The 121,896-nt window shown below is 39.4% G+C and overlaps 1 protein-coding gene and 1 long non-coding RNA gene across 8 annotated transcripts; one reads left to right on the forward strand and one right to left on the reverse strand.

The window, feature by feature from the left end:
• Positions 1-51,048: 51,048 nt before the first annotated feature.
• Positions 51,049-115,576, reverse strand: TRMT11 (tRNA methyltransferase 11 homolog). Of its 7 annotated transcripts, none has more exons than XR_003512547.1 (14): positions 115,442-115,571; positions 107,012-107,077; positions 105,139-105,212; positions 100,295-100,376; positions 100,099-100,191; positions 99,672-99,806; positions 98,778-98,934; positions 88,562-88,642; positions 85,763-85,927; positions 83,544-83,616; positions 83,275-83,406; positions 81,111-81,202; positions 76,083-76,203; positions 54,005-54,106 (listed from the first exon to the last, which is right to left on the reverse strand). XR_003512547.1 is itself a non-coding variant. In XM_027551053.1 (13 exons), exons 1-13 carry the CDS (start codon positions 115,511-115,513, stop codon positions 53,975-53,977), a joined length of 1,383 nt encoding a protein of 460 aa, XP_027406854.1. In that variant the 5' UTR covers positions 115,514-115,567; the 3' UTR covers positions 51,049-53,974. The 7 variants fall into 7 exon arrangements, 5 of the variants coding, with proteins under 5 accessions (XP_027406854.1, XP_027406855.1, XP_027406857.1 ...); XR_003512546.1 differs by lacking the exon at positions 81,111-81,202 and adding an exon at positions 60,159-60,270 and having other exon boundaries at positions 54,018-54,106; positions 115,442-115,570; XM_027551053.1 differs by lacking the exon at positions 81,111-81,202 and having other exon boundaries at positions 51,049-54,106; positions 115,442-115,567.
• A 2,122-nt stretch (positions 115,577-117,698) lies between these two features.
• LOC113898784 lies at positions 117,699-120,017 on the forward strand. The gene is made up of 2 exons (XR_003512738.1): positions 117,699-118,217; positions 119,117-120,017. It is a non-coding gene; the product is annotated as an uncharacterized LOC113898784 (long non-coding RNA).
• Positions 120,018-121,896: the final 1,879 nt, after the last annotated feature.

Genomic DNA, 121,896 nt, shown 5'->3' on the forward strand with positions numbered 1-121,896 from the left:
TGCCCCCAATCCCTCCCAGCATCAGAGTCTTTTACAAAGGGAGTGGAAATAATGAAAGCATTAGAAGTATCTTATCTTAAATATGGGGAAATTGCGGTGATAAAATTGATTACTAGAATCTAAATTTGATTCTCAATCCAAGCGTCTTTCACTATCTCAAAAAGCAGATCTCCACCTGCCTTGTAAAATCACTGCAAGGGTAAAATAAGGCAGAATGTGTTGGTAGAAAAAAATGTGAGAGTTCTTTGAAAAGACTCTACATAATGCATTTGTTATTAATTAAGTAGAAAACAGACCACTGTTACTGTGACCTGTGGTGTCCACCCCAAGCATGTTCTTGAACATTCAGTTCACACATAGTAATTAAAAGGTACAAAAAAAGAGCCATTGTCTTGCTTCTTCCTACATTCAAACCAAGGTCAGGTCTATGAGGTCCCCGGCATTCTCCATGCCCATTGACTAGGCAATAACTTTTCTGTGACATGCCTACAGCATCCAAGGTCTGGGTGGAAAGCCTCGGGAAGACACAACAGAGGGAAAGTTTTCTATTTCTCTTTGGTAAAATCATAAGTATTGAATCCAGGCAACCAGGGCAGTAATTTTAAAGCTCCTCTGAGACTATATCAACATTGAAACACAAATATATAAAATAGTCCTATATAACACTGCAACAGTTTTAAATGAGAAAATTTCCCTTCTGAAGGAACATGCTTCTCCATCCTACTAGATATACGCTCTTCTTTGACTGATTTTCTATCTCAGGATTAGAGGGTACAATCATGCTCAAAGCAACACATGAGATTTTATTACACTGAGAAACACAAACAAAATTAAATGATTGTGATTATGAGAACACCATCCCCCCTCCTGCCCCAAGGTGTATTTCACCAAAAACACAGTAATCAGAGAAAATGCAACAGACAACTCTACTTGTTTGGTTAGTGATGTCTCATGCGCATAATCACTTTTTTTCTATTCCACTACTTAATCATGAATCAAGGAACAACTGTTCAAGTACATACCACCCTGAAAGTCAGTTCAAAACATAGTTCCAGAAACCATTCAGTCCTCTTGCTGCTTACATCCTACTTTGGGGAAAATTCTAGAGCTAGGTGAAGCATCCTGGATAAGTCTATTAACTCAGAAAATTTTCAATTATTCATTGCTAAGATTTAGAAATCTAATTTATTTTTACATATTGACTTTATGTCCTATGAACTTGCTAAATTAACTTATTAGTTATAGGAGATATTTATGTCTGGTAGGTCTCAAGCTATTCAAGTACCTGATTAACTGTACTCTTCCACTAATATGCATTAATTCTATAATTTAACTTGCTCACAGAGTTCATCTTATTTTCTGTTTCTAACTTCTTGAGCAAGTTCCAGAACCCAACTCATTAGCCAGTACTAGGAAAAAATATATATGTTATTTTCTGCACTAGGGTACCAAATGAAACTACCTTGGCCAGTGTGCATGCCTGTTAAGTCACTTCAGTCGTGTCTGACTCTTTGTGACCCTATGGAAGACAGTCCTCCAGGTTTCTCTGTCCATGGGATTCTCCAGGCAAGAATACTGGAGTGGGTTGCCATATCCTCCTCCAGGGGATCTTCCCAACCTAGGGATCGAACCTGTATCTCCTATGTCTCCTACATTGGCAAGCAGGTTGTTTATCACTAGCGCCAGCTGGGAAGCCCCTTGACCAGTGTACTGAAGCCTAAAGCAAAGTAGCTTTAGCTTACCCTTCTTGAGTCTGGAACCCAATTACACTCAGAAGAAAGTAGTTATAAGTCCCTTCTACTGTTCTCCAAACTTCACATCCCTGCATACTTAATTGAAAATACCTTTAGAGTCAACATATCTTGACATTCCAAATACAGAGCATAGAGAGAGTGTACAATGAGGAAAGAAATCCCATAGAAAACCATAGCTAATAGTGTTTATACTTCCTCTCCAGGATCTGAAGTTCAAATTAAGCAATGTGAAGGAGTTAACATATTAGGAGAAATCACTAATTTTTCATGTGTTTTTTATCTTACCCGCATAGCTCAGATTTATGATCAAATGTGAGAATAACACATAAAACTCACAGAATTACATTTGGACTTTTAAGGAAATAATTTGATACCTTTCTAGGAAAAAATCTCCCTCTTTCCACCTCAATTAAATAAGCAATGTGGAAAGTATTTCCTAAGTAAGAAACAGTTCATGGAGCAGATTAAAATGTAAGATTCCTTTTCACACAGACAAATTCCAGCACATAAGAGATGTGAGTGAAGGGTTCAGAGTACACGGGGGTAAACCGAGAACTCTTACACAGTTTCTAGAACTCTATCATATGGCTCCACCAAGATTGGCAGAGCTCACATACTTTCTGAGTCACAAATTAAGAGTGTGTCATATTAACTTATTTGTGAGAATTCCAGTATCCAATTGATCAGCTAGCAAATAAGTCCTTCAAAGCAGAATCACTGAAATAATCAAAGTTCCTGAAATTTCTAGAAATCACCAAGACAAATGCCCAGTCACCACGGATTTCAAATATCGTAACAAAAATAAAGAAATAAACAAACATAATCACCAAACACTGAGAAAAGCAAAAGGCCTCAGACTATATTCACTGTGTGCTCCAGTTTCTTCTTCTAACAGTTAGGAAACCAGGTGTGATACTTAAATTAAAATAAAAACTAAATCTACACAGAGAATGTAACCACTATGAGCAAGTAATTATGACTAATCATACCAAATAAAGTTTTTTATAAGACTAAATGTGAATCATATAAATAATTGCCTTAATTGGTCACCTCATGTTTCTTGCACAGCACCTTAAATTTTGAAATCATATGATTGTATATAACTTAAATGTTTCTTAGGACTCGTAAATGTAAGTGATGAGTTATTTTTAACTCCTCACTCTGGGTAATTTAAAAACATGGAATATGAATTAACAAGTTAAGAAGCCAGAACTTGAGCAAACTGAAAAGATCTCAAGATACTGAATGAATTTCCATACAGTCATTTTAAGGTCAGGAAAGTAATCAATGTGTCATCAAGATGCATGATATTCTGTAGAGTGAGAGAGAACTATTTGGGTTTTACCATTTCAACCCCAAAAAGGTAATTAGTGCTCTTTTGGCTTTTGTGTAAACAATCAAGTTGCCATAATTACCATGCCCTTCAGGGTTGAGGACCCTCACAGTGCCGGGCAGATAGGACGTGACCCAGGGTACCACCCAGGGTACCCAAGACACTGCCCCAAACACCTCTTCTCAGGGTGAGAAACACAACAATTCAAAGAAATGCTTTGAAGAGCTGAATTCAGAGGCTGTTTCCCATATTAATAACTATAATACTCACACTTCACGTGTATGGACTCTCAAAGTCATTATTGTAGTCACAGAAATTGCACAGATGAATGTTGGGATGAATCAGTCTTAAGTACTAAACAGTGGTGTAAGGATGTCTTGGCTTATTAAATTAAATGTACAGAAGTTAAACTGAGATGACAGGGACTTCCTTGATGGTCCAGTGGTTAAGAATCCACCCACCAATTCAGGAGACACAGGTTCAATCTCTGGTCAGGGAACTAAGATTCCACATGCCATGGAGCAACTAAGCCCATGACACATCTACTGAAGCTCGCTCACCTAGAGCCCATATTCTACACAAGAGAGTAGCCCCTGCTCACCGCAGCTAGAGAAAGCCAGCACACAGAAAGACCCAGAGCAGCCATAAGTAATTAAATAAATATCTTTAAAAATAAAACTGAGAGGACAGGAGACAAAGACTTACATTCATACACACCCATACACATAAACGTTGCTAAGAATGGCACTGCTGCTGCTGCTGCTAAGTTGCTTCAGTCGTGTCCGACTCTGTGCAGTCCCATAGATGGCAGCCCACAAGGCTCCCCCGTCCCTGGGATTCTCCAGGCAAGAACAATGGAGTGGGTTGCCATTTCCTTCTCCATTGCATGAAAGTGAAAAGTGAAAGTGAAGTTGCTCAGTCGTGTCTGACCCTCAGCGACTCCATGGACTGCAGCCTTCCAGGCTCTTCCATCCATGGGATTTTCCAGGCAGGAGTACTGGAGTGGGGTGCCATTGCCTTCTCCAAGAATGGCACTGGAAATCAACTAATTGCTTTCAGAGAAGGCTGTATCTTTGTTCAATAGTAAATGTGTTTATTTGCACATGCATATCTGTATTTCCCTTAAAAACTTTTGGGGAGGCAATAGGTTTTCAAGTAGAACAGAAATCTAATCAGAAATGGATGGAAGCTTTCACAGCATGGCCTTTTTGGTCAACTGCAATTTGTCTAAAGCATAGTTTATTCAAAACTTCAACCAACCAACTATCTCCTGAGCACACACCATGTGTTAGGCACTGTGGACAGAGATTTAAGAAACAGTCTTGCCCCCAAGGAAGCCTCCTGTTTCATAGGAGAGGCAAATAAGGAATTGTCAGGAGAACTGTAGAAACCATAACAAAGTCATAACATCTAGCCTGAATTAGGGAAACAAAGAAAAAGTGTTACTTAGGCCCCTGGTGGGTAGTAGTGAAAAGAGTTCAACAAGAGGAAAGATGCTTGAGTATCTTGGAGGATTGGCTGGAATTTGACATGTAAACATGATCAAGGAGAGCAGGGCACAGGGCCTGGTGGAGCAAACAGCATGTGTGCACTCACAGAGGCAAGAAAACAGCACAGCATGTTCAAGAATGAGTAGTTGAACTGTCACTGGATTTAGATACAGAACAGTTGTATTAATACATTCTATAATTTCCTTATAAATAAACCATACATTAAAGCCCCATTGCTGCTTTTCCCCATCTTTTAATACTGAGAAAAATAAATCCCATGAATTTTCCTTGAAATCTTACTAGATCATCCAAAATACATTCTAGGGGAAAGTTACAAACACAATTACAGTAGACATAAATTCACAAGTGACTTACAGTTGAACTTAAATCAGGAAGAAACTCCTACAATTTATTTCTTTTCCATCACCCTTGTGTTTCAGTGTAAGCACCTAATTCAATGCTTTTCTCAGAAGCCCCATGTAGTAAAAGTCATTCCTGGAGCACAGTGCAAAGGTTAAGAACTTTGGACCTCTACTCATCTGAGTTTGAATCTTGCCTTTGTTTCTCAGTAACTATGTGACCTTAATAAGTATCTGCCTTCTTTTTTTTAATTAAAAAAAATTTTTTTTAATTTTCTGGGTTTTTTTTGCCATACCACAGGGCATGTAGGATCTTCATTCCCCAACCAGGGATTGAAGCCTTGCCCCCTGCCGTGGAAGTGCAGAGTATTAACCACTAGACTCCTAGAGAAGTCCAGTTTCTTACCTTCTTGAGCCCCAGTGTCCTTGTGTATAAAACAGGAGTTATACATGCCTCAAATGGATAGTCTGATAAGTGAGATTATATGTAAAGAGCTTTGCAGAGAGTCTGGAATGTAGTAAGATCTCAATAAATTATTTAAAAATAAGAATGAAACAAAACAATGTAACACTTGCCTGTAACTGCAAACAAAACTAGGAGTTTCTGTAATTATCCAAATAGTTATGAACTAATTCTTATTTTTTGAGAAATAAATAACTATTTTAGATATTTAAAAGGATGTGGGTTTCAGATGAAAGTGGTTTGGGGTTGATTTTTCTAGAAAAATAAGTCAATTCTCTTTTATTCCTGTAAGTGTATAGAATCAACCTAAACTTCTATTCTCATTAAACTCCTTAAACTTCTTGAACTTTGGTTATCCCAAGTTACTCTGTAGTTATATGTCACTTATATTGTTCATTATAAATAGATGAATGAATGGAGAACAGTGTGGAGATTCCTTTAAAAACCGGAAATAGAACTAGCATACGACCTAGTAATCCCACTGCTGGGCATACATACTGAGGAAACCAGAACTGAAAGAGACACATGTATCCCAGTGTTCACTGCAGCATTGTTTACAATAGCTACGACATGGAAGCAGCCTAGATGTCCATCGGCAGACGAATGGATAAGGACACTGTGGTACACATACACAATGGAATATTACTCAGCTATAAAAAAAGAACACATTTGAGTCAGTTCTAATGAGGTGGATGAAACTGGAGCCTATTTTACAGAGTGAAGTAAGTCAGAAAGAAAAACACTAACACAGTATATTAACGCATATATATGGAATTTAGAAAGATGGTAATGAAAACCCTATATGCGAGACAGCAAAAGAGACACAGATGTATAGAACAGTCTTTCGGACTCTGTGGGAAAAGGCAAAGCTGGGATGATTTGAGAGATAGCACTGAAACATGTAAATATATATATATTATACAAGTATAATATAAACATTTATATATTACCGTATGTGAAATAGACAACCAGTCCAAGTTTGATGCATGAAACAGGGCACTGAAAGCCAGTACACTGGGACAACCCAGAGGGATGGGATGGGGTAGGAGGTGGGAGTGGGGTTCAGGACAGGGGAACACATGTACACCCGTGGCTGATTCATGTCAATTATGGCAAAAACCACAACAATATTGTAAAGTAATTAGCCTCCAATTAAAATAAACATAATTTTTTTTTAATTTTAAAAATAAATAGATGAGTGAAAGAGAAGTACCTATACACCAAAGAAGAGGATATTGAGATAGCTGAGAAACCTAACAACTCACAAATAGCATGGCACACTCTAAAAAGGCAACCAGTAGAAGTCCACAGAAGCTGTTTCCAAAAACACCTTAATAATTACCACTGTCAACAGACTCATTAATTGATGCAATTGCACAGTACTTTTCGACCTTCAGTTCAGTTCAGTTCAGTCGCTCAGTCGTGTCCGACTCTTTGCAACCCCATGAATCGCAGCACGCCAGACCTCCCTGTCCATCACCAACTCCCGGAGTTCACTCAGACTCACATTCATTGAGTCAGTGATGCCATCCAGCCATCTCATCCAATGTCGTCCCCTTCTCCTCCTGCCCCCAATCCTTCCCAGCATCAGAGTCTTTTCCAATGAGTCAACTCTTCGCATGAGGTGGCCACTGCATTTTAAAATCACCTGGGGAGGTGGTCCTAAGATGGCAGAGGAATAGGACAGGGAAACCACTTTCTCCACCACAAATTCATCAAAAGAACATTTAAACGTGGAGTAAATTCCACAAAACAACTTCTGAAGGCAGGCAGAGGACATCAGGCACCCAGAAAAGCAGCCCATTGTCTTTGAAAGAACGTAGGAAAAAATATAAAAGACAAAAAAAGAGACAAAAGAGGTAGGGACAGACCTCCATCCGGGAAGGGAATCTTAAAAAGAGAGAAGTTTCCAAACACCAGGAAACACTCTCACTGCCGAGTCTGTGGCAAGCATTGGAAGCACAGAGGGCAACATAATTTTAGGGAGGAAAAATAAATAAATAATTAAAACCCACAGATTACGAGCCCAACAGTAACTCCCCCAGCGGAGAAGCAACGCAGACGCCTGCATCCGCCACTAGCAAGCGGGGGCTGGGCAGGGAGGCGCGGGCTGCATTGCTTACAGTAAGGATCTGGCCTGAATGCCCCGAGGGCAATTTGAGTGAACTAACTTGGGCTAGCAAACCAGACTGTGGGATAGCTACCATGCAAAAAGCCCAAAGACACCGCCAGGCCCACGCACAGAACAAAGGACTGAACATAACTAGCCGGCTGCAGACCATCCCCCTCCGGTGACAGGCAGCCAGAGCCAAAAGGGGCCAATCGCAGCCCCAGAGAGACATTATCTACCAAATTGCAAGCAGGCTTCTTTGCTAACTAAGACTTCTTGGGGTTCTGGACAGTCAACATCCACCGGTGAAGGTGCACCGGTTGTATACCCAGAAAACCGAGCGGCAGGGATGGGGGAGGCAATAAGTCGCAGCGACCTCGCTCGCCGAACACCTCATCACCTGAGCTGCTCGGACCTGGGAAGGGCACAAAATGCAGGCCCAACCTAGTCTGCATCTCTGAGGACTACCTGAGTGCCTGAACCTGAGCAGCTTAGACCTGGGAGGTGCATGCAGCCCAGGGCTGGCCTCGGACGGTTCCCGGTGGAGCAACCTAGAGCCTGAGCAGTGTGGGCAGGGAGGTCACATGCGCCATGAGCAGGGGCAGGCCCAGTTTGGCTAAGACACTGCGGGCACACACCAGGGTTATTTGTGTGCAGCGTCCCTCCCTCCCCATAGCGCGACTGAACAAATGAGCCTAAAAAAAGTGTCCACCAGCGCCCCCTTTGTGTCAGGGTGGAAATCAGACGCTGAAGAGACCAGCAAACAGAAGAAGCTAAAACAGAGGGACCCTCCTTGGAAGTGACAGGTGCAATAGATTAAAACCCTGTCGTTAGTACCAACTACATAGGAAGGGGCCTATAGATCTTGAGAAATATAAGCCGGACCAAGGAACTATCCGAAAATGAACTGACCCCACAATACCCACACCACCACCAGAGAATGTCCTAGATATATTTTTACAATCATTCTTTTTTTTTTTTAATTTTTAAGTCCTCTATTACTCTTTTAGTTTTCACTTTTATAACCTACTATTACTGTGCAAAAAAAAAAAAAAAGACCCTATTTTTTAAAATCAAACTTCATATATATATTTTTTTTAATTTTGTGACTTTGTTTTTTTTATCTCTCTTTTTTTTCTTCTTTTCTTTAATATTGTGTTTTTGAAATTCCAAACTCTACTCTAGATTTTTAATCTTTGCTTTTGGGTATTTGTTATCAATTTTGTACCTTTAAGAACCCAATCTTCAGTACCCATTTTCACTTGGGAGCAAGATTACTGGCTTGACTGCTCTCTCCCCCTTTGGATTCTCCTTTTTCTCCACCAGGTCGCCTGTGCCTCCTCCCTACCCCCTCTCTTCTCTACCCAACTCTGTGAATTTCTGTGTGTTCCAGATGATGGAGAACACTTAGGGAACTGATTACTGGCTGGATCTGTCTCTCTCCTTTTGATTCCCCCCTTTTATCTCCCTGGCCACCTCTATCTCCTTCCTCCTTCTTCTCTTCTCTGTATAACTCCGTGAACATCTCTGAGCAGTCCAGTTGTGGAGTGCACATAAGGAAGTGATTACTGGCTAGCTTGCTCTCTCCTCTATTGATGCCACCTCATCTCATTCAGGTCACCTCTAACTCCCTCCTCCCTCTTCTCTTCTCCATGTAACTCTGTGAACCTCTCTGGGTGTCCCTCACTGTGGAGAAACTTTTCATCTTTAACCTAGATGTTTTATCAATGGTGCTGTATAGAAGGAGAAGTCTTGGGAAAAATAAGACTGAAAACCAGAAGCAGGAGGCTTAAGTCCAAACCCTGAGAACATCAGAGAACTCCTGACTCCAGGGAATATTAATTGACAGGAGCTCATCAAATGCCTCCATATCTACACTTAAACCAAGCACCACCTGAGGGCCAACAAGTTCCAGAGCAAGACATACCACGCAAATTCTCCAGCAACACAGGAACATAGCCCTGAGCTCCAATATACAGGCTGCCCAAAGTTACTGCAAAACCATTGACATCTCATAACTCATTACTGGACACTTCATTGCACTCCAGAGAGAAGAAATCCAGATCCACCCACCAGAACACCGACACAAGCTTCCCTAACCAAGAAACCTTGACAAGCCACCTGTACAATCCCATCCACAGCGAGGAAACTCCACAATAATGAGAACTTCACAAACTGCCAGAATACAGAAAGGACACCACAAACTCAGCAATATAAACAAGATGAAGAGGCAGAGGAATACCCAGCAGGTAAAGGAACAGGATAAATGCCCACCAAATTAAACAAATGAGGAAGAGATAGGAAATCTACCTGATAAAGAATTCCGAAAAACGATAGTGAAAATGATCCAAAATCTTGAAATCAACATGAAATCACAGATAAATACCCTGGAGACAAGGATTGAGATGATGCAAGAAAGGTTTAACAAGGACCTAGAAGAAATAAAAAAGAGTCAATATATAATGAATAATGCAATAAATGAGATCAAAAACACTCTAGAGGCAACAAATAGTAGAATAACAGAGGCAGAAGACAGGATTAGTGAAATAGAAGATAGAATAGTAGAAATAAATGAATCAGAGAGGAAAAAAGAAAAATTAATTAAAAGAAATGAGGACAATCTCAGAGACCTCCAGGACAGTGTTAAATGCCCCAACATTTGAATCACAGGAGTCCCAGAAGAAGACAAAAAGAAAGACCATGAGAAAATACTTGAGGAGATAATAGTTGAAAACTTCCCTAAAATGGGGAACAAAATAATCACCCAAGTCCAAGAAACCCAGAGTGTACCAAACCGGATAAACCCAAGGCGAAACACCCCAAGACACATATTAATCAAATTAACAAAGATTAAACACAAAGAACAAATAGTAAAAGCAGCAAGGGAAAAACAACAAATAACACACAAGGGGATTCCCATAAGGATAACACCTGATCTTTCAATAGAAACTCTTCAAGCCAAGAGGGAATGGCAGGACATACTTAAAGTAATGAAAGAAAATAACCTACAGCCAAGATTACTGTACCCAGCAAGGATCTTATTCAAATATGAAGGAGAAACCAAAAGCTTTACAGACAAGCAAAAGCTGAGAGAATTCAGCACCACCAAACTAGCTCTCCAACAAATGCTAAAGGATCTTCTCTAGACAGGAAACACAAAAAGGGTGTATAAACTTGAACCCAAAACAATAAAGTAAATGGCAATGGGATCATACTTATCAATAACTACCTTAAACATAAATGGGTTGAATGCCCCAACCAAAAGACAAAGACTGGCTGAATGAATACAAAAACAAGACCCCTATATATGTTGTCTACAAGAGACCCACCTCGAAACAGGGGACACATACAGACTGAAAGTGAAGGGCTGGAAAAAGATTTTCCATGCAAATAGAGACCAAAAGAAAGCAGGAGTAGCAATACTCATATCAGATAAAATAGACTTTAAAACAAAGGCTGTGTGTGGGACACTGTAAAAGCAGTGCTAAGGGGAAAGTTCATAGCAATACAGGCATACCTCAAGAAACAAGAAAAAAGTCAAATAAATAACCTAACTCTACACCTAAAGCAACTAGAAAAGGAAGAAATGAAGAACCCCAGGGTTAGTAGAAGGAAAGAAATCCTAAAAATTAGGGCAGAAATAAATGCAAAAGAAACAAAAGAGACCATAGAAAAAATCAACAAAGCCAAAAGCTGGTTCTTTGAAAGGATAAATAAAATTGACAAACCATTAGCCAGACTCATTAAGAAACAAAGGGAGAAAAATCAAATCAATAAAATTAGAAATGAAAATGGAGAGATCACAACAGACAACACAGAAATACAAAGGATCATAAGAGACTACTATCAACAATTATATGCCAATAAAATGGACAACTTGGAAGAAATGGACAAATTCTTAGAAAAGTACAACTTCCCAAAACTGGACCAGGAAGAAATAGAAAATCTTAACAGACCCATCACAAGCATGGAAATTGAAACTGTAATCAAAACTCTTCCAGCAAACAAAAGCCCAGGTCCAGACGGCTTCACAGCTGAATTCTACCAAAAATTTAGAGAAGAGCTAACACCTATCCTACTCAAACTCTTCCAGAAAATTGCAGAGGAAGGTAAACTTCCAAACTCATTCTATGAGGCCACCATCACCCTAATACCAAAACCTGACAAAGATCCCACAAAAAAAGAAAACTACAGGCCAATATCACTGATGAACATAGATGCAAAAATCCTTAACAAAATTCTAGCAATCAGAATCCAACAACACATTAAAAAGATCATACACCATGACCAAGTGGGCTTTATCCCAGGGATGCAAGGATTCTTCAATATCCACAAATCAATCAATGTAATACACCACATTAACAAATTGAAAAATAAAAACCATATGATTATCTTAATATATGCAGAGAAAGCCTTTGACAAAATTCAACATCCATTTATGATAAAAACTCTCCAGAAAGCAGGAATAGAAGGAACATACCTCAACATAATAAAAGCTATATATGACAAACCCACAGCAAACATTATCCTAAACGGTGAAAAATTGAAAGCATTTCCCCTAAAGTCAGGAACAAGACAAGGGTGCCCACTCTCACCACTACTATTCAACATAGTTTTGGAAGTTTTGGCCACAGCAATCAGAGCAGAAAAAGAAATAAAAGGAATCCAAATTGGAAAAGAAGAAGTAAAACTCTCACTGTTTGCAGATGACATGATCCTTTACATAGAAAACCCTACAGACTCCACCAGAAAATTACTAGAGCTAATCAATGAAAATAGTAAAGTTGCAGGATATAAAATCAACACACAGAAATCCCTTGCATTCCTATACACTAAAAATGAGAAAATAGAAAGAGAAATTAAGGAAACAATTCCATTCACCATTGCAATGAAAAGAATAAAATACTTAGGAATATATCTACCTAAAGAAACTAAAGACCTATATATAGAAAACTATAAAACACTGGTAAAAGAAATCAAAGAGGACACTAATAGATGGAGAAATATACCATGTTCATGGATCGGAAGAATTAATATAGTGAAAATGAGTATACTACCTGAAGCAATTTATAGATTCAATGCAATCCCTATCAAGCTACCAATGGTATTTTTCACAGAGCTAGAACAAATAATTTCACAATTTGTATGGAAATACAAAAAACCTCGAATAGCCAATGCAATCCTGAGAAAGAAGAATGGAACTGGAGGAATCAACCTGCCTGACTTCAGGCTCTACTACAAAGCCACAGTCATCAAGACAGTATGGTACTGGCACAAAGACAGAAATATAGATCAATGGAACAAAATAGAAAGCCCAGAGATAAATCCACACACCTATGAACAACTTATCTTTGACAAAGGAGCCAAGAATATACAAGGGAGAAAAGACAATCTCTTTAACAAGTGGTGCTGGGAAAACTGGTCAACCACTTGTAAAAGAATGAAACTAGAGCACTTTCTAACACCATACACAAAAATAAACTCAAAATGGATTAAAGATCTAAATGTAAGACCAGAAACTATAAACTCCTAGAGGAGAACATAGGCAAAACACTCTCCAACATACATCACAGCAGGATCCTCTATGATCCACCTCCCAGAATATTGGAAATAAAAGCAAAAATAAACAAATGGGACCTAATTAACCTTAAAAGCTTCTGCACAACAAAGGAAACTATAAGCAAGGTGAAAAGACAGCCTTCAGAATGGGAGAAAATAATAGCAAATGAAGAAACTGACAAACAACTAATCTCAAAAATATACAAACAACTCCTGCAACTCAATTCCAGAAAAATAAACACCCAATCAGAAAATGGGCCAAAGAACTAAATAGACATTTCTCCAAAGAATACATACAGATGGCTAACAAACACATGAAAAGATGCTCAACATCACTCATTATCAGAGAAATGCAAATCAAAACCACTATGAGGTACCATTTCACACCAGTCAGAATGGCTGCGATCCAAAAGTCTACAAGCAATAAATGCTGGAGGGGCTGTCGAGAAAAAGGAACCCTCTTACACTGTTGGTGGGAATGCAAACTAGTACAGCCACTATGGAGAACAGTGTGGAGATTCCTTAAAAAACTGGAAATAGAACTGCCTTATGATCCAGCAATCCCACTGCTGGGCATCCACACTGAGGAAACCAGAATTGAAAGAGACACGTGTACCCCAATGTTCATTGCAGCACTGTTTATAATAGCCAGGACATGGAAGCAACCTAGATGTCCATCAGCAGATGAATGGATAAAAAAGCTGTGGTACATATACACAATGGAGTATTACTCAGCCATTAAAAAGAAATCATTTGAATCAGTTCTAATGAGGTGGATGAAACTGGAGCCTATTATACAGAGTGAAGTAAGCCAGAAAGAAAAACACCAATACAGTATACTAACGCATATATATGGAATTTAGAAAGATGGTAGTGATAACCCTGTATGTGAGACAGCAAAAGAGACACAGATGTATAGAACAGTGTTTTGGACTCTATGGGAGAGGGAAAGGGTGGGACGATTTGGTAGAATGGCACTGAAACATGTATAATATCATATATGAAACGAATCGCCAGTCCAGGTTCGATGCATGATACTGGATGCTTGGGGCTGGTGCACTGGGACGACCCAGAGGGATGGTACAGGGAGGGAGGTGGGAGGGGGGTTCAGGATGGGGAACATGTGTATACCTGTGGCGGATTCATGTTGATATATGGCAAAACCAATACAATATTGTAAAGTAATTAACCTCCAATTAAAATAAATTTATATTTAAAAAAATAATAAAATAAAATAAAATTACCTGGAGATCCCTTTATGCTCCCTTGCATCTTCTGGTTGAATTGGTCTAGATAGCAAGCAGCCTTGGTATCTGCAATTTTTAAAATTCCCTACTCCATTTAAATGGGCATCCAAGGTTGAAAACTACCGGTGTGACATAATGCCCTCTTTTAACACTGAAAACAAAAAAGAAACTCTTGCTACATACAGGGACCCTTGAAAATGGTCATTTTGATTTTTGTTTCCATTAATAATTTTGCAAGGGAAAAATAATATCATGTCTCCTTTTCTTTTTGCTTAATTCAATTTAATGACAATGTTTACTAAGTGCTCACTATGTACACTGTCAGTCAGTCAGTCAGTTCAGTCACTCAGTCGTATCTGACTCTTTGCGACCCCATGAATCTCAGCATGCCAGGCCTCACTGTCCATCACCAACTCCCGGAGTTCACTCAGACTCACGTCCATAGAGTTGGTGATGCCATCCAGCCATCTCATCCTCTGTCGTCCCCTTCTCCTCCTGCCCCCAATCCCTCCCAGCATCAAGGTCTTTTCCAATGAGTCAACTCTTCACATGAGGTGGCCAAAGTATTGGAGTTTCAGCTTCAGCATCAGTCCTTCCAAAGAACACTCAGGACTGATCTCCTTTAGAATGGACTGGTTGGATCTCCTTGCAGTCCAAGGGACTCTCAGGAGTCTTCTCCAACACCACAGTTCAAAAGCATCAATTCTTTGGCACTCAGCTTTCTTCACAGTCCAACTTTCATATCCGTACATGACCACCGGAAAAACCATAGCCTTGACTAGACGGACCTTTGTTGGCAAAGTAATGTCTCTGCTTTTTAATATGCTATCTAGGTTGGTCACGACTTTCCTTCCAAGGAGTAAGGGTCTTTTAATTTCATGGCTGAAATCACCATCTGCAGTGATTTTGGAGCCCCCAAAAATAAAGTCTGTCAGTGTTTCCACTTTTTCCCCATCTATTTCCCATGAAGTGATGGGACCAGATGCCATGATCTTCGTTTTCTGAATGTTGAGCTTTAAGCCAACTCTTTCACTCTCCTCTTTCACTTTCATCAAGAGGCTTTTTAGTTCCTCTTCTCTGTCTGCCATAAGGGTGGTGTCATCTGCACATCTGAGGTTATTGATATTTCTCCCGGCAATCTTGATTCCAGCTTGTGCTTTTATGCTAATAACTGTCAGGAATATTTTTCTAAATCCATGATACTGTTCTTGGCAGAGGAAACAATCTGGTTAAGGAGACAATATTCACACACACAAGCATAATTACTGATAGCTACAAAACAATAATATGAATAATTGAATAGTCTGATTCTAGAGCTCTCATTAAGGTCAGGAGAAATGACCAAAGTGACTGAATTTCTAAGGAACATTTGAAAGACACTGGGGGAAACTGAGAAAGATCTTAAAAAGATAAGATTTGTAAAAGCAGAGAGAAAAGAAAGAAGTTCAGCACTTCTTTAGGGAGATGTATGTGGGGAAGAAACCAGTTTTCAAGGCATCTTTCTAGATGGGGTTATTTATCATCATCTAGTTTAGAGGCATACTTAGCATGCCCTAGGCCTCTTATGAGGCTCTCCTTTCTTCATAATTTGGTGACTGTTGTAAGACATGAACAAACACACATCATGATAAAATGACAGCCATGGCCTCTTTCTGCAAAGAAAAGGTCTCTGAGTTCAGTTTATAGGGAAAAACAAAACCAAAAACAACAGGACAACAGTGTAGATATCAAGACATTTTCAACACTTTTGAGTTTATTTCATTTTCACGCCAGAGTGGGTTTCCTAACATTTTAGTTTCTTGGCCAGTGTTCTTTAGTTTGCTATTTGTCTTCAGTCTACAGTCTTGGTCCCTAGATTTGCTTGTGTCTCTCTTTAAAAATGCTGCTGCTGCTAAGTCACTTCAGCTGTGTCCGACTCTGTGCGACCCCAGAGACGACAGCCCACCAGGCTCCCCCATCCCTGGGATTCTCCAGGCAAGAACACTGGAGTGGGTTGCCATTTCCTTCTCCAATGCATGAAAGTGAAAAGTGAAAGTGAAGTTGCTCAGTCGTGTCTGACTCCTAGCGACCCCATGGACTGCAGCCTGCCAGGCTCCTCCATCCATGGGATTTTCCAGGCAAGAGTACTGGAGTGGGATGCCATTGCCTTCTCCCTTTAAATGCCTGCAGTATTTAAAGTAGGTTTTAATACTGGTTGAAGATTTTTCTTCTTTAATTTGAAATTTGTGGTTTGGGAAATGATCTGTTTAATATTTTCCAATATAATATAATATTTCTTCTTGCACTTCAGTGGGTTCATTTACAAAACATTTAATGTCATTTGTGTCTTTGAAGAACAGTATATTCACTTAAAACAAAAGCAAGTTCTTACACTGAGCTTGTGATGGTTTATAATTGGAAAACTACTAACTTAACTAGGTTTGTGAACTAATAAAGAATGGGGAACTTTTGGATGTACACTCTATTCCTTTTACTCATTGATTTTTTTATTCAACAAATGTTTACTTAGACACCCTCTCTGCATCAGGCACCAGGCTCAGCCCAAATAAGGCTCAGCTCCTGCCTCCGGATAACTTATGATTCTTTCAGAGAGAGAGGCTCAAACATAGTGCAAACAATGTCATGGCAAAGACAAGCACAGGGAGCTATGGGAAGCCTGGAGGGAAGGCAATCCCACCCCTAAAAACAAAGTGTTTCAGCTACACAAATAAGAGAGAAAGGTTCCTTCAGGCAGAAGAAGCAGTTTGTACAAAGGCCTAAATGTCATAAGAGATCATGAAGCTCCAAGTATGGAAGAAATAACCGACAATAAAACTAAAGAGATGAGCAAGAACCAAGTACGGAACGTGGTGCCAAAAACCATGAACCTTAACTCTATAGACAATGACAAATCATGGAAGAACTTTTAAGCAGGAAGATGCACAGTTGGGCTTAATATGGCTCTGATTTGTGGGACAAGGAGAACAGATGGAGCAGATACAGTGATCTGAGTGAGACATAAAGAAACTATGAACCACAAGAGTAGAAATTCATATGTATAAAAAGGGATGAATTTGAGAGGCAGATAGAACTGACAGAGTACACAGAATGATTTGATGAGGATAGATATGGGAATGGGAGAAAAGTGGTTGGTGACGATGTCTAGGTTCTAGCTTGAGCAACTGCCTGCAGTGATACCAGTAACTAAACATTCCTCTCTCACATTCCCTGCGGCTTAAGTAAATTTTGCCCAGAACTAAAGTAAACACATGTGTTTGAGTAATAATGGAAATTTAAGTAATTCATTCACGAGTCAATGAATAAAATGGGAAAATTTTCATTTGTGGTTCTGTCTGGATGATACCTGTGTTGAGTATCTCTTATGGCTTCACGGGTCTGATGACATCCAGTTCATGATGGGAAGCTCAAGCCACCTATTCACTTGGTGTCCTGTGGCTGAACATTAGGTCTTTACACAGCACAGTGGCAAATCAGAAGCTGTTTCAAAAGGATGATTATTTGCAAAGGAAGGCACAGATCTGTTTCAAAAGCAGAGATTTCCTTGCCTGAAGCTCCATACTGCATCCCTGTTTGCTATGCACGCATTGCCGCTGGATCTGCTAGATCACTAGGCCCAGGTGGTGGAGCAGCAGGCTCTGAAGCTGGAATTGCTGCAGAGCCTTCTCTTGCTCTGGTTCATGTTCAGAACTGTCAGCATTATGGGATATACCCTGCACAGAGCTAGGAGCATATACAAATGTGGTATATGTGACCTCAAATTTTTTTAAAAACCACACACTGAACATTGTACCTCTTTTTTCATGGCGGATGGTGCAAGATGCAGCAACTTATCTTTCACCTTTCTCCAGACTGTGGAACCCCTAGAAATCTCACCGAGGTGGTGGGCCACTGAATTTTTGTGGGATTTATGTCCCACTCTCTTGTTTACCTATATGCAGGTCAGGAAGCAACAGAACTGGACATGGAACAACAGACTGGTTCCAAATAGGAAAAGGAGTACGTCAAGGCTGTATATTGTCATCCTGCTTACTTAACTTATACGCAGAGTACATCATGAGAAATGCTGGGCTGGAAGAAGCACAAGCTGGAATCAAGATTGCCGGGAGAAATATCAATAACCTCAGATACGCAGATGACACCACTCTTATGGCAGAAAGTGAAGAGGAACTAAAAAGCCTCTTGATGAAAGTGAAAGTGGAGAGTGAAAAAGTTGGCTTAAAGCTCAACATTCAGAAAACGAAGATTATGGCATCTGGTCCCATCACTTCATGGGAAATAGATGGGGAAACAGTGTCACTGCAGATGGTGACTGCAGCCATGAAATTAAAAGATGCTTACTCCTTGGAAGGAAAGTTATGACCAACCTAGATAACATATTGAAAAGCAGAGACATTACTTTGCCAACAAAGGTCCGTCTAGTCAAGCCTATGGTTTTTCCAGTGGTCATGTATGGATGTGAGAGTTGGACTGTGAAGAAAGCTGAGTGCTGAAGGACTGATGCTTTTGAACTGTGGTGTTGGAGAAGACTCCTGAGAGTCCCTTGGACTGCAAGGAGATCCAACCAGTCCATTCTGAAGGAGATCAGCCCTGGGATTTCTTTGGAAGGAATGATGCTAAAGCTGAAACTCCAGTACTTTGGCCACCTCATGGGAAGAGTTGACTCATTGGAAAAGACTCTGATGCTGGGAGGGATCGGGGGCAGGAGGAGAAGGGGACGACAGAGGATGAGATGACTGGATGGCATCAATGACTCGATGGACGTGAGTCTGAGTGAACTCCGGAAGTTGGTGATGGACAGGGAGGCCTGGTGTGCTGCGATTCATGGGGTCGCAAAGAGTCGGACACGACTGAGCGACTGAACTGACTGACTCTTGTTTACAGAATTTTTTTTGTACCACGGCATCTGATTTCTACTTTCTGCTCCTTAGACACAATCAACATCATATTACATAGATCACTAGTGTCACGTTTTGTTCAGTGTCTGACAATCAACTGCTCTGCGACTGAATACCTTATAGCAATGAGCAGAATTAATATAGCTCCTACTCAAGACTGTGAAGGTCCACTGTTGACTGTGCCAGATAAAAACAAACTGCCTCTGGTGGTTCTTGCAAAATAATTTATAGAGGGAAAGGCATGATTCAGGTCAGTAATTGTATTCCAAGCTCCGGGGCCAGTGTTTCTTTGTTTGAGTCATATTTAGAGACTAGCAAAGGCAATGGCACCCCACTCCAGTACTCTTGCCTGGAAAATCCCATGGATGGAGGAGCCTAGTAGGCTGCAGTCCATGGGGTCGCTAAGAGTCAGACACGACTGAGCAACTTCACTTTCACTTTTCACTTTCATGCATTGGAGAAGGAAATGGCAACCCACTCCAGTGTTCTTGCCTGGAGAATCCCAGGGACGGGGGAGCCTGGTGGGCTGTCGTCTCTGGGGTCGCACAGAGTCGGACACGACTGAAGTGACTTAGCAGCAGAGAGTAATTGGAGTTAGTACCTGTTTAAGTTTATGATTCACAGTCATTCTCCAAGATTCAGTCAATGTCTGCACAGGCTGAACAGGTGAGTTCAATGGGCACATGAACAGGCACCCTGCACCTTTCAAGTCTTGACAGTGGCACTAATCTCTGCAATTTCCATTTTCTTTTGGTTTACTATAGTTGTAGGAATGGGAAATCCCAGGGGCTTCAACTTTGCCTTCCCCCTATTATAATGACCCTTCTCCACAGGTCAGAGAGCCTAAGGAAGAATTCTGAATGCTTCCAATTACATATCCCGATTACTACAATTATATATTCAGCAGAAATAATCACAATTTGGTCAGTTGAAAAACAGAGCTCATGGTGAGTTAAACTTGGGCTCAGACTGCATCAGTCTCTTGACCACTGAAAATCCCCATTTTAACTGGTGGACTACAGTGGGTATTTAGGTCATAGAAATTAAAATAATTAAGAGCCAGTATCTAGTAATTACTGAAAGACCTGTGTATTTCCTTTTGCTTTTCCACAAGGCATGGTCATTCTATCAAATGGCTGCAGGTCCCTTTAGGAAAAGACTTGCAGGAAATCTATGGTATTCACTTGAAGCAATAATGAAGGGTCCTCCCTCCAGGGGGCCTGGCTTTCAGTCAAGAAGCTCTGAATCTGTGAATTGGATTCGGTCAGAAAACTTGGTGAGTGGACTTTATTTTCCATTGTGGCAACTCAAGTCAGGTTTTGGCTAGCCGAACTTGTGGTTTTCTTTTATACAGATCAAGCAATACTTGATACAAGTAAACTGCTCATCTATTTCATTCCTAGGGACACCATGATCAATTAGCCATCACCAAAGATCTCTGCAGCCCAACGCATTCTGATGATTGTGATGTCCCTGATGTCTACAACTGCAGTGGAAAGAAACTCCCTATCATGGGTAGGAAGAAAAAAAGGATCTTATTGATCTTGTCCTGGGATTTTCACAGTAAAAATAATTCTCTCTTTGGCTACCTCATGTGGGTCTGAGGTTCTGATTTATTCTACATTTATGGTCCAGGAACTCCCCAGCTGAAAAACTAACAAGCAATAAGCCCTTCTGGTCATAGTTCACTTGTCTGAAAGATGTAAATAATATTTACCTCCCACAAAGGGTAGTTCTAAAGGTTAAATGCAATAATGTATAAAAGTACATAGCATAATGCAGAGTACATATAAAATTTTTGAAAAATATTAGCTGTTATCATTATTTTATACGAGAAGACTATCACACATTGATTCTACGGAAAAAGTGCACCTCAGCTACTATACGCTGTCCAGAGTAGCAGGACAAGAGCACACAAACTTCCCAGTGTCCCCGGGTCAGCTTTTGCCACTTGTCTTGTCTGAAGCAGCTGTTCCCTCTTAAGCTGACTGGAGTTGTATACCTCTGGCTCCTCAAGTGGGGCTACGTGCATACCCCTCGGCGCTGGCTGAGTTTGTCCTCAAAGCAGCGTGACTCTCTAACCTTAAGTAAACCCAGAGATCCAGGGCCTATGACAAATGCACTGTAAGGACGACTTTACGACAGAAGAGTTGCTTGATTTATTGTGTCTTATGAAATAAAAACCTCCTCACATCATGGGAATTAGTGATGGAATTTTTAAAAGAATAACAAAATGAAATCATGAACGGAAGAAAAAAAATACCCTGATCCAACTCAAAAAAAAAAAACTTTCTAATAAAAAATGCAAACCAGATGCAGTTAGAGATGACTGATAATTAAGGATGATAAATGACTAATGTTTTCTATTGAATTATCCAGTGCACACTATTGTTTCTACATGAGGGAATGATTTACATATGGCTGCTGGGCTATCTTTTTACTTAAATTTGATTTCACAGGCAATTCACCCAATCCCAAAGTGCCCACTCCATCACTGAGTTCTATACTTCCCTCAGGAAAGTGACTATCTTACCTTTCAAATATTCCTTTTATAAGAATAAAAAAGAATAGGATATATTATAGATAAATATTTTCTCCAATTAATGTAAAATGTATTTCAGCAAAGCCACAATAAATAGGATACAAATGCTGTTTCCTCAGCAGTGGAAATGACGCATTAGCGTTGAGACTTCCCATATTCCCAAACCAGTCTATCTTGTGACAAAGAGTGTATATTTTTCAGGCACACATAATGGGTGAGGTGCATGGTCTGTAATTAAACCTTTCTTAAATCCCTGGAACAATCCTTCACTCTCACTGTCAATGTATCATTGACAGGCCACAGCCTGTTTTTTGAGCTCCTGAAGTTTCAGTCTGTATCACATCACATACTTTTAGCTATACGCTGCCTTTTGCTAGGAACCACTTCCCAGGTGGCACTAGTGGTAAAGAACCAGTCTGCCAATGCGGCAGATGCAAGAGGTGTGGGCTTGATCCCTGGTCAGGAAGATCCCCTGGAGGAGGAAATGGCTACAGTCCATGGAGTCACAAAGAGTCGGACACAACTGAGCAACTAGCACTATACACTACTGCTTAATCTATGCTAGTATTATCTCAGCAACTACATTATGAGCAGACTTGAGCCACTGACCCCATCTACTTAGTACCACGTGAGCATGATAAGTATCCTCAACACACACTTGGAGGATGTGTTCTCCATCTCATACATCCATATACATGCTAATACTCAACTGAGACAATTAGCTTCAACCCAGACTTGGTTTACGTAACTTCAGGATTTTTTAGACATGAGCTGATTATGTTAACCACATAATAAGCAGAATCCTGAAGAACGAGCTAATAGTCTAATGATCCATACTCTCTCTATCCCTAGAGAATCCTGTGCGGATGTGCCAAGTTGCTGTAGTCGTGTCTGACTCTTTGTGCCCCTATGGACCGTAACTCACCAGGCTCCTCTGTCCATGGGATTCTCAAGGCAAGAATACTGGAGTGGGTTGCTGTGCCCTACTCAGAGAATCCTACTTAAAGCTTAATATTAGCCTTTCCTAGTCAAAGATGCCAGACATCAATTATTCTCATTTGAAGTTGTCAATTGAATTGTTAAATCTCCACTCTCACATAGGGAAAAAAAATAATGTTTAGTTTATATATGTTGAGGGGCTTCCCAGGTGGCACAGTGGTAAAGAATCTGCTTGCCAGTGCAGGAGACACAGGAGATCCAGGTTCGATTCCTGGGTTGGGAAGATCCCTTGGAGTAGGCAATGGCAACCCACTCTAGTACTGTCTGGAAAATTCCATTGACATGGGAGCCTGGCATGCTACAGTCCATGAGGTCACAAAGAGTAGGACATAACTGAGTACATGCACATATATACATACATGTTAAAGGAAAAACAGTCCCAATTTGGGAAAAAAGGACAGGTCTTCTAACAGTGGTCCCCAACCTTTTTAGCACCAGGGACTGGTTTCATGAAAGACCATCTTTCCACAGACCAGGTTTGGAGGGATGGTTTCAGGGTGATTCAAGTGCATTACATTTATTGTGTACTTTCTTTCTATTATTATTACCTCAGCTCCACCTCAGATCATCAGACCCCAGAGGTTGAGGATCCCTGCTCTAAAAGGACACTTGACTCCTGCCCACCCCCCACCACCCTTCCAGAGTCAGTAACACTTTCTATCCAGTCAGTAGGAGGATTTGGGTTTAATTAACCTTAATACCTGAGGACAATCTATGGGGAGGGATTTAAGGGAATTTTCATGTGGAATGTTATTCAGTTCATTTAACTATCTTGGACAATAAAACTTTCTCTACTTTTGCTGCCTGGCTTGTGAAAGAGGAGGAATTCTGTTTTCCAGGTAGGGGTTTCCAGCAAACCTACACAGAATCAGATGAAAGAAACTACGTAAGAAAGGAAAGTGGTACGTCAGAGCCTCTGGTCTCATTTTATATGTCCACGTCTTGTCTGGTTTCCTAGCCACACTCTTCAAAGCCCACGTGTCGCACATCTGGGGCAGAGCAGGTTGGACCCTGTGGTGATGACAATGTTAAAGGAAAGTCACTCTTCGGTTCCACATCAGACAGCCAAATTGCTCTGTTCATTTTAAATTTAAAAATTGGCCCCAGCTGCTTCAACTTCTTTTGGCTCCTGACTGAGAACACTACATAAAGACAAATAATTAATCAGCCTATTAGAAAGAAAGTAAGCAAATGTCATGTGATTTAGAGACTGAGGTTACAATAGTTTGGGTCACCAGAAAGTTAGAGCGTATCTTCTTTCAGACTTTTCAGCAGAAGTGTTGGGTTGAACAGGACAACTGGGCCAGATTCCCTGACACATTCTGCAAAGCTTGGTTCCGGCTGTGAGATCTATAGCTCCGCGTTGCCATGGCCAGAGAACACATCACTCAGATTTATTTCAGATATCTGCCAAACAGTCTCATTTTGGTAGAGGTGATGGGATGGAGGGGATTGTCTCCCTTAATATTCTTGATGCTGATTTAAATATTTGACTTGTCACAAGTGGAAATTATTAACTGGCAGAAGTAAATCCATTTTGACTCACATAGTAATCAGCCAACTAGTAATTATAAAACTACTAGCAGTTAAACTAGGATTAGGAAAAAAAAAAAAAAACATATGTAGGACAATTTGTTACTCTCCATTTATATGATATCTAAATTACAAAAGCAACAATTCTGTGATGTAAATATATGGGTTATAACTATTAGTTACTCTCTTAGGCAACTGCTAGTTGTTTGGGTTTAAAGACAAAGAAGAACAAGGGTGCTATTTTGGAGTTTGTGGAGTGATAACTACTAGTTTTTTTAGTTATGACTTAGAGAAACCAAACACATCCTAGCTCAAACTAAAGGAATACATGGCTTACATAACAGGTAAAGTCAAGGCATGAACTGGCACTGCTTCTTCCAGGGGTTCTCTCAATGTCATAGAACACCTACTGGCATTATAACATAGGGAGACTTAAAGAAGGGCCCCTCCTGTCTCATACTATGTCTGCTTGCCCAGCTCGAGAGAGAAAGGTCAAGCCAGAACTACATGAACCAAAACTGGGAGAGAGCTGGTTCTCATAAGGCAACAGGAGTTCTGCTACCAGAGGAGACAATAAATATCTACAACCTATGTCCTCTTCTCCCCGCCTCCTACTCCTAACCCATCAATTCTCGTAGTACATTTACCAGGCAGAAAAGGGGATGAGTGAAATCCAGTTGCTAAGGATGTTGTGGTTAAAGCAGTTAATGTTTACCAAGCATCCACATCCTCGCATGCACGTCTCAGCCTCCCCTGCAGTTATCTGGAGTACTGCCACTAGATCTTGCCAAACAGACTCTGAACCACGATGACACGTGTCACTTCTAGGCCAGGACAACTAAGACTCACGTGCCTCCTCCATCTTCCTTCTTCACATGAGTGACCTTGGGAGACTCTGAGGTCCAGGTGGGATGGCTATCGGATGGAGAAGGATTCACCTACCCACATGGATTCCATGTGAGCAAAACGTAAACTTTATTATATTGTTACCGAGGTTTGGAAATTTGTATGTTGCAGCAGCACCCAGCATTAATTATCTAACTAATATTTTTCAGCAATAGAGAGATGAGAGGCACCATTTAAAAAAAGCCTTACTTATAGATTTTGCATAGTCAGGTACTCTATGTCTTCTTCTTTTTTTAATTATTATAAATTTATTTTAATTGGAGGTTGATTACTTTACAATATTGTATTGGTTTTGCCATACATCAGCATGAATCTGCCACGGGTATACACATGTTCCCCATGCTGAACCCCTCTCCCACCTCCCTCCCCATACCATCCCTCTGGGTCATCCCAGTGCACCAGCCCCAAGCATCCTGTATCATGCATTGAACCTAGACTGGTGATTCATTTCATATATGATATTATACATGTTTCAATGCCATTCTCCCAAATCATCCCACCCTCTCCCTCTCCCAGAGTCCAACAGAAAATGGAAATTTGAAAGTTTCCTTTATTTTTAAAAACTTTTAATTTTGTAGTGGGGTATAGCCAATTAACAATGTTGTGATAGTCTCAGATGAACAGTGAATAAACTCAGCCATACATATACACGCATCCATTCTCTCCCAGATCTCCTCCCATCCAGGCTGCCACATAACATTGAGCGAAGTTTCATGTGCTATACAATGGTCCTTGCTGGTTATCCATTTTGAATATAGCAGTGTGTGCATGTCCATCCTGAACTCCCTAACTATCCCTTCCCCTCAAAATCAAATGGACACTTTTAATTACTCACTTTAAAGGCATGACTGACAAGAGAAATATGAAAAAATGAAACAGAAAAATTCCACTTGAGACCATGTTTGTTCCCTAAGTCTGTGAATCTCTGAAAGTTTCCTTTAACAAGAGAGTGAAAAGCAGTTGTTCTAAGGTGTCCTGCATGTGTCTCCATGATTATTTTATTGACAGTATTTTCTTTATACAGAATACTTTATTGGAATTTAGGAATTAACTTAGGAAACTTGATTCCCTAAATATCATGTTAGTTTACATTTAAATAATCTTTTGAGTTTTTATTGAGAATCTTTCTTAAATGTATTATTCTCATTATCAGCCATTATTTTTCAAAAATTAAGAAAATTTTGATATAATATCACAATGAAGATTGATTATCTTTATATACTTCAATAAATGATGAAATAGATTAAATGAGTGCTGACCTTCAGACTTTTTTCTGGCAGCACATCTTGAAAATAAATTATTTAATTACTTGCTCTTTGTATTGTATTTTTCCCTAAAGTCTGGTACAGGTAGGATCCAGTTAATTAGGGATTCTGCCTAATTAACTTCCTATTTATCTAGGTTCATTGAAATAAGAAATTAAGAAGTTGTCATGTTGGATGCAGTGTAGAAAACAGTGTAGAAAAAAAGACAATGTTCCAGGGATCCAACAGCAAAAAAAAAAAGTGATTAATTCCTAGGCTCTAATGTCTTTTCTCTCCCTGAAGGTGGCAGATTGGTACCACACTGGTACCAGTTGGTAATGGCCCTTTAGATCATTAATTTTAGCTATAGGTACTATTCAATTAATTTAGCTTATATATACTTATCCCTAACCCAAGAAATCCATTTTGCTGAGAAAAACCTTCGTATCACTTATTCATTCAACAAGTAGTATGTGCCTATAATAAGTAAAGAAGCCTGTGCCCTGGACTTAAAGAGCTCACAGGGGGCACAGGATAAGGAGAAATTATGGTGTAAGAAATGCTAAATTCTGTGTAAGCCATATGCACAGGAATACATGCAGCAGGAGTGTAGACGAGACTTTCTGGCAGAGCAGATTCCTCAGCTTCTCCTTAGGGATAAGCCTGGTTAAAATGCAAATTTAGGATATTTCAGGCAAAGAGCACAGGTGTAGAGGCAAAGCAAGGAAGAAGGACTGGCTTGTTTTACTTATTAATGTAATCAGCCTGGGAATATTCAGGAGTCCATTTGCAACCATGGCATCTTTTCAAAAGACATGATTCTATGACCAAGTAAGTTATGCCTTATCTCTTGGAAGGACAATTCACAGCATGTTGCATGAATTCTCGGTTTGAAAATGCATTGCCCGCAAATTGATCCCAGGAAGCTGAGATATGGCAGTTACCTCTGCAAGGACTGTCAGGAACCCCAAGAGAGCCAGCCAGAGGGCAAGCGGTGACCTGTAGGCTAAGCTGATTGGCTCCACAGGGTAGCAGCACCTAAGATGAACAAAACTGGGGCTCCACATGGTGTGGATCAGTGAGCTTCCTACTGGTGCCCAAATGTGGGACCCCCAACTGTGGAGTGAACCTTTGTCCCAGCTGTGTTAAAACCTCAGTGTGGTACCAATCTGCCACCTTCATGAAAACACCACTTATAGACCATGTTTTCTTGAGGATAGGTTGGCAATTTATTTTGATAAGAAGGGTGGCCTATTCTTATATGAAGGGTATATACTCTATTCATTTCTCCATCACAAACACCACTGCTAAGGGAAACTACAGGGGATTTCAATGTATTTTTCACCTTTCATGTGATCAGGATTATTCCTTATCAATCTGTATCTAGTCACCAGATACTGGTTTGTTTTTTTAAGTGTGATTAATTCACATGTATCCTTCCTTGTTCTGAAAGGATTTTAGGTAGTTTAAAAGAAATATAAACACAGAAGGATAGCATACATTAAGAGTAAGTGATGAGAGACATGCTGTTTACAGAAAAAAAGTGGCTTATAACACAGTTACACACTAGTATGCCAATTTATTGAAACACAAAGATGTACCTGTGCATAGAAAAAGACTATAAAATATTCTGGGCTTGTTGTTTTTGCCTTTCTATGTTTTCCAGTTAGTCTAAAATAAACATGAACAATTTTATAATTATAGTCTTTTTTATAAAGTAGATAACAAAAGAATCGGACACACACACACACACACACACACACGAAGGCAAAAACCCATATCCTGTACATTAGCTGATTAGTCACAAATAGGGTCCAAGCTGTCTAACAGCTACTGTGAGCATGGAAATTCAGTTAGTAACAATTTCACATTGTTTAAAAGAAACCAGCAGTTCAGGAAAAACACTGACATTTATATCCAAGAAAAAAATCTCCCTAAGACACTAAAAAAGAATGTAGTAATATACTAATAAAGTATTCGTTTATTATCTAACCAGTCAACTTTTGATGCCCATTTTCCTGTGTACAGGAAAGTAAAAGAGGAACTATTTTATATTCATGTCACATGAATTTTTTGAGTACTAGGCAAGGAACTATTTCCAAAGTGGGTTTATGTTGTAACTTTGTCATTCACGTACCCATTTCAGTCATGTCTGACTCTTTGTGACCCATGGACTGTGGCCCACCATACTCCTCTGTCCATGGCATTTCCTCTGCAAGAACACTGGAATGGGTTGCCACTTCCTCCTCCAGGGGATCTTCCCAACCCAGGGATTGAACCTCCATCTCCTTGCATGAGCAAGCAAATTCTTTATCACTGAGCCACCTGGGAAGCCAACATCATTAGAGGACTTGACTTATTAACTAGAGAAATGAACTTGCCCTTACAATTAAAAATAGAAAATGGAATTATCCACATGTACTTAGTGTGTGAAGTCCAGTGATTAAGACTGTATTTTATAAGAGAGTGGTTTCAGTAACCGCTCGCTGAGTCTTCATGAGTAAAGACTCAGGAAGAGTGCTCATTCTCCCGAGTTCAGAGTGGGCAAATCTCCTTATGTGTGGTACTCAACTAGGGCTCACAGCATTTCTATTACAATACAAGTCTGTATTTTTAACAATGTTCAGAATCCAGCCGTCAGTGATGGCTACAAGGGAAAAGCCTCCCAAAGAGACATAGAGCTGGAAGGCTACTCCTAGAAATCCTGGTAAGGGCAACATGAATACTCCTCAAATAAGACCCTCTCTGATCCAAGCCCCAAATGCTCAGTCATTACCTTCAACTTTTAAAAAATTGAGGAAAACAGATAATTTCTCCCAATTATGTATAAATTCTAATTCACATATGAAGGGTGCAAAATTTGTATTATTTCTATCTACTCAAAGACTATAATTTTACAGAACTGGCAACCAAGTTTAAATTTAAAATTCAATGTTTCAGCTCAACAAGCATCTATTGAACACCTACTAAACTTAAGAGATTCTCTCAGGTGCTGTGGCATACACAAAGACAAGATCACAAGTATGTGCCTTTCAGAAATAACTGTTTTCTTTTCAGAATGTCAGTGCTGAAAGGTTAATTATCAGGCTTTATTCTCTATGTTCAACATTGCTACCTGACCTTATACTGAAGAACGTCATTAGTTCATTCTCAGAACTCCCCAAAAACAGTGAAATAAATATTTTTATCAGCTGGGATCCCAGCAGGTGCTATTAGATATATCATGTCATTCTTTTTTTTTTTCTTTAATATGATTTTATTTTTAAAGATTTTTTTTATGTGGACCATTTTTAAATTTTTTTAATTTTAAAATTAATTTTTTTTCTGAAGGATAATTGCTTCACAGAATTTTTCTGTTTTCTGTCAAACCTCAACATGAATCAGCCATAGATATACATATATCCCCTTCCTTTTGAACCTCCTGCCCATCTCCCTCCCCATCCCACCCCTCTAGATTGATACACAGAACCTGTTTGAGTTTCCTGAGCCACACAGCAAACTCCTGCTGGCTATCTATTTTACATACAGCACAGTCATTCTTAAAGTGACTGCTAAACCTGCAGTGGACTAGGAGCAAGTGATTCCAGAAAAAAGACACAGAACACTAAGAAGTGTTTAGATCACACAGCTGGAATAGCATGGAGCTGGGACTGTAAATCAGACCCTCGAAATTTGGTACCTGTGCCCAGCAGCATCAGGATCAACTGAGAACAAGACAGCCATGCAAATCTCAGGCCCCATCAAAGACCTACTGAGTCAGAAACTGTGGCCTGGAGCCTGGCAATCTGTGCTGTGACAAACCCTCCAGATGATTCTGATACATGCTGCAGTTTGAGAACCACCGATATGCCAGGACACAGAGAAAACCTGAGCTGAGACTTGATTTTTCCAGCTGTGGCCATGATGTTCTGAACTAGATCTGATGTTACATCTTAACACTAAAGGCCAACTGTAGTGTGACTTCTAATCCCATCTTCCTTGCCCCAACTCTTAGAACAGTTCATTTTAGCTTCTGAGAAAAAAGAAAAATCTCCCTCACTGATCACTATGCCAGGTTTTATTCTTAGAACCAGGCCTGCACTGAATTATCTGCAAAGATCTCAAAGATCTTTAATATCCCACCAACATATGGGAAAATAAACCACTGACAATGTGTCAATGCTTTCTTTTGCCTTTTTCTTTTTTTTTTTTTTTTTTTGCTTTGCTTTTCTGTGATTGAGTTACTGGAAACAATGCAATTACTTTTGCAATCCTGAGCTCTGTGGACTTACAGAGGATCTACTAAAAATGTCATAAATTCAAAGCAATTTGGTAAAATAAAAAAGAATTCAAGCTATCACACGAATGGCAATGGCTCAACTGGCTTATGATTAAAACATGACATCTACTTTTCATGACTTTTACAGCTAATTAGAAAGATTTATCAGTATCTAAAAGAAGCCCCCCAAAGAAACAGAGCTGCATGCAGTGATTAATGATAACCAGTCTTTCCTTCAAGGGCAACTACTGCTGCTGTGGCTGCTGTTAAGTCGCTTCAGTCAGGTCCAACTCTGTGCGACCGCATAGACGGCAGCCCACCAGATCCCCCCATCCCTGGGATTTTCCAGGCAAGAACATTGGAGTGGGTTGCCATTTCCTCCTCCAATGTATGAAAGTGAAAAGTGAAAGGGAAGTCGCTCAGTCGTGTCTGACCCTTAGCGACCCCACGGACTGCAGCCTACCAGACTCCTCTGTCCATGGGATTTTCCAGGCAAGAGTACTGGAGTGGGGTGCCATTGCCTTCTCCGTCAAGGGCAAACTACTACACTCCAAACACAACTGGCGATGAGAATGACAATTGGTTCTGAAGGGAAAGAACTGATCAGAACTGATGGCATAAGAAGGCCATAAATGACATTCACTTCCCCCACATATTCTTCACTAACTCAAGCTCCATCAACTCCACAAAGATTAACTCACTGACACTGTATTTCCTTCTGTTTCTCACCAAATTAGCCAGTAAAGCACAGTGTAGGCTTCCCTGGTGGCTCAGCAGTAAAGAATTCGCCTGCAGTGCAGGAGACACGGGTTCAATCTCTTAGTCAGGAAGATCCCCTGGAGAAGGAAATGGCAACCCACTCCAGTATTCTTGCCTGGGAAATCCCATGGACAGATGGGTCTGGCAGGCTGTAGTCCATGCGGTCGCAAAAAGCAGTGCATATGACTTAGCTTCTTAAGAAGCTGGCTTCTTTTAAGAAAAAGAAACTATGCAGAAATTAGAGAAACCCAAACAATTTTTGCTGTACGGATGTTTTCAGAATTCTCCCACAAACAGTAAAGGTATAGTCACTAACAATTTGGCATTTTAGTGGTTGCTCACAGCTTTGTCTCTTTGGCATCACAGACAACACATCTGCTCAAAGGAATCCCCTATCTCTGACACAAACTAGCAAACCACGGGTTTCCTGCTGCTTTCACTTGCTGCCTAACACTTGTAGCCTAGCTGCCTAGCTCTGCCATGTGTTCATTCAAGCACAACCTTACAGGTAGTTGGGTCAGATGAAGAGAATGGAGGAAAGGTAACCATTTACCAAACATCTTCTGTGACTTGGCATTGTTTTATGCTTATGGATCACTCTTTCAGTTATCAAGGAATCAGAATGATTGGATTTCACCAGCTTTCAAGCCCTACCTTCGTACCTTAACTTAAAGGGACTCCAAGTTCTCGCTCTCCAAACTGGCAGACTTTTCTTTCCCTGTGATCCCCTGCTCAGGTGCCCAAGACTCCCCAGATAGGCTGACTCATCTCCTAAGTGAGTCCAGTCCCCTGCCATTGGTCAGGAACTCCAATGGCTCTCGACTCTGGATAACTCCACAGCTTCTGGTCTGGAAGTTGGTTCCTATAGAAATCAGTGCTAGACCGCAGTCTTGACCATCATATTAATAGCTGTAGTGCCTAGAATATTGTCACTCACAAAGTGAGAGGAAACAATTTTTAGGGGATACACTTTGTAAAAATGGGGGTGTGGGAAAGGAGAATGAAGAAAGTCTTCCGGTCAAAATTCTAATACACACTTTTGTGGGATGTGACAAGATGATTTTTAAATTCATAAGAAAATACAAAGAGGCAAAACCACTACAATATTGTAAAGTAATTAACCTCCAATTAAAATAAATATATTAATTTACACACACAAAAAAAGAAATAGTCAAAATGCTCCTTTGAATAAAAGCAAAAAAGGAAAGAGATGATGACTTGGCTTTTCTAGATATCAAAACATCAAATCATATTCTAAAGTTACAGAGATTAAGACAAGGTGGTATTGGCCCAAACATGTACAACCCTATCAATGGAATATTTAATAGAAAAAGCCCTAAACAGACCTGTGCATAAATGAATACTTCATTTATGTCAAATGTTGCTCTGCAGAGCAGTGGGGAATGGATGATAATAATAATAATGAATATTCTAGCACTTTGAATAAACAGTGCTGCTGCTGCTGCTGCTGCTAAGTTGCTTCAGTCGTGTCCAACTCTGTGCGACCCCATAGACGGTAGCCCACCAGACTCCCCCGTCCCTGGGATTCTCCAGGCAAGAACACTCTGTTGCCATTTCCTTCTCCAATGCATGAAAGTGAGAAGTAAAAGTGAAGTCGCTCAGTCGTGTGGGACTCTTAGCGACCCCATGGACTGCAGCCCACCAGGCTCCTCCATCCATGGGATTTTCCAGGCAAGAGTACTGGAGTGGGGTGCCATTGCCTTCTCCGAAACAGTGCTAGAAAACTGGTATTTTAACAGAATAAAAATAAAATTTTCTCCTTAACTCACATCAATACACTAAAGTTACATCTGAGTGAATGAATCATAGATCTAAAGGTGAAAGGCAAAACAATAGGTTTTCTAGAAGATAATATAAAAGACTAACTGTGACTTGACTTAGGAAACTCAGTATTTCTTAAACAGGACACAGTAAGTTGTCACTATAAACAAAAAAGTTTTTGAATTTATATGCAACAAAATTGAAAACATCTGTTTATGAGATAGCAATATTAAACAAGTAAAAAGCACAAATTGAAGAAGAGTTTAGACATAGAATATTTTAAGAACTCCAGCGGAACAAGTGAATAAAGAAGATGGACAATCCCCTCAAAGGAGGCATAGATCTAGACCCATCACAGCTAAAATCCAAATGACCTGTAAACATGTGAAGAAGTGCTCATCTACAGTACTAGAAATCAGGAAAATAAAAATGACAAACAATAAGTGATGGTTACACAGTTCTGTGAATATTCTAAAAACCACTGAATTGTTCACTCAGGAAATGAGTAAATTGTGTGGCATGTGAATACTGTCTCACCAAAACTATTATGAAAAGTAATATATAGCACAATTAGTACATACTTATCAAAATGACTAAAATTAAAAGGATTGTCCTGGTGAGAATGCAGAACAATTAAGTTGTTAATCACTTCTAGTGAGAAAGTGAATTGATATAACCACTTGGGAAAATAATCTGACACAATCTGTTAAAGTTGAAAACGTGCATACAGTGTAACCAGCACCTTAACTCCAAGGTACATGTGCATTCTAAGTCACTCCAGTCATGTCTGAGTCTGTGTGACCATATGGACTATAGCCTGCCAAGCCTCTCTGTCCATGGAATTCTGCAGGCAAGAATACTGGCATGGGTTGCTACGCCCTCCTCCAGGGGATCCTCCCAACCCAGGGATCAAACTCATGTTTCTCATATCACCTGCATTTGCAGGAGGATTGGAAAGCCCCAGCTCCAAGGTATCAGTTCAGTTCAGTCGCTCAGTTGTGACCAACTCTTTGCAACCCCATGGACAGCAGCACAGCAGGCCTCTCTCTCCATCACCAACTCCCAGAGGCTACTCAAACTCATGTCCATTGAGTCAGTGCCATCCAACCATCTCACCCTCTGTCGTCCCCTTCTCCTCCCGCCTTCAATTTTTCCCAGCATCACAGTCAATTGAAGAGTCAGTTCTTCCCATCAGGTGGCCAAAGTATTGGAGTTTCAGCTTCAGCATCAGTCCTTCCAATGAATATTCAGGACTGATTTCCTTTAAGATGGACTGCTTTGATCTTCTTGTAGTCCAAGGGACTCTCAAGAGTCTTCTCCGACACCAAAGCTCAAAAGCATCAATTCTTTGGTGCTCAGCTTTCTTTACAGTCCAACTCTCACATCCATACTTGACTACTGGAAAAACCATAGCTTTGACTAGACAGAACTTTGCTGGCAAAGTAATGTCTCTGCTTTTTAATATGCTGTCTAGGTTGGTCATAACTTTTCTTCCAAGGAGTAAGTGTTTTAATTTCATGGCTGCAGTCACCATCTGCAGTGATTTTGGAGCCCCCCAAAATTAAGTCTCTCACTGTTTCCACTGTTTCCCCATCTATTTCCCATGAAGTGATGGGACCAGATGCCATGATCTTAGTTTACTGAATATTGAGCTTTAAGCCAACTTTTTCACTCTCCTCCTTCACTTTCATCAAGAGGCTCTTCAGTTCTTCTTTGCTATCTGCCATAAGGGTGGTGTCATCTGGATATCTGAGGTTATTGATATTTCTCCCAGCAATTTTGATTCCAGCTTGGGCTTCATCCAGCCCAGCATTTTTCATGATGTACTCTGCATATAAGTTAAATAAGCAGGGTGACAATATACAGCCTTGACGTACTCCTTTCCCAATTTGGAACCCGTCCTTTGTGCCATGTCCGGTGCTAACTGTTGCTTCCTGACCTGCATACAGATTTCTCAAGAGGCAGGTCAGGTGGTCTGATATTCCTATCTCTTTCAGAATTTTCCACAGTTTGTTGTGGTCCACACAGTCAAAGGCTTTGGCATAGTCAATAAAGCATAAATAGATGTTTTTCTGGAACTCTCTTGCTTTTTCCATGATCCAGTGGATATTGGCAATTTGATCTCTGATTCCTCTGCCTTTCCTAAATTCAGCTTGAACATCTGGAAGTTCACAGTTCACGTACTGTTGAAGCCTGGCTTGGAGAATTTTGAGCATTACTTTACTAACCTGTGAGATGAGCGCAATTGTAAGGTAGTTTGAGCATTCTTTGGCATTGCCTTTCTTTGGGACTGGAATGAAAACTGACCTTTTCCAGTCCTGTGACCCCTGCTGAGTTTTCCAGATTTGCTGGCATATTGAGTGCAGCACTTTCACAGCATCATCTTCTGGATTTGCAATAGCTAAACTGGAATTCCATCACCTCCACTAGCTTTGTTCACAGTGATGCTTCCTAAGGCCCACTTGACTTCGCATTCCAGGATGTCTGGCTCTCAATATCATGTAACAATTCAAATGGGAAAAGAATTTGAAGAACAGATGTATGTATATATATATAGCTGAATCCCTTTACTGTACACCTGGAACTATCACAACATTGTTAATCAATTTTATTTCCTTTTTAAAAAAGGAATACATTTGTGGGGAAAGTGTGTGAATTTTTATGCAGCTCTATGAATAGATAAAACTGAAATGTGTCCACTAATTGACATCCTTTGATGGTCGTTAAGTGGATGGGTCTGTACTAATATTATTTTCTATACAATAGATTACTAAGTTCAACATGTGTTCTTCCTTTCCCTGGGGTTATTTTTAACTCATTTAGGATGTAACTCACTTAGAGCACCTGAAGACCAAAAGATATAAGAGATGGGAGGGAGGTTCAAAAGGGAGGGAATATATGTATACCTATGGCTGATTCATGTTGAGGTTTGACAGAAAACAACAAAATTCTTTAAAGAAATTATCCTTCAATAAAAAATAAATAAAAATTTTTAAAAAGTCTGAAAACTAAAAACCACACTGTGCTTAAGGTTGAAGTCACCATGAATGTATCAAGTAGCTGTATCCTAGTGATTATCTATCAGTATTAGACTTTGCAAGGACATACTAATATATAATAAACTACAACAAGGTACAGGATAAACGTTATAAATAACATTGGAACAACCTTAAAATCTTTGACATCTGGCTAGAGAACACAATCCAGTCAATGAAACAAAGTAGAAAGTTGTGATTCGTAAGAGCCTTACCTCCTCATTAAAAATGAAATTAAGTTTTTCACAATGTGAACCATATTTAGACTCCTTTGCTCAGCCGATGTTATTTGACTTGAATCAACAGAAAGGAACTCTGGCTATTTTGGGCAAATAAAAATGGACTGTATTATAAGAGCATGAAATAGCAACAGAATAGAAAGTGAAACAGCCAGCCTCAGACAGAATGATAATTCTGAAGCCCCGGAATGTAGGCAGCAATGGTCCTTTCAGCTCTTAGAATAAATGAGCTTCAGCCTCACAATCAGAGGGTGTCTGATTGGTCCCTTTAGGTAACTGCCAACCCATCTGGCCACGGGGGGAGAGGGGAGGGGACCTTGTTTGACAGCCCCATCCACCTAGAGGCCTCTGATAAGGAAGATGCTATTATGAAATTAAGGGAAAATGGGCACCTGGGCAGGTAAGACCAATAGCTGTTCATACTGTTATTCATGGTAATCTTCTCACAGTGTGATGGCTATATACTGGCTATTGGTCGCAAAGAAGGACACCAACAAATTCAAATATCACACTGAACTGGTTACAGACATCAGTGGCTGAAAGAACTGACTGACCCTTGGTTTATTGTGAGGATTGTGAAGCATGTGGAGGGGAAAAAAAAAAAAAGGCTATGATTTACCGATGCACAATAAATGGTTTTGGAGAGAGTCAACCATTTTAGTTTAAAGAAACAAATAATTAACCTTGATAACACAAGTTTAAGGACTATGTGAATGACGTTAGTCATTTTTCTTCTCTGATCTTAGACGACAGTTGTTAACTTATGTGATATTACTGGAACTTGTTTTGAGTTCAGAGAGTACTTATCCAATTTTAATGTCCATATAAATCACTTGGGAGATCCTGTTAAGATGCAGATTCTGGTTCAGCAAGTCTGACTTGGGGCCTGACTTTCTAACAAGCTCTGGGGGCGGATAACTGCAAAGTACCAGATAGCTGAGCCTCTCCTGTGGCCATGATTCTCCTCTCACATCCCATCGTCCTTCATGCAGGGGCTGCATGATTCACCAGCACTTTTAGATCACAAGAGTCTACTTACCTTCTGGCAACTTTTAGAAAGCTATGGTGGAGAAGGAGATTGAAACTACCCATGAACATGAGTCTTATGGATTCCATTTACACAAGTGCAATGGACTGAATGTCTGTGTCCCTCCCAAATTCATTCATTGAAATCCTAGCCCCCAAAGAGATAGTATTAGGAGGTGGGGCCCTTGGGAGGTGCTTAGGTCATGAGGATGGAGCCTCACAAATGGAATTAGTGCCCTTACAAAAGAGAAACCCCAGAGAGTTCCCTTGCCCCTTCTGCCATGTAAGTTTACAGTGAGAATATCACTACTCAAGAACCAAGAAGCAGGCTCTCACCAGACACCAAATCTGCCAGCACTTTGATCTTGGACTCCCCACCCTCCTGAACTGTGAGAAATCAATTTCTGTTGTTTATAAGCTCCCCAGTCAATGGTATTCTGTTACAGGAGCCCAAACAGACTAAGACACCAAATAATCCCCTTTCTACAAGCACAAACTGCACAGTGCTTTTGTCTTCTGACCCAAAAGCAGACCACAAGTGGTTTATGTTGCATTTTCACAATGCTGCTCGACCCAGAAATCTAATATACTGACTTACCACCAGCCCTTAAAATGGGGGCATTGTCTGTCAACAGAGTTGGGGGATTCATTTCTCCATCAAAAGACAAAAAGGGCAACTTTGAAATGAATCTCTTGTGTGCTTGCTGGACAGAGTCCAGGCCCCGTCCTCACCTCTGGCAGTGACTGGCCACATCCTGTGAGCAGGGCCAGCCCAGACCCTCTGGATGCAGTGAGGGGCTTTTATCTGCACCTTGTCACAGACCCACTGAGTGACAGAACATGAACTGAATAGCCCATTCTCTCTGTCGAGACAGAGTCAACAGTGTTCTTGTAGCACACTCGGCCTTCCTTGCCTGAAGGAGAGTGAGGGCACCGCACACACCCGCTCTGGCAGCTCACTTCCTTTGGTGGACAGCTTGAGCTGGAGAGCCAGAGATAAGATAAAAGTAGAACAGAAAGGGCAGATGTCAGGTTCAGAGGCGAGGCATTATTTTTAGAGCTTGTAGGTAAAAGAGTGGCTAACCCTAAAGGGAAGAGAGTTCCTTAATTTTTAAATTTGAGTTCTTGACCTAAGGTTCTGAATTTAAGAAATATAATAATTAAAAAAAAAAATCATGCAACCAGGTCTAGGTTTGTCCTAAAGCATGAGGACAGGAAATTAAAAATAGAAGCTACTCACAAAGAGTAAAAGTGACAATACATTTGAAATAAATCAACAGAATTTATATAATCTTTCTCTGGGTCTTGATGGTCTTTGTCCGTTCATTTTCACTAGAATGCTGGTAAGCAAAGGGCTTGTGAAGACATCATGGCCAACAGTAGCAGTTCTCATCCACATCTCCATTGACCATGACTTTTTTCCTTTCTTTCCTCCAAATGAATTTTTTGAATACCTTTCCAGAGCTGTCTTTGGACATGGCAATGTGCAGTTTTGTCAATGGAGGCCTTACGCTTCCTTGAGAAAAAGATACAATTCTGTATAACCACACTATGATTAGGTATTAAGAAATCCAAGAGAAATGGGCCAGAGGCCTTATCCTGGAGAAACCTACCGTCTATAGGAGACAAGCTATTGGTAGACTGCAATGGTCAAAAGTACAGACCTCATCAGTTAGATGCAGGTTCAAATCCCACCTCTAACATCACTCACCATTAAACCACTCACTTCAGTTAGTCTCTGTGAATTTCAGTTTCCTCATGCATAAAATAGATATAATTCCAATGGCATAAAATGACCATGAAGATGAAATATTCCATAAAAAGCACTTATCACAATGTCCACCTATTAAATATTTGGTATATACTAGTAATTATCATCAGTACTGCAGCTCACTGAATTCCTCATGCCAATCCTCTGCCTTCTACGTATTGTTTTTCCTACTACTCGTGTTTTGGGTCTGTTTACAAGACCTCGTTTTAGCCACATGATCTTTGGTCCAAAATACATTGAGAGAATAGGGAGGAACATCCTGAATGGTGTGATATACAATTGGCTTGGATTAATACCACCTCTGGGATCATTCTGGGTCCAGAATCTTAGAAGTGAAGAGAAACTTAGAAATCTAGTAACTAATCCAACTTATAGAGGAGCTTTTACCTGCCACATCTTTGGCCACCAATAGTGAGATACAGTGGGGCTGATAGAGACCGGAGGTACAAGGATCCAGTACCTCCAGAGGTACATAAAGAAATAATCTCAAGACCCAACATAGGCTCCTATATCTGTCTGAGGTGCCAATGACAAAAATCTATCCAGCTCCATCATCTGCATTGACCTTATCCTTTTGAAATACTATTGGGGAGATGGAACTGTGCTGCTAAGCCTCTCAGTCCCCACCTGCCTTTTAGCAAAGGTGCTCTAGTAGAGACTTTGAAGACAACCAGAGCCACAAGGGGGTAATCTCTTAGGCCACTAGGGCTTGACCTATGTGTCTTGAGTTCCACTGCTGTCAAAAAGCTAAAACCCTCTCAGATACAGATGGTAGGTTTGACTGACTGAAGACAATAGAGTAAATGACACATTGTGTTTTTCCTGAAGACTAATTGCTGCCTGGATAGAAGCATTTTAACTATTCTAATTATTATTAAACCCATTACAAAGCTTCTTTAAGCAACTTGCTTAACGAAGCCTATTTGATTCTTTGGTGGCCATGACTTCTCCTAGAATTACAGTGCTCAGAGTTCTGATTCAATACTGACCACCAATCCCTTCCAATCAGTAGGGACTCTCAACTTCTCCAGGGAGCCCCTAATAGAGTAAGGAACAGAAAGTGTCTCCAGCCAGACATATAATTTACAGTAACTTCAAAGAAAACTTAAGACTTCAACTCCCAGCATCAGAAAATCAAGACACACACCGTTGAGACCACCAGACAATTGCCTGTGGAGTACCATTTATTTCCTGCCACAGAGGAATGGAGAAGAGAAAGGAGGAGAGAGGAGGCAGTAAAGACTTGCAACCTCAGACATTCTCCCAGGCAACCTGGACTTTGTTTAGGCTGCTTCCTAATGGAAAATGAATGTTCAAATCAAGTTTATCATTCATTGAGTCTGTAACAGTCTCTTAAAAAAAAAAAAAAAAAAACGAAGAAGTCTAGGAAGGGCATAAGATGAGGGTTCCTCTGATAAAACTGTGCCAGAGTTCACTGACTAGAGGACACGGGTCTTGTGCGCTTAACTGAGGGCTCTCTATTTGTCACCACACAAGACTCAGTGGACCGCAGACCAGAGCTGCTATCTGCCCTAGACACAGCCTTTCTGGGGTCAGGTGCAGGCATACACATGTCAAAGCTCACCTTATCTCCCTCCCTGCTTCCTATCTCCTGTCGATAAACAAGGGCTCCAGTTCTCAGCTATCAGGCCAGGTCCTCTTCACATATGCATATTCAACTGCACAGACAGTCCTCATTCCTTCTCAAAGTACAGCTTCCTCCCCAGTGCAGTACACGGGCACGCTTTGGCCTCAGGGAGGATGGTGATGTTCATCCTGAAGACACAGCCCTCCAGCAGTCTGTCTTGTTTCCCAGTCTCACATGGTTTTCCACGTAACCTTGACTAGATCTTTTCTTTGTTGGAAACCACTTGACAAGTCAGAAAGGAATCAAGCATCTCAGGAAATAAGCCTCAGCTGACCCCCAAGGTGGGAGATCAGGCGGCTACAGAAATCAAACCAATATTGTAAAGCAATCATCAATCAATTAAAAATAAAAAAATATAACTGAAAAAAAAAAAAAAAAAGGAATCGCATTCTTTGCTTAGTCACGCACCCAGAAGAGGACGCTGCCTCCACTAGGTCACAGGAGGACTCAAGAAAGGATCTGAAAATGGACAGGAAATAAATCCATCCTTTACCTTCCCCTACTGAGCCCCAAAACCACTCCAAGTTCTTCCTTGCAAATTTTGAAATCACGTGAAAACTTTCTTGGAAGACAGCCCGGAGGATTCGACCCTTTCTTGTGACAAACAAGCCTGATGGGTTTAGCGTTAGGCTCTGGGTTTTCTCTTCCTTACGGAACAACCTTTCCAAACGCATTCATACATATCATCTCAATATACCTTCATTCCAAGGGACATAGAGAAGTAAACGTTATTATTTTTAAGTTAACAGTGAGAGAAACAGACACAGGTGAAGTCAGAGCTGTCCTGACAGGGCTGGGACGGACCTGATAACTTCGGGTCCTTTTCTTGCCAGCAAAGCCCATGAATAATTCCTGGGAAGTAAACATAGAATCTGGGTAATAAAATAAAGCCTAACCTTTCGTTTTTCCTTTTCCTTTGTGCTTAGTCTGGTTTCACTTGCTCACAAGATGCTGCAGGCAGAGGCCTTGCCCTGGTGTTCCTCGCAAGAATCTGCTGGACCAACACCCCAGCTTTGAAGCAGGGCAGAATTCAAGATGGTGGGAGGCTGGCAGAATTCAAGATGGTGGCGGGCTGGCAGAATTCAAGATGGCGGTGGGCTGCGTACAGAGACCACGCCCTCCCTCACGCCCCACTGGGATCTGGAGCCCCCCAACCTGGCTGCACCTGCTGGCATGCCCACCCTTGGGAGGTCTGCTCCCCGCTCGCCCCATGAAGACCCTATAAAGCAGCCGGGAGCACAATTTGTCAGGGAGGGCATGGGCCACAGAGTGAACTCTCACCTCTCCATTCTCTGATCAAAGACTAAAACTGTCCTCGGTTTTAGGAACTGAGTCTCATTCTATTGGCCCAAACACCATCCGGCTGGAAGAACCTTCCTGGAGCCAGACAAGTCACACTTGGTTCTCGCCATTGATTGTCCCATGTGTGTGATGCAATGATGGCCTCACATTTAGACTGTCCTAGCGCCAGTGTTCTTGCCTTGAGAATTCTAGGGACGGGGGAGCCTGGTGGGCTGCTGTCTATGGGGTCGCACAGAGTCGGACACGACTGAAGCAACTAAGCAGCAGCAGCTTGTTTGAAGGGGACTTCCCAGGTGGCGCTAGTGGTAAAGAACCCGGCTGCCAATGCAGGAGACATAAGAGACATAGGTTCTACCCCCTTGGTTCGGAGGATCCTCTGGAGAAGGGTATGGAACCCACTCCAGTATTCTTGCCTGAAGAATTCCAAGGACGAGGAACGTGGCAGGCTATGGTCCATAGGGTTGCAAAGAGTTGGGCATGACTGAAGCGACTTAGCACACACACCCATATCCCCAGCCTACCTTTCCACCATTCTCAACCTCACTAGTCTCTCAGCAAAAGAGCAGTATATTGAAAGTGACATAATCAATGTTTTGTCTGATATTTTTGCTTGTTTTTTTAAGTACCTGACTTTGAAACTCGGAATATTATTTTTAATAGTTTAACAAAAATCACCTTAACCAAAGACTATGTATATAGCTTCTCAGCCTGAGATAAACACACTTTTTATCATCTTTTTGTCCAAGGTGGTTGGTATACATTGGGTATGCAGTGAATGCTGAAGGAGAAGCAAGAAGGGAATGATGGAGGGGGCTGGAGAGGAAAGAAGGATGATAAACAAGGGCTCTGAGGATTTCATCCTGCCTTCCTTCTCATCCTCATTATTTATGGGCTTTTAAAAAGTCATCAGAATATGATTCAAAAAAAAAAAAACCACAAAACTGGATGTTATTGGTAGCCTACTTAAAGAAGTGCTCAGGGTTCTTAGATGTAAGAACAATGAACCCCAAGGCAAGTCTCTGAAACAAGCAACAGTATTTGAATCACAAACCGTTTTTTATTTATGACAGCTTTCTTGAGGTTGATCAGTAAAATATCCTTTTGAAATCTATTTGCTAGGATTTCAAAATTATGACACTTCAACAGCTCATTTGTCTTGGAGTAGAGACGCAGCTCCTGGAGACAAGGTTTGTGTTTGTCCTTGAAAATAAGGACAAACACGAGCTGGCAACTCAGAATCTTTATTTTCGTCAGCTTGCTCTTCTGCAAGCTTACACCGTCAGCACTGTGTGAAGAGTGAAACCAATAAAAAATCACCTCCCTCAACGCAGGAGGCCAACTCAAGACTGTTTCTTGGCTCAGGAGCAAGTATCTGTCAGTCAAGGTCAGGGAGGTTTCTGCTGCATTCAGCCAAAAAATCTCTCACACAGAGTAACTGGGAGCCTGAGAAGGGAGCCTAAATGGAAGAAACTGAGGCTCCCAGATGATAACACTTTGCCTCAGTGAGGCTCGCCCTACTCAGAGGTCATTAACTGAGATCCAGAACCAAGAAAACAACAGACCCTAGTGCAGTGGCAAAGTCACAAAACTCCATCACGTGGGATGTTTGTCAAGGAAGTCAAGAATCTCAGCCACAGGGAGCCATTTTGCAAGAAGCTACAACTTCCTAAAGAGCCTTGACAATGGCATAAGGGAACAATCTTCATGGGGAGGGAGCTTCTCTCAGTTCAAGCCTCAAGCCTAGACTTTGTAGCAAGGGTTGGAAGTCCTTCATGATCTGGCCCTAGTTTCCTCTCTAGCTTCATTTCTTCTAGTCATCCAACACTTGTAGTTGAGCTCCAAGTATCCAAGCTACTTGAACTGCTATCCAAGTGTGCTTTTCCAGATGCCTGGAATCCCCTGCCCGCCCTCACACAACCTGACGTCAGCTGGCAAGTTCCACAGCTTCTTCTTCAGGAGCCTACTTAGATGTCAGTTCAGTTCAGTTCAGTCACTCAGTCGTGTCCGACTCTTTGTGACCCCATGAACTGCAGCACACCAGGCCTCCCTGTCCATCACCAACTCCCGAAGTTCACTCAGACTCACGTCCATCGAGTCAGTGATGCCATCCAGCCATCTCATCCTCTGTCGTCCCCTTCTCCTCCTGCCCCCGATCCCTCCCAGCATCAGAGTCTTTTCCAATGAGTCAACTCTTCTCATGAGGTGGCCAAAGTACTGGAGTTTCAGCTTTAGCATCATTCCTTCCAAAGAACACCCAGGACTGATCTCCTTTAGAATGGACTGGTTGGATCTCCTTGCAGTCCAAGGGACTCTCAAGAGTCTTCTCCAACACCACAGTTCAAAAGCATCAATTCTTCTGCACTCAGCTTTCTTCCCTATCCAACTCTCACATCCATATATGACTACTGGAAAAACCATAGCCTTGACTAGATGGACCTTTGTTGTCAAACAATAAAGATGTCAACTTTGTTGACAAACAACTTAGATGTCAGCCTCTCTCAGAAGTCTTCCTGGACCCAATCCTCTCCCACTGTTTGTGTTTGAAAATGTAGATTTCCTGATTATTCAGGTTTGCTGAGACCAACAGGTCAGAATACCATTGCAAATGAAAAGAGAGTGTTCATCAAAGATCCCCAAAGAGGGCAAGTCTTGCCAAGCCGGTGCACAGAGATTTGTCAGGAGGCAAGAGGGGAGGTAGGGGGAAAAGGTGGGTAAGAGCCTTTATAAATAAAGGTTTTTATTAAGGTTTCCTTTATGGGAGTTCCCGTAGGAACAAACGGAGAAGCAGGGTGAGGAGGCTTGGGATTGGCAAGTCTGAAGTTTCCGTGGGCTCTGGGGTGTAGGGTCTGTCCCTATTGTCTGTGCCTGGCCTTTGAGTGATTATGGCGTGGGAACAGGGGCCCAGAGTATGAGAGCCTGAAAGAGGTAGGGGTTTATAGGCTCTGAGCTGTGTGTATATATGAGAGGCGAATCCTTTACTACCTCTCAGAATTGTCTGGCCCTGGAAGGAGCAGACTCTCCAAGGTGAGCAAGACGTTGCATGTCATGTCAAAGGATCAGAAACACATGATTAAAGACTATACACTGTTCAAAGTGGTTAACTGCTCCTCTTAAGCTCCCATGGACTTACCCTCTGGAAACCTGACTACTTAGCTCTTTATTTGCTACCACTTTTGGCCCCCTGGACTTGAAGCTCATTGAGGACGGGGGCTGTATCTTTTTCAATGCCAAGAATGATAACAAAGTATACAGAGATCCACTTGATTGGCTTCGAGGTCTAACCCTTGTTTGGGTGTACTAGGTGACCAGTGCAGGATCGAGTCTCATGGAGGGTTGATCACCCGCTGCAGGATCGGGTCTCATGGACCACTCAGCAGCTCATGGAAACATGCCGTGTCTTCCACAGCACTATGTTGCCCTTTTTTCCTTAGGAACCCAGTTAGCACCATGCAAGACCTCTCTTTGGGTTCAGAAAGCCAAACTGAAGGCAAAAACAAAGTTCTGTTGTTTCCAGATTCTTGATCTGTTTTTCCAAAACTGAGAAAACAAGCTAACAAACGCAAAAATCAAAAAATAAAATTTTACTCATCTATTTTGCTTCAAAAGATAAGACTGTTTGTAGAATTAAGTGTCAAGGAATCTTATGACATTTCTTGGCAGAATTTCTGTGTGAAGCTTTCAAATCAATCAGTTTAATCCAAATTAGTAGGGGCTTCAGAAAAGGCTTTTGGCCCATCCTTAACTGGGAAGAGGTTTTGTCATGGACTCTGCCAAAAGCATAAGTATATATAAAAAGAGATGGAGGGAAATTGGGATTTTGGCCCAATATTTTTTATTAATGGGGCAAACAAAACCCTCAACTTAATTAAAAATTTCCCCACATTCTGACCTACCCTGTGTGATTTTTATGTTGCTACCCAAAAGCTATTAAGAGTTACTTAAAAAAGAGAAAGGGGAAATATTTTTAAAGGAGAAGAGGAAAAAACTCGAGGTTTCCTTTCCTTTTTCTACATCCAGAGTCCAAACCATGGTGGCCTGTTTCTTTAGCAGGTTTGTCTTTGAGCCAACTAACAGCTTGTCAGTTTTTAAAGTTCTATAATGAGGCTCATGAACATATACAATAAATGGGGTGCATGTATTCATTCAGTTTGGACAGGGGCTCATCACCCCAAAGCCAGGGGTATTGCTCTCTGCAGCTTCTAACAGTGCAATGCAGCAATTTCATCTCACTGGATGAATTTCATCTTACTATATCTCACTATATTTGTAATTAAAATTAAATTTCTCATAATAATTTTGGAACTACCTCATTCAGTCTGACAGGTGTTGCTGCTGCTGCTGCTACGAAGTCGCTTCAGTCGTGTCCGACTCTGTGCGACCCCATAGATGGCAGCCCACCAGGCTCCCCCATCCCTGGGATTCTCCAGGCAAGAATACTGGAGTGGGTTGCCATTTCCTTCTTCAGTGTATGAAAGTGAAAAGTGAAAGTGAAGTCACTCAGTCGCGTCCGACTCTCAGCGACCCCACGGACTGCAGCCCACCAGGCTCCTCCATCCATGGGATTTTCCAGGCAAGAGTACTGGAGTGGGTTGCCATTTCCTTCTCCAATGCATGAAAGTGAAAAAAAGTGAAGTCACTCAGTCATGTCCGACTCTTAGCGATCCCATGGACTGCAGCCTACCAGGCTCCTGCATCCATGGGATTTTCCAGGCAAGAGTACTGGAGTGGGGTGCCATTGCCTTGGGTCATGCCAATTCTCTTTACTAAATATACACATCATGCAAGGGGGCAATGCAACAGAATGAACCGGTAGGTGGTATCTTCACTCAGTGGCTCTTTGTCTCAGGCAAGGATCTTCTGCTCCTCAAATTTGCAACCACTATCCAGATTTGCTCTTGAATACTCAACAGTCTGTTGTGCAGTTTTCTGTGCCTGTTCCATAGGCTTCTCACATTCAGGATGTCTATCTGTCCAAACCTAAACACACGGTCTTTTCTATTTTCTATTCCATTGTGCCATCCACCCAGTCGCCCAACTGGAACTCTGGACATCATCCATTACTCATCTCTGTGTGCAGTCAGTCAATCAGCAGGACCTGCTCATTTCATCTTCTAAATATTCTCCATTCAATCTTTACTGTCACTGCTCTCTGGTTGAGATCCCCACATCTCTAAGCAACCCTCTGACTAGCATTCCAGCTTCTAATCTATCTCCCTTCATTCCAAATCACTGCTGCAGTGATGGTGATAGTCCAAGCCTGACAATATCACCCACGAAAATCCCAAGGTAGCTTGCCTTCCGCCCCCAGGAGGCAAGGTAGAAAGCCCTCCTGCCATAATTTCTAGCCTCATTCTGTTGCTCCCTTCAGTGATTCCAAACCACATGCAGTTCCCCTACACACCTTCATCTTTTTATGCCTTTAATCAACCAATCAGCAGCAAGCAAGCCTTAGAACACGTATAACAGGAAAAGCAGGGAGCTTCTCTGGTGGTTTAATGGTTAAGAATCCACCTTGCAATGCGAGGGATACCAGTTTGATCCCTGGTCCAGAAAGATCCCACATTCTGCGGAGCAACTAAGCCTGTTCTCTGCAACATGAGAAGCCACCGCAAAGAGAAGCCCGTGTACCACAAGGAAGAGTAGCCCCACTCTCTGCAACTAGAGAAAGCCTGTATGCAGCAACTACGATCCACCACAGCCAACAAATAAAATTAGTCCTTAAAATAAAAAAAGGAAAAGTAGAGTAGCACATGTAACTGGTACATGGCAAAACAGTTATCATTAAAATAAAACAGAAAAGAATGTTTTTACATATTTTGGGCTCTAGAGGAAAATATAAAGAGAAGAAAATTAAAGATAATAAATCAGCTGAAATATTGATTTTCCAGCTTCAACATCAATAAAGCATACCAGGTAGAGGGCTCCTTTTGGACCAGATTTCCAGAACTAGACCCAGAGAGGGAGCTGTGACAACCTTCCCAGTCTGAGGCTCAAGCTGTTAATCAACAATTGTCTCTGAGCTGAAACCCTACAATTAAAACACTTAGGTGTCTGACAAAGGACAAAACACTGTACTGTTCAGAGCTAACTCTAGAGCAATGTATTACTAAGCCTTTCTGAGAAGGCTTGGTAAACGACTGCCAGAGAAAACATAGAACAATGCAGAGAAAATTTCCAAAGCTCAAAAATTCCAGATGCCTGTGGATGGTAGGGAGCATGGAAAGTCTATCAAATACCTTGACTATCAGCCCATGGTTGAGCGGCTTTTGCAATAAAAGGTATAATACCATTGTCATACCAATGGTTCAGTAAGCCAAACATATGACACCACTTAGTTTCAAGGGCCAAAGTGATGTGGCTGGAGTCAACTGATCAGACTGGAACAGCAACACTGTAACCAAATAAAGTGCCAACAGCAGTGACACGCAACCAACAGCTCTGAGAGTGGGGGCAAAGATCCGAAATAATCAATCTGCCAGGAGCAGACTGGACAACACTCCATGCAACATGGCCTCCTTCACCGCAAGGCAATCAGGTCTACTTTTCGGCAGGAGTCATAAGTCTGGCACCGAACAGTAGCTTTGCGTCAGAAACACAGCCCTTTACTTTGTGTCCTGTCTACATACTGGCGGGTGTGCGGTCACATGTGGGACAACGATGGATCCAGGCCACAACGATGGCAATCTGGGTGGTGTCGGCCCAGCCAACAGCTTTCTTTTAGCTGGCTTCATCAGAGAATGACCCAGACAGCTCTGTCAGCAGCAAGTCTGTTTCCGCTGTTGGTAGCCCCCAAGGAAGGGTATCTTTAGTCAACCAATCTGTAGTTTCCCAAGTGATGGGCCAAACCATAGGTCATCAGCAATAGCCTAAAAGTCAGTAAAAATATAACAAGTCTCAGCAAAGAGGGTACTGGCTGGAGCTATGAGAAAAGCTTTGAGATTTGCCCATGGACCAGGCCAACCACACCCATTTTCCGGTCTGAGTGCCTGGTGCCAAAATGGAGTGGCCACAGCAGCCCATTGAGCACTACTGGGTTTCAGTCTGGCCAATCCTTCAGTGAAAGAGGCAAAAGGCACTTAGAGGAATCTCCTAACTGTAACGTAAAAGCATTTTTAACCCACCGTAAATGTAACCTCTAAGAATCAAGGAGACCATTGAGCCACTCCCTTTGTTTCAGGCAATGTGGAATAGGGGACAAAATTTTCCTCAAACGGATAGCTGCCACCTTTTCATCTAAATCCAAGATGTAAGCAGGGCTATGCCGGCTGCATTCTTGAGTACAGCAACTCCATCTGACAAATGAGGTTTGCTGGGCCCTTCTCATCGCGGTGAGTCTGTTTGATTCACTCCACATTGGCAGTAGCAGGTTGGTTGGCTCAGGTGTTCAGTTTTGACAAGAGCCGAGTCGTTTGCTGTTTTTTAGAAGGGGGAGCAGGCAGGGGGGAGACACTATATCTCTATCTTTCAAGGGTGCTCACACATCTACCAAAAGAGTCTAGAATGTAGGCAGTCATTGCTTCCTTAGTAAGATATATAGAAATGCAAGACATCTATGAAGAATTGTCTCCCAACAAGGTAAAAACTGTAGAAAAATGCAAAAAAAAAAAAAAATTAGTTTGCTGTTTGTGCTGGAAGCACTCAGACTTGTGAGATACTCCAGTCCATGATTTATAAACAAACCAATATCAAAGTAGACTTCACTTACTCTATGGATATAATCCTTCTAAGAAAAAAAGATTCTTACAAGTGTTTAAAGAGGTTTTACAGATTTTTAAAGGTTCACCAATACCAGCGCTGACCATCCTGATTCACTTCACAAATGTACAACATATTAGATACAATACTTAGGCAGACCATCGAAGCCCAACCCAAGTACCATTTCACTTCCAATTTTAATTTTCTCCTCAGCCATTTTTAAAATTTGACTAACTTCACACATAAGCCCAGCTAATCTCCACTGCTGGATGTTAGACAAAATAGAGTTCTTCTGATAAGCCCTCAGGAGAGAGATGGGAAGGCTTGATTAAAGGAGAGATTTTAAAGTCATAGAGGTCAAAGCAGATTCCTTTTTGGGTGATTCAATTTGGCATCACTGTGATACAATTATCTTAGTAAGAACATTCAAATGCTATAACAAAAATATACTAAGAACATCCTAACATCCCAAGAAATAGGGCTAGCAGTTACATAAAGTGAAGTGGGCTTATCTTAACATTCATCTCTTAAGCCTATTTTGTTCTGTGACCCAGGCTTCTTAGGAGACTGCCATGAGAATTTAGCCTCCATCTCCCTAAAAGCCTGTCTACAATGGCTTATGAAGGAAGGGATAAGAGCCAAATTCCAGGTTGGCCTTGGTTATGCCTAAATGTCAACTTGCTTATCCCACCTAGTGAAACATATGAACATCCTGAGGCAGACCTCTATTGAGGGAAGAGGGTCAGGTTCCCTAGTGAGCTTTGCTAGGAATGTGCTGTCTCTATGATTCTATGGCTAGACAGAGTCACAGATATGTTTATCATTCCATTACAATTCTTTACACTCTAGACCTTATGCTCTCAAACCACTCTTTTACAGACGCTCTCAAGGTTTTAGTAAAGTACAAACATCATCAGTCTAGTATTATTGTGTCCATGTGTATGTTCTGGATTAAAGCACTTTTTTTTTGGTTTGGACTACAAACCACATTACTTGATAAATATCTGAGAAAAATGGGAGTGAGTGAGTTGGAAATAAAAGTAGATTTTGCTTATTCTATGAGTACAATTCTTCTAAGAAAAAAAGATCCTTACAAGTGTTTAGTTTTCTAAATAACTTTATAATGGAGAAAAATCATGCTCTTGTAAGTTGTCAAAGTTCTTATTCTCGTATAATTTACTCCCTTTGGTCAAACAGAAAAATCAACAATAAGATAATCAATGTTCTTAGCCACAATTACCTCCCATTTCTATCCCTATGCTCCATATTAATTAATTAATTTATGCCCTGCTTTATCTACAATGGATTTTTCCCCCCTATTAGAACTATTAACATCAGCTTAGTTCCACAGTGCTTTTACAAGGGAGATTAGAATGCGGTAGAAAGATCATTTTCCCCCAAACATGTCACCTTCACTCTTTAAAACATAAACATTATGCCTTATTACATATCTCCTGAGATTAGCAATACCTGATAATACTTCCAGCATGGGTTATTTCTTTTTATCCAAAATGACTAAGGCCTTTGATTCAAGAGTCAGATTTGCTTATATAACCACCTTAACATCTAATTTCCTGATGTTAAAAAAAGTCATCCCTGATTGTAAGAGTATAATAAAACATATTACCTAAACAGTTGTTTCTGTCCCAAACTTTTAAAGCACATCTTTCACTCGATAATGTAAACACCTTCACTGTAATTCGTCCATTAACTCATACTCTACCTTTCCCTACCAAACTTGAAATTTCTTTAGTTGTAATCATCATTCTCCTTAAATGTATAGGCAATATCAAATTTTAAGTGAAATTTCACCATAAGGAAATAGTTGTAACACTGACTTACCTTCCAGAGTTTAAACAGTTTGAAAATACTTTATTGCTCAATCTCTGTATTTAAAGAATTAGTCATAAGGACGTTAGTGGTGAACAGGCCTAAACCCGGGCTACCCTGGGCAGGAAGCGGCTAGAAATTTATAGGAGATTTGAAACTTTTATTTTTAATCTGCTGGTCACTTTGTCTAAATACCCCAAAGACCACCTACTCCACTATTCCCTCCCAGCTATCACAGAAAAAAACAAACAAAAAAAAAATCCACCAGAATGGATGGGAAGGAGGTTACTTATGATGAAACACCACCAAGGTAAACCATCTGGCTTTTACAGATGTTTTAATATATGCCAGAAGCGAAATTATAGAGTCTGTCATATTATGAACATTAACTAGGCCAGCCCACAGACCACCTAAGGTTCACTCACAGATTATACTGTAAATACATACCTCAGGACTGCCTAACATACAGGCATTATGCTAGGTGATATTCTTGCTAGTAAAGTGCATGAGGAATATACATAAAACTCAAGCAATCCTGGAAATGATCTTCTCCAACTTATGCAGGAAGTAGTAAGATCCTGATGCCAGAAAATAAAGTTGTTCTTTCTAGAATAAGAGGACGTGTGACCTCTAAAATCGAAATTGGTTGAGAGTGATTAGTTTCTTTTTCACTTTTGGGTACTGACCTTAAAACAAGTGAAAACAATCTCACAACGATGACGAATTAAAGAGGAGAAGGCCTCCACTAGAGGTAATACGAAATCATTTGAATTTTTTTTTTAAATGTAGGGTCATTTTTCTAGAACAAGTGATTAAAATTAACATTGCAACTTTTCCGGATCTAATTTGGACTAATTTTTGTGAAAACCAAAAAACGAGGCAAGGCTAAAATTTCATATTCCAAATTTAGTCAGCTACAAACTTTCAAACTTACTCCCCATACAACCTCAAAAAATTTTAAATAAGACGGTTTACAACAGAAATACTGAAAATAAATCATTCTTGAATACTTTTAGATGTTCCCCAGTGTACCACAAATCACATCCAAAAACCCAAACAAAATAATCACTGAACTGTTTGAGATCTGCTGAAATTCAGAGCTGCAGAACAAGAAAAAGAGGGAGAATGTAGCAGACGGCCTGCTCCCTTTCTGCTTGGGCAGCACCGGTCTTCTGGAGGTCTTAAGGTATGCACATTCAAATTGTGAGTCCATAAAAGCCAGCAGTAACACTAAAATAATAATAACAGCATAAATAAAAATAGGCTCTGGTTAGAGAGAGAGGATTCATTTACTGCCGCCCTGCTGAGGTACTTTGGCCACTGAAAACAGGAAAGCTATTAGTATCCTGAATTAATGGGTATAGTGGTTTCCAAACAAGATATTTTCATGATGGACACAATGTGGACTCAGCAAAGTTTCTACTTCAAGAAAAATATAGCTTCTATTTCAAAGAGCTCTGATTAGACTTAATACCATTAGGGAACCATCAAGGATTTGTGTTGTTGTTACTGCTTTAACTATCAGTTACTTTCTAAACCAAAAATTGTGGGTAGTTAACTTGACCGACAGTCAAGGTTTAGGAATGCAGAAGCAAATCCAAGGTACAGACGAACTTCAAATGTGAACAGGCCTCAAGGAGTTTGGAATCTTTTTAGGTTGTCAGGTCCTAGCCTTTCTCATTATCACCATGATCATTGTTACTACTTATTTGTCTGCGATTTATAAATAGAAGTTCATTTCCATCATCACACCCCCTCTGTATACTACATGATTTTAGAAATCCTCAGTAAGCTTTATTAGTGACAATGACAATGTATAACAATTACAATCAAAAACAAAATAAGTCTACCTAATGATAAATTCTCAACCACTATCAATTGCCTATAACATATCCAGCAGATTATGTTTAAAAACTCAATATGATTAGTTCCCTTTATAAATTAATTACCAAAAATATAACTGTTTAATTTCCATAATACTTGAAAGTACAAATATAAATTAAAGTTCAAAAGACACATACAAAATAGTCTGTAAAACAAAGCTAGCGTTAAAAGAATTGTACTTTGTAGAATTTATTTTATTATATAAAGCTATTTAAAACAGTACATTTTCTGTATTATACATGAAAATTCACATCCAGATGTCTTTTCTATCAAATCCTTATTCTTTCCCCTTTGTCAAAAATCTTAAATTTTCATTCCTGGCTGGACTTTTCTTCCTTGGCAATTCTTTTTGTTACCCCACTGAAATATTTCTCACGGAAGGAATTATGACCTTGGTACAGCAGAAAGTGATCACTCAGCAGATGTGAATACTGGTCCCGGTTCTGGTTGGTTGGAAAATACAAAAAATAAAAATGTTTGAGTTACTTCTTTTGTTAGCCTGCAAGCAAAGCAGTTACTTTAAGCAAAATCTCACTCTCTGGTACACAGTTGTTTTTCCTTTATCACATGTGAATTGGAAATATACCACCATCTTATATTTGGGTCATGCCTGTGTATCCAAAGTACTTTCACCTACTTCACCTCACCCGGTCCACCCAACGGTCCTCTGCACAAAGAGGACACATACTCTTACTGGGTGAGAGGGAAAGCAGGGAGAACCATCTCCCGCAGCTTTAGTCTGGACAGCCATCAGCATCTTCCGATTCCTCACTCAGCACAAAGAGAAGCCTTCTTTGACTATAAGAATTATTGAGCGAAGAAGCTTCTATTCCAACAAATTACTATATCTGCATGATACCTTACAGGTCAGTAAAACTGTCTGGGGATACGTCCACATTTGGTTAATGACGTCAACCACTCCTGGCAACTTTAACCTCAGTAGATGAGATACAGGCTAAACAAGTGGTCTTCACACTCTTGAGACTTCAAAGACAGGTGAGGACTAATGGTCAGACAGATCTTTAGGAAACTAGAAATACCAAACTGGGATAGACTGTCATGTTTCAGATTCGAAAACCGAGGGATAAGAAGACTGACAGAAAACACTGAAACATCAGCTTCTTGGTCAATTTCACTAGTCGCCTCAAAATGTGAAAAAAATCGAATCAGAAATAAAACCTCATATCACATCCCCTTCTGCAAGTTCATATTCTACTGCACAAGGATTAATGTGATTTGGAGAACAGGCATGGAGACACAATTAGAAAATATGAAGCCTAATTTATTACTCTGGTTTCAGTATAAAACAATATCTACAAATATATCTGGAATATCACAATCCTCAAAATATTCTTGTACTTTTCCTCATTCCTGTATGAGATGAATATCTTCATTCTTTCCCTCATATCTAATATTAATAATAGCCCAGGTTTAGCCAAAATAAAGTTATTTTGGCTGATTCATTTATTCGAAACTATTTTGCTCCAGAATGCTTTTTTAAAAATCACACACAAAAGAAACAAATTATTAAACATGCCGAGATTTCCTGATTCATTTTATTAAAAAAAAAAAAGTGGCTACTTAAATTCTATGGCACTAAGAATACTATACTTCCAAATTCTTGCAAGCACATGAAAACATGATGGTGATTACTAACTTCAGGCTATATAAACGTCAAAAGATTAAAAATAAATTTTATCTATCTACAGGTAAAAAAATTAAAGAATACCAAATGAAAGATAGTGTTTATGTGGTATTTATTATGGGCCAAAAAGACAACCCACTCCAGTATTCTTGCCTGGGAAATCCCATGGACAGAGGAGCCTGGTGGGCTACAGACCAAGGAGCAACAAAGAGTCAGACACACACACACACACACCATCCTCAGTGCTTCGTAGAAGTGGAATTGTTAGTTGCTTAGTCGCGTCCAGCTCTTTGCGACCACATGGACTATAGCCCCCCCAAGCTCCTCTGTCCACTGGATTCTCCAGGCAAGAATACTGGAGTGGGTTACCATGCCCTCCTCCAGGGTATCTTCCCAACCCAGAGATGGAACCTGGGTGCCTTGCATTGCAGGCAGATTCTTTACCATTTGAGCCACCAGGGAAGCTCAAATGCTTCATAAGCACTATCTAATATAAACTCATCAGCTCTAAGAGATAAGCACACTACTATCACATCTAGAGATGAATTATTTAAGAGTACAGGCCCAAGATAATACAGCTAGTAAGTGACACAGCTAGGATTTGAACACAGGTCTATCAGACCCAGGGATTACACTCTTTAAATGTAACATGATGAGGCTTTTTTTTTTTTTTTGGTCCCCCAAAGAGCTAACTCTTTCCTCAACTCGAGAAGCAGAAGTATATCTGGGAACAAAGCATGTGATGAACAAAGGCCTCCCAGAAAGGAAGAGAACTGGATCAGAAATGCTATTAACTTAGTTCTAGTAACTAAAAGAATTACTTCAATGACACAAAATCTTCCTACTAGGAGATGTAAGGAGCCACAGATGCCCTAACCCTAGGAGGACAGTTGACTTGAAGGGAGGACTCAAGGTCCACATCTCAGAACCAGACATGGGAGAGCAGCAGTACAGAACAACGGTCCAGCATTCAGCCTCTGCACATGCCAACTCTAATCAAATGTCTGACCGAGGAGTCATCAGAAAGGACGGGACACGCCTTCATCTATTCCTCCAGGTATTCTGCATTCTGTCAATATATCAAATAAGATCATTAGGAAACTTGTCTACTTGCTGAACTGCATGAGTTTAATCCTGGCAGAAATACCTTTGCTGCTACTGCTGCTAAGTGGCTTCAGTCGTGTCCGACTCTGTGCGACCCCATAGAGGGCAGCCGACCAGGCTCCCCTGTCCCTGGGATTCTCCAGGCAAGAACACTGGAGTGGGTTGCCATTTCCTTCTCCAATGCATGAAAGTGAAAAGTGAAAGTGAAGTCACTCAGTCGCGTCCGACTCTTCGAGACCCCATGGACTGCGGCCCACCAGGCTCCCCCATCCATAGGATTTTCCAGGCAAGAGTACTAGAGTGGGGTGCCATTGTCTTCTCCAGAAATACCTTTACTTAGTTATAAATAGAGCTATATCCAGAAGTGACATCTCTCCTGCTATTACGTCTCACAGCTCTTTGTGTCATTCTCCACCTAGTCATCAAAATCAGAAAGTGATTTTGGGTCAAAGTGCTCTCTCTTTCTTTCTCACTTTAAATCAGTCCTGTAATATTAGGTCGGAGAAGGCAATGGCACCCCACTCCAGTACTCTTGCCTGGAAAATCCCATGGGCGGAGGAGCCTGGTAGGCTGCAGTTCATGGGGTCGCTAGGAGTGGGACACGACTGAACGACTTCACTTTCACTTTTCACTTTCATGCACTGGAGAAGGAACTGGCAACCCACTCCAGTGTTCTTGCCTGGAGAATCCCAGGGACGGGGGAGCCTAGTGGGCTGCCGTGTATGGGGTCGCACAGAGTCGGACACGACTGAAGTGACTTAGTGTAGTGTGTGTGTAATCTTAGGTTCTACATCCTAAATATTTCACATCCACCCCTCCTCTTCATTTATAACTCCAGTACTATAGTTAAAGCCTTCCTCATCTCTCCTTGCTTTTTTCCTGAACAGCCAGTTGCTCTGCCTTTGCGGCTCCCTCTCTAGTCTATTTTCTACAGTGGGATCAAATACAACTTACTAAAGTGCAAATCTACTACACCAGCATTCTGGTTGAATCCAAACAAGTCCAAACTCTCCCCAGTGCTGAGGCTTTTCTCTTAACGTTTGGGAGTGACATACAATTTCACATCAGTTTGCTGAACGTCCTCTCACTTTCCCCTTCTGAACAAGAGGGATCAGAACACTATCAGGCAGTGAGATCCTTCGGTTCTGCTTTCTGTCCTTTCTTCTCCCTGTGACTCCTCTAAGCCACGCAAATCACCTCTATACCAAAATGCACTGCAGACTAGTTTAGCGAATGTTCCAGGGCTACAGGGGCATGACAGGACAGAAATGTGTGATGCGAGTGTGCAAGCTTAAAAGGCAGAGGTGTGGTAAGACAGCTGAAGACCAGGAAGGGCCAGGAACTGACTGGGGCTCAGTTGCTCCTGCACGTAACCTACCTCAACTGCCAACTATGCAGCTCATGAGGGGAAGCAGGAGAGAGTCAGAGCACAATGGAAGACAGGTGTCCTCAGAAGACAGACTGAGAGCTTAACAAGATAGCGTGCCTTTGATTTCAAGGATATACACAGGACAAACTGATGATAAATAAAGACAAGACTATAAAGACCAGAGGCAGAGACTAGGAATGAACAACAGAAGCCTGGAAAACTCAAAGTGATGATTATAACCTATACCAATGAATGATTACCAAGAAAACATGTACTAGCTATGGCATTCTTTATCTGACTAGTTTAGACCTCAAGATTTACTCAAAATACAGTAAAAGCAAACTAAGCCTCTTAACAGATCATATGCTCAGTGCTACAGAGATGCAGTGACAGAGAAATACATGCTACTGGAAAAGTGGGGAAAGACTATTATTAGAAATGCAACCTCTTCGGGGGTGGGGGGGGTATGGTGGTGGTGAAGTGAAAGTCACTCAGTCATGTCCAACTCTGCGACCCCATGTAATAATAGTTCATGGAATTGTCCAGGCCAGAATACTGGAGTGGGTAGCCGTTCCCTTCTCCAGGGGATCTCCTCAACCCAGGGATTGAACCCAGGTCTCCCACATTGCAGGCGGATTCTTTACCAGCTGAGCCACCAGGGAAGCCTTGGGTGGAGAGGGGATCCTATTCATCTCCCAGGGAGTAGAGAAGAATTAATGTGAGTCCTATACTGGAACGCCTCCTTATGCAATGATTGATTGCCCCCTGACTGCAAAATCAGACATTCATAACAAAAACTCCTGGAGAACCCCAAAGCTCCAAATCCCTTGTTCAGCCAGGGATCTGGCAAGTGCTGTTCTATTACTAACAGCATAAGTCTGCTTCAGGGCAAGCCAGACACTCCAGGACTTTGACTACCATTTTCATCTAAGTGGAAAAGACATGGTTCACAAAATGTTTCACATAATAGGTTCAGTATGTTTATGGTCCACATAGATATATGTAAATATCACACCTATGAACAGTACACTCTGGTCCGTTATGAAAAATACCATTTGCAGCATTCAGAACTTCTGTTACCTTGACGCTGAATAAAATAGCAAAGTCAATGTTTTTTTTTCTTATTTCTCTCTTTCAACCTATCTTTAGTTCAGTTTACCAGGGATCACACTTGAGATGATGATATTCAACTCCACATATTTTTCATCACCTTTTGATAACTCTTCTCTATTCACATTCCCTGCCCATCTCAACCAAGAATATCTGCAGGTTTTTTTTTTTTCAACTCAGTATCTCAAAGGCCAAGGGTTTACTTAAAAGGGAGAAGAGGATCCTCAAGCAACACGACCCTTGAAGTCCCTCACTAACTCCAGCTTGCCCCGGTGTTTGATTTCTGGTTTCTCTGACACTTCCCAATCTGTCTATCACTATCAGTCATGATATCATCTATGTATCATAAAACCTGAGTTCTGCCAGTTTTTAGTAAGCAAGATATACTGCATGGAAAATAAACATACACAAACAATTAGGAAATGCCAATAAAAAAAACTATGGCAATGAAAGATTACAGACCACCTTACCTAAATATGATGACTACTGGTTAAATTTTGGCACATGTCAGTACTTGAGGAAACAGGAATAAAATATTAAGATTGTTGATTATACTGTCTACTGTTTATCATTTTTATAACCAGAAATCAAGAATTTCTGAAGGAAAATTCTGGTTACATAATGGGAATACACAGTTTTCAGATCTATCGCTTAACTTTGTAAGACAAATAGCAATTATGACAAGAAACATATAAACTCTGATTTAAGAAAGCAATTGATATACATTTATAGCTATGTGTTTGACAGAAGTGAATTATTTAATTTTCTGCATCTTTTCACAGCAGATTATTATCTAAATTTTCCACAAACGGAGACTTCAAAAGTTTAAATAATCTGACACAAGTCACATAGCTATCAAGTAATGCCAGAATTGTAGACTAGATCAGGCTTTAAAGCGCATACTTTTTCTGTCACACATTTTTTTAACAGACATTACATCAAAACAGTGGTTAAAGAGTTAACTTCCTGCATGGTAGATTAGTGGGTTGTTCAAAATGGAATGTGACATTTTGAGGCTGTTTTTCACTGAACAGCAACATTATGGTAGTACATATTTCGTCTCTAAACTTTTAGACAGAACCCCTTTAACCACTGTCCCACCCAGCCAATTTCCGGTCCTATCACTACTAATTCTAAACATAAACTTCTGGAGGAATTTTAACACAATTGCCAAGGGAAAAAAAAAATCAAAGGAAGCTTTACAATTGGCCATGTACTTTTTAATGTGTACAGTGCCCCCTGCTGGCTGACGCAGATAAATTCTTACAGTATTTCCTGATGTGGGTAAAGCGCATCTGAAGCCCAGCTGACCACGATGCATCGGACAGTCAGGAGCACTCCACTTCCCTCTCTGTCTGAATCCTGGTTGCTGTAAACATCTAGAGCCACAGAACATCAACAGGACAGCCGTTTTCCTTCAGAGAGCACTGGCATGTATTCACATCATTTCATCCTTAGAAGAATGAGGTGGAAATATACCAATACGTATTTACCTTAGTGATTCTAAAGTGTTTTATCATTGTCATTTATGTCCAATCTAGAACTGCAAATTATTCTCTACAAAAATAAAGAAAAAGTACATAAACCACGCCTTATTCAAGTTAACCTTTATTTTTACAACTAATTCTACATCAAAAGTTGTTTAGTTGCTCAGTTGTGTCCGACTCCTTGGCAACCCCATGGACTTCAGCCTGCCGGGCTCCTCTGTCCATGAGATCTCCCAGGCAAGAATACTGGAGTGGGTTGCCATTTCCTCCTCCAGGGGATCTTCCCTATCCAGAGATCGAACCTGCATCTTCTGCATTGGCAGGCAGATTCTTTACCACTGAACCATCTGGGAAAAAAGTACAGCATCAAAAAGAAAAAAAGAGACTTTAAAAGGGAAGTACTTTGGCTGCTCCTCAAGAAAAAAAACAAACTATGTTTTATAGTAACATCTGAAGCTGCAACTTTAAATGGAACTAATGACACTCTGGATTAATCTGGGAGAATACATATTTGCAAGAGTGTCCTCAAACTGAATGTCATAAAACCGCTCACTTTTAAGAAAATAAAGCTGAGAACTGCACTTACATAAAACTATCCTTCTAACTACTGTCTTCTCCCAGAGATCTGCCATTCTTTGTTATTTCTGCCTTAATTAGAAGGAAGGTGTTCTGATTTCCACAGTATAGTGATCCACCTGTTTTTTTGTTTGCTTCTCATAACAAATAAGGCCTAGATATCATAGGATTAAACTATTTCTAAATCACTGACTTTTCAGGAGTAGCATCAGGGTAATGACAAAATTCAGTGTATTACTCTTCCTTCAAATGGATGATTTAAATACATTTAACAGCTTTTATTCTAGAAGGGCCCCAAACAATCACCGAACAGTTACTATTTATTTCATAAGTATTTACTGAGTAGTGAGCAAAACAGTCAAACTCCATTAATTCAGAGTTACAGACATTAAACAATATACACCCTAACATACACTTACAAACTGTGATGAAATACTAGGAAGAAAAGGGTACCATAAAAATATAAGGAGATACCTAGTTAGATGGGAGAGAAGAAAATGAATAAGAAAGGCTTCCCAAAGGAAGTGACATTTACCTGAGACCTAAAGGATGAATCAAATTTACTTGTAAAAAGAGACAGGAAGAAAGCATTCTAGGAACACAATGAGGGAGGAAACACAATGTGAAAAGATTCAGATTAGAAACAGCTAAGTACATTCTGGGGAGTGAAAGCGGGCCAGTGTGGCTCAGGCTTGAAGAATGAACGGAAAGGTGGCTCAAAATCAAATTGGAGAGACCGGCTAGAAGTAGTTCAGGCTGGCCCTGAAGGTTATGTGACGGATTCTGAATTTTGGTCTAAATTTCATAGCAAGTTTTGATGAATTTTAAACAGGGGAGTTTGATTATCTACTTCCACTCTATGTGATGGGAGGAGAAGCTGCAGAAGCAGGGAAACCAGGGGGAAGCCTCCTGCAGTAGCCCAGGGGAGCAGCGCTGCGCCCTGTCCTTTGGGATGGAGGGGCAAGGGTAACAACACCTGCAACCTACTCAGCCCAGATTTCCAAGTCAGCCTTCAACCTGTCTCCCTTCCCAATCATTCAATCAGTCTTCAGGTCCTGCTGCATATACCTACCCGGAAACTCTCAATATCACTGTCTCTCCCTATATATATCACAATCTCTATATTCTTTTTTTTTTTTTTTAAGCATTCTTTTTTTTAATTTTATTTTTAAACTTTACATAATTGTATTAGTTTTGCCAAATATCAAAATGAATCCACCACAGGTATACATGTGTTCCCCATCCTGAACCCTCCTCCCTCCTCCCTCCCCATACCATCCCTCTGGGTCATCCCAGTGCACTAGCCCCAAGCATCCAGTATTGTGCATCGAACCTGGACTGGCAACTCGTTTCTTACATGATATTTTACATGTTTCAATGTCATTCTCCCAAATCTTCCCACCCTCTCCCTCTCCCACAGAGTCCATAAGACTGTTCTATACATCAGTGTCTCTTTTGCTGTCTCGTACACTGGGTTATTGTTACCATCTTTCTAAATTCCATATATATGCGTTAGTATACTGTATTGATGTTTTTCCTTCTGGCTTACTTCACTCTGTATAATAGGCTCCAGTTTCATCCACCTCATTAGAACTGATTCAAATGATTTTCTTTTTAATGGCTGAGTAATACTCCATTGTGTATATGTACCATAGCTTTCTTATCCATTCATCTGCTGATGGACATCTAGGTTGCTTCCATGTCCTGGCTATTATAAACAGTGCTGCGATGAACAGTGGGGTACACGTGTCTCTTTCCCTTCTGGTTTCCTCAGTGTGTATGCCCAGCAGTGGGATTGCTGGATCAGGGCCAAAGAACTAAATAGACATTTCTCCAAAGAAGACATACAGATGGCTAACAAACACATGAAAAGATGCTCAACATCACTCATTATCAGAGAAATGCAAATCAAAACCACTATAAGGTACCATTTCCCACCAGTCAGAATGGCTGCAATCCAAAAGTCTACAAATAATAAATGCTGGAGAGGGTGTGGAGAAAAGGGAACCCTCTTACACTGTTGGTGGAAATGCAAACTAGTACAGCCACTATGGAGAACAGTGTGGAGATTCCTTAAAAAACTGGAAATATATCACAATCTCTATATTCTATCTTTCTTAGTTGACAGCCTCATTGTCTTCACAAGATCATGCCAGAAGCCTCCAGGCTGGTGTCACAGACATCTTTCCACAACAAAAACTTGCCTGCATATTAAAGTCTGGGTGACCTTCCTAAACAAGAACCTCTGTTACTCTCCTAACTCACATCCCTCAGGATTCACCATCGCCAATAGGATAAACTTGAAACTCTTTATTGGTAAAGACCTTCAACACTAGGCAGGCCTCTGGTTTTCCACTTTATCTCCAACCACCTCTCCCCAAATACTTTCAGTCACGCTTCAATGTCTATAATTCCCTGAATGCACCCTCTGTAGCTTTGCTGAGAATGCTGGCCTCTTGACTCTAACACCATCTCCTCAGGGAGGTGCCCACTGGTGTTCACAGAGCAACTTGCACAGATCACTACAGAACCAAACTTTCTCTCACACCAAGTTCTCTAAGGGTAAGGACGATGTTTCATTAGTCTTGTTCTATCTCAGCAGATGACAGAAGTGGTTCTATAAACACATGCTGAGTGATGAAAGCCATGGCTTTCCCCTCAGGGAGCACGCAATCAAGTCAGAAAAAGAAAACACAACAAAACTATCTGAATGTAAAAATCAGTAAAAGACAGCTTTCTTTCTCATTTTGCATAGTACTTTTTCCATTCGCTCTCAACAAAAACTTATATCCTTCTTTATAGAGAAAAAAGAGGAGTCAGGAGGTATGAATTTCCTCAACCTCCTTGCCTGCAGCCCACCCTCTACTACAAACTGGATCCCCTTGCTTAATTCTACAGTCTCATCTCTCACACCACTCCCTACTCACATTCTAACTGAAGCCAAAATTCTCTCACAGCATCCCTTTTCTGCCAAAGAGTGACTTTTAAAGAATCCCCCAATAATATACCTAAGGATAATCATCAATTTATAATTAATTTACTGTTTAAAAACAAGAGCTTTCCCCTAGAAAGGTATCACTTTGGGGATGAAGTTGAAAACCATTTAGAAGAAAACCAAATGCCTTCTATTTTAATTATAGGTCAGGTTTAAGTTGTCCTTTTACTTAACTGACAATTCCTGATAATGAGATAATGATTTTTTCTACCTCACTAGTATTAACCTTAAGTCATTTATATTCTCAAAGTGGCAGCAGTTTATATAACACAGCAGTCTCACTGCAAACACTTGATACAAATGGCTTATGAAACTTATTCTTTGATAAGTGGAAACCAATGATGCTGTCATCATAATAAAAGCCAAACTGGTGATGCTCACCTAATTTTGTCAAGACCAACTTCTGGATTCAGGCAACAGATTAAAGGTATAATATACATTCTTTAATAAGGTGAGAGGAAGAAGGCAAAGAGATGGAAGAGAAAAGAGTCAATAGATTTTCCTTCTTATAATGAGCAGAGAGTGAAATGAAAAGTAAATGATAGTGCTGAATATAATGGACCTCAGTTCAGCTTCAGGGTAATTACCCATGTCCGGCTTTTGTTTAAAAATCCTTGCTCCCCTTATCAAAGCTTCCCACTGTTCTACATCTGGTACTGGACAGTAGCTATAGAAACCACTTGTGCTAAAGTTATACAACTATAAACAGCACTAGGCCATTTCCAAACCAAGGACAAGCAGGTCAAAAGTCTGGCATCCAATACTATTAAGGGAAACTTCTAGCATTACTCTTAATGGGAACAAGGTAAGGGTTGGAAATCTTCCTCCCTAAATTAGGTGTTCACATATAATCGATACTTGTAAAAAAAAAATTACTCTGTACGGCATTAAGTTACCTAAAATCTGGTAAAATATTTTAATATATTAAAAAACTCTTTATAGCTAGAGTTCTGAAAATGAGTGACATTCAGTGACTGAACTTTGACATCTGGCACTCAACACATAACTTCTAACTGTAAAAAAACACCAAAAAACCCATCATGGATATCTGTGCTATCATGATGATACAGAACTATGAGTATATTCTATATGCTCACCACTAAAACCTGTAACTTCATAAAATTCAAAACTTAACCCCAAACATTAAAATACAGGCCAAAGCACAGGATAAAAATCTAATGACAACTTATTAGTTACTCTATCTAATAGTTAATTACAGTTAAGAAGAATCTTACTTATTTTAAGCAGCAAAGGATGAGTCACAGACCAAAGCATGCACAGACATGCACATACAAACTGTTTTAATGTGGAGACACTCATCTCCTAGGTGACTTTTTAAAACCATCACAACCCATTAAAAGGAAAATTAATAAAAATACATGTGCATTTATATATATAAAGATCAAAAACAAAGAATTATTTTGCTTAGCAATGAACTGGATAGCGATAATATTACAAAAGAAAGCAAGGAAATGATTACCGTTAGAGTCAGATTAGTGCTTATACCTGTGGGAGGAGGTGTTTATGACCAAAAAGAGCCACAAAAGTGGGGTGCTCCAATACTCCATAATTTTGACCTTGGTGGTCGCTACAGAAATGTTTACTTTATAATTATTCATTAAACTGTACCCTTAGGATTTGGGCAAAAAAATACATATTAAATTTCAGGGTTAGGTTCTTGGTGGGTCATACGGTGAGAAGACAAGTTTGTGTCTGAATTTGAAAAATACTAAAAAGACAATTCTAAATTAAATAACCATACGATAAACAAAAATACAAAAAACAGAAAATGTGTCATTTGAGAATTATAATAAATTAAATAACCATATGATAAATAAAAATACAAAAAATAGAAAATGTGTCATTTGAGAATTATTAAAAAAAAGCTCCAGAGGATTATGCTGACTCTGAACATACACTTCTCATTTCCCTAAACCATTCATGCCTTGGACTCCCAGATCACACTTTATATTTTGCAAATGACCTCTGCCTAAGATTCTGTAAGAGCAATACATTAAAGACTGTTTTACTGTCATGGTTTGAAAATATGAACATTAGAGCTGGAACATTAAGACGAATGCTCCCTCTGCCATCAGAGAACTGCTTTTTCCTACAAATAAGAGAATTATATCCAAGTAGCATCGTTAAGTAGAAAGACCCAGATATCTTAAATGATTCCTTCTTGGAGGTAGTAGGGGACAGAGTTTTGTTTTTACCTGGTTTACCAGAAACAGTAATTTCAAAATATTGTGATAGGATTAATTTAACAGAAAATCCAGTCTGGCAAAGTCATTTGTTTGCAGAAATATAAAAGAAAAAGTCAAATGATGACTCTCTAAAATTTAAATTCAAGGGAAACTACCATTAATAGCAAAAGTAATTCACTTTGTAAGTAGATGTCATGATCCTTAAAGCTGAATTAATACAATATGATATATAGCATCATCAGGCTTCTATGTGTGGTTATAAGCCTTTTGTAAACACCTCAAGTTGAACTATAATTTAAAACTAATACAAATAGCTTCCTTTTGATTTCTAATGCAAAATAATTTGGAAGATTCTCTCTCCACCTCTGTTCCTTGACCTCTCTCTCTCTCTCTCTCTCTCACACACACACACACACACACACATTTTGATGCTAATGAATACTGTATTGTACTAAGACTCAGACTGAGTTCATATTCCACGATCACATTCTTAGCGTCATTTTGTCTTATTTTTGTCACTGATAAACGAAGTAGCATCTATTTCCCACTAGGCTTAAGATCGAAATACTTCATACCTAATTTTTAATCTTTCCTCTCTGATCGAAAGGAAAATACCCAATCACCCTGGCAAGGGATAGGCAAAAAACAAAGTATTTCAGAAACAGGAAGAGACAACCTTTAATTCAAATGGCTGCCTAAGGAAAAACAGCTAACAACACTGATCCTGGGAGAGGGTAATACATCATGGAAACAGGTGCAGGCATGAAGTCAGCAGAACGCCAGAGTTTATGATTAGCGACACTACTGTCATTCTAATATGCCAACTACTTATACAGTCAAACTTCTTCCACTTCAAGCCATCCGTAAGTCACCTTCTCAAACAAGTGACCTCAGTTTCTCCTCTCTCTCCTCCTCATTTAAAACACTGTTGTTGTTAGTGGTATGTTAATGGCTCTTTTCTCCCTCCACAGCTTTAACATCTTTCAGTCCTTGAGTCAAGTCTTTCGGTTTTGGCCACCTTCCATTATGATTAATGAAGCATTCATAGGCTTCATGTTACGGGACTCTTTCATTTGGTCCAAAATAAAAAATTACATTAACTTTCATCACCTGCTACTATGACCTCCCAATATTCTCTTTTAAGTCATGTGAACTATACTGCCTAGCTACTAAAAAAAAAAAAAAATGACAACTGACTCACACTATAACTTTAGTCTAAATTAATGTCCGTGATATCTAAGATTAATTTACCCATACTTCAGTGCTTTTCAAATCACCAGCAGGGTAAGGCAGGATGTCAAGTAAATAAGCCACAAATAACTAGGGCATGTGTGTTAGTTGCTTAGTCGTGTCCAACTCTTTACAACCCCATAGACTGTAGCCCACCAGGCCCCTCTGTCCATGGGATTCTCCAGGCAAGAACACTGGAGTGGGTTGCCATTTCCTTCTCGAAAAGGAACTATAGAAAGAAAGAAAATGAAGTCGCTCAGTTGTGTCTGACTCTTTGCGACCCCATGGACCATAGCCTACCAGGCTCCTCCATCCATGGAATTTTCCAGGCAGGAATACTGGAGTAGGTTGCCATTTCCTGCTCCAAAATAGGGCATATGAGGCCTATTTAGTGTGATGGCAATTTAAGATAATTTTCTTATATTTAACTAAGTACTTCTATAGCATGTAAAAGTTGTATGAATGTTTAAAAAAAAATTTCAAGGAGATCTTGAAAATGGCTGCCTTGGGTACACATTCGCCTGTCCAAGTACACTGGTATAGAACACAGAGTATTATTTTGGGTAATTTTCACTAAAGAGAAACTACCGCACTCGTAGTCTTCTGGATAACTCTAGCTGCTGCTGCTGCTAAGTCGCTTCAGTCGTGTCCGACTCTGTGCGACCCATAGACGGCAGCCCACCAGGCTCCACCGCCCCTGGGATTCAAGAACACTGGAGTGGGTTGCCATTTCCTTCTTCAATGAATGAAAGTGAAAAGTGAAAGTGAAGTCGCTCAGTCATGTCCCACTCTTCAAGACCCCATGGACTGCAGCCTACCAGGCTCCTCCATCCATGGGATTTTCCAGGCAAGAGTACTGGAGTGGGTTGCCCTGGCCTTCTCCAGGATAACTCAAGAGATCAGCATTTTTCTCCTATGAATTTTATATGAGAAAAATGTTTTATACAAGTAACCACTGTGACCACAACTACATATGGCAGCATTGACTACACGTTGTATCAGCAGGAAAAATAAGATGTAGTACAACAAATCACATTCTACCACAGCCACATGAGGCATGAGAAAAGAAACTTGTAACATGCCACTCAAGAATGTCTGCCTTTTAATCTTGGCATATTCTAAAGGCAGGATTGTGTTTTGGTAAAGAGGCAACATGATGCTGAAAAAAGGATATAGAATTTCAGGTGCAAAGGAGGAGTTTTGGTCTCAAACTGGGTACTTCCTACTTAAGCGGACTGGGCTAGGGCCTTGGGCACTTCCTCATCTCTAACCATATGCAACAATAAGAAGGTCAAATTGATGTGAAACTGCTGCAAAAAATAAAGCCTTATAAAAGGGCTATTTGTCATTCATTTAGCTTTCAGATTATAGCAACAGGGAATAATGACAAAAACTGGCTTTTCTTAGCATGCATTTTCATATTTTAACACAGTCAGCAAGAATTTTCTTCCTTACTACCAATGTTCAGTAAGTCTAAAAAAACATACAATACAGATACAAAATTTTATGACTTATCTATACTCTTTAGATATTTTTTACATTTATAACTTATGTTTACATTTTAAATGGGGGGAGAGGGAGAACACTTTATAACAACATATCAGCTGGGCCAAGAGTTATACTGAAGTTAATCCTAACAAGTGACAAATCAAAAATGAAGAGACACAGTATACAAAAGTGTAAAAATCTAAAATTAATAGTCTTCCACTGCCAAAGTCAACAACACTGAACAAGGTCAAGAATAATTCGTTAGATGTACATGAGAACTGTTTGACAATTTTATGTCATCACTTTCATTATAAAGGACTGGGATCTTGCTGCAATTATATACACTCCTCTCCATACAAACAGAAGGTAGAAATGAAGCAATTAATTAAAAGCCAAACATGACTAATTCAACATGACAAAATAATTTCAGTTATAATAAACTCCATGCAAATTAAAACTCACTGATTAAATTTGATCTTATAAAGGGAAGGCCATTTCAAAAAATTACTCGAGCAACAGGATTTCCTTACTTTATAAATTAATTTAAAAGGACAAAAGTAAAATATTAAATATTAAAAATATCTCAGAAGACTGCCTTTATTTTTAGATAGCAGAAATATTCTCAGAAGCATCTTTAGATCATCCTCTATTTCCTCTTCTGTGTATCAAATTTGCTTGGGGAAATATAAATCTATCCAAAAAATACCAGACTTTCTTAAACAAATTAAACTCGGAGGAAAGCAAACGTGAAATGGTCCACAATGGGTCTTAATTCTGTCATTAAAACAGAAATGACTGGCTTATCATGTAGCTCCATTAATTCTTAAGCCTTTTCTCTAGACTGTTCTTCCAGTTCTTTAGAATCACTGCTTCAAGTCTTCATAACTGTCATACGGTGTACTTTTTACAGAGGCCACGAAGTAACAATTGCTGATGTCATTCACTGTACTTTCTAATATCAAGACTTAAAACTGAAAAATCTATTGGTAATGTTAATTTTTCAAACATATTAAAATAAGCATTAAATAAACAACCTAACTTTATACCTCAACAAACTAGAAAAAGAGGACCAAAGCCCAGAGTAGAAGGAAATACAGGTCAGAGCAGAAATAAATGAAATAGAGACTAAAAGGATAATAGAAAAGATAAATGACATTAAGAGCCGGTTCCTTGAAAAGATAAAAACTGGTAAGCCTTTAGCCAGACTCATTAAAAATAAAAAAGGCTCAAATAAGTAAAATCAGAATTGAAAGAAGAGACTTGAAACTGACACCACAGGGGAAAAAGAAAGGACAAGAGACCACTGTTAACATTTACATGCCAACAAATTATACAATCTAGAAGAAATAGGATAAATTCTTAGAAAGACTTCTAAAGAATTCTAACAAATTCCTAGAAATTCCTTCTAAGACTGAGTCATGAGGACAAACAAAATCTGAACAGACCAATTACTAATAGAGACTGAAAAAGTGACAGTCAAAGTGTTAGTCGCTCAGTCGTGTCTGACTCTGCAACCCCATAAACTGCAGCCCACCAAGCTCCTCTGTCTATGGAATTCTCCTGGCAAGAATATTGGACTGGGGAGCCATTCCCTGGGCTTCCCTGGTGACTCAGACAGTAAAGAATCCACCTCCAATGTGGGAGACCTGGGTTCGATCACTGGGTTGGGAAGTTCCCCTGGAGGAAGGCATGGCAAACCACTCCAATATTCTTGCCTGGAGAATCCCCATGGACAGAGAAGCCTGGCGGGCTACAGTCCATGGGGTCGCAAAGAGTCAGATACAACTGAGCAACTAAGCATAGCACAGCACAGCCATCCCCTTCTCCAGGGGATCTTCCTTACTCAGGGATCAAACCCTGGTCTTCTGTACTACAAGAGGATTCTTTACCATCTGAGCCAGCAGGGAAATCAATGAAGATTGCATTAGTAATCAAAAGCTTCTCAACATACAAAAGCAGAGGACCAGAGAGCTTCATTCGGTGATTTCTACCAAGCATTCAAACAAGAATTAATACCAACTTTTTCAAACTATTCAAAATATAGAAGATGAGGGAACAATTCCAAACTCATTCTACAAGCCCAGCTGTAACCAGACAAGGATACCACAGCAAAAGAAATTACAGGCTATATCCTTCATGAACACAGATACACAACTCCTTAACAAAATATTACTGAACCAAACTCAACAATACATTAAAAGAATCATATACCATGAACACGTGGGATTGATGCAACAGTTTCAGGGATGCAACAGTTTAATACAGATCAATCAACATGATACACCACATTAACAAAAGAATAAAAATCATATGATCATCTCAATAGATACAGAAAAAGCACCTGACAAAATTCAACATCCATTTATGATTTAAAAAAAAAAAAACCTGTCAACAAAGCAGGTATATAGGGAATGTACCTCAACATAATAAAGGCCAGGTATGATAAGCCTACACTCAAGAGTGAAAAGCTTAAAGCTTGTCTTCTAAGATCAAGACAAGGATGCCCACTCTTGACAATTTTATTCAATTCAGTATTGAAAGTGCTAACCAAAGCAATTAGGCAAGAACAAGAAATAAAAGGCATCCAAAATGGAAAGGAAAAAGTAAAACTGTCACTATTTGTAGATGATGTGATAATATATATACAAAACCCTAAAGGCTCCACTAAAAACTGTTAGAGATAATAAACTGTGACGTTTCAGATACAGTAAAGCTGCAGAATACACAAATCAATATACAAAAATAAGTTGTATTTCTATATACTAACAAACTATCAGAAACAGAAATTAAGAGAACAATCCCATTTACAATTACATCAAGAAGAAAATACCTAGGAATACATTTAACCAAGGAGGTAAAAGATCTGAAAACTATGACACTGATGAAAGAAACTAAAGAGAACACAAATAGAAAGGTATTCCATACTCATGGACTGGAAAATTTAATATTGTTATAACGTCCATGCTACAGGTTCAGTGCAATCCCTATCAAAATTCCAACGGTATTTTTCAAAGAAATGTAACAATTCTAAAATTTGTATGGAATTGCCAAAAAAAACCAAAAACCCAAAGAGCTGAAAGACAACACATAGACAATGGATACCTGAAAAGATGCTCAACATGACTAATCAGGGAAATGCAAATCAAAACCACAACCAGGTAACATCTCACACCTGTTAGAATAGCCATTTTTCAAAGGAAATAACAAGTGTTGGTGAGGATACAAACAGAAGGGAACCTGTGTGCTTTGTTGGAAGGAAGGTAAACTAGTGCAGCCACTATGGAAAACAGTCTGCTCCTGCTGCTAAATCACTTCAGTCGTGTCCGACTCTGTGTGACCCCACAGGCGGCAGCCCACCAGGCTCCCCCGTCCCTGGGATTCTCCAGGTAAGAACACTGGAGTGGGCTGCATTTCCTTCTCCAATGCATGCATGCATGCTAAGTCACTTCAGTTGTGTCCAATTCTGTGCAACCCCACGGACAGCAGACCATGAAGCTCCCCTGTCCCTGGGATTCTCCAGGCAAGAACACTGGAGTGGGCTGCATTTCCTTCTCCAATGCATGCATGCATGCTAAGTCACTTCAGTTGTGTCCAATTCTGTGCAACCCCACGGACAGCAGACCATGAAGCTCCCCTGTCCCTGGGATTCTCCAGGCAAGAACACTGGAGTGGGCTGCCACTGCCTTCTCCAATGCATGCATGTATGCTAAGTCACTTCAGTCATGTCTGACTCTGTGCGACCCCACGGACAGCAGCCCATGAGGCTCCTCTGTCCCTGGGATTCTCCAGGCAAGAACACTGGAATGGGCTGCCATTGCCTTCTCCAATGCATGCATGCATGCTAAGTCACTTCAGTCATGTCTGACTCTGTGCAACCCCACGGACAGCAGCCCACCAGGTTCCTCTGTCCACGGGATTCTCTAGGCAAGAGTTCTGGAGTAGGTTGCCATTTCCTTCTCCAATGGAAAACAGTATGAAGATCCTGCAAATTAAAAACAGAACTACCACAGGAACCAGCAATTCCACTTCTAGGAATTTATCTTAAGAAAATGAAAACACTAATCAGAAAAGATATATACAACCCCACATTCAAGGCAGTATTATTTACAATAGCCAACATATAGAAGTAATCTATCACTGACGGATGAATGGATAAAGATGTAATACATATATGCAAAGATGCACACAATAAAGGACGGAAATGGTACAAACCTAACAGAAACAGAAGATATTAAGAAGAGGTGGCAAGAATACACAGAACTGTACAAAAAAGATTTTCATGACACAGATAATCACGTTGGTGTGATCACTCAACCTAGCGCCAGACATCCTGGAGTGTGAAGTCAAGTGGGCCTTAGGAAGTATCACTATGAACAAAGCTAGTGGAGGTGATGGAATTCCAGTTGAGATATTTCAAATCCTAAAAGATGATGCTGGGAAAGTACTGCAATCAATATGCCAGCAAATTTGGAAAACTCAGCAGTGGCCACAGGACTGGAAAAGGTCAGTTTTCATTCCAATCCCAAACAAAGGCAATGTCAAAGAATGCTCAAACTACCACACAATTGCACTCATCTCACACGCTAGTAAAGTAATGCTCAAAATTCTACAAGCCAGGCTTCAGCAGTACATGAACTGTGAACTTCCAGATATTCAAGCTGGATTTAGAAAAGGTAGAGGAACCAGAGATCAAATTGCCAACATCCACTGGATCATGGAAAAAGCAAGAGAGTTCCAGAAAAACATCTATTTCTGCTTTATTGACTACGCCAAAGCCTTTGACTGTGTGGACCACAACAAGCTCTGGAAAATTCTGAAAGAGATGGGAACACCAGACCACTTGACCTGACTCTTGAGAAATCTGTATGCAGGTCAAGAAGCAACTGTTAGAACTGGACATGGAACAGACCAGTTCCAAATCAGGAAAGGAGTATGTCAAGGCTGTATATTGTCACCCTTATTTAACTTATATGCAGAGTACATCATGAGAAACACTGGGCTGGATGAAGCACAAATTGGAATCAAGATTGCTGGGAGAAATACCAATAACCTCAGAAATGCAGATGACACCACCCTTACGGCAAAAAAAGCAAAGAAGAACTAAAGAGCCTCTCGATAAAAGTGAAAGGGGAGAGTGAAAAAGTTGGCTTAAAGCTCAACATTCAGAAAACTAAAATCATGGCATCTGGTCCCATCACTTCATGGCAAATAGATGGGGAAACAGTGGAAACAGTGACAGACTTTATTTTGGGGGGCTCCAGAATCACTGCAGATGGTGATTGCAGCTATGAAATAAAAAGACACTTGTTCCTTGGAAGAAAAGTTATGACCAACCTAGATAGCATATTCAAAAGCTGAGATATTACTTTGCCAGCAAAGTTATGTCTAGTCAAAGCTATGGTTTTTCCAGTAGTCATGTATGGATGTGAAGAGTTGGACTGTGAAGAAAGCTGAGCGCCAAAGAATTGATGCTTTTGAACTGTGGTGTTGGAGAAGACTCTTGAGAGTCCCTTGGACTTCAGGGACATCAAACCAGTCCATCCTAAAGGAGATCAGTCCTGATGCTGAAGCTGAAACTCCAATACTTTGGCCACCTGATGCGAAGAGCTGACTCATTTGAAAAGACGCTGATGCTGGAAAAGATTGAAGGCAGGAGGAGAAGGGGACGACAGAGGAAGAGATGGTTGGATGGCATCACTGACTCAGTAATGGACATGAGTTTGAGTAAACTCCAGGAGTTGGTGATGGAAAGGGAGGCCTGGCGTGCTGCAGTCCATGGGGTCGCAAGGAGTTGGATTCAACTGAGTGACTGAACTGAACTGATACACACATATATATGTGTGCATATACACACAGCTTAGCTTTCAGAAATGCCCTGATACTAAAGCCCAATTATTGAGAAAAATGTCATACTGAAGATTCTGAACCTTACTCTGTAATAAAAATCGGTCACTAAAATTCCTGCAGAAAGAAGTCACCTAACAAATGCAGTGTTTTAGGAAGATTTATTTAACATATAGAGCTTCACAGGTGGCGCTGGTGATACCAAAGCTGCCTGTCAATGCAGGAGATTTAAGAGATGCAGATTCCATCCCTGGGTTGGGAAGATCCCCCTGGAGGAGGGCATGGCAACCCACTCTAGTATTCTTGCCTGGAGAATCTCATGGACAGAAAAGGCCTAGCAGGCTACAGTCCATGGGGTCGGACAGAGTTGGACACAACCAAAGAGTCTTAGAACACACGCACATTTAACATATAAGAGCTAGAGGTGTGAAAAGTAGAAGAAGAGGTAATTTAGGAGCTTATCAGCATAAACCAGGTATATGGTAACAAGGGCCTATATTAGCGACAGACAGGAAATAGAAATTAAAAGGAAAAAAAAAAAAAACAAGAAATTTGTAGAACATATGCAAACGCACTGTATAAATATTAGTCTTTATTATTGTGAAAGAATCCATAAGCTGTGAAGCACATGAAAAAAATGAAATGCAGAGTTAAGGATGAGTAAGACAAAATCCTCAGGCAGTAACACTCTATTCTTTTCTGCTTGCCCTCCAGATCCAAAGCACTCATGGGGCTTACCCAAGTTCTAGTGAATGTAGAAGTGCTTTGGTTGTTAATCAAGATCTGTACAGACCAAGATGAATTCTGCAGATTTAATTAAGCTCCATGAGGAGGCATTATTCATATCAAATCTGATCTTGGTATGAAATAACAGATGTTTTGTTCTTTCTTTTCAACCTGAAATGAATTGTGTGTGGTAGAGAAAGAACGAAAGAGAGGTAACACATGTTGGACCCTAACAGATGGGTCCTTCTCCTTTATATAAAGTGACATTTTCTCTTCAGTAAAGTCTGCAGTCAAGCAGGTTCTGCTTTTGAAGAAAACGGGTAACTAGTACATTGCTAGTTACACCTTGGTTGTTTAATTAACAGTGCTCTGTTCTATAACTAAGTTAGCCTAAGGATAACAAACATAGCCTGAAAAATAAAGGTCAACCATTCTTTCTATTCTTCAGTTTCTATATTCTATTCTTACCCCACCAAATGCCACAAACCTGTTCAACTTTTGCCTCCTCCTGAATGCATTAAAAACTTAAAAAAATCAAGGACTAACATTAACCAAACTTCATTAGAGGAAATTAGAAAAATCTACGTTTAATTCTTCCAGAATTTATCTGAAGAAAAAAAAAAACTTGGATAATTTACCTCAAATTCCTTCACCTTTTCCATTGTTATCAAGCGCCTTGATGTGTGACTGGAAAGCTTCTGCTCGCAGTTGCTGATGAGTTTCAAGCAGGGGTGCCAGGGTACCATCTCCTCGGTGTATCTGAAGAAAGAAGAACTGACGGTTATGAACACTCACAGGTGCATCCTGCACAGGATCATCAAGGGGGCTGATCCAGTGTGGAATGGGACCTTGTCCCCATATAGGCTGCACCATTTTATTTCACATATGCTAACTGTCCACATAATCCATAAACCATCTGCTTTTTACCAAGCAGCAGTTTAATTTTTTTACCTATATAATGTGAGAGAATACAGATACGTTTTATTGAAGAATGCCAAGCATTTAAACCACAAAAATACAAAATGACAATTCGACCCTAAAGGATACCGAAAGAGCACAAAAAGACAAATACAGACCACAATAACTCTCTGACATTCTTGACGGACTGATTCAGCTAGGAATTTTTATAAATTCCCCAAGTATAAAGTCCACTACACTATATGTTTTCCCCTTTAAAATGAAATGTCCCTGAAAAATTTTAATGACATCTTGAGAACTCTAGTAACTTTGTTATGTAAAGATAATTGAGACAAACTACCACTAGAACACTACAGAGGACATCAATCCTCTGCCATGAAATAAAACCAGAGTCAGGATGAAGAGCGGTGGTACCCGCTGCTGTGCAGCCCATGTAGCGTACTCGGTGAATGAAGATGAGGACACCAAGGAAGCACAGCAGTCCAGCTGCAGGAGTTCAGAACCTGACATCCAATTGGCTTCTGGCATTGATCTTGGTAGAAGAAGCAAGTAACAAATGTGGGGGAAATAGTTATGGAGCAGAATTCAGAAGAACAGTAGAAGAGAGGGCTCCCTAGGTATGGGCACCTTTAAGAACACAGGGATTGCCAGTTTTTGTTTTCTTTTTTCTTTGCAAATCTTCATACCTTTCTAGATACATAGTTTCTGCAAACATTTCTTATATGGGAAATTTTAAAGCTCTGATCCAAGGTGGGAAAGGAGCTGATCAGCACTTCCTGTAAAGGACCACCCACTATCTTGGTTAGCCCATTGTAATACATCAACACTGTCTCCCCCACCCCTCTAACTGATTTATCTAGGTCCCTGTGACCTTCAACAAGCTCTCCCTCACTACCTTGACCACTTGCTCAGAACCTTCACCACCCACTTACCAAACGACATTCATAATGCACCTCACTTCATTATCAGTGGAAGGAATTCTCTTGAAGTCATTCTCTGACTCCTTCCTCAGGGATTTCCAACAAGTAATGACCATTTTGGATTTCATTTCACCCCACAATTCTCTAATGCTAACTACACAATCAAAAATGTGCTCTTATAACATCAGCTGACGTCAAATTTGGAGACTTCATATAAAGCATTTATGATATGAAAGAATACATTCTATATCATAGTTGACAGACTAAAATAATGATAACAGAAAGAAAATACAGTTCTGACCTTAGGCTCGCAAGCAGCAGGGTTTCTAGATGTCTGAAACTGTCAAATTTAGTAATGTACCCTTTTTTAAAGAAAAGCATCTTATTTTCCAGCAAAGTAATAAGGTATTATTGTTAAAATGCTTCTTAAATGTATACAAATATAAATTCCTCATGCTTATATAATCTGTATAATTATAAAACCCAAGAGAAATCTAGAAATCAAAGGACAAAACCAATACAATTATTTATGACATGAATAATATTAAACTGGTAAAACTAAGTCATGGCATTTGGCTTAACAGCAGAAAAACATATTTACATGTTCTAGATTATTTTTTGACTTGATCTTGGAGTTTGAGCATGAAAGGACATCATTTAGGTTATCATCATTAACAAACTTGTTTTTAACTTACTACTCTTGAATGAGCCAATCAATTTAATCATGTACTTCCAAAATATACTAAAAAAAATTAAAAAACAGCATTTAAAATCATCTACTATATATTTATTAATATATTTCATACCAATGGATTGTTTGCCATCTGTTAAGTAGGAGCTATAAATCTGTACTATGCCCAGATTATGATGATGGAATGGTATCTTAATTCTGTTTTTATTACCATCCCCCTATGATACAAGCAACTATTTAAAAATCTAAATAGTTAATGGTCAGCTAGAATAGGTAAATCCACAGAGATAGATAAGTGGTTGGCAGGGAAAACAGCAAGAGACATTGTTTGAGTGAACGGGGTTTATTTAGGGGATGATAAAAACATTGTGGAGTTAGACCTGCAGAATGTCATGGACGGAGGAGCCTGGTAGGCTGCAGTCCATGGGGTTGCGAAAAGTCGGACACGAACTGAGCGACTTCACTTTCACTTTTCACTTTCATGCATTGGAGAAGGAAATGGCACCCCACTCCAGGACTCTTGCCTGGAAAATCCCCTGGACGGAGGAGCCTGGTGGGCTGAAGTCCATGGGGTTGCTAAGAGTCGGACAAGACTGAGCGACTTCACTTTCACTTTTCACTTTCATGCACTGGAGAAGGAAATGGCAACCCACTCCAGTGTTCTTGCCTGGAGAATCCCAGGGATGGCGGAGCCTGGTGGGCTGCCGTCTATGGGGTCGCGCAGAGTCGGACATGACTGAAGTGACTTAGCAGCATGGTTAAATAACCTTGTGGCAAGGCTAAAAACTGTGGGGTTGCACACTTAAAAACTGTGATTTTTCTGGACTTCCTTGGCAGTCCAGTGGTTAAGACTTTGCTTCCCAATGTTAGGGGGGTGTGGGTTCGATCTCTGGTTAGGGGAACTCTGATTCCACATGCCTCGTGGCCAAAAAAACCAAAATATGCAACAGAAACAATATTATAACAAATTCAATCTTATTTAAAGATAAAATTGTGATTTTCATGGTATACAAATTAAATTTCAACTTTTTTTTAAAAAATGGGGAAAAAACCCTATATTTATACATAGCTTTTCCATCAATCAGTTCTGACAGTCATTTATCTTCCTGTGAATCTTCACGCCTCAGACTAACCATTTCCAAATGTCATTTGAGGTGTACTTCCCATTCAAGACACAGATTTTGTGCTGATTAGAGCACTTACTAAAAACAATTTAAAGAATCATTTTTTTCTGTTTCCCAAATGAAAAATGAAAAATATGTTCTGTTCACTGCTCTGAGCCACCACAAAATTCATTTTATCACAATTAAAATTTACCCCCAAATCCTACTCTGGAGTTCTTTATCAGACTTCTTCACTTTGTCATTATTTTTTCACAAGCTTAGCAGTTGGATTTCTATGAAAGGACATCTTTCACAAAGAAACACAGTTCCTAATCGTTTCATATGGATATGTGGAACCTGGGCAAGAAGCTACAGTCACTCAACAGCTTAGCAACTCCTGTAACATCAAACACACAAGTTGAATGTATGGCCTGACCAAATGAATGTTACACAGATCTTCAGTTTCATTTACAAATAGTTGAAATTGTGAATAAACTCACATATACCAAGAGTCAACAGTAACTTTATGTGGTTAAGTTTCTATGAGTAATAAGAGTAAACTACTAGAAGAGCACAGATGCTAGACTGATGTATTCTGCTGAGAAGGGCCAGGAGGGTCAGAGGTCGTGACAATTAAGCCTGGCCTTAGATTACCAGAATTTTACAGCTGAAGAAAGAAGAAAGAGCATATCAAGCAAAGGGGACAAAATAAAAAGGTAAAAGGATATAAAGAGTACAGAGTGTCTTGATGCAGGCCTCAAACCCAATATACTAGAGCAGGAAGAATCTGATCTAGAGGAAGCAGAATTTGTTGAGCAGTAGTTTCTTCACCACAATTTAAATTGTTAAACAGTGAAAAAAATCCTTTTTCAATCATCAGTTTTGATAATTCTTCACAAATAACTAAGCTGTGATGTTTTTATGATGCCTTACAACTTTCAAAATGTCCTGGGTTTAATAAATAATACCTTAACTTGATTATAATGTGCAATTCTTATTTTTAAACTTCAATCATATTAACAGGATTTGGTTGAGTAAATGAATTCAACAGCAGGACTAAAAGCCAACATCACTATACCAAAAATACAAAAGCTTTCCAATTAAGCTGTGCCAAGGCACAGTTTTAAAATGAACTCTTTATTCCCAGTCTAATAAGAAGCTATATCCACAATACAACATAACCAAACTAATTCTACATTGTTTAATTCAAAAGCAAGAACAATATTTCAAACTTTCGCAGATGACTTTAGTTTTAAGTTTATCTAATAGAAACAGTAAAGATTTGGGGTTATGTTTGCTGCAAAGGTGAAAACAGTTCATTCCCTAATATAAACTCATGACAAATTAAGTTCATTAATAAGAGCACTTCGGGTTAGAAGACACAATGGAAGTCTAGTAATGAACATCAGAAAATCTGAAAATAACTCTCAGACAAGTAAGTCAGGGAAGTAAATGCCACAGAAGTCTTCCTATTTGTGTCCTAGCCTGGATGAAATCTGCCCTTTGATAAAACATCTAAAGCGAAAAAAAAAAAAAAGATTAAAAACCTGCCTCCTTTTTTACTTGTAAAAAATCCCTTTGGTTATATGGACTTGGAAATTTCCCGTTGTCAAAAACTATCAAAAGAGACGTCACTGAAGAAACATCCTAGCCATTTTTTAAGATCTTCAGAAATAGTAAAATAGTTGAAAGTGCCTCCAATTTGACTTTTCTTAACAACAATAAAAGAATTATAAAACATACTCATAGCCACATTTAATTTCAATTATAATTAAATAATAAACTACAAAATAGTGGAAAGTAAAAAAATGCCAGAAAATAAGAAACACGAAAACTAACGAGGATACTTCAAAATGACAGAGCAGCTACCTCAAAGGGACTCTCATAGTTCAAATCTAGGACAATGTGAGTAACAAAGTCATGATAGAATTAAATTATAACCCAATGAATAATATTGGAAGACTCCATACCAATATAAATCAACAAATTAATGGGAGGGAAGGGGAAACTAATCCTTGCAGAATGCCAACTTACAAATGCAGAAGGAATGATGGAATAGCAAACTCATCATTATGGTGGTTGTCAACAATGAAACGAGATATTGGTGTATCCTGGGTTTCTGTCCCCTGGAACATACATATTGAAAAGAAAATGATAAATCACTTTCTTTATCAGAGTTCTGATATTTCTTTATCACAAATGATAAAGTTTTTCCACTTGACAGAACATGACCAGATGATTAAGATCTCCAGGAGGGGCTGCTTCTGTGTGCCCCATAATGCAATGCACTAAGAACACAGTATCATTTTTGTGGTATTCCTACCAAGAGCATTACCAGAGTCTGATCACGGAAGAAACATCAGATGGACCTGGTTAAGGGTCAACCTTCAGAATATAAGCCACGTACTGTACAACTCTTAAGGACACAAAAGATAAGGAAAAGACTGAGGAAGTGTTCCAGACTGGAGGAGAATGACATGATGGATCAAGGCAGTTTTCCTGGAGAGACTATAATCAGTAAAATCTGAAGAGGTCCAGGATCGGGCAGAAGCATTGTCAGTGCTGTTTCCAGACTCTGGGGCTTGATGGGGATTTGACAAGAATGCTCTTGCTACTGAGAAATGCAATGAAATACGTAGGGGTGATAGGACATCATATCTGCAACTTCTTAAACAGTTCCGAAAAAGACTAATGACAGTGGGCATAAATGTAATGTGTGAGCAAACAACGGCAGAGGAGGTGTATGTGAACAGTTGGAAAATTTGGATGAGGGGAGAAATTAGAGCTTTTTGTACTGTATTTGAAACTTTTCTGTAATTTTTAAATTTATTTCAAAATAAGTTTTTAAAAAATTCAGTCCTGAAACTTGAATTAAAACAAAAACACAAGGAAGCTTGCTGCTGGAATTTAGCTTGTCTAAGGCAGAAACCACTTTTTCATAGAAATAAGCAAATATGTTCTTTTCTGAAAATATTAATAAAACCTCATCTATCACTTCATATACCAGGTACCTGAGATCTTTGCAGGATGCTGAATTAAGTGAACACAGCACAAGAAATAATGAAACCAATGAACTAGTCAGCTTTAAACTTTAGACAAGTCATTTCATTCCTTAGAATTAACTTCTCACATTTCTAAAATTAAGAAACGATTAATTTCTTAACAGAACAGAAGCCCAGTGTTAAGGGGTTCAGATACAAATGTACAGTTTTATTAGCCAAGAAACAAAATGCAAGACTAAAGTTAGCGCATGGTAGCTCCCAATGTGACATTTATAAAAAAACAAAAAAGCATAGCTTCCAACTGCTGAAAGACCATCCACCACTACAAAAACACAAACGAGATAAGACTGTTCTAAAATGCTCTTTGTATAACTATATACAGTAAATATAGAAATTAAAATAATTTTTAAGAAAGATTTCTATAGCAGATTGAATAGCCAAATCTTGAGCTTAATACTGCTTTTCAACTCTAAAGATTACATATCATGTCTTTCACTGTTGATGTACGTAGCTCTGTTTAAAATTAATAATTACTGAATAATAAAACCCAAACCACTAATGTTGAACGTAATCAGGGCTTTAACTATATGCATAGCTCTTATTTTGGTCTTAGTTTTGTAAGACAATCACAAGAGCCAACATATATTAAAGCTAACAGGCAGTAAATAGATGAATCACTGAGCTAAGTTGTTAAAAATTATCTAGGTTTGTGGCCTGGCAAAAGAGCTAATGAACAGCTGACACACAGACCCTGAGCTAAGAGTGATAAACACTAGGGCAAGCTTTTGCACTTACAGGTCAGACAGTAAATATTTTAGCCTTATGGACCACGTGTGCTTCTGACACATATTCTTTTTCGTTGCCTTTTTCCTTTCTAACAGCCCTTTAAAAAGGTAAAAACCAGCCTTAACTCAACTGCTTTACAAAAAAAAAAAAGGCTAAAGACCATATCAGGCTCATAGGCTGTAATTTGCCAACCCCTGATGTAAAATAAAAAGTTCAAAGCAATTCAATCAATAAGAGAAAGGGGTCTGTTTTATACAACATGTTGGTAAATAAAGGCTATTGTTCACATGTACACATTAAACACGAAGATACTCACTCTGAATATGATTAGAGACAGAAAAAAAGCATGTTAGATACACAAACACCATAATAAAAATGAAATTAAAAGTAAAATTATTATTATTACATACTCTGGTGTGTATACTGGTAACCAATAGACGAGCCTTCCACCTAATACAAGGGTCTCTGCTGAGAAGTTTAACAGGTCAAAAAACATATCACTCAGATGATAACTCAAGGAAACAGGAACGTGGCTTTCTGGACTAGACAAAACAAAATTTCAGAATCAGTGAAAAACTTAAAAACCACTGAAAACTAACACTATTAAACTCAGTTAATTAAAAAGAAGCAATATGCTTCTTCCCAAGGTAGTAATATATCATATTTAATATTCACTTACCATTTTTCTATTCCCTTTGGTATTTCCTTCTGTGAACCTGTTCTTCTTGTAGATTCTCTAATACCATATGGAGCTAGAGAGAAAGCACAGGGAATAAGGACAGTCAAAAGTCACCCCATCACCACTGCCAAGCAGATGGACACCACGTGCCTCCAGATGTGACATCCTGAGGACACAGCACCTGTGCAATATTCCAGCTAAGAATGCAAACGAGAGGGACATTCTCGTTAACACTGGGAGGGCAGGCAGGCAGGTGACTGTGTTCTTCAAAATGTCAATGTCATGAAAGACAGAGGAAGGTTGTGGAAATGCTACAAATTAAAGGAGGGCTTAAAGATATGATTACTAAAAGCAATGCCTGACATTAGACTGGATACTGTACTTCAGGGAAAAATATGCTATAAAGGAGTATTACTGGGTCAACCGACAAAACTGGATGAGAAACTACAGATTAAAGTACTGCACGGACTCACTGAAATTGATAACTGTACTCTGGCTATCTAGGGCTTCCCAGGCTCAGTGGTAAAGAATCTGCCTGCCAATGCAGGAGCACAGGTTTGATCTGTGGGTTGAGAAGGTCCTCTAGAGGAGGAAATGGCAAACTGCGCCAGTTATTCTCACTAGGATAATCCCATGGACAGAGAAGCATGGCGGGCTGCAGCTCATGGCATTGCAAAGGGTTGGACAGGACTGAGCACGCATGCTCTCTGACTATCTGAGAGCCTATCCCTATTCTTAGGAAATACACACTGGAGTGTAGGAAGGTAAAGGGCCAAGATGGACACAACTTACTCTCAACTGATCAGGAACAAAATTACATATTTTTATAAATACATATAGAGTGAGAGCAAGTAATACAGTAGGTTATAAATAAAAAGCCACCCAATTTCCATAAGTATATTCATAGTGACATTGTAAAGTGAAACTTTACAACGTATCCAACTCTTTGAGACCTCATGGACTGTAGTCCATGGAGTTCTCCAGGCCAGAATACTGGAGGGGGTAGCTTTTCCCTTGTCCAGGGGATCTTCCCAACCCAGGGATCAAACCCAGGTCTCCTGCATTGTGGGTGGATTCTTTACCAGCTGAGCCATAAGGGAAGCCCAAGAATACTGGACTGAGTAGACTGTTCCTTCTCCAGTGGATCTTCCCAACCCAGAAATCAAACCGGGGTCTCCTGCATTGCAGGTGATTCTTAACCAACTGAACTATCATTGTAATGCCTTAATAATTTTCCTTTTGTTATATATGAAACCACCTAAGTTACCAAAGAACTGAAGAGGTCTGAGATGGAAGGGCTGAGATACAGCTTTCCATTATGTACAGTCAAAGACTACAGAAAAGGCAGATCTATTCTTAGACAGGATGCCTGAAAAGCCCAAGAGCTAAGGAGGCAAGTGAAAACAAGTTCCTGTGCACATTCCTGAAGCTCAGTGGGTTCACAATCCCAGTGGTTCACAGAACTCCAAATTTTTTATAACTCTAGGAAGAAGATGCCAGTTATAATGGGCATAAAAACAACAACAAACACAAAAAGTTAGACACAGAGAATCTGAGATACCTGAAACTCTCTTTTTCAAAATCTGATCTCATAATTGCAAATGACATTTTGGCTCTAGTTGGTATGCTAATAACCAACTACAGGTAAACATAAAACAAATATACAAACAAATTTATGTCTTGAAAATAAGCTGAAGAGAAAAAAGGGGTGACAAGTTAATATACATAGTTTAGAAAAACAAAACCATGAAGTTAAATTGATGTCCTGCCCTACATTCATAACTTCTTCCTTCTCACTATGTAAAGAAGTCAGGAGTGGGGGTAACGTTAGTACAAGTTGGTTCTTTTTTGTTGTACTGATATATTTTGTACATGAAATATAAATGACCTTAGGAACTCAATCCTACTCCTGCTGCTGCTTCTAAGTCACTTCAGTCATGTCTGACTCTGTGTGACCCCATAGACGGCAGCCCACCAGGCTCCCTCGTCCCTGGGATTCTCCAGGCAAGAACACTGGAGTGGGTTGCCATTTCCTTCTCCAATGCTTGAAAGTGAAAAGTGAAAGTGAAGTCGCTCAGTTGTGCCCGACTCTTCGCGACCCCATGGACTGCAGCCCACCAGGCTCCTCCGTCCATGGGATTTTCCAGGCAAGAGTACTGGAGTGGGGTGCCATTGCCTTCTCCAATCCTATTCCTACTTTTGTATAAAAACATACTTACGATCAGTGATGATTGCATCAAAATACGTGCCCTTCCTCCAGGAAGGTTTAGATGCGTCTGAGACCAGGACATCAAGGTAATACTTCTCTAAACCATACTGACGAAGATTTGCCCTAATGTTTTCATCCGGTCCTCTCCATTTCTGGTTTTTCCTACTAGCCTTTCCTAAAGGGAAAGAAAAATGAAGACAGAACTAACAAACAACATTCTTAACTCTTGTCATTTAGCTAAAAGCAATATTTAGCTCATCCAAACCTAACTCAAATAGAACCTGCTTTTGTTTATAGAAGTTTAATTTCATTTATACAAATGAACAATTATTTTTATTTTAACTTATTATAAAAACATATTCTGAACAGCAAATTGTAGTGCTGTCTAATTATCCTTTCATGTAAAATGGTCTTAAAACACTCATTCAATAATTAATGCATTCAAAGCACACTAATAAAGATACAGGGCTGGTTTGGCAGAAACCAACACAATACTGTAAAGCAACTATCCTTCAATTTAAAATAAATAAATGACAAAAATAGATATAGGGCTGAACAGAACATGGTCCTTTTCTTCTAGCAATGAAGAAATACTGATGAATGAGATAAACGGAGCAGAAATGAAGAAAGCTAACTTTGGAAATGCAGAAGCAGTGACCATAGACAGAGAAAGTAAAAGGGAGACACGAGATATGAAAAGTTAAAGTGGGGGCTCAAGGGAAGTTCAAAAGTTTTAGTTTAGGAGACATGAGTAGATGATGACATCGTCAATTAAGATCTGAGAAACCAAGAAGAAAAACAAGCCTAGGAAAAAAGATGAAATTCATTTGCAATACATCAATCTCGATATACCTTGAGGTATCTATAGAGGATTCAGAAAGAGATATTCAGCAGGGAGTTAGAGGCCAGAATATATATACACACTGGGAGATATCAGTAAATGAACTTAAGCTAAATGTATAAGAATGAGTGATATTTTTTATTAACGTAAGTGGCAATTGTATGTTTGTTCTATAATTTCTCTATTTTTATAAACTCCTCTGTATTATGATCTACTTCACAATAAAAACGAAACCTAAAAATTAAAAGATGAATGACATGACTCTGCAGAGTATGTAATGTGATAGAAGGGGCTAACAAAGATGCCTGGAGAAAAGCAACATGTAAACAGACCCTGAAGAAAACCACAGGGCCTTCAGGAAACTGAGAAAGAGACAAAGAAATCAAAGTACCACCAGATGAAGTCACTGTCTAGGAAACCAAGGGAGGCGTTATGAAGGTCAACACTGCCAAGTACTGTAGACCTGTGGCCTGAGTTTTCAGTAAGCATGGAAGCTGGAAAAGAACAGGCAGAAGACAGTTAAGAGATGAAAAAGAGGAAATAGCAAGTAAATACTAGTCTTTTTAAGTAGCATTTTGGCAAACAGAAGAGGAAAACAAAGTAGTAGCTAGGAGGAGGGCCTCTATAGGGTTGATAGAAAAAGTTTTGCATTTTTAAAATAGAAGAAATTTGGAAGTATTTGAGAGTATAGTAAGAGATGGGAAGCATAGGAAACAGAGGGCAAATCTAACAGCACCTTGGATAAGCTCTGAGGAAATTCTACCTCAATCAGAATTCTACTCAAGCAGACTGAGAGGTTAGCATATAACTTTTACATGTAACTCTAATAAATAAAAATTAAAATGAAGCACACAGGACAATACCCTTAAAGCAAACAGACTGTTTCTACTAAAAGCAAACAGGAATAATTCTTCTTAGCACTCTGTCTATGCTAAAATACTGCAAACAAAGACTATCTTTTTCTGGTTAGCCCATTTAGGTGAACTTTATAAAATGTTATTCATTCTCCTTATAGTACTAAATTCCTTAAAGTCAAGGTAGAAAAAAAAGCAGTTCATCAAATACAATATATCAAATTACTTCAAGAAAAGAAAGTCTAATAAATTCTCACCTATATAGTCATTTACACTGGGTGAGAAAAATAAAAAGCATGTTTTACAGGCTGATTCTAGCTACAACGATGAAACAATAACATAAATACAATTTCAAAATCAAAGAAACTTTACATTTTTAACACTATTCAGCTATAAATAAATATTTTTAGATTGATTCAATTTCATGCAATCACATTTCATTAGCGTAGCTTCTAGATTTTAAAAGTGTTTTCCAGAACTGCCTCAAAACCAAGCCGATGCTTATTTCAAGTTACTCTCAGTCTAATGCAGAATCTGTAGAGTTACTGTCACCTTAACTGCTTTGAAGATGTTTTGGTTAATTATGAAATCAAAAACATATATGGTACTCAAGGACTAGAGTAATTAATCAAGTATACACATAACAAATGACTGCTAAACAAAAGAATGGTGATAATTTTTAAATTATTTTAAATTATAGAAACTATGTTTTACTAGGTGAATACACTAATTACAAAAGGCTTAGTTCATCCCTCTCCTACTTCTTTCCCAGCCATAAAGTTTTACAACTTTATTGACTGCCTACTTTTTAAAAATCTAAGACCAAAAATAGCTCTGAGAGAAGGGCTTTTTGTTATTCATCTTTGGTTCCCCTGGGAGATCATTTTGCTCACTGGATAACTTCATGAAAAGCAGATACCCAATGAAAAGTCTTATTGTTGTAAAAATAACTAAAACTATATCACAGTGCTATATTTTAACATTAAAAGCAGCTGCATAATGCCATACATAACTATTTAAGTATTTTAAAGGTACATTTGGTACAAGAGCAAAGACTCATTTGCTCACTTGTTATAGAGGAAAGACTGTAACACTGTCTAGAACCACTACTCACCCAAGCCATGAACAGTATTGTAGTCTATATCTGTCCCATATACGTATGCACCAAAATGAGCAGAAGCTATCAGAAGGCCACCTGAAAAAAATCACACAGTTGTGATTTGTTAACCAGAAAGTTCCAGACTGTTATTTCTTCCTCTATTTAATCTGATCCAGATTCTTACAGACTACCTGTAGGCAGACAGGTACCTGGAATGACCTGGAATGTACCCTGGAATGACCTTGGTTCTGGCCATATTTAACAGGCTTCAGGATGAAAAAACAAACTCCTAACCTGTGCTCAGCACCCTGGTTCAAAAGCAAGGAATTAATATATGTCCTGGCATTACTACTTAAAAATTCCTAGCACTACTTTGGGAAAATTATCCATTTTTTGGGTGAAAATAAGGTGTTTAGACATTTTCCTTTTATTTTTGAGAAGTCTATATACAAGCATCTTGCTCCCTTCTTACAAATAAACATATAAGGCTGTTACACAAAGAGCTGGCAATAAGTAAGTTCTAACAATTGAACTTAATTCTCACTGAAGTCAGAGTTTCAGATAACTTAAAGAGGGCATAATTAATATATAAGAGATTAATTCTTACAAAAATTAAAATATGAGGACAAGTAACAGTTACTCCTATAATCAGTGAGGTAGTTATCTCATTTTAAACTGTAAATATCTATGGTAGGGCAATTATGTCTGAATAAAGCTGTTATTAAAAAAAAACTGTAAATACAAATTTCTGAATAACTATTATCAGACATAAACAAAAACAGTTAATACAACAAATCTTTTTACCTAGTGTTATAAACAAAGAAAACACAAATGTCCTAATACAATCTGAGGGGACTAAGTAACTTGGTAGGTATGACCAGTTTAATATGAAAAAGAATCCTAATAGAAATTAAAAATGAAACCCTTAATGAAAAATGAAATATTTTAAAATTGTTTAAGAACAAAAATTCATAAAGTTAATAGCTGTTCTTTTCAGTGAACTTCACTTTATAAAATACCCAAACTAAAAATGTTCTTAGTGACTGGGTAAATCCTAATAGCTTTACTGCAGAAAGATCTGCCAGTCAATATGAAATCAGAAATATACAGAAACATATACTTAGACGATGCACAAACTTAGATACGGGGAAATAACTAGGGCTCTTTCCATTCTATCCTTTTGAAATGTAATCTCTAAAATTAAGATGGGTAGTGCCTCCAGAGGGTCAAGATCCATAAATCTTGTTTTGAGATTTATAGATAGATATAGATCTATATATCTATATAGATATAGATCTATAAATCTATAAATCGTGTTCCTTCCATAGTCATTTAAAACATAGTTTGGTAACATGTACTTAAAAATACTTTGCTCAATGAAAAACAACTGACTACTTCCTAGTGGAGCCACGAGTAAGAGAGATGGAAGACTAATAGCATAGCAGAAATCAAAAACTAGGTTCCCCCATACAAACTACAAAAAGCATTTGTTTGAGGAGGTAAAGTAAGACCTCCTAATTCTTAGCCTATAAATGGAACAGTCAAAATTTAGGAAAGATACTGTATGTAATGACTTGAAATAATCATAAAAAAAATCACTTCATCCAAATTATGAAGCATTACTGCAATTCTGCCAATTAAGGCAGATACTCACCTAGAAGAACTAGTTGTCAAGGGGAACAGAAAAGCTTTCCTGTGCTTCCTTAAACAGAACCTTATCCATTTGGTTAGAGTGAGCTTTGAGAAGACCCAATTTAGAGTACATTGCTGAAAGGAGATGAATAATCTGTTAGACTACATCTGTTAGTTAACTTTGTACTCTTTAAAGGTTTTCAAGTTTTAAATAAAATCACTATAAATTAGCTTCTCTGGTCACTGGGTTATCATTGTTAATCATCTCATTTTATTTCTAAATTGAAGCAGTTTTGCATTTAGTTATATATCTCAGATGGAGTTTTCTTGGAAGCTTTTTGGTGGAAGAAGGGGTAATAAAAAAGGAGGGGTGAAGTGTTGAGGGGGCAGATAATGCAATTCACCCAATTTCTCATTATGCTATCAAGTGTAAAAGTACCACAGTGTGATCCACACTAGTAAACCAGTGTTTTAATTTCTTATTACTTAAACAGTAACCAGTTTAAGGTTTGGGCAATAACTTGGTAGGCAAACGGACACAATAACTGAACTTTATAATGGAGAAACTAATTTATGATTTCCATCTATAGAGATTTAAGCAGAAAGCTATACAAAATGTGAAAGTCAGAACTGGGCTTTAGTTTTGCTGAAAGAAAAGGAGGAAAAATTGTGATACTACTTTACCTATGTTACCCTAAAAGAAGAAAACAAAATACACAGAACTCTAATAAACTGGCAGCTTATGCAGGATACTGCCAGAAAACAGAAAGTCTACCAAACTATGAGACTCAGGAAAATGGGACTACAGAGTGGTGAATAAAACGGAAGCAGAAATTATTAGAAAGACCTATAGAGATCCATTATCTCTCTCCTAACTTCCTCTCCTCCTCTTCATAGTCTCTTTTCAGAGCTAGGACAGTGGGTATCTCAACACCTTGCTCTATCATTTTGCAAAGATAAAATTTCACTCTTTTCCTTACACCTATGGGCCATTTGAAGGTAGAAGAAGCCAAGGAATACACAACCAGTCTCCTGGGTATATTCTCCACTAAAGGAGTTGATTCATTTGAGAAAGGAGAAAGGGAAAAGGAATCTGAGCTATGGCTGCAGAGCTATGTCACTGCATCTGCAGACACTGGCAGACAATTCATGCCAATTATTTTCATTATAAACAAAGAAACAGAAGTTTATAATTTTAACCCTCAATTACTTTTCCCACTGCCATAATTTGCAAATAACTGCAAATTATGAATATCTTGGAAATCAGCCAAAGAAGGAACTAGAAAATGAATTCATGGCCAAATTGTTCATGCTAACAATTCAATATTGGCTATATCTAACATCTTTCACCAAAAAGGATCTCAGTGCTTAACAAAATAATTTAAAAATGATAAACAGTACAGTTCACTGTCTACCATGCATCACACAATTTCCTAATGAATTCATATACATATATTACCTCATTTACCCTCACAATATATTACTTATTACAGTTTTACAAATGATGAAATGGAGGCCCAAACAAGTTAAGAATTTTGCTCAAAGTCACATAGTAACTGGTAAGAGTAAGGATTTAAAACTCACTCTCTTTGCTGTTACAGTGGTCTATAATCAGACAACCTCCTCTAGATCAGCAGCAACTGAAGTAAATATTTATTAGGCTACTACTTAAATACACAAAAGTAAAAATTTGTTATTAAACGGATTAAGTAAGACTATACACTCAGTTAAGAGTTGTGTATCATTCACAAGTCTTATATCACATCACAGGTCTGCCTGTGACATTATAGGTATTCAACTGATGCATCCTCATCACTCCTTTAGTGATGTTCATATTAGAATAGCAGTATTTTCTAATTACTGAGAGCTGATCCAGGATATGTATCTTCTCCCTTAGAAAAATGGAGATGCAAAACTTAAAAAAAAAAAAAAAAAACTTACTACAATGAGAATCAATGTATTTGCTAAAACAGAAATGAAAAGTGTACTTCTGCAGCTTATAATGTCATTCTAGACAAGACAGCAGACTGTCCAAAAGAAAAAGGTATTTAGGTAGCAAAAGATTATATCTCTCCTTTCAACTTCCCAGAAGTTCTCTAACCTACTCTATAACCTTGAGAATATCAAAAGTCATAAGTAGTCTGTGGGTAAAGCACTTAGGAAACTAATAAATATCAATTTTATACTTTTAAAACAGAAAAGGGATTGCAGACACTTACATTTATAAACAAACAAAAACTAAAAAGGAAAAAGGACAAAAATAACCAATAGTGTGTGAAAAACTATGACCATGGAGGAAAGCACAGGGCTGCTTATTTCTCCAATCCTTCAGAAGGTACTACCCATCAGAGAGAAAAGGCCCAAGCAAGAGGACAAACTGCTTAAAAACTGTTGCCTGTTCACAATTACTGGCCATTATCAGTTCTAAAGGTGGAGCCAGTGGTGAAAAATCCACCTGCCAATGCAGGAGATGTGAGTTTGACCCCTGGGTGGGGAAGATTCCCTGGAGAAGGAAATTGCAACCCACTCCAGTATTCTTGCCTGGAAAATTCCATGGACAGAGGAGCCTGGTGGGCTACAGTCCATGGGGTTGCGAAGAGTAGGACCAACTGAGCACCAGTTTTAAAACAAAAGCACTAACAGCTAAAGTCTTAAAGCTATGCTTAAACAACAAGCACAAATTATGAAATGTATTTTAGCAACGTCTTTGCAAAGATCTTCCTCCTGCAATTTTTCATTAACTGTCCTGCATAGTGCAATTAATTTCTCCGTTAATTGTCCTTATGTTGTTATCAATCAGTCGCCAAATCGTATTTGACTCTTCGAAAACCCATAGACTGCAACACACCAGGCTTCCCTGTTCCCTGTCCCTCACCATTTCCCTGAGTTTGCCCAAGTTCATGTCCATTGAATCGGTGATGCCATCCCATCATCTTATCCTCTGTAACTGTCCTATACAAACACTTAAATGACCAAGATATGCCCCTCACTCTAAAGAGCTGCCCTAAAGCACATTAGGGGCAGATCTCTCACCTCTTCCCAGACTAAAGGTAGTCAACATCTTGACTGCTATGGAAGTTAGCATTTCATAACATGCCCAGCCTCATCCATGTCAAGGGAAGAAAATTTTACCCATACCAGTAACTATTTTTAATCTTTATGATCTTGCCTATGTGTATGTGTGTGTGTGTGTGTGCATATTAAACACGTACATGTATGTATCTCATAAAAAATCACTCCCCAGAAAAAGGTTTTAGAAATCCAAGAACAAGATAATTAATAGAGTGTTGGGGGCCAGAGTGAGGTACTCCGCCCGTGACAAAGGTCATGAGGAAGGAGGCTCGACATACGCAAAGGCGGGATCGAGCCTCAGGAGTCCCCCTGGAACTCCTCGAGCATCTACCCCCATAACCAGAGCCTGCCTACTTTACTACTTTGTGCTCTCACCTACACCTCTGACTTTACAGGGGGCTGTCCCCCACCACCTCTTTTGGAGAAGGAGTTAACCTAGAGCTCCAGTTAATAATAATTCCTGGGCGTGATAAGAATGTTTTAACCTACAAACTCCTCTGAAGGTTCTCTAGCCTGCCTGACAGGCTCGTCCGGCCACATGTGATTGCTCACAGCCTCCCAACCGTGACAGGCACGAGATGCTTTAAACCCTCTAAAAACAGGTTCTTTAGAGAAGTTAGAAAACTATAAGTATAGTGGGCTGATTAGAAATTGTGTTGGTGAAGGGTTTTTCATTTGTTGAGCCAATGTTTGTTGCTACATCTCCACATCCCCTGCCCTTACACACATTAATGAATATATAGAAGAAATAAGTATTAACCTTTGATATTAATCACGTTAGACCTTAGGCTAAGTAAATTCTTTCCTTAACTAAAACCCACTACACCCTCACCCTGTAGGAATGTAACTTTATTTGGGTGGCGTCTGTTTTGAGAATAATCAGCCCTGGAGAAATAAGTGTCCTGATTGACTGACCGCTGTCACAAGGAGAGGGTCGTAAATTGTCAGCAGGCCCCCCTGGCCAGAAGATGATGTAACACCCCTAAGACCTCTGTATACATTTGTGTGAAGCACCTGACTTTAATAAAAGTCAGGACTGCTGTCCCCACGTGACTTTTGTATAACATCTCAGTGTATAAAAACAGACTCTGGAAAATAAAGAATTGGGATCAGTTTCTCGAAATACTGGTCTCCCCATGTCGCTCTCTCTTTCACTCTGGCTGAGTCTCCATCCGGAGCGCGGAACCCACCATGCTTACTAATTATGCCTGGGCTTCTAAGATCCGACCGGGGAGGCCTCAGTGTCTCCTCTCCTTCGGGAGAACGGAAGGACGCCTGCGGCCTACGTGAGTGGTGCAAACTTCTTGTCTTGAAGTTTTATTGGTCTCCTGCGTAAACCAAGCTACTCAGCCTCTTTTCTCCACTGAATTTTCCTACTGAGCTATCCTCATTCTATTACTCTTTATATCCTTAATTAACATTTAATTAAGCAATTGTTTCCTGATCTTCGCCTACGCCGTCTCTCCTTCGAATACCCTGGATCAGCCGGGGCAGGACCCCAGCAATAGAGGGTTAGCATTTGGAAAAAGACAAATTAGATTTATTCCTCACAGCACACAAAAAATAAACTCCAAATGCATCAGAGATCTAAAAGGAAAAAATCAAAACTACTGAAGAAACCATAGCTGAATTCCTCTATAACTTGGACGTAGGGAAAGCTATTGCCTGGTTAAAAAAAAAAAAAAAAAGTTACACACAAAATCAAAAGAAAAATGGCAAACTGAGAGAAAATATTTTATATATTTATATACATTAAAACAGGAAAAAAAGAGGGGGACTAAAATACAAAGTATTTTTAAAAATAAGGGGGGAAACCAAAATATCTACAGAAAAATAGGGAAATGACTTTAAGAAAATTCCAAAAAAGTTACACTGCTAGGCCTTAAAATAGAAAGTTATTAGACTTCACTCATAAGAAAAATACAAATTAAGATTACACTGAGATAACATTTTCACCCAATGGACTGGCAAATTTCAACAGCCTGATAATACACTCTGCTGGTGAGGCTGTGGGGGAACAGGGACTCCTATATATTGCTGGCAAGAAAGCAAAATGGCATAATGGAGAGTAACTTCGCCACATTTAACAAAATTATGTAAACTCTTCAACCTAATTTCCTAATTCTAGGAATTTACCCTAGAGCTGTGTTTCCAACACTATAAAAGTATATATATAAAGATTATTCATTGCAAGCACTATTTATAACTGTGAATATGGGAAACTACCTATACCCAAGCTTAGGAGACTATCTGAATACATTACAGTACATAAGAATCTGCTTGCAATGCAGGAGACTGGGTTTGACCCCTAGGTTGGGAAGATCCCCTGGAGAAGGGAACGGCTACCCAGTATTCTGGCCTGGAGAATTCTATGGACTATATAGTCCATGGGGTCACAAAGAGTCAGGTACAACTGACTCTTTCATTTCATTTCAAACCCATGGAGTATGCTGTAAAATAGATGAAAACAATCTCTATGAACTAAAGAAAGTGATTTCTAGGAAATATTGTTAAGTGAAAAAAGGTTAGAGTGGAATCTGTAGTATATGTGAGAACTCACAAGTTCTAAACTATGCATATACGTTTAGTTATGTGTACATACAGTACATATGCATGAATATGTATATTTGCATATACATTTATATACAGATTATATATACATACACACACACACACACACACACACACATGCATTTCCAAGTTGTCTGCTGAAAGGGTGTAGAAGCAAAAATACCTAGCACCTAGATCTTGGTTTCTAATATTAATACCATTCCCCACTAAAAGAAATAAGAATTTCTAAGAGACATGACTGATTCCAGGGTCTGAATGAGCCAGAAAGAAGAGGGAGGTGTTAAAAAAAAAAAAGACTACAGGAACATATCACAAGACAGATCCAGTATGAAAGGGCCTGCACAAGACAAATCTGGGACAATTTGAGCAATAAAATAATTAAGAAAAAAATGAATTAAGACCACTTGGGGAAAGGAGGGGAAATCCACTAATTCTTATAAACAATAGATAAATGAATACAAAGGAAAAGAAACAGCTTTTGCTTATAATAAGAAAGGTGTCCACTGGAGGGAGTGCTGAAGACAGAAAATCATCCCTTTGTAGCCAAAGTCAAGACAGGTGTAGGCAAGAACCGACAATCAGTGCTAAACCTGACAACCACAGGGTGGGGGTGATTCAGATGTAGGATCTTGGTGTGTCACCATACACACTGCCTATTAAATGCATGGAAAAAAAATAGTAATCACACAGTGGGGGGAAAAAAAAATCAAACACCATCTTAATCAGTTGATCAAAATTAACATTACCAATGGGGAGAGATGGGTACTATGTGGATGCCCTAAGAAGGACACAAAATCATTGATGCAGTGGTCCAGCCAGGAAAGTAAGACCCCTTAATCTAACCATAAGGAAACATCAAATTAGCCAAAATAAGGAATATTCTGGATAAAAAATAAAGAGAGGAGGGATAATATTCCAAGTTTCCTAAAAGAAAAAGACAGACTTTGGATATATTCCATATCAAGGGATCAAAGAAATGCTGACAACAAAATACAACACCTGATGCTAGAATGAAAAAGAAAAAAGATGGTATAAAAAACATTCGTGAGTCAACCAACAACAATGGAATACCAACTCTAAAGTACTATCTGAATAGTATGTTTACTAACAGTGAAAACTATACTGTGGTGATGTAAGAGAATATACTTATCATCAAGAAATACATATTAAAGTGTTTGAGAGGTAAAGGGATATAATGGATGCAACTTACTTTCAAATGGTACAGAAAGAAAAATACTGTGTATATAAAACATAATGAGAAAGTGATAAAGCAAATAATGCCAAATTTTAACAACAGTCCACTCTGGGTCAGGGATATGTAGGATTTCTTTCTCTTATTTTTATAATTGTAACATTTCCATAAGTTTTATTTCCTGTCAAGTTCAAAAAGTTGGGGAGGCACTTAGGATGATTAGGATAGGAAAAAAAGGAATGGGTAATATGTCAGGGGTAGGATATACAGAGACAATGGAGGAATGGAGCAGAGAGACGCACCAAGATTGATTTAACAACTCAGGAAATTATTCCACCATTTAGAAATCTCTTGACCTTGATTCTATTTGCTCCTAATGTGCTGTATTCCTCACGTTAGTTTATGGTACAGTAGCTGGCTGTGGCACCCTACTCCAGCACTCTTGCCTGGAAAATCCCATGGATGGAGGAGCCTGGTGGGCTGCAGTCCATGGGGTCTCTAAGAGTCGGACACGACTGAGCGACTTCCCTTTCACTTTTCACTCTCATGCATTGGAGAAGGAAATGGCAGCCCACTCCAGTGTTCTTGCCTGGAGAATCCCAGGGACGGGGGAGCCTGGTGGGCTGCCGTCTATGGGATCCCACAGAGTTGGACACGACTGAAGCGACTTAGCAACAGCAGCTGGCTGGCAAATCCTAATGCTGAGAGAGGCAGTGCTATGACAGTAACAGGCACTGAGCCCTGGAGTTAGTCTGCTTGAGTGTGAAACCCATGAGACGTCTACCATGCATAAGTTTGCGCAAGTCCCTTAATCTCTGTGCCATAATCTCAGGAAGATTTTGTAAAGTATCTCAGTCTCAGTAGCTGTAGAGAGTTAAATCAGACAGTAACCTTGGAATGCACAGCTAGTACGTGACATGTTTTCTATTCAACAAATGGGAGCTCCTGCATCATCACTGCTTACGGAGTTTCAGAGGAGTTTCTGACAGGGAAAGACCACTACAGTGAGAAATTCCAACTGCACATAATTTATTCTTACAGTCTGAACATAGTGAATTTAGGCGAACCTAATTGTGAATACTCCATATGCATAGGCAAGATGGAAGAAAAATGGTTGAAGGAAAATGTCTTCACTCAGGTGAAATAACCTTGGGCTTTCACACAAAGTTAACTACGAGGACATCCAATCAAGGGCGTACAAAACCCAGGTAACGGCCTCAGCAGTCATGCTCTAGGCCACTGATCCTTAGTCACTTTTCTTATTTTCAAACTTCACACATGAACCTCCACAACCCAAAGATAAGGCACATTAATCATTTTTTATGTAAGTATGTAACTGCCAATTTTAAAAGATGAATACTTTTAAAATTGTGTCACTCAAGTCTTTCTTCCTCAAGTGTTTTCCCGTTTTTTTAATTCAAGTACAGTAAGAAATTTCCTATATAAAGAAACTGTAAAGCTTTACAACATTTCTATAATGAATGGTATGATCCCCTGAGTCATTACTTATGGGGAAAAAACCCACAAAATTCTTAAAAACATAATAAAAATAAAAACAGAGCCCACAAAATTTCTTTCAGCGTTATCTCTGGAAGTAGCAAAAATGTCAAATACTAACTATTATACAAATATGTGGTTGTCTCTTATTTAGTGATAAATAAAAAATTATTCTACTTAATCTTTTAGCAAAAATAATACTATGACCTTGATTAATATAAACAAGTAACATTTCTACATTAGTTTAAAACAATTAAATAAAAATACCTGTTCCAACAAATGGATCAAATACAATATCATTTTTTTTCACTTTTCCATGGTTGGCCATGATGAATGATAAACCAGCATCCATGCTTGTATTTCCAATAAAGTGTCTCTTTTTGACACTGTATGACTCAATAAGCTCTCTCTGCCCATCTGCAATCTAGATCAGAGATATTTTTCAATAAGTATAAATCTACAAAACGGATTTAAAATAATTATTCACATTAAATCCACAGTATCTTGATGACAATAACTTCTTTCCACTTAATCACTGCTTCATATAAAAATGTGACTGAGGCAGTTACCGACATACACTTGTTATTTCTTAGTGTGTTCCCATTTACTTCTGCTTTTCAAAGCACATATGAATTGAATTTGAATGCAACTATTCCAGGAGCTGGTAGGGAGCTCTAACCACCTCTTTTATTCTCCTAAATAGCAATATCTTGTAGCATAAGCCACAGATTCCACTTGCCCTCTCAGTGCCTCAGGGAAGTGGGCAGAACTGCTTTGCAGTAATTTCCTTTAAGAATGGAAACCTCAATCACAGAGCTTCACAAATGAGGTTCCTGCTGTCACAGCACTCTGCCTTTTCTCTACTTTTATTTAAAAAGCAGTTCACGCTTTCCAGCAAGTTTTGGGTTAAGGTTTCCAGGTAGGCAACCTCCTACCTAGGCCCCACACCTTATAACACCTTATAATAATCCTCTTGCATTTCATCAGAATCTCGGGGGGGGAAAAAAAAAACACACAACCACATATTTTCCACTGATTTTACTTCACACAGTAGTTCTGACTCTTCGGCTCCTTTCAAGTTTTACATATAGAGTCCAATTCAAAGGACTAACATTTAGGTTTTAAAGAAAACTAAAATAGGTAAAAAGAACACTTGCTTACCCATCTACCAAAATAAATATTATGTGGATTTTCAGGGATGTGGTTTGGGTCCAAACCATAATCCTCCAAAATAGAGAATACATGTTGTGGCTTCTTTAAATTTACTTTCCCTTCAAATGGCAGAAATTCAAGTGCCTAAAAAATAAAAGTAACTCTCAATAATATAAATATCTAAAAGGAAAAATAGTGCTTATATAATAATTCCTATATTGTAAGTCTGGTTATCAGCTATTAAATAAGACAAAACATGAAAAGTGCTTAGCAATGTGGTACAAAAGCACTCAGTAGACACTGGGGATTCTTATCCATCAACGGTGGCTATTTTACGTTAATCTCATAGGTCCTTTTAGCTTTGCTTTTGCCTGCATGCTCAGTTGTGTCCAACTCTTTGCGACCATAGGTTTTGGTTTTTGCTAAATTCACTTACATCTATCCGTTTGACTTTTTCTTCTTGTGTCAGTGTTTTATTAAATGTGTGAATCTTTATTTTATATGTAGAATCTGAATGCAGAAATGGAACCTAAAATAAGAGCAGATAAATCCTTTAAGTTTTGTACATAGTACACATGTAGATAGTACAGTATCTACAGATCTACTTATATAAAGCCACATTTGCTACGTACCATCTTCTCTACAGGGTAGTTTTTAAGAGAACTGTACAGCTCCTCTGGACACTTCCCATGACCCCACAGTTCAAATATAGACCTAGGAAATAAATGATTGGCACTAACCTCAGTAAAAAAAGTTAGTTCATACAGTAATATGTAACAGTTATTTCATTGGTTCTTTATGCTCGCTCCACCAAAACAATTACTGCCTATGTTTCTAAGCTATTAAATGAGAAATACGTATCCTGAAAACAAATATAGCTTAAGTCTAAATTACAAACACAAGTTGAACTTTACACAGAAGAAGAATTTGTAAGTCAAGATCTTTTTCGAAGTCTTCACCATTATCATTTCATTTTTTTTTAAAACTAGAACACAAATGATGCCATAAAAATCACTTCTTTTAATGAAACAGTTATAAAGTGCAGAAAATTCAATCTTTCCCAATGTCTTCTACATAAAAGGAAAAATGGATAAAAATGTTACCATTAATATCTAGCCATATTTGATAACACTTAGTAATTGTTACTTTTAAATAAAAAATTCTTATTATGAAAAAAATCTCAAGTTTATATCTATTTTAGGGAATAAAAAAAATTAAGCAAAATTTTATTGCAATCAACAAAACCACTTTTAGAATCAGTTGTAATGAAACTTGATCTATATATTACAGTTTTGTGCATCTAAAATCAACTACTTTATGATTAGAAAAGATGCTGCTCTCAGGACTGCAAATATTATCCTTTGAAAATGAATTCCTCCTTTCCCTTGTACTGAATTTATAGAAACAGGGCCTCTACAATTATACTACTCTTACTCAGCTAAGTAAGAGCTAACACTTAATATAACGCAAAGTACCAGGGACTGTTTTAAGGCCATTTAATATTAATTCAGGTATTCCTAATAGGAATCCTGAGGTAGCTATCAGTATCATCATCCATTTAACCAGTGAGGAAACTGAGGTACAAAAAGATTAAATGACTCTCTCAATTCATATAGCAATTTGTAAGGTAGGATTCAAACCCCAATCCATCTGACTCCAGAATCCATACATCACTTCTCTATGCAAAAAGACAAGAACTCCAGGCCATTCAGGAAAGGCACAGACAATGCCACAATTCATAATTATCCCTAATGAACTATTATACAGTAATAATAAAGGAACTAATGCTTGGAGTGACAACCCAGATTCAGTAAAAATAATACTCCATATCCTCTTTCAGAAAGAATTTATATAACATATAATTTATATACATATAATAAATTTATATGTAAATAGAAAAATAAAAATATTCCATATATAACATCATAAGCTTCCATTATAACTGGCACACTGGAGTAACACCTTTTATGATTTAGATTTTCATAGTAAACTGTTTCCATATATATGACTGCACTATTATGATTCCTATTTTAGACATTAGAAAACTTAAATGGATTGCTACATTTCCCATGGCTGCTATATAAATAAGCATGGCGTCAACTTATTAATATTCGTATGATCAAAAATATTTCACTGATTATAGCAATAATAATGAAACCTTTCTCACAAATAATGCTTTAAGAAACTATCCTTTGAAGGAAGGAGGGTTAGAACTGGGAAGTGTACAGAGGGAGCACCAATCATTTCTGTAATGGTTTATTTTTTTAAAAAATTGTGGCAAATTACCCCAAAATGTTGAGATTTAACAAGATAGGTACCTAGGCATTTGTTATATTTTTCACTCTGTAATATGCTAAAAAAAAAAAAAAACAGTGCATGTTAAAAATAAGTCAAATAAAATCAACTTTCAATCCCTATTCTACCACAAAAAAATCTGAATCTAAGTGAGTTTTGAATACACACTTCTAATGTCTGTTATTCAAGAATAATTAATGCTACAATTAGGATTGTCAATTTTATCCTCTGAAAATGACTTCCCCTTTACCTATTAATTATAGGGAGAAGGCCTCCACAGTGATACTACTTTTACTTAGTTATCACTTAAGGTATAACCTCAACCATGAAAAATATACAAAGACTAAAAAGGGAAGTCAAGTGGGCCTTACGAAGTATCACTATGATGAACAAAGCTAGTGGGGATGATAGAATTCCAGCTGAGCTATTTCAAATCCTAAAAGATGATGCTGTGAAAGTGCTGCACTCAATATGCCAGCAAATTTGGAAAACTCAACACTGACCAAAGGACTGAAAAAGGTCAGTTTTCATTCTAATCCCAAAGAAAGGCAATGCCAAAGAATGTTCAAAGTACTGCACAATTGCACTCATCTCACACGCTAGCAAAGTAATGCTCAAAATTCTCCAAGCTAGGCTTCAACACTATGTGAACTGAGAACTTCCAGATGTTTAAGCTGGATTTAGAAAAGTCAGAGGAACCAAAGATCAAACTGTCAACATCTGTTGGAGCAACAAAAAAGCAAGAGAATACCAGAAAAACATCTACTTCTGCTTCACTGACTATGCTAAAGCCTTTGACCGTGTGGATAACAACTGTGGAAAATTCTTCAAGAGACAGGAATACGGGACCACCTTACCTGCCTCCTGAGAAATCTGTTTGCAGGTGAAGAAGGAACAGTTAGAACCAGACATGCAACAATACTGGTTCAAAATTGGGAAAGGAGTATGTCAAGGCTGTATACTGTCACCCTGCTTATTTAACTTATATGCAGAGTACATCATGAGAAATGCCAGGTTGGATGAAGCTGAAGCTGGAATCAAGATTGCTGGGAGAAATATCAATAACCTCAGATATGCTGATGATACCACCCTTATGGCAGAAAAGTGAAGAGGAACTAAAAAGCCTCTTAATGAAGTGAAAGAGGAAAGTGAAAAAGCTGGCTTAAAACTCAAAAAACTAAGATCATGGTATCCAGTCCCATCACTTCATGGCAAATAGATGGTGGAACAATGGAAACAGTGAGAGACTTTCTTTTCTTGGGCTTCATTATCACTGTAGATGGTGACTGCAGCCATGAAATTAAACAACGCTTACTCCATGGAAGAAAAGCTATGACCAGCCTAGACAGCATACTGAAAAGCAAAGACATTACTTTGCCAACAAAGGTCCATATAGTTAAAGCTATGGTTTTTCCAGTAATCAAGTATGGATGTGAGAGTTGGACCATAAAGAAAGCTAAGCACCAAAGAACTGATGCTTTTGAACTGTGGTGGAGAAGACTTGAGAGTCCCTTGGACTGCAAGGAAATTCAACCAGTCCATCCTATATCAGTCCTGAATATTTATTGGAAGGACTGATGCTGAAGCTGAAGCTCCGATATTTCGGCCACCTGATGCGAAGAACCGACTCTCTAAAAAAGACCCTGATGCTGGGAAAGACTGAAGGCAGGAGGAGAAGGAGATGACAGAGGATGAGATGGTTGGACGGCATCACTGACTCAATGCACATGAGTCTGAGCAACCTCCGAGAGTTGGTGATGGACAGGGAAGCCCAGCGTGCTATAGTCCATGGGGTCACAGTCAGACACGACTGAGCAACTGAACTGAACTGAAAAAGCGGCCAGGGATATTATTTCATAAAGTTACACAAGTATTACACAACTATTTACTGTACCATTACTCAAATGCATTCATCAAAGATATGAGCTATGAAGGAAGCATATAAATCTGGTTCTCAGTAAGCTATTTTAAGCCTATAAGATTTATCTTTGGAATTCAAACATCTCTCAGAGCCATAAATTTTAATATGCTAACATACAGTGATAATTACTCAAATGACATGTTTTTTAGTTCTGTTTCCATTTTCTGGTCATTTTTATTGACTAAGTAAAACTCATTAACAAGCTTCAATTTATGAGATTAGACTGAGCAATGCAGCTAGTTTTCAATTGTTGTTAAGTCACCAAGTCATGTCCTACTCTTTGGGACCCCATGGACTGCAGCATGCCAGGCTTTCCTGTCCATCTCCTGGAGTTTGCTCAAACTCGTGTCCATTGACTTGGTGATGCCATCCAACCACCTCATCCTCTGTTGCCCCCTTCTCCTCCTGCCCTCAATTATATGGGGGTTGTAATCTACTCAATAATAAAGCATTGCTAACCATATTAACAAAACTAGATATATGTAAATTCTTATTTGCACTGCATTATTAAGTATAATTTCCAAGCAAAAAGAAGGAATTTCTCATAAATCTGTCAAAATCTTCAGGGAGTTGAAGAGGAGTGTTAAAAAAAAAAAGCAAGGATAGCATAAGTTTTTCAATTTTAAAATGCTAATTGAAAATGCAGTTTAATTTCCAAACCCAAAGACAGATTTTTCCAACAACGAAACAAGAAGGAAGGAAGAATAGATACTAATGATGAAAGCCAGAAAACACTCAGGCAGGATAAACAAGAATGACATCATTATATTAATTCACATCAAGATATTATAATCAGAACTACACTAACAAATAAAACAGTAAAACATATTTTATGGTAGGCTTCATTTTTTGTCATCTTACACTTCACCGATCTGTTCATCTAATTAAAAACCATATATAAGAAAAAGATTTTTAGGCTTTCAATACTTTGGTTATAATTAAATGTGGCATTTTTCCTATGTAATAACATAGCATTTACATCTTAAACCATATGCTTGCTTAATATAGAAGTTTAAAAAAATTATTCTAAAGCACGTGTTTCTGCATTTCATCATCTGAGATTCTCTCATCCACGGTTTCAGTAGGTAACTCTCCTCTGTTCTCTTACCACCATCCAGTGGCAAATACACATAACTACAAGCTAAACTGGGCTCACAACAATCAACCCCTTCTACTTTCTGCCAATATAGCGAAAGAACAGAGTAGTTACGAGAAGTCCAGCTTACACTCATGCAGGAGAACATAATAAGTTTTTCTTACTTGGCACACACTGTCCGTTTCATTAAGTTTCTGGCAATATCCTCAGAGGGAATGCTAAGAATCCAAAAAGGAGACTGAAAGAAATAATAATATACAACTTACTTCTAAGTGGTTTTATGACCTTATTTAAGAAGTCAGTAAGAAGAAATTCCTATTTGCTACTTTTATGTGACAATATCTAATCTGACACTAACCAAAATAAAAACTGCTCCAATAGTGGAAAAAAAATTAATTAATAGGTAACCTGTTAGGATAATACAGTACAAAATCAGAATTCTTTTTAAAATGATCATATAAATGAAAACATTTTTTACCGGAAATTTAAGGTTATTTAAACTTAAGGTTAATTTCATGTTTGCTCATATGTATTATGACCAAGAATTAATGCACATTTTACCCTTAAGTATAATCTCAGAATATTTTTTATTGTTGCTAAAATTTTCTTATAATACAGCTATTTTGTTTTGAATTACTAAGTAATATATGTCTGAATCATCTTTTTTTTTTTTCTAGCTAGCTTTGGCCACCTAAGAGGGTGGGGTCTCTGCAATAACTATGATGAAAAATTATATAGAGTATATTATTCAATTATCATTTATTATTTTATCCAAGGAAAAAAGTTCCAAGTGCATCAGGGGGTTTTAATACCCAAGATTATAGGCATCTTTGTGCTCCCCCCAGATAACCACTTGCCAGAATGCAGCAATATGTAGCAGGACCCCAACCTCAGTTCATCCCCCTCACCCAATTATATCCACACGCTCTCTCCTTTCCTCCTCCATCAATAATTGAAGTTCACTTCCCTGGTGGCTCGGACGGTAAAGCGTCTGCCTACAATGCAGGAGACCCGGGTTCGATCCCTGGGTGGGGAAGATCCTCTGGAGAAGGAAATGGCAACCCACTCCAGTACTCTTGCCTGGAAAATCCCATGGGACGACCCTGGTAGGCTACAGTCCATGGGGTCGCAAAGAGTCGGACACGACTGAGCGACTTCACTTCACTTCAGGTGTAAAAGTCCAATACCAGAGAACTTTCAATTTAAGTTCTCTCACTTTTTATGAGAAGACCTCCCTGCCAGACCCAGTCTTGATTCCAATTTTTATACTATCCTACAAAAAAATTCAAAATAACCCAAACAGGGAAAAGACAGTAACCTTAGTATTATTTTTATTAGGAAAAATTTTAAAGCAAGCTGAATTAAGTGAAATCATTAGATAAATTATGGTTGACTTAACTGATGGAAAAATACACAGTCCTGTTAGTAATCAATGCTAAGCAGAGTGACTATATTATATGTGACTATATTATATATGTGATTATATTATATGTGACTATATTAATGCTATCAAATGAAAAAGAGATCCAGAAGTTCATTGCTAGTATTACAACGAAGGGGGAAAACATATATCAAAAGACTAGAAGGCAGTCTCACCAAATTATAAGTCACGTCAAAGAAGAACTGTAAATGATTTTTTTTGTTTTTTAAACTTCCCCATTACACTGATAAACTGTCAAACCCAAATATATGGCTCATAAACTCACAATTTCACATATGCATAATTAATTTAAAATTATAAAATGAGTACCAAAAATAAGTCTGAAAGCAGCTAAATTCTAATTATACCTCATCAACAGAGGACAGACCTCTTTTCAATAAAGGGACAGATAAAAATTATGGTAGACTACCAAAGTAAAATTTAAAAACTAATAAAGTGAAAATTGGAGATAAATCTAACTTTCCAAAACAAAAATTTCCCCAAAATATCCTTTTTATTCAACTGCCCTTAAAAACAGACACAAGTAACTATATAAATTTAAGATTTCTAAGGATACTATATATATAGGTCTAATAAAAAATGTAAATTCAACTTACCTTTCCATAAGTTTCCTGACTACTGATGAATTGACCTCCAAAAAGTGAAAGCAAAGACTTTATCTCCTATATTGAAAATATTAGAGAATACATTTGAACACATGGAACTTAGAAGTATAATAAAACACATTTATTAACACAATTAAAAAAAAGAGAGAGGGGTTGATTATCTACCTAAAGAGCTAAAATGTCAATACCAGACAAATTATAACTCTGGGTTCTGAAAATATTTTACAGTCACAACCATGGGAAGCAATTTCTGAGAAATTTCAGGAAAAAAAAAAAAGTTGTCAAAAGATTCTGAGAAAATGCCCTGATTTCTGAAAAGGAAAAAGCAGATTGCAAAAAATGGTATCTGACAATGGATCAATAAAAATAAAACCATTAGATGATTTGAGGATGTTCAGAAAGGAAATAACATGTTTGTAATGAGGGTTAGGACTCTTCTTCCCTTTAAATATTAATTTCATAAACATTTTTCTCCTTGGCATTAGGATTACAAGTTTTTCAGTAGGAAACAATATACTATATGTTGAACACTTAGGTGTTTTCTAAATTTTATCAGTTTAAAAGGCTAAATACTCATTTTCATAAATATCTGGCTTTTTCCAAATTTTAGATTGTTTCTTTAAGATAGAGATGCAATAAACAACGATATTATACCCAGAGATGTGGAAAGTTGTATGGCTTCTTAAAGTACATATGGTCATAATACTTTCTTAAAGAATTGTTCTAAGTTATAAGGTGAGAGTATCAATTTGCCTTCACTACTGTTCAACTGGATGCTGTACTGCTTTTAATTCATTAAATATATGAAAAATAGCACTTTTGTTAAAGTTTTAATTTTTTGACTACTTGGATAGAAAATTATTTTTAATGTATGTTTACAAGCTGTATTTGGAACTATTCTTTCTCTAGAAAATAAAATCATTAGTTATGTATTAATTTATGATTAATGAAGACCAATAATAGAATTTTACCAAATGTCAGAAGAGAATACTTTACAGACTAAGTTCACTGTCTTGTCCAGTTAATTAGATGAATAAATATATGTTGAATTAAAAAAAAAAGAAAAGTGATTATTAGGGAGCATAACTATAGATTAATTGAATAAGTACAAGTTATGGTACTTTTTATCCTTTCTGGATAAAATTACAGAACTAGAAAGAGAATACAACAGGTACTTTAAAAACATCAAGTATGCAAAGTTGAAATCTGTTCAGATAGTTCATATGGCCTATGAAGCAAATACTTTGTACTGGTAAACACAAGATGAGAATACAAACTTTCTAATTCGTGCTGCTAACAAATTTTACCTTCCTCAAATAACATAAAGCAGGCAGACTCCCACTCTGCTGGGGAGGTCTTACACAGGATGAAACCCAATGAGAGGGTGCCTACAATCCCCTTTCCTCTCAGGCACGGGAAGGAAGAATTAACACTGAGTCCACGAGCCCTGGTCACCCTGGGAGAAAGTACACCCAGACTGTGAAAGCCCTCCACCTCCAGACCAAGAAGAATGGGAGGTTTGCACAGCTAGCGCCTTATCTGTTTTTCCTTTTGTCTGTGCAACGAATCTTTTTTTTTAATCCCAGGTACTAGAAGGTGCTGCATTCACCGGAATCATATGGACAGACCAAGAACTAGCACAGACTATCAGGAAATCACTCAAGGTAGTCCAACAGTTATTTTGCAACATAGGTGACACAAATTTAAACAGGAGGCATCATTCGACCTTGGAGGCAGGCCACAATTTGGTTTCCAGTTCTTCCAAATGGCAGCTATGTGATTTTATACAAGAATCTTAACTCCCTCAACTCCCAGTTCCCTCATCAATGAAACAGGAATCAGCTACCTCAAAAGGTTAAGGAGATCTGTAATGAAAAGAGCAAAGAACCTAGGCTATAACTGAATGAATCAAGATAGTGATCACCACAACACTGTCCTTGAAGTTCAGTGGGTCAAGAAAGCAAGCAAGACTGACAATTATACTACTTAAAAGAAAAATGAAGTTATAGACTGTTTCTTGGCAAGAATGATAATTGTTCACTCCTTATTGAAGCATATTATGAATATGAATTCACACATTCATAACATACTTTCAAAACATGAAAGTTTGCTGCTCTTGGAATACAGTTAGAAATGAACAACAGGTTAAAGCACAAAGGTTCTAAGCATAAAAAAAAAGTGAGGATCATTCAAAATTTTACGGCATAGGATTAGCACCATTACCCAAAATCTAAGAAATGATTTAAAAGTCAGAGTAAACGTGATAATCCATGTTTCGAACTGAAAAGCAAAACACGTATTAAAACTACCACATCAATCTACTTGGAAAAAGCAAAACAAAATTTTTATTCATCACATGGCAAATTTACTTTTCAGTTAATCTTTTTACATCAGGAACAAAGAATTTAGACACTGGATACAAAAATATGGCATGATCTGGGGCATACCTGATGCATTAATTCACACGAGCTTTGCAGTTCTTTTAGCCACTCACTTTTTCATCCATTTAGTTTGCTTCAGAACCAGCAGTAAAATCCAGGTGCCTAAACTTTACTTTTAGTACAATAAGGCAGCTGCCAACTAAAACTAGCCCTGATTAACTGCACAGAGGTAAAACCAGAACCATATTTGCACTCTTAATCTTTCACTTTAAATCACATAGGCTGCTACTCATTACAGCTTTCCTGTCTAGCAGTTCTAATAATGTGTGTGTGTGCACGCACGCATGCACACTCAGTCAAACCCAACTCTTTGCCACCCCATGGACTGTAGCCCGCCAGGCTCCTCTGTCCATAGAATTCTTCAGACAAGAATACTTGAGTGGGTAGCCACTGCCTTCTCCAGGGGATCTTTGCCATCCAGGGATCAAACTCACATCTCTTGTGCCTCCTGCATTGGCGGGCAGGTTCTTTACCACGATGCCATCTGGGAAGCCCTCTAACATAGGAGATGGGTCCAAAAGCGTGCTTGATTGCCTTCCCCAAAGAGATCCTATTTCACTCAATTCAATATTTATTAAATGACTAATATATGCAAGGCGTTGAGCTGTGTAAAGATTCACTGAGCTGTGTAAAGACCCTGAGGGAGCTAGGGTCTAGTAGAACTAACATTTAATAGTAACTGAAATGTGAGGTGTACAACAGTAAATGCCCTTAAAGAAGCAAAAAAAAAAAAAGACAAAACACAATAATAATATACTAGAGTACAAAGGAAGAAAAGATTGCTTCAGTTTTAGAAGAAAACTTTCAATGGAAACTCACTTTAAGCCCTGAAACACAGGGAGAATCTATACAGAAAGAGAACTTTGAGTGATGGCAATTCAATTCAAATCTAATTCAGGTAACTCAGATTAAGCCTCCCGTTGAGAAGAATTAAAAAAAAAAAAAATGACCTCTATTTGAAGGCATGAGAGATTACAAGAATTACCAAATCAAGATCCAGGACAGGACAGATATCTCAAGGTATAGTCACTCTTTCCCTGGGAAATAAATCAAATCCAAGAGTAGCGGTGAAGGTGGACAGCTTAATGGAGCCAGAAGAACAAAAAAGAGCACAGGGCCAACAATGGGAAGGAAAGAAAGTTTGATAAAACCACTCAGTTCAGACTGGAATCCCCCAAACCTATGCATATTATCAAGTGCGTGCAAATCAGAGCAGAGACAGAACTCGAGGCCTGAAGCGATCCTGGAGTGTTAATGGAGTTTTAATGCTCCTATCTTCAAAAGCATTTGCATCATCCCAGTATTCATTTCTTTTTTTACATAAATTTTCAAATATATCTGGCATGTATTTTAAAAACACCCAGCACACATATGAAAAAGCAGCAAGAGAAACAATACATGAAGAAACTGACCCACAGGACCCCTTTTATCAATTACATATTTTAACACAGCAGTGCTTTCTATATTGAAGAAGATAAAAGACAAAATTAAGAATTTGGGCAGAGGATTAAAAAAAAGAAACTGCATATCTGAAAAAGAATCAAGTAAAAAAAAAATCATGAAATCTAAAATAAACAAGTATGTGGGCAAATCTAAATGAACACTGACTATATAAAATCAATAGACTGAAGAGTGGTACAGGAAAGACCCAAACAAGATGGTGGGAATGACAGGGAAGGGTATCTGGCTGCGCTGTTTGTGGCCGAGGTCGTGGGAGGACGCAGAGAAGAAAATCATGCAATGGCAGGCTTTAAACACCAGACTAGAGTTTCAGCCTTAGGACAATGGAGACAGAAAAAAGATTGAGTTCTGGGGAGATGGAACTGGCACAAAGGAAAGATACTAAGAAGAACTTAAGAAAGAAGAAACAGGTAAACAATCAGCAACTACTAGGGATGCTGTTTTTAAGACTGCAGCCTAACCACGCCATTCTCCCTGCATTACCTGACTACAGGCACTCACCTCCTTGGCTGCTCTCTAGTTTCCACCCTGGTGGATTAGAATCCTAGAGGATTCTAAGTGGTATCCCTTCTCTGGGACTCCAGAGTTACTTTTTAAAACACAAATGACTGCTAGTCACTTCATGATTTAAAAAGGAAAAAAGTTTGTTACTTCTTGGCTTAAAAAGGAAATTAAAAAAAAAAAGCCAGTGGTTCTCCATGATCTAAAATAAAATCCAAATTACTTCCAACAGTTTCAAAACACTTCAGAATCTGGATCCTTGCCACCTCTCTAGCCTCACTGTCCATTACTTCATCCTCCTTCCCCATACAACCCACACCCAAACCACCATAAACAACCACCCCTCCAGGCCTCTACACTTGCTTTCTTTTCTCAGTGAAGTGGGCTCTTGAGTCCTCTTCATCCCCAGAGTATCTTCCTCATCAATTAAGATCTAACTAAAATATTACTTCCTCCATGAGACTCTATGCCCTTGCACCTCATCTCGCCGGTGCACCTGCTCAGCCACACATTAGTCCTGAATGAATGCAGCAGTCTTCCTTGGAAACTCGTAAGGCCAGTGGACTGAACACAACTGAAGAGAATCACAGAATCCTGGCACAATTACAAGTATGTGCTCTTCACCCCAGCTGAGTTTTCCACATCACTCTAACACGCGAGTCCCTCTCTACCTAATAGTTTAGCTCATCAGTTCCCTCTTTGCTCTCAAGATTGTTTCAAAGTTTTCTCAATTTCTCCATTCAACTGCTTGGTCCTCTATCTTTCAAGAAAGTACCTTGACTCATTCATTACCTAGAAAATAGCCCTTCAGGCAACTACCCTCACCTGCTCTAAGTCTCCTCTGCCCAAGCTCCCTCCTGTGGAAAGGCCAACACCTCCAGCTGTGTCCTTATACCCACTTTCCCCTTCCCTCCAGCCGTCAAACAGCAATTTCTCCAACAGGGAAAGGGATTCTCCCTCAACTCTAGGTCTCCCTCAAACTGTTAACCAATCTCTTACTTTCCATTCTTGTGTTAAGAGCAGTCTATCTCTGCTTTCTCATTTTCTAGTGATCACTAAACCAAGTAATCTATTTCTTCCTAAAACTATACAACCACTCTAGAAAAACCCTAAAGCTTTATCCTCTTGATTTCTTTGGTCTCACATTAAAAAACAGAGACATCAATTCGCCGACAAATGTCCATACAGTCAAAGCTATGGTTTTTCCAGTAGTCATTTATGGATGTAAGAGTTGGACCACAAAGGCTAAGTGCTGAAGAATTGATGCTTTTGAACTTTGGTGCTGGAGAAGACTCTTGAGAGTGCCCTGGACTGCAAGAAGAGCAATCCAGTCAATCCTAAAGGAAATCAACCCTAAATATTCACTAGAAGGACTGATGCTGAAGCTCCAATGCTTTGGCCACCTGATATGAAGAGTCGACTCACTGGAAAAGACCCTGATACTGCAAAAGTTGAAGGCAAGAAGAGGAGGAGGTGACAGAGGATGAGATGGTTGGAGGGCATCACTGGCTTAATGGATATGAGTCTGAGCAAATTCCAGGAAAGAGTGAAGGACAGAGAAGCCTAGCGTGCTGCAGTTAATGGGGTCGCAAAGAGTCGGACACAACTTGGAGACTGAACAACAACAAGAACAACTCTCTTCCTATTCTGATGCTTGCCTATTTTCCTCATGACCTTCTTTTCCCACTTCCCCTTAACATCAATGCTTCCAATGCTGTATTTGGCCTACTGCTTTTTTTGATGCTATGCTTTCTCTGAATAATTTCGTTCTCTCTCCTAGAGTTCATATGCAAAAGACTTCTAAATGTTAGTTACCAGCCCATGCAGCTATATTAAGATCCATGCATACTCATATTCACTGCCTCGTCATGTCTGTTTGGTGTTACACAAGCATATCAAATTCAGCATAACCAAAATTGAAATCTTACTTCTGCCCGTGCTATTTTAAACAGAAACACCTTGATATCCATCCCAGGACTCATCCTTGATTGATCCCTCTTCCCCCCACCTTCAACCAATCATCTAACCGTCAACCCTCATCATCAAACCCTGATGATTTTATCACCTAAATGTTGTCCCAATGTATACAGTCATCTTATTCCTTGCCCTAATTAAGGCTTTCTTAATTTATTAACAAGACTATTCCAACAGACTCAACTCCTAGCTCCTGATTACCCTCAAATCCATCCTCCGTACTGCTTCCAAAGTGATTTTTTAAAAATCTGATTTTGTCACTTCCTTACTTAAAATTCTTCAATAAAATCTCCAAGTTCCAGAGTATTTAAGGCTTTGCATTTTATGAACCCTACCCTTCTCTCCAATATATTGGCCACCTGATGTGAAGAACTGACTCATTGGAAAAGACCCTGATGCTGGTAAAGACTGAAGGCAGGAGAAGGGGATGACAGAGGATGAGATGGTTGGATGGCATCACTGATGCGATGGATGTGAGTTTGAGCAAGCTCCAGGAGTTTGTGATGGAGAGGGAAGCCTGGTATGCTGAAATCCATGGGATCGCAAAGAGTTGGGACACTACTGAGGGAACTGAACTGACCCTTCTCTCCCAGGCAGAGGTAAAGAATTCGCCTGCCAATGCAGGAGACATGGGTTCAACCCCTGGGTTGGGAAGATCCCATGGAGAAGGAAATGGCTACGCACTCCAGTATTCTAGCCTGGGAAATCCCAGGACAGAGGAGCCTGGTGGGCTAGAGTCCATGGGGTCGCTAAAGACTTGGACACAACTTAAGACACTACAACAACAATCCTTCTCTCCCACTCTCTTGTCATTCTTTGCTACATATTTGGTAATTCAGTAATAATGAATAGCTTGTAATTCTAATTTACTTGTGTCTCTCCCTGGCCTGGCTAACTTCTACTCATCTTTTAAGTTACAGCTCAAGTGTTATACCCTCCTGAAAGCCATCTCAATGGCCAACATCCCCCACCCCTCAGATTTCCCTTCCATATGCTGGTATTTCACTGCGTGTCTATCACTGCACTTACCAAAGTTATTTCATAATGCTCTGTTTACGCATCTGGTCACCCTTTATCCTAAACGGTAAACTCCGTGAAGACAGAAACTCTTGTCGTCATTATATCCCCAGCGTCCAGCACATTCTATTACATGTATTCTGAAAATCTTTCTTGAATGAATAAAAAATTTCCCCAACTTTTCATCATTCAACCCTAGCACCCAAATTCACCACCACTACTCCAACCCCCATGAAATTTGAGCCGCATATTCGATACTTAGAATACTACCCTAAGCATTTCTGTCCGCTGTCTCTATTTTCCCATAGACGAAAAGCTCCAGCAGGAAGAGGACCGGTCGTATTCACCTACCTGCTGCTGCTGCTGCTGCTAAGTCGCTTCAGTCGTGTCCGACTCTGTGCGACCCCTTGGACGGCAGCCCACCAGGCTCCCCCGTCCCTGGGATTCTCCAGGCAAAAACACTGGAGTGGGTTGCCATTTCCTTCTCCAATGCATGAAAGTGAAAAGTCAAAGTGAAGTCACTCAGTCGTATCCGACTCTTCGCGACCTCATGGACTGCAGCCTACCAGGTTCCTCCGTCCATGGGATTTTCCAGGCAAGAGTACTGGAGTGGGGTGCCATTTCCTTCTCCAATGCATGCATACATGCTAAGTCGCTTCAGTCGTGTCCGACTCTGTGCGACCCTATGGACAGCAGCCCACCAGGCTCCTCTGTCCACGGGATTCTCTAGGCAAGAATACTGGGGTACGTTGCCATTTCACCTAACTCCGGTTAACTGGCACAAGGACAGAAGAATGAATATGCTTAGCGAGGATGTGAAGCTGTTTCGGACTTCTCTCTCACATCCTCCGCGGAGCTCAGACCTGTCCCAGGGGCCGAAGGATTGGAGGGGACGAGTCATCTCCCCGACAAGCACAGACCCCCAATCCCCGCGGGCTCAGACTGCGCGGGTCGCCTCCACCCGCACATCAATCCCCACCGCGCCGTCGTCTCCAGCCAGAAGCAGTGGACGGCACTGCGGGCTCACCGGAAGGCGGAACTCCAGGTGCTCCTGTGCCATAAGCAGAAGATACCTGTTCAAGATACCCGGCGGCGCCATCGCAGCAACCCACAACACGCCTGCGCGGTCCAGAGTGTCTCATCGCTTTCTTCCCCCACACACCACTTCCGCTGGGGGCGGAGTCTGAGCCGGAAGCGGGAGTAAGGCGAGCGGGGCACTGTCCCGTGTTTCCCAGCTGTTGGAATTTGAACCCTGCGGCTCCAGGGGAGGCTTCCTCTGGTACTAGATGCGCGCTGGTTGAGGCCACCTTGTACTAGGAGCTTGTGTGGGATGCTGCGTTGTGTTCCAGAGCAGGTTGCGATGAGACAGTGTAGTTCCCAGTGATCCTCCACCTGAAATGTACTTTTAACTTTCCCTGCTGCTACTGCTAAGTCACTTCAGTCGTGTCCGACTCTGTGTGACCCCATAGACGGCAGCCCACCAGGCTCCCCCGTCCCTGGGATTCTCCAGGCAAGAACACTGGAGTGTGTTGCCATTTCCTTCTCCAATGCATGAAAGTAAAAAGTGAAAGTGAAGTCGCTCAGTCGTGTCCGACTCTGTGCGACCCCATAGACTGCAGCCTACCAGGCTTCTCCGTCCATGGGATTCTCCAGGCAAGAACACTGGAGTGGGTTTTCATTTCCTTCTCCAGTGCATGAAAGTGGAAAGTGAAAGTGAAGTCGCTCAGTCATGTCCGACTCTTAGCGACCCCATGGACTGCAGCCCACTCAGGCTCCTCCATCCACGGGATTTTCTAGGCAAAAGTACTGGAGTGGAGTGCCATTGCCTTCTCCTACAACTCTTCAAATCCGAGTTCTAACTGAACTGAAATTTCACTTACTTCAGTGCAGACTTCTCCAACCACTTTAGGCTCGGGGACTGACTTAGCTGGCCCACTCAAGATTTAGTATGCTTTTTATATTTTTGGTAACTTTCAAAGATACTTGCCTTGTAAGCCAATTAGAGTCAGCTCTTGAGGACGGAGGTCATCTCAACAATCCATTCTGTACCTCACAGAAAACAAAGTGAAAGTGAAGTAGCTCACTCCTGTCTGAGTCTTTGGGACCCCATGGACTGTAGCCTACCAGGCTTCTTCGTCCATGGGATTTTCCAGGTAAGAATACTGGAGTAGGTTACCATTTCCTTCTCCAGGAGATCTTCCCGACCCAGGGATTAGAACCTGGGTCTCTCGCATTGTAGGCAGACGCTTTACTGTCTGAGCCACCAGGAAAGCCCTCCTCAAAGTAAGTACGGCTGATCCTTGAACAAGATGGATTTGTACTGCTTGGGGTCCAGTTATATGTGGTGGTGGTTGTTTTTCCACTGAGTACTAAAGTACTACAAGATTAGAGGTTGAAGGGCCAACTATAAATTTTTACACAGATTTTCAATTTTGCAGGGGCTGAATACCCCTAATCCTTCCCCAAGACCCCACCCACACGGTTTTGTTCAAGGATCAACTGTACCTGAGTTGTGGTGTTAGGCTCACGTGACAAGTCCACAGCCAACTGTATATTAAAACAATGATGTAAGTTGCTTCTAACTATTCACACTGGCACAGATTTGATAGCACATAGTTCATAAGTTCTAATAATTTACATATTCTATGTATATGTTGTTGCTTTTGAGGGTACTGAGTCTTTTGTGCATTTGAGACCTGTTTTACATTGTACATAATATTGTGCAAAGTACAGAAGGGTTGGTATTCTGCATATCCCCACCATCAAGTGCCAAGATCATAGCTGATGCTTAGTGGAATTGATTAAGAGCATAGGCTGTTGTCAGTCTTAGGTTCAAACTTCAGTTCCACTGTTTACCATCTATATGCTCTTAAGCAAATTTCTTTGCCTCTTTTACGCTGTTTTATCAGAAATGGAATAATACTGCCTCGCTTAAGGGATTGTTCTGATTGAGATAATTTACATAAAGAGTTTAATAAATTGTATGGGGTAAAGGGGCTTCCCAGGTGGTGCTAGTGGTAAAGAACCCACCTGCCAATACAGGAGACATAAGAGAAGTGGGTTGGGGAAGTTGGGGAAAGGGCATAGCAACCCACTCCAGTATTCTTGCCTGAAGAATCCCACGGACAGAGAAGCCTGACGGGCTACTGTCCATAGGGTTGCAAAGAGTTGGACATGACTGAAGCAACTTAGTACGTGTAGGGCAAAAATAAAAAAGGATATTTTTCTTCTCATTAAAAAAACTGTATGAGAATTCCTCTTAACAAGCCATCTACTTTTTTTTTAGGTAAAATGTCTTGATAAGCCCACTTGAAGTAAGTGAGCTTCTGAACGTCTCTTGGCCAAGGCTTCAGAGAGGAATAAAACTACTAGAGGTGAAAAGGGAGATGTTGACTCCTTTAAGAAAAGAGGCCAAGGTAGGCACAGACCCGATGAAATGTTAGGGCAAGGATGTGCAGTGCTTGATAAACCCCTATCCCCCGAGTTTCTCAGAATGATTAAATACTATACATGAGATTTTGATGGAACAGCTTTTTAAGTTTTAAAGAAATGCTGATTTTCATGACTGGGTTGATTTGGTGCTGTGATGAAATACCAAGTGAGAATACTGGCCCTAGGAGAACCCAGATGAATTCAAGTTTCACAGATTTTTCACGTTGAGATCCTTTAAGCTAAGGTTCATAACTAAATCACCACTAATTCTTCACTCCAGAAATGAGCAGGAGAGCATCTGCATCATGAATCTCGAAGCGTTGGCTACATGGTCCGGGGAGATAGAAATTAACCCTGCATAGGCCATTAAGGTTAGTGTGAAACTACTCTGAGATCAATTAAACTGCCTTTGGAGGAATCACAGCTAGAACTGTTCAACATTTTGGGGCTTTCTAGAGTAGTTAAGGAGCAGCAGGAAGGTATGGATTTGGGAATTTGGTGTTCAAACTAGCATCTAGAGACTTACAATTTAAAAAAAAAATCATTTTGTTGAAGTATAGTTCATTTACAGTATTGTGTTAGTTTCTTGTGTACAGCAAAGTGATTCAGTTATACATATATAATTCTTTTTCATATCCTTTTCCATGGTTTATTATCAGATATTGAATGTAGTTCCCTGTGTTATTCAGTAGGACCTTGCTGTTTATTCATTCTATATATCATAGTTTGCATCTCCAACTAAAAAAAAAAAAGTACTGGAAGGAGTTAAGAGGTTCAAATTCTGTCTTCTGGGAGCTGATCCAAAGCTCCATTTTTGTTTCATCTATCCAGACAGATCTCTTAGAGACCCGGCTCCTCTTGTGAGATTGGAGCTTCTGGGATAGGCTGCTCATATTAAAAACCCAGAGGTATTCCCGGGAAGTCAGGAGAGGAGAATTTTGAGTTCAGGTTATAATAGGTCACTACAGTGTTGAGACTAGTAGGACATAGTGAAGCTAGGAAAGGAGAGTTAACAGGCCCAGCAGCAGAAGTGGGACCATACATCTAACTGAACATCTAACACTTGAAAAGTGTTTAGGTGTCACAAAGAACCACAGGGATTGTGAATCAATTAGAGGGAGAAAAGTATGTATTAAGGCTAGATTTTTGCAACAAATTAAAAGCAAGGGGATTCTGAGCAGTTCAAAAAGTACGTATTTGTTGTAACAAGTCATATAAGAAGTGAAAACTTCACTATATGAAGCATTCCTGAGGGAGTTCTGTTTCACAGGATTTCAAAAGGATACTCGGCATTGTCAGTCTAAATGAAGATAATTCAGGAAGAAAAGAGAAAAAAAAAAACTGGCTGCTTTCAGGAAACAAAATGGAACAAAGTGGGACTCTGAGTTCAAACTCAGCTCCTGGAGGCTAAATTTCCAACAAGCAAGATCTCGAGATGAGGATAAAAGTAGATTCCATCTTCTGGTCGAAAGACTCCCCAGAACAAACCTGAAGTCCCAGTTGCAAACTAGACCAACTAATTTGCTTCCTGTGAAGCACAATCTGTGCATAGAAAAAAGTGTGAAGGGAAACAGGCTGGAGATTCAGCCTTCTCTCTTGGTCGTCCTGCCACTTTCAAATAATCAAGGGCCATATACTTCCAGGCAGATGTGATTGAGTTAGGCTGGAAGCCAACTCTCCCCAACTGAGCAACTGCATGAAATCAAAACAATTTTTCCAAAAGGAGCCTGACCTAGGGGCTGCTGCCAAAATTAGGGATGCCTTTCGTCTTAGGGCCTGTCCTTAATTTCTTTTGTTTGCAATGAGATCAATTGCAAGATATGAAAAAATGGTTTCAGTCTTTTACTCCACTTCAAATACAAGGCCATGCAAGACCTGGGTATCATCTGCACTGCTCCAGGCTTCAGCTTTGTAGCTCAGGTGGCTCTGCACATCTTTGTACATTTATGTACATTTATTATGCCATTTATTGCCATATAATGCCATTTATTACTTCTCTTGGGCAGAACTTGTGTACTAGGCGTAAGTTCACAGTGCATGTGCTTTATCTGAGCCAGATCTTTCGCCTTTCTTTTTTTTCCTCCTCGTTTTCCTTCTCTTGCTTCCTTCTTTCCTTCCTAAAATATAAGAAGCAAAATATGATATCTAAATAAAGGCTTTTGACAAGTGTACATGCTGAATTGCTTCAGTTGTGTCTGACCCTTTGCAACCCTGTGGACTGTAGCCCACCAGGCTCCTTTGTCCGTGGGATTCTCCAGGCAAGAATACTGGAGTGGGTTGCCATGCCCTGCTCCAGAGGATCTTCCCAACTCAGGGATCAAACTCTTGTCTCTTATATCTCCTGCAGTAGAAGGCAGGTTCTTTACCACTAGGGCCACCATTTGTTTGCAGATATTAAGTAGGTGTGCAGCTTTCCTAGGGAAAAAAACACACACACAGATTCTTATTTAGGTACAATTCCCAATAATCACCATCTCTTGATCCTAGCTGCTTCCCACGAGTAGGAAAATAATCATATATAGTTAGCTTCAGGTCCCAGAGAAAGATTTTCTTGAACATCTACTGTAATAGGGCCCAGAGAAGTTTATTCAATCCCATAGGACACAGGTTCTCCAGTTTAACTGCACACTGGAATTACCTGAAGACTTTTTAAAACTACAAAGCCTGGAATCTATCTCCAGAGACTCTATAATTTGCCTGGTATGTGGCCTGAACACAGTTATTTTTTAAAAACTCCTCAGTTTTTATTTACTGTGCAGCCACCAGCATATCACCTGGGAACCACTCAGAAATGCAAAATCCTGTCCCACCCTACATCAGACACTCCAGTGTAGGGCCCAGTAGTCTGTTTTCAGTGAGCCCACGAGGTGATTTGAATGCACAATGAGGTTTGAGAATCACTGCCGAGGAGACAGGGGCATGGATGATGGATGGGCTTTGAGTCCCAGGTACCAGAGATAATAGCATGTTTTGCCTTCTTCGCACCCACCTTTGGGAGGAGAATTTATGTGATAAATTTGCAAAACACTGCAAATATTTTCTCAGAAAATATAACAAGAAAATATTCCTCTCTTACTAGCCAGAATGAGAATCAAAGATAAATCTCCTTAGCTGAGAAAATACCTAATATAGCCTCCTGTGCTAGGTCACTTCAGTTGTGTCCAGCTCTTTGTGACCCTACAGACTGTAGCCCGCCAGGCTCCCCCGTCCATGGTGATTTTCCAGTATAACCTCCTAAGGTAGGTGAGTTCTTGTGGCCCAGGCATGGTGATTAGAACTGAGGCTTCAGAGCAAGTTTTTAAATTCCAGAGTGAAAGTGAGATAAATGTGTCCCCAAGGCAAGGAGAGAAGAAGTAGAGGAAAAGTGAGTCAACAAGATGGCAGGAGCTAGATAACCCTTTCCTCTTGCCCTGCAAAGGTACGGTTGTTAGCTGCAGGAAATGCTTCATGTGGGTGGATTCTTTGGAATCTCTGAGGTTTCAAACCTGAGTTATTTTGGTCACAGACACTGCTGTAATGCCAGGAAGGTCCTAACATCTAGGTTGTACTCTTGATTTTTGGATTGAAAGCTGCCTGAAATCGTTAAATCATGGTGCTTGACCAGATTTTGGTTTGTTATGGTAATGTTTTAAGAGACGCAGAAATTAAAATACAATATTTCCTGAGTGGTATTATGCATCAGTCACCGGGTTAAGGCAGTGGGAATACAAGGATAAAAAAATCATCCAACTAAGAGTTTTAAATCCAATGGCAAGAAATACACCATATTTCCTGGCTAGACTGTGTAAGGTCTATGCTAGGAAAATAAAATGTCATGGACCACAGCTGATGGTACATTTAATAATGCTGTGGTTGGGGATGGGAAGTATCAGACATGACTTCCCTAAGGAGGCAACGTTTTAACCTGGCCTTTAAAAGTCAACAGATTTTCAGAGGTGTGCTCAGTTTAGTTGAAATAGTAAAAAACATCTGGCATGTGGACTATGAGAACAGGAGATAAAGCTGAAAAGGTTGCTGAATAATCTTGATGGTAAATGGACGTTTTCATAA

This window comes from Bos indicus x Bos taurus, chromosome 9, assembly GCF_003369695.1.
Source record: "Bos indicus x Bos taurus breed Angus x Brahman F1 hybrid chromosome 9, Bos_hybrid_MaternalHap_v2.0, whole genome shotgun sequence".
Classification (NCBI taxonomy): domain Eukaryota; kingdom Metazoa; phylum Chordata; class Mammalia; order Artiodactyla; family Bovidae; genus Bos; species Bos indicus x Bos taurus.

Excerpts from the sequence above, each read along its gene's own strand:
- TRMT11 (XM_027551053.1), bottom strand. The coding sequence starts at position 115,513 with ATGGCGCCGCCGGGTATCTTGAACAGGTATCTTCTGCTTATGGCACAG. Across the intron at positions 100,377-105,138 it reads AAACGGACAGTGTGTGCCAA|GTCTATATTTGAACTGTGGG; the intron begins GTAAGAAAAACT and ends TTTATTTCCTAG. Across the intron at positions 76,204-83,274 it reads TTACCAGTATACACACCAGA|ATACACCGAGGAGATGGTAC; the intron begins GTATGTAATAAT and ends TTCTTTCTTCAG.